At 42.3% G+C, this 122128-nt stretch overlaps 1 protein-coding gene across 1 annotated transcript; it reads right to left on the minus strand.

The window, feature by feature from the left end:
- Nucleotides 1-11169: 11169 nt before the first annotated feature.
- On the minus strand, nt 11170-111178 carry efnb1 (ephrin-B1). The gene is made up of 5 exons (XM_038296019.1): nt 110319-111178; nt 76188-76465; nt 25976-26068; nt 16344-16463; nt 11170-13357 (listed from the first exon to the last, which is right to left on the minus strand). Exons 1-5 carry the CDS (start codon nt 110441-110443, stop codon nt 12963-12965), a joined length of 1011 nt encoding a protein of 336 aa, XP_038151947.1. The 5' UTR covers nt 110444-111178; the 3' UTR covers nt 11170-12962.
- Between the last annotated feature and the right edge of the window lie 10950 nt (nt 111179-122128).

Here is a 122128-nt window from a genome sequence, read left to right on the forward strand (position 1 = left end):
CAGGTCGCAATGTTTCTTGGTCTTCTTTATGATTTATTTATTTTTTTTTTTCAAGAAATTTCTCCCAGAAACCTTTTTGGTCTTTTATACTCAGATGAAATTACAAACAGTTGCCTCTAATTGTCACTTTTGAAGGTAAACGCTTGCACTGGATTATACTCAGTGGTATCAAGTCCACATTTATATGAACATAGCAGCTTTTATTTCTTAGTCTTAAAAACAAATACCGCCACAAATCCTTTTTTTTTTTACACTGTTTCTTTGTTTAAAATGTCACACTTATAATGTAATAGAAGATAAAGGAATATAAATGATCTATATGTAGAAGTTCTAGGTTTAGAAAGTGTTTTAAAGAGATGGGGGGGATGCATTTTACGGCTGCACATGTTTAATTTGTTATGTTTGCACAAAAACAGCTTTGTAGTCTGAGATGTTCGTAAAAACAACAAGCATCAAACATGGAAGCTCAATGGGGGGAAGGTTGTAATAAAGCTACAGTAACGCGGGTCTGTGGGGGTGTCTCAGGACGGAGCCAAGAAACCAGATGAGCGTATACCTGCCCTGGGGGGCACGCAGAAGCAGTAAGGATGAGGGGGAGTGGACAGAAGGGAGGGGGGTTGAGGAGCCACAGGCACATTATGTCTCTCATTGCCCTGACTTCTTTCTCACTCCCCTGCCATCAGGCTCTTCTCTCGCCCACTCCGTCTCTGCTCACATCATCAGCAGCATGAAAGCCATGCCCACAAACACTGATGTGTTTGTCAGAGAAAATGCCCCGTCACTTTAATAGCATTTCATGCCATCTCCGCTTTCGCCAAGGACTTGCCGTTTGTTCTTCAGTCGCACAAAATGCAGACTGTAATTTCAGACAAACGCAATGGAAACATAGAGTGCGTCCAATCAGACTTAATCATGTATGGAGAAATTTAATTTAGGAGGACACCGGGGCAGGGAGCGGGTTGATGCGGGTATTAGTTACTGCGCCATAAAGCCATGTCTGCATTCCACAAATATGGATGTATGGAGTCTGCTTGTGATTTTAATCTGACTAATGTATCGGAACAAACCCATCTGTGCAACGCTGACCCCTGAGGTGAGGGTTCGGGGTGAATGTTGGGGGGCTGAGAGCGTGGGCGTCCGGTGTGTGCTCCAAGATGGCCAGGGAGATGGGAAGTAGAGTTCACTGCAAAAAAAAAACATACCCTCAGAACTTTTTCCACATCCTGTCAAAGCAGAGAGGAAAAAGATTTCCGATCTTATTCAGGATCTAATAGCCTTAAACTCAATCCCTTTAATTAGCAGTTAGGAGCCAAAACGCTCTGGGTCCATAGCTGCTCTCCCTTTATCTCACATTAAATCTGATTCTTTTTATGTTACATTTGTTGGGATTACCAACATTATGTCTGTTTCTATAGCTCCAATTCACATCATGTCATCTCAGGTCACTTTATAGAGACAGATCAACCAGATCATCCGGTCCAAATGGTTCAGTTTTCTATCTAAGGAAAACCAGCTGATTGACTCTTCAGCGATCTGCAGCATAAATGCAGAAAATACTCTGGATAATTTTGTATTTTGGACGACGTATAGATCAATGCATGGATGTAATTTTTTGGGGGGGGACCAGGGGACACGTTTCCTGCATGTTTTACTCACCAAAAACAATGTCATGCTACAATACAGCACTAGGACCAAGCGGTAAATCGCATCTCAAACTGAAGCCCACTTCCCTGAGTTTAGACCCGCTCCTGATTGGCCCACCATCTTTTCTTGTGTGATTGGCTGTCACTACTGAGAAGCTCACTTTCCAAATTTCTGATTGGCCGATGAATCTGGTCTCTGGTCAAAATCGCCTAAAGTTAGTTATATTAAAAAAAGCTTGCGTCCCTCTTACTTCTGAAAGCTAAATGTGGTTGATGGAACAACGTGTTGTGTCTTGGTGTTTTGTTTACTTACAGGAAGGCAGGCTGATGGGTTCCAGTATGGTGGCAATCAGCGGGGCCCTTTATATCGGAGCAGGTTCCTGGATCAAGCTGCCGATTGGTTCCGCTCTCTCAGTGGTGTTACGGCTGCAGTGGGTTTCTCCACTCTTCCTTGCAGGGTTCTGGATGCATTGCCACTCAGTGAGTGGATTGCAGCCCAGCAGGAGGATACAACCTTGTTATTCGGCACATTCGAGGCACTGATAATGTCCTGGCTGATGCATTGTCTCGTGCCATTGATGGACCAGACTAACAGGAAAAAGGGTACAGCAGTCCTAGTTAGGATCCTCTGTTTTAAGGGGGGAGGTGTTACGGCTGCAGTGGGTTTCTGCACTTTTCCTTGCAGGGTTCTGGATGCAGGCCTTCTGCAGGTGATCTGTTTTGCCCTAATTGGAGCTTGTCTGCTTTAAAAGCTGTCATGCAAGCAGCAGACAGGAGGCTTCTCTCTCTTACCTCCTCAGAACCCCGTTTGGCTTGGTTTGGTTTGTATCCTATCCTATTGTTGGGTTTTGTTAGGTTTGGTTGCATTTGCTTATTTCTGTTTAGTTATTGATTTTGCAGTAAGCCATTTTCTGTTCCCCATTTTATTTATCCCTTTTCAGGTATTGTTTCTTTATTATAATTTAATAAATTCAATTTTTACTTTGTGTGGTCTCCTTTAATGTTACCCCCACCAAACAAGCCTGGTGGACGTAACAGTGGTAAAACAGGTTAGGCTCAGTTAGCGATCTAAGCTCCCAGTGTCTCCTCTAACCTCTCCTTGCTCCCGTCCTCCACAGAACCAGACCGCCGCTCTCCAGAATCAGATCTGGTTCCTTCATCTCCTCCTCACTGTTCCAGAACTGTCTCCTCTCTGGTGTCTCCTTACAGGACCCACCAGCCTGCCTGTCCAACCTCAGTCCAACACCAGACTATCCACCAGGACAGGATCCAATCAACACAGACTGTCTCTCACTGTTGCTGTCTAAGTCAACGGAGCACTCCTCCATTAATCCAGGAAATAAAACCCTTAAATCTGCCCCAGAGTCTGCAGTCGTTTCTTGCTTAAGAATCTGGTTAAGCATCATGTCACAATGTTATAAATAAGGAGGATGATGATGATTTATAACCTCTAATTGATTATGTTTGACTTAAATGGATGTAAACCTCTGAAAATATGTATGCCAATCTGACAACATACGCTGTCAGATTGGCATACATTGTTCAAATACGCAGAGAATTGTTACCACATTGATTTCTAGCAGCTGTGTACCGAACAGGAAAACATGTTTATTTAACTTTAAAATAGAAAATCCGCTTTAATTATTCTGCTATTTCTTAGATGTTAAAACGGACAGACATGATTGAAGCTTCCATGATGTTGAGAGAAGAAGCCTTTATAGATAAAACCATATTATTCAATATTAATTTAAAAGAAGCTACTTTAGTAGTCAAAGAAACGTGTGCAGGAATTGTTTTCATGTTTAAAATCATATAAAAGATTGGCTGTGCTTTATATTGTGTCTCAGAATTCATTTAGGATAGATAAAAACTATGAGTATGCTGATCTGACAGAACAGCGGCACCTTAAAGACGCCGCCTCAATGGTGGCATTTGAAATAAAGGAATAGAATAATCAGGAAGGGAAGTGAGGTTCTCTCATTTCCATGTGCTACTGTCAAACAATGATATGCAAATATAACTAGCATGGGATCCATCGTTAATAAGGTTCAGGGATGGAGATGGACCAGAGTCTTTTGCAAAAAGAGGCCTGGAGAAAGATCTCTGCACAAAGAAGACAAAACATAAGTCCTACAGGTGCTGGTCATAAAATTAGAATATCATGAAAAAGTAGATTGATTTCAGTAATTCCATTTAAAAAGTGAAACTTGTATATTATATTCATACATTACATACAAACTCATATATTTCAGATGTTTATTTTGTTTAATTTTGATGATTACAAATGACAACAAATGAAAATCTCAAATTCATCATATCAGAAAATTAGAATATTACTGAAGACCAAGAAAAACAAAGGATTTATAGAAATGTTGGCCAACTGAAAAGTATGAACATGAAAAGTATGAGCATGTACAGCACTCAGTATTTAGTTGGGCCTCCTTTGGCCTGTATTACTGCAGCAATGCGGCGTGGCATGGAGTCGATCAGTCTGTGGCACTGCTCAGGTGTTATGATAGCCCAGGTTGCTCTAATAGTGGCTTTTAGCTCTTCTGAATTGTTGGGTCTGGTGTATTGCATCTTCTTCTTCACAATACCCCATAGATTTTCTATGGGGTTAAGGTCAGGAGAGTTTGCTGGCCAATTAAGAACAGGGATACCATGGTCCTTCAACCAGGTACTGGTAGCTTTGGCACTGTGTGCAGGTGCCAAGTCCTGTTGGAAAATGAAATCTGCATCTCCAAAAAGTTGGTCAGCTGCAGGAAGCATGAAGTGCTCTAAAACTTCCTGGTATGTGGCTGCGTTGACCCTGGACCTCAGAAAACACAATGGACCAACACCAGCAGATGACATGGCACCCCAAACCATCACTGACTGTGGAAACTTTACACTGGACTTCAAGCAACGTGGATGAAGTGCCTCTCTTCTTTTCCTCCAGACTCTGGGACCTTGATTTCCAAAGGAAATGCAAAATTTACTTTCATCAGAGAACATGACTTTGGACCACTCACCAGCAGTCCAGTCCTGTTTCTCTTTAGCCCAGGCAAGACGCTTCTGACGCTGTCTGTGGTTCAAGAGTGGCTTGACACAAGGAATGCGACAGCAGAAACCCATGTCTTTCATACGTCTGTGTGTGGTGGTTCTTGAAGCACTCACTCCAGCTGCAGTCCACTCTTTGTGAATCTCCCCCACATTTTTGAATGGGTTTTGTTTCACAATCCTCTCCAGGGTGCGGTTATCTCTCTTGCTTGTACACTTTTTTCGACCACATCTTTTCCTTCCCTTCGCCTCTCTATTAATGTGCTTGGACACTGAGCTCTGTGAACAGCCAGCCTCTTTAGCGATGACCTTTTGTGTCTTGCCCTCCTTGTGCAAGGTGTCGATGGTCGTCTTTTGGACAACTTCCCCATGTCTTCCCCATGATTGTGTAGCCTATAGAACTAGACTGAAAGACCATTTAAAGGCTTTTGCAGGTGGTTTGAGTTAATTAGCTGATTAGAGTGTGGCACCAGGGGCCATCAATTTTGAACCTTTTCACAATATTCAAATTTTCTGATATGATGAATTTGAGATTTTCATTTGTTGTCATTTGTAATCATCAAAATTAAACAAAATAAACATCTGAAATATATGAGTTTGTATGTAATGTATGGATATAATATACAAGTTTCACTTTTTAAATGGAATTACTGAAATCAATCAACTTTTTCATGATATTCTAATTTTATGACCAGCACATGTAGAATCTATTAAAAACAACAGACAAGACGTTTAAGGAAGGACACAAATGAACTATGGCTCAAATTTTTACCTGTAAATCAGTTGCAAAGTGACTAAAGGACGGGAACGTCAGAGGCTTGGCGGGGGATAATAAAGCCCTGATGTCTCAGGAAAAATACTGTGCAGAGCTGAAAAGGTGTTTTATGAGCAAAGTGGCTCACAAATCTGACTCGGACTCACGAGTCCCGCCAGAAGGAATGCCTCCAAATAGCATAGATAGCTATAATGTCAAGCTTGTGGGGGGATACTTAAAAAGGCCAAGATACAGCTCCACAAAATACTAAAAAATACAAACCTATGAATCTAAAGATTTTATTCTTGAAATCATTAGGTGATTATTCTGTGTGTTGGAGCTGGAAATCAATCTGTACAGACTTTTTACTTTCTGGACCTGGATTATCCACCTGCAGAGATGGCAAAAGTACTCACTTTCCGTACTTGAGTAAAAGTACAGATACTTGTGTTAAAAACTACTCTGCTAAAAGTGGAAGTACTGATTAAACTTCTTTACTCAAGTAAAAGTAACAAAGTACAGGCTTGTAAATTTACTTAAAGTATAAAAGTAAAAGTAGAAACCACTTTTTTCATGCCGTTGCCTACATTTTAAATGGATGTCTGCCAATAGGACTAGATCTCCGTTGTGTTCATTTTCAATCATCTCGTCGTCCATGCTATTATGCTAACGCCACCGCCACCAAGCTGCAATGATTTGCCGCCAATGAATACCGCCGAATCTGTGGATTCATCTTGTAGTGCTGCGTCAAATGCAACGTAGATTCCCATCCAATTAGATTGAATTTGGTATTGATGACGTGAAAAATAATAACGGTAACTCCATTGAAATGATTCAAAACTAAAGTAACGAGCCAATTTTTTAAAATGTAAGGAGTAGAAAGTACAGATATTTGTGTAAAAATGTAAGGAGTAGAAGTAAAAAGTCGCCATAAAAATAAGTAGTAAAGTAAAGTAAAAATATCAGAAAAATCTATTTGTACTTCATTACTTCCCATCTCTGCTAAGGAGTGCTAATTTTCATCGGTAGTCCCCCAGCCAGGTATAAAAAAGGCAACCTTAAACATAAACACAAGTATAAAATCACAAGACAAAATTACAATACCAATTACATAAAAAACATTATGGTTAAGAAATACAATTCATGTAAAATAATTATAAATTATTTAAATACACACAAAAAACCTTAGTTCCCACAAATTTGGCTCTCTACAAGCCATTTTTTTGCATTCTTTTTGAATGAAAAGAATGACAAAGAGTCTCTGATGGTTTCTGGCTACTTTCTGGACCTGGATTATCCACCTGCCCCGCTAACGAACAATTATCTGAGAAACATGTTGGTGGGAGCAGACGAGCCGTCCTCCTCCTCTTCCTTCCATAAAGGATGCAAATGCTTAAATGTTCATTAGGTGAAGCGCTGTGTCCTGTTAAACGTGGCATTCTTTACTTTGTCTACATTCGCCCAACAGAACTGCATCCACAGGTTAAACATGCAGACATGCTATACTAAGGGTAACCAATTAAAAATCAAGAAAATCATCAACCAGTAAAGGTCTGGAGACATTTTTTATTATTATCTGTTAACAGAATTTAACACTGAAATAAAAGTAATAATTTTTTTATGAATCCATGATATACATAGAATGTTTAAATAAAAAAAGAATATAGAAAAAAAATAGAAAATTTTTCCATTTTAAAATCTAAAGTATTTTTTAAGTAGAGAACAACAATTGTTCAGTTTGGTTTATAGACAATTTCCTGATTCCCATATTTTCTCAAACACCTGAACTGATGGTTTGTTATTTTCTTTCTTTTTTCTGTCTTAATGTTGGCAGTGGGCTTTAGGCTGCCCTGCAAGGCTTTAAACCTGGGTTTAACCGGAGACTAAGCCATTCTCAAGCACATATCAAGGAGCTCATTTTGAGCCTGGATCCAGATTTATTGTTGATTCTGTTCATGGTGGAGAATCCTGCTTCACAGCAGCAGGTTGAGCCAAACATCCTCTAAATGTGCAGGGTCATCTTTGAGCACGCCATTTCACTTTTCTTTCACCAGTTCACTGCAGTTCTTCCAGCAGTCCACACTTTCTCTGCTCTCTTTTTCTCATGGTCTTCTCCTTCTTTCCCATCGCCCGGCTTGCCACAGGTTTGCCTGCTGTGTCTAAAAGTAGCAGCAGCAGCAACCCAGACTGACAGCTCATTGGCTCATTTGGATCACGTGCAGCCTGGAGCCGGACGCTCCCCAGGGCTTTACCGTATTAACAGGAGAAGAGGCGCAAGTAAATTAGACACTGTTATCAGACAACATGCAGTAATTTATAAATGTTTTAAATGAGGTGGGTCCGGATCCGGACCTGTGACCTCTGTCCTAAACCAAGGGTTTCCAGAGGCAAAAGTTATGCAGACATGGTTTCAAACATGCTTGTGATGCAAAGACAGGTGCAGATGACATCTAACTCTCTCTCTCACCAGGTTCTTCATGAAATATCCCTTTTTTGAAAACCAGTCATCTTTTTGTGGATCAAGTGTCATTCTTTATTTGATTTGAGTCTTAATTCAATGTTTTCATCTGATTTTAGTTCTTTGAACGTTTATTTAACTTCTGTGTCTAAATAAAGGTGACATTTCTGAATGCGCTTCAATGGTTTCCTTCTGTATGTTGTTTGTTTGCATCTTGATTTGCACATAAAATAATATTTTCTCATTAGTTTGTCTCATGCGGTCAGCCATTAAGCACTTGACTGCATTTATTCTGCAGCTGTCCATGTTTTCCTTGTTTTGACACTCTCCTGTTCCTGGGACATTACCAAATGACAGTGACACATGATTCACATAAGATGGAGGCTAATTTAATTATCTAATTTCCAGCAGAGTGCTGGAAAATGTCATCTTGGTGTTATGAAGGTGCAACTGATCCAGGAATGATTGCCAATGGTGAGTGAGCAGACTGGGAGAGATGATATCTGAGAGATAAAGAGTCCTCTGGAGGAGCTGCAGTGCCCCAACATGATCAGGTGGAGGAATCTGTGGAAGGGGAAAAACTGTTCTTGGTGCACTCCAAAGGTCAAACTAAATCCTTTATGGTTTGTTCATAAGCCATTAAAAGAAGTCATTAAGCACTTGCAGGGTAATTTGCTAAGATGAGAATGAAATTTAAAACTTGTCCTACATATACTGTATGTTTCCATGTATTGTGGAAATTACTAAACTCACCCTATGATGAAACACGGTGGTGGCAGTGTCATGCTGTTTGGAAACTAGCTATAATTACATTTAATAAGAGGGATCCTCAACTAGTTAAATATTTTGGTCTTAATGTGTTCTCATTTTTATCTATTAACTTAAAACTGTTTTTTGTGATACGTAAAAAGCTCCTAGTTGCTTCAAAATGTACAGGAGGAATCCATCTTTTTTCCTGCAATGCATGCTGGGTAGATGATGTGGTTTGGTCCTACTGGACTGGAAACTACAGCATAACCACAGGAAGGCTAACATTCGCAAAGTTGTTTTTTACTGTATTGTGTTTGACTGATGTAAATATAGAAAAGGCTGCACTGTGTTATAGATGAGATATCAGTGAAATCAAACAAATATATCAGCTTTTGATGTAATGTTTGCTATATAAGCTAGTGCTAACACCATTAGCAGAAGCTAACATGTAAACAATCAGAGTTCTGATTGTTCCTTATGTTCCTAACAGAGCACTTCGCTCTCAATAAAGAGCTGGGTAGCGCTGTATCTAGCTGTAGCTAACAGGTTAGCCTCTTTTAGCTCGGTCAGTTAGCCACATTACGCTACCCTACTTTTAACCTCTAACTTTTATCTTTTAGTTATCAGGCTCCTTGATTATTGATTATTTATGATTATTTAATTTACATCTTAAATAATCATTTCTCAAATAAATTTAGAGTTAAAACTAATCATGGATCCCTTTAAGAAAGACCATCACATCAGAGCGAGTTCCATGGGAAAAATTTTATTCATCAATAAGCTGTAGTTTCCAAACTGGTGGAACATTGTTTCCATTGTAGCTGGTGCCAACAGGTTACGCTGAGAAGCGGTAAATAAGTGAATGACAAGAACGAGAAACATAAAAATAACATTTGTGATTTCGAACAAAAAGGAAAATAAATTCAACAGGTTTTGCTTTTACATGCACATTGAAAAAAAATAATAATACTGTGGCTCTGAAAAATATAGCAGAAACCATCCCACAGCATCCTTGTGCTAAATTAGGAAGGATGGGAGGACAAAGGAGAGAAGGAGGTGAGCGAGCATCTTTAGAAGGAAAGACCGCCCGGCGGATAATGAGTGGAGGAAGCCAGATGATTTATCGGTGAGCGAACACCTTCCTTCCCCTTCCGGCCCTCTGGACTTATTAAAACTCAACTCAGACCCGACATCTTTTTCTATGATGTTGCCAAAGGTGAAGCTAACTGAAATTTAGCAGAATAACATAGTGTTCATAAGCAGGGTGAGGTGGCGCCTCCAACATCATCATGGTTTCAGTAACCCATCCGTTTCAAAGCCACTCGGCGACAAAGGTTCAGTCTGACCAAATAAATCCCTGTTGAATGGCAACATAAAAAAAAAAAAAAAACTCTGAATCCTAGATTTGTTTTATTATTATTAATATTAATATTTTTAAAACATGTGTGGTAACAAAGACTTTTTTTCGACAATACTGGAGGCTGCGTAAAAGACAGCTCTGTTGCAATATTCTGTTAAAATCTAAAGGAAGAGAAAATGAAGACAAAAGAAAATGGCGAGGATCCATACAAAACACACTTTAAAAAGACGGCTATTTACAAACATCCTCCATTACAAAAATCTAATCTTAAATTCTTCTTATGATCAGTGTTCAGGTGGAAATTACATCTTAAATTGGGCTCTATCCATATATTTACATGTCATGGCCGACTTTTTTTCTTTATTTTTTTTATAATTTCTCCAGAATTGGAATAACCCTAAACGGTCGCTAGAATGAATGAAAATGAATTATGCTTTGCGGTAATTTGGTAATGACTCCCTAAGCTGGTGTAGATGAATGGAGGCGCGTTGATCCGAAACAAAAATATATGCTCTAGATGAGTTTTGCAGAGGGGTGCATGCTGAGTTAAAACGCAGGGCCGCAAAAAAAACCCCAAAAAAATCCCGGCAGCTGCTGAGGTTGTTAACTCAGAGGTTAACGACACACTAGAGCCGCCCGAGTCCTCCCCGAGTCGTCAAGCCGGGGTCGCCTTTTAACTCAGCAGCGCCCGTCTGAGGGAGATGTCCGTCCTGGAAGTGGCAGCTGATGACGTTACGCTTCAGCCTGACTGGAGATGAACCTGGACCTGCTCGTCTCCGTGTGTCTCTGTTGCCCTGTGTGCAAAGACAACGCTATGGCTTCCAGATCTCCTCCCATTACGGCAAGACATTCGCACCTGATATTGGTGTACTCTTCCAACCCTGTAAAGAAATTCCCTAAATGTCAGAAGTTCCCAGAATGTGGGATTCACTACGGTTATTATCTGAACCTAGAAGTTGCTGGTGTAAAATTTGGCCTCCTTTAGGGGTTTCTGGCCTGTTTTACAGCGACCTGCGCTTTGTGATAGAGCCATGCAATAAATACCTGTTTATGAGCAGCTGAAATGTTTCTTTTTTCTCCCTCTCTTATAAACAGGCATTGAATAGCTGCAAATGAGGTTTAAAATATGACTTGCTGGTTTATCATATATTGTTTTTTTCCTGGGTTTTTATTATAGTGATTTTTTAAACCTTATTTCTTTTCTAAATGGATTGTGAAGTCACCTATATTTGGCACCAATGGCTTGCCGTATCATTAGCTCAGGATTTAGCACTCGGTTGCTCAGTTAGAGAAGGTTTCCAGTCTGTCATAGCAGCGCCAGACACACCTGCAAGCATCAACTGAGTGGAAACTGCAAATATAAGCACAAGCAAGCACCTATGTGAACACATAAAAACACCCCCTTCCCCCACCCCCATCCTCACACATGCAGCTGCGGTGAAATCCCGCCTTGATGCCGTCGCCCCGGGCTGTCTGATAGCTGGCCTGCAGCTTCCTCGCTGAATATTTCTACGCAGCGTTTTTATTCACTGCACAGCTGGTGAGACAGGATGGAGAGCTGCAGAAACCACCTAAACAACCCCCCCCCAAACACGCTCCCACCTCCCTTATCCTTCCAGGTTTAAGTCACAGGAACGTTTTCTGGCTGCTGACCGTGGGCTCTAAGATGGCACAGATTAGTCACACGAAGCTGACCGCCTCCACCGCCTCATCTACAGACGGCGGCCGTCCAAACCTATATGTAGGACATCATACCTAAGTAGGCCAGCCAATCAGGGAGAACCATCCGACCGACGCCCCAAACTAACATTTTTTTTTGTTGCTTCAACCAAAAGAAACAGCAAACAAACACCAACCTGCCTGCCTGTCTGGAAGCCGCTAAGATGTCCGATCGGTGCCAACTGGAGCGCTCTGTGTCTGTTTTTTTTTTTTAAGCTGAGGCTACAGTATCTAGACATCAAATCCAATAAAGTCTCCCCTCATAGAAGAACTGGTCCGGACATGTCCCAGCGCCCTGACTGAGGGCACACCCTGAAATACACAGTGACATCAGAGCAGCGCTGGAGGGATCCACCGACACGCCTCCAGAGCTGGAGTCCAGGTTAAAGTCCCTCCTTAGAAAGTAAAAACGATAAGATGATGCATGCGGAGAGGAGATGACGGCGAGACGATGACGGGTTTAGTTTCTATACATTGTGCACTCGTAGGAAAAGTCTAACAAAATACAACTGCTTTGTGAACTTAATCAGGGTTCAAGGAAATCCTCCATCAAAAATAGTAAGTAAGGCAAACATCAGAGGTGCGTCAGGGAGAGGAGCACATTATTCCACACACTGTGTAAGATACCTGAGCTATCTGGAGAGTTTTCCATGGCCCAGAAACGGCGGCCCCCCCCCCACCGCCGTCACATGCACAGATCTGCACACACATACACCCACTTCTGTCTTTATTTTCCGTTCTTGTTTGGACACAAGCTGCAGACCAAATGGCTCTCTGCACCAAACCCCCCCGCCCCCCCCGTGCCCCCCGCCTGTTTCCGGCTGGTGTGTGCTGGGATGGTGTTTAATTGGGTGTAGCGCAGACTGTACTTCAGGGAGATGAGATAAGTTCTATTCCGTCCGTTAACAGAGAGAGTTCCATCTGTTGGTCGGACGCTCCGCTCCCGCCTCTCTGGCAGTGGGGGGGGGACGTACAGGGTGGGAGGGGAGCCTTTTGAGAGGGTCAGCGGTCGGGGGTGAAAGGAAGGCTGTGTGTGTGGGGGGGGTCTCATCAGTCAGCTCCCTAACCCCGCTGGTGACGGGTCAGTACATGTTTCTCCAGATTTGTGCAGCAGGTGGTACAAATAACCGGGGGCTTCAAGTCCCCGAATGCGAAGGAAAAAGTTCTTCCCAAGAACGTAAATCAAGCGCTCCTCTTTTTTTCTCTCTGCTGGCCGTTGCTGCTGCTCCGCGAAGCACGTCAGACCTTGTAGTAGATGTTGGCCGGGCTCTGCGGAGGCATCTCCTGGACGATGTAGACCGGGTGACCGTAGTCCCCGCTCACCTTCTCGTAGTGGGGGCAGTAGTTGTTCTCTGTCCGCAGGGGGATGATGATGTCACTGGGCTCCGTGCCGGCCGTGCCGCCGGGCAGCTTGGGGTTAGACAGCGTGCTGAGTGACAAAGCCGAGGGGCGGGCCTGCGAGTGGGCATTTTTCCTGGAGCGCTTGCGCACCTTGATGAGGAGGATGACGACGAGCAGGATGAGCACGAGGAAGACGATGCAGCCTATCGCTATGGCGGAGAACACGGCGACCTTGGAGCTGAAGAAGCCCTCGGAACTGGAAGAGGAACCCGGGTCGTCCTGAATCTTAGGGCCTGGGGAGAGATCAGAGACAGAGGGAGGGCGTAAGGACGGGGAGGTCACGAAAAGGGCAGCCATGATTTATCTTTCTAAAGCTGAAGAGAGGAAAGACTTCTGATGAATGAGAAAACATCTTTCTGCTAATTGATAAAAACTATTGGGAATTCAAAATAATCAGTGACTTAATATCTACTTTGCCTCAGATAAGCTTCAATAACTCTACATTTCATTACATTATAACCAAAAACTCAAAAATCAATGTTATTCAGAGAGATTCTTGGTTATAGTCAAAGACAAAGAAATAAACATTCAGAAAGTGGAAGAAATAAACCTGCAGATGTGTTCTGCTCAGGGCTCGTCTCTTTTTATCTAAAATTAAAAGTTTGTCTTCTTTTATCACAGCTGGAGCTGCCAGAGAACTGAAAACCAGTTTGTTTAAGAAAGCATTTTAATTCTAGTAGATTAACGGTTGTCTTATGGTCATGTTTTTATGACAGCAAATATATTTTATTTGTATTTTAATTTTGTAAAGAACTTTGCAACCTCCATGTCTGTGAAAGCTGCTATAAAAATAAACATTACTTACTAACTAATTGATTAATCGTTAACTGGAGTATAAAGACTGCTAGCTGACAGAGCGACCAGGTTAGAGCAGGAATTATACCAAGACTGTAAAAAATATGTAAACATTTTGCATTTAAGGTAAATTTATCTGTCAATCTGCTCTATTGAGAACTCCTCAAGTGGAAAAGTTTTTGTTTCACTTGGTTAAATTCTTTAATAAATCTTCTTTGATGAACGTTATCCTATCCGATTATCAATCGATTAACTGAAAATTAATCAGTTTGTAAAATAATCCCTAGTTCTAATCTCAGAAAAGGTGCGACGGTTTGAGGGGATGAGGTTAGTTTTATGAGGAACAGGAGGGATGTGTGTCCTGGATTCTTCATTTTTATTTCTTTATTTTCTAGAATTTGTTTAATTAGAAAATAAAGAGGTTGTTTAGCCGCTCCAATTGAACGAGTTAAGAGAAAATTGATTGTCGGTGAGAGGAGACAGCCCCCCGCTTCCCAGTAGATCAGCTCGGAGTTCATCCTACTTTCTGGTCTGCGCGTCGTGACTAACGGCGTCCTGCATGTCATCTAATTGATGGCGCTCCGATGAGATCTGAGGACGCCACTCAGCAGGGCTCAGATTCCCGCTCTGGTTTCTCTTTCTTGTTCTTTTGTATTTTGCTTTTCAAGCGAGGGCAAGTTGTTGGACATCATCTGTGTGTCAGAGGCCGAGTTAGCGATGGAAAAACCAAATGTGGAGGGGGGGGGGCACATCTGTACATCTGATTTGATCCTTTTGTTGGGGGGGGGGGGGTTCAGGATGGGATGGGGAGGAGAAAGGCTGGCTCCGCCGGTCACTGAAATCTGAGAACAACCAAATCTGTTTTCCATGTATGCATGCAGCTGCTGCCAAAGAACACCCCCCCCCCCCCAGCTATCACTCTTTTACTGTCCGTGACCCCTCCTCACCTCTAACACCCCCCCTTACCTCCACAGGCACAGAAAAGTCTCATAGCTCAGGAGCTGCCAGCCCCGTTAATGGCTGTGTCTGCATGCTGCTGCCTCCTTTGCTCTTAAGCATTTATTGATAAGAGGATAACTGCACCTTATCACCACCAAATGGCCTGATTGAAGGCTACCACTTCTGCTCTTATCGCTGAAATCAGAGACTGAAGGAATTTCGTACATTCTGGGCAGCGGAGAGCGAGTCGCGGAGAGAGGCTGTCAGAAATTTCATTCCTGAAATATCAGCCCCTCAACCCACCACCACTCGTCCTTCATTCCACCCTCGCTTGACATAATGACGGATCCAACCGCGGCAGGCAGGCAGGTGAAAACCCCGGGAATACAGGAAAAGTGACATAGGGACATCTTTTTTTAGAGCAGCTAATGTCAAATAAGCAACTATTAAGGGATCGCTGCTTATCACATCGGGACAGGAGGAACAGGGTGAACTTTGGGGGAAGTTTGTGGCGCTCAAAGCTGAAAAGTTCCTGCAAAGCAGCAGAAGAAGAAGCTTTTCTGATGGGAGGCAGCCATGAAGAAGCTGGAGGTGAAAAACAAGAAATGAAGACAGCCTGACAGCATCCAGCGAGGCCGGAGTGACTCCTTCAATTATCCCTGCGTTTGATCTCCATTGATCTGCAACTCTAATGAGGTTTAAGGCAGATATGCAATAATGAGCTGCGTCTTTAAGTCTCCCACAATGCAGCACCCTCCCTCTGTGACTCAGGGCGAGCTGTGTTTGTTTAGGGTGTGGTTTTAGGTCGTTTCATCGCAACCTTCATTTTAGAGACTTTTCCTCCATTCTGTGAGGAGCGCTGGAACAGGAAAGAGTTTAAAACGAGTCAAATGAGAGAAAATACACTTTAAGAGGATAAACTATATTATTAATTTCTGTCTGCGGATGTTAAAAGGATTATTAGCACAAGCAGGAAAAAATAATGCTTCACCTGCTTGAAATATTAATTACAGGATGGAACTGATTTAAGCCAAATTCTAACACTAATTACCCCAAAATCTTTTTATGTGAAACAACTTTATTAAAACAGATTTAGTCTAAAATAACCATCATATGGAATGAATCCATCCTAATGTCTTTATTTCTGATTATATTTGAATTCTATTGATTCTTTTCATCAGAATAATATTTTACTTTGATCATATTAGGGAACACAGAAGAGGCAGAATCATGCTGTGTGGAAAACAGGCCCTAACTGATGGGAGGAAAACCTCTCAGAGGCTGAAAAAGACGAGTAGAAAACGATTCATTTTCATTCTCGGGCGTCAGAAAGGCCTAGTCAAAGTCCAGATCTAGGAATCTGTGGTAGACTTGAAAGTTGTTGGATGCCAGCATCCGATCTGACTGAGCTATGCTGATTTCAGAGAGAAAAATGAGCGTTTATTTCATCCAGAGTTCACGGCCGAAGTGTCTGAAAGCACTCACCAGGGATTCCTGGCATCACAGGCCCAGTCTTACTCGGGTCGGGTGGACCGGAACTGCTGGACTCCGGTATGGCGTTCTCCTCTGGGGTTTCCGGCCCCTCCGGGTTCGCTGCATTCGGGACTGTGGGAAACGGAGGAGAAGAAAAGAAAAACACACAAAAAGTCAGCCTTGGAAAGCCGCATGCCATGAATTACAATGACTTGTTCCTCCGCTACAGCAAAGGATTATGCTTATTATCTTTTGATATATCTTTTATACACAGAGACGGTTATCCTCGCCTGCTTCGAAACTGTGTCAGAAGGGAAGATGAAAGCAGGGGGGGGGGATTTGCCAACGCCTGTGAAACACGGCGATATCCCTGTCCTGTCGTAAAACAGTGAGCTCACATCTACATCAGCAGCTCCTTCAGCAAACACTCAGACACCGACACACTCCTGAGAGCTCTGCACACTCCCACACCCCCCCACACACTCCTCCAATATACTTACAATACACTCAGGCTTGGCAGAATGGGGGTAAGGCAGTTATATATTAACTTTTTATTGTTTTACATTATTCATCACGTTAAAAGGCCATAATATGCCTTATTTATCGGCCAGGCTTCAGCTCTGTGAAAAGAAGCATCCTTCAAAGGCCGGGGGGGCGCTGAAGGGACCAGATCTGCTCAGGTCCTGCTTCCTGCCAGTGACGTAAAACATCGTGGTTGCCTAGACAACAATAATAACATCACGCAGCGTTCGGTTGTCGAGTCGTGAGCATCTGTAGCGTTAGCGCGTCTGATGACCAATGAAGTTTCACCTGATTGATAACAAAACTGAAAAAATCTGTTTCTGGTGAACAACGTAACTGTTAGAGCGTGATATAAAGAGCTGGGTAGCGCTGTAGCTAGCTCTAGCTAACAGGTTAGCCTCTTTTAGCTTGCTCAGTTAGCCACATTAGGCTACACTACTTTTAACTTCTACCCTGTCTACTTTTAAGGCTAGGCTTAAAACTTTCCTTTTTGATAAAGCTTCTAGTTAGAGTGGCTCAGGTTATCCTGATCTATCTCTATAGTTCTGCTGCTATAGGCTTAGACTGCTGGAGGACATAGGGACCCCTTTTTCATCATTCTGCTTCATTCTATCTCTATTCTCCCACTTTGCAGAATATCAACTCAGCTCAGTCTGTCTTAGAAAACATTACTTTCCTTCAAGACTGACAATGATTGTTTTCTGCTACTTTAGATCGCAGATGAAACGTAAAATAATAGCAAACATGAGTATTAATATATTGAGACTCCAGAAGAGAACTGAATACAGTTTGTCTGATTGGCATTGCCATTTGATGACATCACAAGAAGAGGCGGGGCTCCGATCAGATCTGGTACCTACAGCTGTTCTATGAGGGGAGCGCAGAGGAAAGGAGACTGTTTATCTGACTGTCTGTTGAGATTTCAGAGACAACACTCTGAAGGCAGACAGACAGACAGACAAACAGGCAGAGAGACAGGTAGACAGGCAGGCAGGCAGACAGAGGGACAGGTAGGCAGGCAGACAGACAGGCAGGCAGAGAGAGGGACAGGTAGGCAGGCAGACAGACAGGCAGGCAGAGAGACAGACAGACAGAGAGACAGGTAGACAGGCAGGCAGGCAGACAGACAGGCAGGCAGACAGACAGGCAGGCAGAGAGACAGACAGACAGAGAGACAGGTAGACAGGCAGGCAGGCAGACAGACAGGCAGGCAGAGAGACAGAAAGACAGAGAGACAGGTAGACAGGCAGGCAGGCAGACAGAGGGACAGGTAGGCAGGCAGACAGACAGGCAGGCAGAGAGACAGACAGACAGAGAGACAGGTAGACAGGCAGGCAGGCAGACAGAGGGACAGGTAGGCAGGCAGACAGACAGGCAGGCAGAGAGACAGACAGACAGAGAGACAGGTAGACAGGCAGGCAGGCAGAGAGACAGGTAGACAGGCAGGCAGGCAGACAGAGGGACAGGTAGGCAGGCAGACAGACAGGCAGGCAGAGAGACAGACAGACAGAGAGACAGGTAGACAGGCAGGCAGGCAGACAGACAGGCAGGCAGACAGACAGGCAGGCAGAGAGACAGACAGACAGAGAGACAGGTAGACAGGCAGGCAGGCAGACAGACAGGCAGGCAGAGAGACAGACAGACAGAGAGACAGGTAGACAGGCAGGCAGGCAGACAGAGGGACAGGTAGGCAGGCAGACAGACAGGCAGGCAGAGAGACAGACAGACAGAGAGACAGGTAGACAGGCAGGCAGGCAGACAGACAGGCAGGCAGACAGACAGGCAGGCAGAGAGACAGACAGACAGAGAGACAGGTAGACAGGCAGGCAGGCAGACAGACAGGCAGGCAGAGAGACAGACAGACAGAGAGACAGGTAGACAGGCAGGCAGGCAGACAGAGGGACAGGTAGGCAGGCAGACAGACAGGCAGGCAGAGAGACAGACAGACAGAGAGACAGGTAGACAGGCAGGCAGGCAGAGAGACAGGTACACAGGCAGGCAGGCAGAGAGACAGACAGACAGAGAGACAGGTAGACAGGCAGGCAGGCAGAGAGACAGAGAGACAGGTACACAGGCAGGCAGGCAGAGAGACAGACAGACAGAGAGACAGGTACACAGGCAGGCAGGCAGAGAGACAGACAGACAGAGAGACAGGTAGACAGGCAGGCAGGCAGAGAGACAGTATTAGTCCATCAGATATTCCTGCAGACCTTATCTGCGCCCCAGGCCTGCTCTGAGGGGGTGAGAGAGGAAAACGGAAATGGGGGCTCTTTGGGAGGCAATTTGTGTTTGAGTCCCCAGTGGGAAGCGTGTGTGGCCAAAGACGGGATGATAGGAGGGGGGGGGGGGGGGGGGGGGGGGGGGGGGGGGGGGGGGGCGGGAATTGCTTGGAAATTTTCTATTTCCAAGCAATTATGGCTAAATCCTGAGATGAAATGAGAAATGATTTGGGTGTGGATGAGAAGAGGATTGGACTACAGTGTCTCTTTCTTCTTCTTCTCTTATTTTTTTTTGTGTGGGTAGTGGGGGGGCCCCCCCTGCTCTATCCTCTCCATGTCCAGACCACAGCCCGGCTCGGCGCTGATTGCAGCAGCCTAGCCGCTAGCTGTTGTGCCTTCTCAATAATTGATAAGAGAAGACAGGAGTGAGAAGTGGGAACATTCAGGCATGACAAGGGATGCATGAGGACACAGATCTGACTCACTCTGAGCCCCCCCCCCATCCACCCTCGGGTAGTGAGCATGTGCATGCAGCGACCTAATGTTCTGACCCATTTTCTTTCTCCTGTCTGTGCGTGCTGTTTGACATTTTCCTTAGCTAGGCAGACGAGCTACTAACTCAGAAGTGCCAAACCACCAGAAGGAGGGAGGGGCTGCGGGGTGGGGGGGCGGCGGCGATGATCGAGCGGCAGAACGGAGAGACGGGAACGTCAGGAGAGGTAGACGGAGGGGGGAGAAATGCGTGCACGGCAGTGAGTCAACATGTTAGTAATGAGGACGGTGACATGGGAACGGCGGCGTGTTTAGATCCCATTCAGACACTTTTCTTCCCTTTTTATTGTTTGGCAGAAAATAAAACTGCAAAAATAACAATAAACAGCCGTTTAAGGAATAATTAGCGACATAAAAGGAGTAAACATCACTATTTCATCAAGATTTTATGTAATACGCCCCCGTTAAGGAGGGCTTCATCTTGAAGATGAACAAAATTGATCTTTTTTTTTTCTTATTTGCTTTTAAAAATAAGAAAAAAAAACTATGAAATGTGCATTTTTATTCTTCCTATGATACAAAATAAAATGCTAACTGCTTTCAGGAAGGCGTACACAGGATGATGAAGACTCAGGAGCAGGTCAGAGACGTGGCTATTAATAAATATTCATTAGAGAAGCAGCTAACTGCTAACTCTGGAGGACCTGCTGAGATCCTGTTGGACAATCTGTTGCCAGGACAACTATTAAGCACCTATCAGCCAGAAGAAGTCCCGCCTCAACTACTTAGTGTTTTTACCTGTCAAATAATGTCCCACAGAATAACAATAAACCTTGTTTGGTGACAAAAGGTGAAAAGAATGATAAACTGGGTTGTTTTGCATGGCGCTGAAAATAAATGTTGCTGTAAAGAAAGCTGGGCACGTTTCCTACTGGAATCAATCACCAAAGTACACAGCAGAATGTGCAGAAAGATTGGAAGCGGACATATGGGGGGGGGGGTGTTCTTGGCGAGCAGAAGGCACTCAGCTGCAGAGACGGAGGATGCTTGAATCGAACACACAATAACATCTGGGGTCACAAGCGAGCGGGGCTTCACTTTTTATTGTGTTTGCTAAAACAAAACAGTGTGCGGCTGCAGAGGAAGAGCCTCGCGGGGGATGTGAATAATGTCTGTTTTCATTATTGATTAGTCTGCTGAGGATTTTTATGTTTAATTTCAGAGAAGAGAAGAAAAAAAATATGCAGACATTTTGCCCTGAGGCACAAGTTCTTTAAGTTTCCTCAAATAGCTAATAAAGGAGAGAAACTGCTCAGATATCACAGCCCCGCAATGGCTCCTGAAATATACATTTTATTTATATATATGTGTGTAATTTGTTAATGTTTTATGTGCATTAATAGAGCTTTAAAAGAAAATCCTGAAAAATAATTTCTCAAAAGGAGAGCAGCCACATAAAGTCCTAAATGCATAATGTCAAAGTACTTCTCTATATGCCACCGTTCTGTGTTAAAGAAAGGATTCATTCTGCGAATTATATCTGACATTTTCAGCACTTTCTGCACTCACAGCCACCAGCTGAATACGAAGAATAGAGAAAAATACCAACGATGTGTTGGAGATGGCAATAATGGAAGCTTAATGGAAAAAAACAATCCCTTAAATGCAGCCGAATCAACGGCGTCCTTAAAACAGCGGCGAGAGCATAATGCATCCAGAATCCCAGACCCAGAAACCGACTCTGAAAGTAGCGGCAGCTGGGCGCTCAGCATCTTTCAGAACAGGGTTTTTAGGACACGTTGACTGGGAGTGACGGCTGCGGCGGGGGCCGTTTCGGGAAACGAGCGCACGGCTCTGCTGGAGTTGAGGAACAGCCTGGAGCCACAGAAGCTGAGAGGAATTTTCCTGGAAGTTTCCTTGGAAATAAGGCGCTTCCCTTTCCACTTGCATTAACCGGAGAATACGGAACCGTTTGTCCTTAATAGCTCTGCGAAAAAGTCATTGTCTCCTAGACCTCACGTGGCGCTGTTGACCCCCCCCCCCTCAGTCCCTGGCTGCTCAAACTGACCTACATGGAGAGGCTGTCTGTCTCTGGGCATTTTTCACTACATCTGCTGAATGTTGCTAGCATCAGCAGCTTGTTAGTTTCTACTCCTCCTCTGCACGCTCTGCACAGGACACAACGCCGTAATCCTAAATACCTGCTCCCGGATTCCACGCGCACGCTTGATTTTATTACAGCGCCTCCCAGTTACAGCGGGATCCAGGGTTCAGTTAGGATGGGATCGCCGTGGCGGGCAGATGTTCCTCTCAGTGTCTGTTTGCGCTCTGAGGATGGAGGAACTGTTTACAAAGCAACACATCTGTGTACTGTACCCTGTCAAAGCCAGGATATAGAAGTCCGGATCGTGAAGCGGATCGACATGGAAAAGGGAAACGCGTGATGCGAACCAAATGCTTGGTCCAAGGATATCTAAACAAAGCTTGCTTGTTTACCTCCAGCGTTTTTGGATGACGTACCCCGAACCGTCATCTAGAGTACATGGAAACTTCAAACATTAGTTTGCTGCAAGAATCACAGCCGAGGAATATCAGAGAGCACGCCGGCCGCTTGGACGTGGAGTCATTCCCCACAGTCATCAGTCATTTGTTGTTATTTCTTTCAGATTTCTTTTCTACACAATTTGCAGAAACTATTCATTGGTATATTAGAGTCCTTCAACATGTCTGGATCCCCCACAGGGCCGGCTGGGCAGCGAGGATACAACCATCTATCATAATACAGGCCTATGTAATGTTATATCACAGCGGCGGGCCGTTTTCCATCAGTGCAACTTGAAACTTGAACATGACTGCTTCCTTTAATCACGCTAACTTACAGATCCTTCAAAATTGAATAACGCTGTTCAGGCAGAAGTCCTGATTATTGATTGGCTGCAAATGCCTGATAGAAACACACTTCCACTGGTGAACAGATTATTATCCTGTCTGGCTTTTAATTAACAACCAGCAGTTTTCATGAAGTTGCCATCTGGGAGTTACAGTTTAAACTGTTTCCTTTTCATTTCATCTTTCTGGCTGCACAGCGGACCCAGGTTTGGCCCCGCTGCCTCGCGGCACAAAGCTCTCCGGTTTGAATCCTGCCCTCAGTTTTCCTGGTTGTAGTTGGCGTCTTCTCCCGGTCCATCTACACATTCTGTCCGGGGGTCCAATCCTGTGGAACCAACTTTTAAGGCAGACTTCGATTTTTTGATAAATTCCAAAAAAGTTAACATCAATCCACTGGACTTTGTTTCCATGTTTGATGCCGTTTCTCTTCCATCCAGGAAGATTTTTCAATTCTAAATTTCAGAAATAGCGTTTAGTTCCAGGTTTTATACAGTAGAATCACAAAGTTTTAGTTTAGAAAACATGCAAATAGAAACGGATGAACGGGTCCAAACCTTTGGAATGGGGTCGTTTGGCTTCTTTGTTAGCCTGCAATGCCCCATACCTGTCTATGTCTCTGAAAGGGGGTCGTTAGAGGGAATAGTTGGCCTGGCTGAATAGGCGAGGTCTTCTGTTCTCCTGTAAAGGGGTTGGAACTGCGATGATAGCAGGAAGTGAGTAACTCTAATAGCTGCATTGTAGGTTTTTAAAAGACGAAATCTAAGTTTAATGTATGGCTTCCTTCACGCCCCTTTTTTGATAAAGCTTCTAGTTAGAGTGGCTCAGGTTATCCTGATCTACACTATATTGCCAAAAGTATTTGCTCACCCATCCAAATTATTGGAATCAGGTGTTCCAATCACTTCCATGGCCACAGGTGTATAAATTCAAGCACCTAGGCATGCAGACTGTTTTTACAAACATTTGTGAAAGAATGGGTCGCTCTCAGGAGCTCAGTGAATTCCAGCGTGGAACTGTGATAGGATGCCACCTGTGCAACAAATCCAGTCGTGAAATTTCCTCGCTCCTAAATATTCCACAGTCAACTGTCAGCTGTATTATAAGAAAATGGAAGTGTTTGGGAACGACAGCAACTCAGCCACGAAGTGGTAGGCCACGTAAACTGACGGAGCGGGGTCAGCGGATGCTGACGCGCATAGTGCGAAGAGGTCGCCAACTTTCTGCAGAGTCAATCACTACAGACCTCCAAACTTCATGTGGCCTTCAGATTAGCTCAAGAACAGTGCGCAGAGAGCTTCATGGAATGGGTTTCCATGGTCGAGCAGCTGCATCCAAGCCATACATCACCAAGTGCAATGCAAAGCGTCGGATGCGGTGGTGTAAAGCACGCCGCCACTGGACTCTAGAGCAGTGGAGACGCGTTCTCTGGAGTGACGAATCGCGCTTCTCCATCTGGCAATCTGATGGACGGGTCTGGGTTTGGCGGTTGCCAAGAGAACGGTACTTGTCTGACTGCATTGTGCCAAGTGTAAAGTTTGGTGGAGGGGGGATTATGGTGTGAGGTTGTTTTTCAGGAGCTGGGCTTGGCCCCTTAGTTCCAGTGAAAGGAACTCTGAATGCTTCAGCATACCAAGACATTTTGGACAATTCCATGCTCCCAACTTTGTGGGAACAGTTTGGAGCTGGCCCCTTCCTCTTCCAACATGACTGTGCACCAGTGCACAAAGCAAGGTCCATAAAGACATGGATGAAAGAGTCTGGTGTGGATGAACTTGACTGGCCTGCACAGAGTCCTGACCTCAACCCGATAGAACACCTTTGGGATGAATTAGAGCGGAGACTGAGAGCCAGGCCTTCTCGTCCAACATCAGTGTGCGACCTCACAAATGCGCTTCTGGAAGAATGGTCAAAAATTCCCATAAACACACTCCTAAACCTTGTGGACAGCCTTCCCAGAAGAGTTGAAGCTGTTCTAGCTGCAAAGGGTGGACCGACGTCATATTGAACCCTATGGATTAGGAACGGGATGTCACTTAAGCTCATATGTGAGTCAAGGCAGGTGAGCAAATACTTTTGGCAATATAGTGTATCTCTATAGTTCTGCTGCTATAGGCTTAGACTGCTGGAGGACATAGGGACCCCTTTTTCATCATTCTGCTTCATTCTATCTCTATTCTCCCACTCTGCAGAATCTGTTAGTTCAATCTCTAACGTTCTGCTCTCTCTGCTTTTTCTCATAGTAGCTTCATCTGGTCTGTTCCTGTTTGGCTGTGACTCCATCCTGGAGAGAAATGTCAGCTGTGCTGCTGCCATCAACACCTTTGTTTCTAGATGTTGGAGCTTGGCCTGTTTTCCAGTGTAGTCCTGTTTCTCTGACTGTGACTAACTGGATGTGCTCTCTTCATCCTCTGACATGGGAGCTGGCTCGGAGCTCGTCTGCCTGGCTGTGTGTTTCCTGGACGGGGCCGCCTGTGGAGCTGGTTGACAGTTGCCTTTTGTATCTATGCTTCTTTTTCTATGTCTGCTTCTGTCTCCTTGAACCCCACTGGGCCTCAGCAGATGGCCGCTCACACTGAGCCTGGTTCTGCTGGAGGTTTCTTCCTGTTCAAAGGGAGTTTTTCCTCTCCACTGTCGCTACAAGCATGCTTAGTGTGAGGGATTGCTGAAGAGTCAATGAGTCAATGCAATCAGCTGGTTTTCCTTAGATAGAAAACTTTGAATCAATCTGACTGGATGATCTGGTGAACTGGAAAGTGACCTGAGATGAGATGATGGGAATTGGAGCTATAGAAATAAACTGAATAGAATTGAAAAGTTCAACAATTATTATAAAACCAAGAAACAAACAGGATATCACTGAAGTTCATTTCTCTTAGCCGCTCTTCCAATTCAGTATCCAAACTAGAAACATGCTATTTTAGTAATGTGAAATGTGTGTCATAAGTCAAAAAAATGGCTGCGTGAAAATAAGTGCTTGTCTAAACGTGTCTATATCTACAGTCAGAGCGATAATTAAAAGGCTTAAAGGCAACTGAGACAAACAAGGCGGGACGAGGGCCTATACTTATCTCCACACCGCACTCGGTAAAGAGGAAGGTACGGCAGGAAAAAATATCTCCAAAGCAAGCAATTAATCACTTCTTAGGGCCACACCGTCTCCACGGCAACCATTTGGTCTGAACACATCGTTACCCATCATTGCTAATGATTCAGAGGATGCTGTAGGTGTTAAAAACATTTTTTATCCTGTAAAATTCATGCTTGTATAATTTCATTTCTTTGAGATGTAAACACAACATAAAAGTTGGTTAAAACAGGAAAAGTTAGAAGAAAAATGAGGAAACATTAACCCCGCCGGCACACAGAAAGCTCCACAGTCCCAGAGACGGCGTCTCATTGGACGCTGCTGGCGGACAAAGTCACGGCGACACACACGGCGTTAAATGGAAATGTCACACCAAAGTGAAACATGGCTCCAAGGCAGCAGCGCTCGCTTTGTGTTATACATGTAGGGTGATTTACCTTGCCCGACTTTCATGATGACTTTCATGGCTCGGCTCTTGCACACGCCTCCCTCGCGGTTCTCCAGACCCTCGACCGTGCCGTTGGAGGTAGCTGCAGGGGGGGAGGAGGAAAGAGGAGAGATGGTGACACGTTGGTTAATGAGCACGTCCATAACGCACAGAACCAATCAATATTTACGACAAGCTCTGATTAGCTGTTCCAGTGATTAGCAGTTCTCAACCTCAATCAGCCGGCAGCTCTTCTCAGCGCCATCTCTCATTAACACAGCATAGGGAAGCCAAATGAAAGGAGCAACATTGCAGTCCACTGAGGTGGCAAAGAGGAACTTGGTCAGACCTCAGAGTCTGACTGTTTGTTGTTTGTGCATAGCAGAGCAGTGAGGCAGAGCTTGGAAAGCTCCAGCTGCTCCGGCTAACTCCCTCTGGGCCACATGTGTAACCGCTCGCCGGCGGCTCAACAAGCTAAATGCCTCCCTTTGAGTTTGCACGTCCGTTTCTAAATGAGAGCAGGAGCAGGAGGTGTGCCTGCGCTGGTTTTAAGGCGTTGGAGGAGAGTTTAGGGGGTCTTGGCTCGTTTAGCCGATGTCATGGTCTCTTCCCGCGTCACAGCAGAACGGGCGCTCTATTTTCAGGCCCGTGATAATGACCCAGGGAGACAGAGTGTGACTCCGGCCTTAACGCCGAGCGGTTAACCCTGCGGTCGCATGTGTGTGTGTTGGGATGTGAGTCTGGAATTCCCCAAATGATCTCCATGTCCGCTAAGTCTGCAGCTTCCCTTCCTCCAAAACGCTTTTGGTTCCCCTCCCCGCCTCACCCATCCAGGCCACAATCTTTTTCTGTATCTCCAATATCAGCCTCTCCCCCTCCCCTTCCCTCCCTCTTAACTCAATAACCATCTCCCATGGTGATTGCTTCAGATGGCACCCTCGTTATGATGACATGGTCTTAGAGAGGATTCTTATCTAATGACGGCACAAAGAGAAGCAGAAGAAGGAAGGGAGGGAATCTGGGTCCAAACAATTCCCGACAAACACGGGAATACTAACCAGCACGCCTCAATCAATGTTTCTACATGCGATTACTTGCCATAAACTCATGTATCAAGCTGCTGAAATGCGGCTCTGCAGCTAGAAAAAAAGCTCCTCATCTAGTTGATTCATGTTCTGCCATTCCTAAGTGTTATTAATGCTGACATTCTGTTCTCCCCCTCAGGGATTTCAGCTTTTTTACTTCAGAGACACTGAAGAAAGCCAAATAATGAAGAGCACTAATATTGTGTTACGCTATCAGATGGCGCTCGGCCTCTAAATTACGACGGGAAGCACAACATTTTGCTAGCATGGCCGCAGTGCGTGATAATTTGTGAGGCTCACTGTGATAACATCTTGTCAGGAGCTCTTTGGTGCAATCACCCCCCCCCCATCAAAACCCTGATGTAGACTCAACACAGCTGAGCGAGGCGGACACTGAAATATACAGGAGAGGCCGGGGCCGCTAAGTGCCGTGGATGAACAGGACATTTTAAATTTACGTGCGACATTAATGCGAGCGAACACTCGTAGCCGGCTGAATGATCTACATCCTGCACTCTAAAAGCTGCAGGCTCAGATCTCTAAACTAAATGCCGCTTTTAAACAAACACTGGATCAAACGATGGCCGCTTCGTATGTTAGGGAAAGAGAGAAAAGTCACCAAAATGTTTTATTGGAAAGAGAAGTAAAAAAAACTCCGAGGTCAGTTATGAAAACAGCTGCAGCATTGCATGGTGTTTAGCAAAAAAAAAAATAAAGAAAACATTTATTTCTGAGAAAAATAAATACTTAACTTAACCCTAAATAATTAAATAAACATTTAAAATATGGTTACAAAAACTCATTACCAATTTCAACCTCCAGTTTTAGATATTTTTAGAGGCGGATCATTTTCCAGTGATTCTTAAATTATACAAGTTTAGTTTCCCGACTTTTTGCATCTAAACATGCAAGAATCTGTTATAAAAAAAAAAGAAAAAGTAAACACTTAAATTTCTCAAACCATGAAAAAAGACTAAGAAAAGGTTTTCAGTATTTTGTTTGGCGTCTGAACCTCGTTTTAAAAACCACAGAAACTCAAACATTTCTTCCATCACGTCTCGTTTTCTCATTTTCTAACTTTTACAGATTAAAAAAAAATTTAACTAATTCCAGACTTTTTTTTTTTTATCCTTATAAAAACTTCCAATAAAACCAGAGCTCATGCTAACATAAACTCACATAATAATAGATTTGAGGATAACAATGCTTTTATTTTTAAAGAATCCTGAAAATTACGTCTTTTCCTGTTACACTTTATCATGTAACTCCACTTAAACAACCAGTTTTAACCAGTTTTAAGTTATTTCTTTTATAAAGTCAAAACTTCTAGCAGAATTGTTACTTTAAAGTTAAAAACTAATGTATAATTTTAGTTATCTTTTGTATTTATGAGTTGATTTTATCTGGTGGTTCGATGTTCTTAGAAACATTAACAAACATTATGAGTTTTTTTTATTACTTCTTTATATATTTAGGGAATTTTTTGGAGGCAGAAACTTTAATATAAATCAAGCGACTGGAAGAAAAGCAGCGACATCCTGGAGGAACATTCATACTAGTACAACTTTTTTTTTTTTAATCAGCTTAAATCTTTTTAAATGAAACATTTAGTATGACATTTTTTCAACATTTTTTAAAAGTTATCAATAATTATAATAATTGTGTGCATCTTTCAGCTGCTTTTATTGCTTTCACTTCTTTAATTTGATCATTTTTAATGTTTAATATCTCTGAGCTGTTTAGTAGTAACCTTGATTTCTTTATAAATGTTTGTAAGTTTTCTTAAAGTTCTCTGGCTTTCTGTCAGCCTCCTATAAACTCATTTTCTCGCTGTCATTTACTGGTCAGACGGTTCACACATGGTTATCTGTGCCTCTGCGATGCATAACCATCCAGGGAACGTCTGCAAAATATGAAATTAGTGATGCACGATATTGGGATTTTGGCCGATATCCGATATGCCGATATTTTAAAACTCATGTAGCCGATAACCGATATCGATACCGATGTTAAAGCTGGACAAAAATAAGTAGTCATTGAAAATAGCAGTTTTGTTATCCATTTCTGACACTTTGAAAAATAATAAACTCAAATATATTTTCATATGCTGATATCAAATAGATTTTTAAAAACGCGGTATCGATCTATTTTACTTTCAAAATCTCGTGAAATTTCATCGTTCTGTTACAAACTCTCGTGATATTTTACAAATTCTTGTGAGATTTTGTTAGTAAAACAGATCGATACCGCGTCAATATATCGACATATAAAAATATGGCAACATTTGGTGAATTTTCGGGGGATTTCGTAGCATAACGATGACATATAGCAATATTTCATTAGTAAAAGAGATTGATATGGTGTTTTTAAATGGCAATATATCAGCATATGAAGATATTGGGATATTTTAATGTATCAATATTTTTTCCCTCGTCTTTAGAAGTTTTTAAGTCTGTAAAAAAGAAGTTTTTGAGGAAGAAGAAGAAGTAGTATTTTATTTATTTTTTTAGACTTTAGAAACTCAGAAGCTGATCAAATATCGGGTTAAATATCGGTGGGGGGGCCGATGTCCGATATTCAGTTTTAAGGCCGATACCGATAGGGGGCCGATTATATCGTGCATCCCTATATGAAATCATCATAATATCAGGATCAATTGTTTGGCTGCATACATCCATGCACCTTTTTCTCCATTTGGCTCATTTTTCTTCTCTGACAATTCGAGCTGATGTAATAAGTAAATTTCTCTACTATGAGATCAATAAAGTCGATCAATCAATCAACAGTAATGTTGAGTCTATTTGAAATGAAATAGTTCCTCCATTTTAATTTTCAGCCTGATTAAAGTAGAGTTTCTGCAGCAAATGGCCACAGATGATCCTGAATGCTAAAACTTTTCACCTTCGAAGAGCAGAAGGGAAACGTGATCAAAGAAAAAACAAACTATGGGCGTAACTGATGGGGTCGTCACGTTTTTTCTTTAGAAATATTGTTCATTTTTGATAGATTCTTGCTGCTGCTACTTTTAGACCCAGCAGGCAAACCTGTGGCAAGCCGGGCGATGGGAAAGAAGGAGAAGACCATGAGAAAAAGAGAGCAGAGAAAGTGTGGACTGCTGGAAGAACTGCGGTGAACTGGTGAAAGAAAAGTGAAACGGCGTGCTCAAAGATGACCCTGCACATTTAGAGGATGTTTGGCTCAACCTGCTGCTGTGAAGCAGGATTCTCCACCATGAACAGAATCAACAATAAATCTGGATCCAGGCTCAAAATGAGCTCCTTGATATGTGCTTGAGAATGGCTTAGTCTCCGGTTAAACCCAGGTTTAAAGCCTTGCAGGGCAGCCTAAATCCCACTGCCAACATTAAGACAGAAAAAAGAAAGAAAAGAACAAACCATCAGTTCAGGGGTTTGAGAAAATATGGGAATCAGGAAATTATCTATAAACCAAACTGAACAATTGTTGTTCTCTACTTTAAAAAACACTTTAGATATTAAAATGCAAACATTTTTCCATTTTAATATTTAAATGTTTACATTTTAAGAAGATTTTATTTATTTTTGTATTTTTTTTATTTAAAATTTAAAGTATAAGATGCATAAAAACCTCATTTTATTTAGTGTTAAATTCTGTTTATATTAACGGATTATAATTAAAAATGTCTCCAAACCTTTACTGGTTGATTTTCTTTTTTCGACCCCGCTGGTCTTTACTTGGTTACTGCTGCTATAGAGGCTGATTAGGAAGGAGTTTTCTTTGGTTTTCCTGGTTATCATTTAATTTTTAAATTTTATATTTTTGGGCTGAGCAGGGTTTTTTTTTATCCCATCGATTCGTAGATTCTAATTAAGAGGTCCTGAACTGTTTGAAGTCATCAGAGAGGTGATCAGGCGCTGACACATGTATTATAACCTCATCTGTGATTTATCACAACTTTTCTTTCCCTCCTTTTTTTTTTTTTACATTTTCTGAGTGTTACAGAAAAAAAGAAAAAACTAGAACCTCTTTGAACTTTAAAGGCACCTGAATAATCTGACTAGGAGTGAATTTTATCTCCACTCAGGGAGAGCAAATCTTCTCAGTGTTAACTTACTCCTGTCGTCTAAATGAAGTATTCCTTCAGGCTGCAAAGGGCCTCTGCATTGCTGATGTGGCATAATGATAAGTTGGCCCTTTAATGCTCCTGTTTAGCCCAACGTCTGAAAGGGAGCTGCATTGATAAAGACCGTGGCTTCACATGTTGTTTGCATTCAGACCATGTACAACATCGCATAATTCAAGCCATTACTGAACCGCTGGAACTTCATAATCTGATTAACTGTGTCCGATCATAACCACATTTCCTTCTGCAAATCCATCTTTTAAGGAGAGTTCAAGATGGAAATCAAGTGCAGGAACCAACTGTTACGTGAACTCAGAAATGTGCTGCAAATCATCGAGCAGACCTGGAGACTCTGATGCCTGTTTGCCTCGGATGATTTCGGTTTACTCACATCTATCACGTCACGAGATCAGGCTAAAACTGTGCCAGCCCTGTTTGTCAAACTCCCTAACCCCATTCCACAACAAGAACCAATGCCAGCTGTATTTTTTATTATTTTTTAATCTAAATCCTCTCAATCTATCTTCTCTTTCAATTTCCCCCCGTTTCTGTCTCTCCCTCTTCCTCCGGTTTTATCCCCGAGCGCTGACGTTAATCCAAATCTGGATTTCCAGATATTAAAAGGCCAGCAGTCATGTCGCGTTTTGGAGGGAGGAAAGTGGGGAATTGGGTCTTCCTGTTTGTCTCGGCAGAGATAAAAAAAAAAGGGAGGAATGGAGGAACGACAGGACGGAGAACAAAGGCAGGACTGCTACGCCGCTTATGATTGAGGGGAACAAACTCAGCGGTCCAGAATACCCAGAAGAAGCGGTCATTGCATGAAGGAATGCTGCGTTTTTGAAAGAAAGCGGCTGGCTCCCAGAGAGAGGGGGGGGGGGGGGGGGTGATTTAAGACCCTCTTTGAGGGGCGTGGATCGTTGGCCACAGAGTGACTAGTGGGAGAACAAAAGATCTACAGCTGCTGAAGTCATAAGAGAAACCAGGTGCCAAATGTTGATGTTGGGAAATATCTACAGCATAAATACATGAGCCAAGAGCAAAGCTCCTGTTCCAGTTCAACACATGTTCATCTACTGAACATTAGCTGCAACATAACATGAGAGCGGGGGGGTTCAGGATGTCTGAGGTGAGGCTCTGGTGAAACACTGAGATTTGGACTGGTTGGTCCTGAAAGGCTGAAGCTAACGGCTAACTCCCCCCCCCCCTTTTAACATTCATATCTCTGTGCAGACATCAATTTCCAGATGGACTGTTGACAGCAGGAGGGACGGCTCCCTGAGGTGCTATGAGGAGGTGCCTCTGATCTCCATTTATTCACTGGATCGCCTGTTGGCGGTACGGCCGCCATATTGGTACTCCCTAGTTAGGTTGAAATATAAACAATCTGTGCCTGCAGCATCGATCAACGATGGTGTTCTTGTTTTCAGGGGGACTGAAGACTTTTAGAATAAAGATAAATTCATCACATGAAACACACTCGCTCATAGCATCAGTAGATTGACTTCAAATTATAATAAAACAATCTGCCCATCACATTGCATAATCATTATAAAGTCAATGAAGTCTCTAAATCATGTAATATAACATATTGTACAAATCTATCACAATAAAATGAATGTGTTAATGGAGCAAAAATAATATAGATGTGTCTAAAGCGCTAAATTGATGATGTACATGGATTTATTACATTGTTACGGTTATTACATCTTATGTCTGATAATGCATGCTATATATATATATATATATATATGGGGTCAAATGTTTGAGTTGCCTTTATTTGTGTATCTAACTTGCAATATATTTCAGCACATGACTTTTTCAAATGAGAAATACAACAAACACATAATACAAAAACTACATCATCATCCACTTAATAAAGAATTACTATATTGACATTTCACAGTGATTTACTTTCTATTTCCTCTACTTTCTATTTTCTAACTCAGCAGAGATGGGAAGTAACGAAGTACAAATACTTTGTTACTGTACTCAAGTAGATTTTTCTGATATTTTTACTTTACTACTTATTTTTATGGCAACTTTTTACTTCTACTCCTTACATTTTTACACAAATATCTGTAATTTCTACTCCTTACATTTAAAAAATTGGCTCGTTACTTTAGCTTTGAATCATTTCAATGGAGTTACCGTTACTATTTTTCACGTCATCAATACCAAAATTAAATCTAATTGGATGGGAATCTACGTTGCATTTGACGCACCACTACATTGGCGGCAAATCATTGCAGCTTTGTGGCGGTGGCGTTAGCATAGTAGCATGGACGACGAGATGATTGAAAATGAACACAACGGAGATCTAGTCCTATTGGCAGACATCCATTTAAAATGTAGGCAACGGCATGAAAAAAGTGGTTTCTACTTTTACTTTTATACTTTAAGTAAATTTACAAGCCTGTACTTTGTTACTTTTACTTGAGTAAAGAAGTTTAATCAGTACTTCCACTTTTACCAGAGTATTTTTTAACACAAGTATCTGTACTTTTACTCAAGTACGGAAAGTGAGTACTTTTGCCATCTCTGTAACTCAGCTAATGTCTTCCAGTCAGTCTGAGATAGCCAGACTAACGTTAGTCTGCAGACTAAACTATAGGATCCATCGGCTATAGATGGATTTATTCTGACTGGGAAATGACCAGTGGAACGTCTTCCTGCAGACAGGAAACTGCTGGTTTTAGCAGCTAAATGGCATTTTCATGGGAGTGGGGAGTACCAACATGGCGGTTCACAGTGAATATATAGAGATCAGTGGGAGGTGCTATGAGGAGAGGAGTGGGAGACGTGTCTGCGGTTCTGCCGCTGAGCGGTTCGACACATCACATGCTAAGGCCAGAGAGGAGTAGAGGTCTTCATGTATGTAGAGCTGCTGAATGAGGTCACTCAGGTGGTCCTGGGAATAAAGCGCCCCCCCCATCCACATTATGAATCATTATTATTCCTGTCCTGGAGGAGGGGGGGGGTGCTTTCACACATAGCAATAGGCTCAGTGTGGAGCTAGCTGCAGCAACATCTGCCCAGAGCACAGGCCAGGGGACGGATGCAGCGCATGTGGCAGACGGAGAGCAGGTTGTTTAATGAGAATGTGGATGAGAGGTGACATTCATTGGCTGCCTCCAACCCACAGCATCCAGACTCCCAGAGAGGGAAAGCGGTCGGCACGGTAACCACCAATAATGTCTACATTTCCCCAAAAAGGAAAATAGGAGATAAATACATAAGCGGGCGACAACCACCATCGGATCACTCTCAGTTAGTGTCAAGACAAAAAAAAACAGCGACAGAGCTCAGCGCTGCTTCATGCATATCCAGGAAAACAGTGTGTGTCTGCGTATCAAGCAGAGCATCACAATAAAAATGTCCATTCCTCATAGCTGCCTTTCCCCTATCTGGCTTTTTGTTTACATTATCTGAGTACGACTGAAGTGCTGAGAAGCAAAGGAGCCTATTTGCACAAAATATTTCCCTCCTGAGCGAGCACAGGGAGGGTTAGATTGGGTTTATATTCCTGATTCCAGAGATAACCCTCCCCGACAGACCTGGAACACACGCACCAAACGCAGCCGCACGTAGACATGCATGTGGAAAGAGCACGCATGCAGACTGAGGCTGACAGACTGGAATAATACGGGGGGGATCTGGATGTTTGCACTTTGAACCTTTTCTAATCCCAAGTATTAGGGCCTGGCTAAAGCCTGATTATAGTGGAATGAAATGGATCTAAATAGATGTCCTAGCCCATCAGACTTCCATTTCTTTTGTCCCAGAAATAGGAATGGAAATCAGTAATCAACCTCCGGCCCTCCCTCCCTCCCACAGCCTCGTCTGCAGGTTTGACGTGAGCCTGGAAGATTCGTTTAGACTTTTTTTATCATCTCGGACGAGTCGGCCGCTCTCGGTTCGGCCCGTCTTTCCTTTTTTCTCTCTGCCTCATGCTTCTCTGTCCTAATAGAACCTGGCAGACAATATGATATCGTCTCAGTTTCAATGCTTGATGCACACATTTTTTATGCAAGTTTGTGTATCTGATATTGAATTTGGGTTAGAGCTGATGGTTCTGAGTAACGAGGGCTGACACTGGTTTTCCTCTGGCTCTTTGGGTTGCTTTAAGCGTGGCCACGCACAGGCCCTGATGTCACCGCGCGCCGCCGGCTCCCGGGAGCCGCCGGTCGCCGGCAGGGTCAAGGTTTCTCCACCTAGCTGCCATGCATGCAACTGTTGCTCTGCTCCCCGGAGTCGCTCCTCAGCCAGAGGGGGAGCTCCTCTCCCACATCCTGATCAGATTCTACGTCCATCACACAGCTTTCCTCATTAACATCCCATCTCTGATACAAAGGCAGCAGATACACTGGAAACATCATCTAGAAATAAGTAAAACTGTCTTAAATTACGTGGATTTACCCTTAAATTGAGTGTGTAAATGACATGATCTGCCAATGGAATCAGTATTTTTACTCTTAAAATAAGATATTTAGATAAAATGCATGTTTTCTTATTTTAGATGTAATTTTTTTTTTGTTCCATCTGCAAAATGTCTCTTTTACCTCCTCAATCCAAGAACAAATGCACCTTTTTTAAGAAAAAAATGACTAATCTATAGATTTTTTCCAGTGTAAATGTTATCCTGATGGATGCTTGGAACATGAGAATTTTAAATACTTTCATATCAAAAGAATCTATGGCTCCCTTTTGTTACCCCCGTTTACTCCTAGACCCCTGAAATAAAACTCAAAGCAAGCAGCTGCTTAACATCTCATAATAACATTAGCGGTTTGGAGGAACGATAGAGAACAGCGGTGAAGAGACGCCATTGTAAGGAACATGAAATACGTCAGAAAGTTTTAGAGGAGTTTAAATTTAGGCTCAGGTTCTAATCAAGTGTGCTGAACTCTGACTTAATCTGTCCTAATCTGCTGCTACAGCATCGATCAGAGGAGCAGTTAGGAGGAAAGAAACATTACAAATCATTCTGAGCCCCTCATCATGGTGACACATGGTGGTGGCAGGGTCATGTTGCGGGGACTTTGCTCCACAGATAACAGGGAAGATAGATATAGCTAATTAGAGCTTTATAGAGGTAATTTAACCAGATCATCCAGTCAAATTGGTTCAAAGTTTTCTATCTAAGGAAAACCAGCTGATTGCATCGATAATAAAAAGTATCAACCAGCTCCACAGGAATATATCGGCCCGGTCACACCTGATAAAACGCACTAAGAGCTAAAAATGACGCCACCCGTCCAATCAGCAGCAGCAGAAGACGGCTCAAATGTTGACTGATGGAGCTGAATACAAATACGCATCACACAATCAAATATATTCTAAAAGTACAAGTTAATCTTTTCTCTAATAAAATACAGACTGAGTTACATATATGATGAATTACTAATGGAGTTTTTAGTGATAAAAAACATTATTTTAAATAAAGTTTGAGGTTTTTTTACAATCAATAATGACTCCAGTTAAAGGAAGTCAACCGACACCGGAATAAACGTGCAGGCAAACAAATACGTGTTCACACACACACACACATGTTGTGTCACAATATCCTTGTGGGGACCTTCCATTGACTTCCATTCATTTCCCACTAATTTATATGGCCTAACCGTGACCCTTGCCCTAACCCTAACCATTACCGACACATACTTATCCCTAAGCCTAACCTAAACTCAGTTCACACCTTAGTCCTAAACCTAACCCCCACCCCAAGAAGAGAAACTTTCCTTGTGGGGACCAGTTGTTGGTCCCCACAAGTACCTATGAGTCCCCAAAATGTAGCATATTCCTAGGAAATTGTCCCCACCAGGTATTAAAGACATGGCCACACATTACACACCCACACACACACACAAACACACACCGCCCCACACACACACACACACACACACAGGCTGTCTGAATAGCCCAAAGATCAGGCGGGACTTAAAAGCTCCTCCAGCAGCAAAATTACAGGGTACCTCTAAATCCTCTCTGCAAAAAGCACTATGCTATAACATGGGGGGGCGGGGGCGCTTTGGAAATAGAGGTGTGTTTTTATGCATGCATGTATGTTAGGGAGGGAAAGGTTTGAACTGTATGGGAACACAGGGAGACGAGGGGCAAGACAAGATGCAAATGCATTAGAGTTTTTCTTCTCTTTTTTTAAGTTCAGAAAAAAAGTGCAGGAGTGAGACGTGATCTGCTTGATGTGTGGTGCTGACATGATATTGTGCTTGAGTGTGGGTCCCCGTATAGGACAGTCATGCGTGCATATGTCTGCAAAAAGAATATGGAGGTGATGAAGTGAGGGGCTGAAGGGAGGAGGGTCTGCAGAGCTGAGTTTGGAAAGAAGAAGAGGTGGGAGGTGATGGCTCTCTGTTTAAGTGAAGGAAGCATATGTGCTTTGGATTGCATGCATGTGTGTGTGAGTGTGTGTGTGTGTACGCCAGCTTTCTTCTCACTCACACTCTGAATTCCTCTTAAACGCTCCATTAGACTCCTTAAATGTGTGTTCTTTGGATGCCGTGCACCTCTGAATAACTGCTGGAAGCTGCACTGTGTGGGTATTTGAGCTTATCTGAATGCGTCCCCCCCCCCTTAAAACGCAATTTTTAGACATTTTCATGAACAGATCCATCTTTTTTTCCCAGTGATTGGATGTGTGTGGTCCGTGGACATCAGTCAGTACAATCCCCCACTGCCAAGCAGAGAGCTGGGGCATTAAGGCCTTGTACAGCCAGCAGCGCTGGGCGAAGGCTTCAAGTCTACTCATGACAGCTTTTAACCTCTGCAGAGGACCTGTCAGCAGCTTCCAAAGTGTCTTTTTTCTTAGCTCCAAGAGAGTGAGTCTCTGTGCGAGACTCTCAGCCTGCAGTCAGAGTGAGATTCAGCATCACTTCACCGAAGGTGTCACCTCTACAGCCGATGCTTTGGATCCAGCCTTTTTCCACTCTGTTTCCTTATCCCTCAGCATGCTGCAGCCCAGCACAGAACATCCACACAGATCCACACGCTGGCTTTGGACTCTATCTTCAAGGGGCTTTTTCTGAGAGGTTACATATGTGTGCCGAATTTCTCGAACTTGGATCAAAGCAGGAGCTGCGGCTGACTGTTCCTCCTGAGGACACGGTGGATTTTAGCCACGTTCAGCCGTAGCTGCTGGATGAATATTAGTCATGTTGAATGAAACACAGTCCCATACCCGAGCTAATTCCACTGAAACTGTGCGCTGATGATATTTGCTAGTCTACAACGGCCACACCCTCAAACAAACACAGTTTCCTTAAGCAACGGCAGCTTATCTGTCACCTGATACGCTGTCATGGGGTCAAAAGGGCCAAAGGGTGGCGTCAACATGGACACCACCCTTTGGCTTTAGGTGATGTCATCATTTTTCCAATGGTTTGCTTTCTAACCTGAATAAAAGTGAAACAAACTTAATGATTTACAGCCGGTTAAAGAAATGTAAGAAAGTGTGTAAAAAAATCAGCCTTCTGACGACTTTCATCCCAACATCTCAACTCTTTTTTTATTACTATTATTATTATTATTTTTTTTTATCATTATACTTTCACTGTTCTTGTTTATTTTGTATTACCTCCATTTATCCACTCCTACTGGATTGGTGCCCAAAATATAAATATGAGTATCATGCCTCCTTGTAATGGAAATGATTTAATGTATCTCTGATGCTCTTAATAAAAAAAAAGTAATAAACTGTATAAAATATGTAAAATATGTTTTAAATCATTATATCAAATCCCCTGGACATTTTAAATCAAAACAATCTAAAATTTTAACATTTGCATTTTTCAGCCAAAATGGCCGACTTCTTTTTGTGACGAATCTTTAACATATTTTTGTTCTTTCTGATCAAGGGAGCCGGTTTACAGCCTTTTTTTTATTTATTTTTTATTTTAGCAAATGTTGAAGCTTTTAAAAGTCAATTCATCTGACATGAAAAGAAACAACATTTAAAGGTGGCGGGGCTGCAACTACTGATTATTTTGCAAATCAATTGATCTGTCAATTATTTGATCTATTAATCAATTATTACTCAGATAGCCAAAGGTTCCTAAAAGAAGAGTTTTTAGGAAATTAAAGCAATTAAACAAATTTTATATAATATATATATATATAATTATAAATATATATAAATATATATAAATATATATTTAATTATATAATATATAATTTTGTTTTAACATTATTAGTATAATTACTGCTCTAAGTAATGAATAATCAAGTACATTAAATACTTCATTATATTATATAGTCTAAGTCTACATACACACTCAGTCAGGGAATCCTTTAACACACAGAGCCAAACAAACAATGAAAAATGAAAAAGTCATTTAATTCTTCTATTGGCAATTATCATAAAGGTTAAAAATAAATAAATAAATAGTGATTAGGACCCAATATGGCTGACCTCACGGCAAAAAAAATGAAAAATATAAATAATTAGTTTTTCTTGGATTGAGGAGGTCAGTGCAAATGGAACAAGACAATTTATATTTAAAATTAATAAAATAAAACAAAGCAATTGCATTCATTCGATTGGCAGATCATCTTATTTACCAGCTAAAATGAAGGGTTAACAAACTTATTTTAAAAATTTTTTGCAGAGCTCACGGTGGGTTAAAGCAGTGATTCTATGCCGGGGCTACTCGTACCCCTCGTGGTCAGACAGTGCATTGCAAGTGGTGCATCAAAAATTTTTATTTCTTTTGTATTAAGATAAAATAAAATAGGGCTCTAATCTGTTAACATTATGAGGACCCAAGTAAAAGACTAAACAAGCTTTTATCAACCTAAAAGTTTATTTTTCTTATTTATTTGAGTTCACCTTCAGCTTCGACATAAAGACCAAGCAGAGGAACAGACTGGATCAGCTGGTTATCGGAGCAGCTCAGATGTTTGGATGAAAACAAATAAAATTTATTACATTTGTTCCCAATTCATCAGTTTAAATATATTTATATGGGGGGGGAGCTCCAGTTTTATGAATATGGGTTTTTAATAGGATTTTATTTTGCATTTATTCTACCGTAATTCTAATTGTGTTGTTCTCTATTTGAGATGTAAAAAAATAAAATGCCTTAGAATTAAATGCTCAAAGATTAAGTAAAATAGTTCTTATTATATAATCAGTTATTGGACAATCTGCAATATTTTTGATGCTCTAAAGGGAAAACGAGTGAAAAAAGCGTTGAGAAGCACTGAGTTAAAGGAACACATCCAAGAAGAGTTTTACATATGAACTAATTTCCATCACTTTATGGGAAACTGGTCGACATGGCTGCAGTTTAGGGCTTCAGTAGAAACATATTTACGTTCTGCTTCCTTAACAATCTCAAATCTCCGTGACTTTTCAAAATGCTCAGAGATACAAGAAGGAAACTTCAGCTCATAATAGAGGGAAAAATAATCTTTGCTGCTTTAAACAAACCAAAGCTGCAGGAACCCAAACGCCACTAATGGTTGTTGGCATTGCCAAGTCAATAGGTTCATGGGGGACGTTGTCCAGCATGCAACTCCTCTTAGTTCACATGGAAACATCCTCATCTGATAACCAGAGGCTGTAATGTTGTGTGTTGAGAAACTGGGTCAGAGAGGGGAAAAAAACTGCATTTCACCTTCCTATTTCTGTGAGCTAAATAGGGGTGCAGGATGTCAAAATAGCAGTTTCCCTCTTTCTGTTGGGTTTAGGGCACACCTCCAAGAGAAGAAGAGTTCTGCCTGCCCAACATTTTTCATAGCATAACGTGAAAGTGGTCTGCGAGGCTCCAGCCTAGGCGGAGCAGATTTATGGGCAAAGTTTAGAGAGTTTCTGGGAATGTTCAGGCCTCGAAACAAGCAATTGGTTTGACATAAGAAGAAAAGGAAAAATAAACACCCCTTAACGGCGCGTCCGCATGCACAGACCCACATGTGTCGGATGAGTCGGAGATAAAGGATGCAGAATAACAGGAGGACCTTGGGGAGCGGGACCAAGTCATCCGTCTCAAACAGGAACAGACTGAGCACGCTCCAACATGACATGATGTGGACAGACTCATTTTAAAGCACATCGTTTCCTGACTCTCTCCAGCGAATCCCGCCCCGCCTTTACCCCCCCCCCCCCCCCCCCCCCCCCCCCCCCGCTCACACAACCAATGCTCAAGGTGTGAAAGTTCTCCTCCAGGCTGATACCCACACAACCTGACAGGTGCACAGGAAGGGAGCTTCTGCATTCAAACTCTGCACCCCGAGGCTGCGAGGATTCACTGATTTTAACGCTTCAAGGTGATGCAAATAGTATAGAAGGTATGCGACACGGCGCCAGCACCCCAAGCACATCTAATATTAATTTCAGAACCGTAATAACCGACTGTAAAATGAAAGCCTGCAAAGACGGAGCCGCTCCCAACATGGAAGGCTTTTAGGTAGCAGTTTGAACTTTGCCAGCTATTTTAGTGGTAATCTAGTGTGTTGCGTTCTGCCAGTAGCCCACACAGTCCTCCCTAATGACAGACTAGCTAATTGGCAGTAATGGCTCTTTGCACCGATATCATCAAGCTGCAGCCCTGGAAAACCCCAACAGTTTAAAGCAAATCACTTGCAGGCTAGAAACTGGGAAAAGGGCCCAAGGAAGTGACAGCGGCGGCCCTTATATGAGCCCGTCGGTGGCTCTAAAGAAGAGCTGCTGGTTCAAATCCTACAGAGCTTCCTTTTCCTGTTTATTATTTTAAAAAAGGCGACGCCGCCGTCTCCTCCAGAGCTGCATTAAGTCGCCTTAGATGAGCCAAACAAACAGGTGAACAAACACTCCTTTAGTGACACACTGCTGCTCCCCCGACCTCAGATGCTGCATCATTTGACAAACAGCAGTTGAAATGTTGCGTGTTGAGAAGAGTAAGTCAAGGAGAAACTGGGTCAGAGGAGGGGGGGGTGGCATTTCACCTTCCCATTGGTTAAGCTAAAGGTTAAGGAAGATGCAACACATGCTGAGGCGCAGACGCACTCCAAACACGAGCTGCAGAAGCTAAAGGTTAATATTGTTGTGGGAGTTGCTGCTTTGCTGTTTATCTCACTTCCCAGCAATATGTCTGGGTGCGTCGGGCTTGTTAACAACGCGGGCGGCTAAGCAGGCGCACTCGCCTTCATCCTCGTTAAAGCAGGGAGGGAGCTGCGCTTCGGCGTTTCATTAATGGCATCACAGTTGCAGCTTTTTTCTGCCCTGTCACAGAAACGGTGGGCCAGACGCCCGCTGTTTCTTTTTTCAGCAACTGCACATTAATCTACTAATCGACAATCAGTCAGCATGACTTTTAAACCTGTAGTCCAGCTCCCAGCCCCTCGTCTCGCTGCCGCCCATCCATCCTCATTTGTGATGAAGAACTCTGAGTTGACTAATCGCCTGCTGCTGCTGCCGTATCAAACGCAAATCCATCCCTGCAGAATTTATATCACTTCAGCTTTTTCTCCTGTTGTCACTTTAAAGCCAGAGAATTAAATGTATTTTATAGATAAACCAGGTACAGACATTTTTAAATGGGAAGAAAAATAATTGCTGGTTTTCTAACATTTTTTCCTATTTTCCTAAAAATGAAAAAAGGAAATTACTACATTTCCAGCTGCGGATAGAGGCGGGACTAACAGGGTCCGCCTCATCAGGTTAGAACCAATCAGCTAACTACAGATGTGATACAAAAAATCCAAGCTCACGAATTCTAACTAATGCTCAGCTTTTCCTAAAGGTTGTGCATTTAGATCCAGACATGTTTTCTGTCACTAACAGAAAAAAGGCATAATGGGGCCACCACCATGTTTCACCATTGGCATGGTCTGTTCACAATGCTCTCTCTTCTCATAGTAGCTTCATCTGGTCTGTTCCTGTTTGGCTGTGACTCCATCCTGGAGAGAAATGTCAGCTGTGCTGCTGCCATCAACACCTTTGTTTCTAGATGTTGGAGCTTGGCCTGTTTTCCAGTGTAGTCCTGTTTCTCTGACTGTGACTAACTGGATGTGCTCTCTTCATCCTCTGACATGGGAGCTGGCTCGGAGCTCGTCTGCCTGGCTGTGTGTTTCCTGGACGGGGCCGCCTGTGGAGCTGGTTGACAGTTGCCTTTTGTATCTATGCTTCTTTTTCTATGTCTGCTTCTGTCTCCTTGAACCCCAGTGGGCCTCAGCAGATGGCCGCTCACACTGAGCCTGGTTCTGCTGGAGGTTTCTTCCTGTTCAAAGGGAGTTTTTCCTCTCCACTGTCGCTACAAGCATGCTTAGTGTGAGGGATTGCTGAAGAGTCAATGAGTCGATGCAATCAGCTGGTTTTCCTTAGATAGAAAACTTTGAATCAATCTGACTGGATGATCTGGTGAACTGGAAAGTGACCTGAGATGACATGATGTGAATTGGAGCTATAGAAATAAACTGAATAGAATTGATTTTTCAGGGTGATGTCGTACACTATGCACGTTTTCTCCAACAAACAGCATATTACATGATCAGAGCAGCTTCTTCTATATGAATGCTGCATCTTAACATCCCTGAAGCATCATCCTATCCTGTCCACACACTTTGAACTGAATTGATCGATAAAACTTAAACATACAGCTGAGCGTTTGTTTGTATTCTGTTAATTATATGTTCTTTAGATTTGACATGGGAGCTCTCTGTCGGAGCTGCAGCTAAACTCCATGTTCCCAACGATGTGCAGAGAGAGGACTCCATCTAAATGCAGTTTTTATAGCGTGCCATTATAGTAAGAGATAATTAGTAAGTCACTCATGTTCCATGGAAAACTACTGTTACCCCTTTGTTTGCACCGCTATTAACTAAATGAGGGGTGGATGCACCATGCAGTTAGCCTAAAACGTCTATTTTAACTGATATTTAACATTGAAACCTTCACTGCAAAGCAAAGTGGCTGCTCACAAAGAATACGGCTCCTATTATCCTATTACTTTGCCTGGTGAGAATGCCTTTGTACGAAGCTTAGCAAATAATAAATCCCAGTAAGTATTAGTGGGTGGTACTGGTATGGTCATGTTACACATGTGCAATCAGCTGACAGATGTATACAGAAGGCCTCCTAGCGAGCTTGTTTCTCAGCAGGAGGCTCATTGAAGTTTTCGTCTTGCTTCATTTGCACTGATAATCACACGAGGTGAACCGCGGTTCAGCTGCTAAATCCCAGCTGATGATAAAATGGATCCCGCCCCTCCCCTCCATCCCGTTTGTCTTCTCCCCGGCCTTTTGGAGCTGTCTGAGAGGTGATTTGGGACTCTAGACTCCAGAGAGGAGTCGATCCACCTAAACGTCCGTCCAGCCACAAATCAGCGTGATAAAAGAAGCGCTGGGATGGATCGGAATGCGTGGAGATAGTCACGGCATGTCAAAGGGCATGGGCTCTGAAAAAATACCAACTGACTAGGGAGGTCATTTGGATCGAAATCCCTCCTGAGGGAAACCAGAGCTTAGGCAACCGGGAGGGGGGGGTAAACAAACCGAATGGTGGCTGTCCTGCGGGTGCATGTTAGGGCGGGTACGCTTTGTGCAACATTTACGTAAATGTTTGATTTAGTGTGCATGAGTGTGAGTCTCTGCTGGCACACTGCATCCATTCATCGTCCACAACGAGAGGGGCTTCATTTTCCCTGACCTTTTCAGCTCGGCCTCCGGAAGAGAGTTATGACAGCAGAGCCAGCCTTGTGTTGCACAGCACAATAACTAACATCAGCGCGGAGGAAACAAACAAACAAACAATAACTCCCCCCGCAGGCTCAGGGCTTCCCCTCTCAAACAGGTGAGGCAAGGCGAAACTGGATGAGGTGTTCAAAGAGCGAGGGAGCGCCGCAGTGGAGTGGAATGGATGGGGAACGGCCGCTCTGCTGAACTTTTTCAGCTAAAACACAGAAGAATGGGCGCCAAATCAGCCAAATCCAGCCGATCGGAGCAGGGGAAGCAGTCAATGGCAATCAATGACATCTATGCCTGCAATATTCTATGAACAAATAGCTGCCTAATTGCCTGAGCGCCATATTAGAGCAGAGAGCGGCAGTGAAGGCTGGGAGAGACAGAGGATGTACTTGTTATGGAGGAGAGAGTTGATGTCAGCCCATCTGCTGTCCACAGATTCAGAATCTGCAAGGCGGACAGGGATAGGTGTGTGGGCGCGCACACGTCCCCATGCGCGCTTTCCTTATTTAGTTCTGGACGCCGACGTGTGCCCAAATCCCCCGTGAGGGAAACTACGATACCTGCTGACATGTTAGAGGAGCTGACTGCAGCCAGCATTGTTTCCAGTCAGAGCGGCCCTGATGCACAGCGACACACATGAACACAGACACGTGTTGACAAGAGGATGGAGAGGAAAACCTGCTGGAGGGGGGACAGGGAGTGTGTAAAGCACCAGAGCTCCCAGCGTGCTTCCAAACCTCCGCCAGGCTTCTTCAGCCTTGGGATGAAAGATGCCCCCCCCCCGCTAGTCGCCCAAACCCCAATCAGAGAGCAGAGCCAACCGCATAGAGGAGGGCTGCTGATTGCGCCCTAATGCTCACAAAGCCCGTACATCCACGCATGTGCGCTCACACGCTGATTACGTCCAACCGCCCGGCTGCTCCTCTCTCCTCGCCTCTTATATCGCTTACACTGTAAACCCGCGCTGATCAGGGATCAGCGTTTTTGGCACAGGGGCGCTAAGAGAGTTCAGAAGCTTAACCTCGCCTTGGAGAGCGAGGATCCGGACGCCCCGCGCTCTCACCAACCCGACCAACCCAAAGGCAAATAAACAGATTAAACTGTAAAAATTTTGAAACTATTTCCTGAAGAATCCGTGACGCAGACAGACGAGGGAGGGAGGAGAAGGAAAATAGGTAGAGTGGCTTCGTTTAGGTTTAATGAAGTTAAACCAGGTGAAAGTTTAATGTTTCCACCTCTGGGTAGAGCAGATTGTTGAACGGAAACATATTTTTTTCATCTTAAATGCAAAATAATTATATAGTTTTTACAATCTTTGTAAAAATCTAACCAAGTGGTTTTTTTCTGAAATTAAGGAGGAAAGGTAGATACTTTTTTTAAAATGGAACAAGACAATTTACATTTAAATTAAGAAAAAAAATAATTGCATTGTCTCATTTCACCAGGATATTATCTAATAATTTTATTTTAAGAGTAAAAATACTCATTCCATTGGCAAATGCTTCATTTAAGATAGTTTTATGGATTTCTAGATTGTTTTTGAAGTGGAAGTAGGTCGTTCTATCAGCTGAAGGCATGTTTTATATTCTCTATACTCCAGTTAACCGCTAAAGGAAAAGTTCAGTCAGCAGGAATAATCAATGGATCATTATTTATACATAAAACTGATACGATTGCGTTGATTTCATGAATTTAGTGTTAATCAGTAAAAAAAAAATAAAAACAATCATTTTCATGGCGATCACTGAGTCTGGGAGCGGCCATTTTTGCCCAAATATAGTAGCCCCTCCCTCCTGCCATCTTCCAGCAGTGATGTCACGGTGCGGTAAGCCTAGCGCCATTCTCCCCGCTTTCCAAGCTAAATCAATGGGAACTACTAGACACATCTGCAATCAACAACAATTATTGAAGATTTCCAGAGGACTTCACCATTGAAATTCACCAGAGCTATAGTGAAACTGACAATGCCCACGTGCGTGGCAGCTGGATGCTGGAATACATCGGGTAAAAGTGAAAGAAAGAGTTATTCCACCTTTCTGGTTCCTGATCCTCCACGGACGGGTTGGTCGTTGGATCGCCAACTTGAAGAGGGAGGATTTGCCATCGAACTTCTGGCCAGAGAAAAAACCCGTAATATGTAGCCAACATTTGGAAGAAGAATGTTTTCAAGATGACTTGGATAATAGCGCGTTGTGACAAACACCAGATACAGCACTGGGACTTGATCAGCAGCCGATACCGCACCGTGACAATGTCACTAACCAGTAGGTGGCAGTAGTGTTCTTTGACAAACATGGATGCCTCCAGTAAAGCACATTCACATGAAAATTACTCTGAATTAAAAACACTGATCATTTATTGAACAGGATGGAATCATTTCAGATTTAAAGAACTTTCAGAAGTTTGAATTCTGAATATTATCGAACGTTTTCTTTAATCGATTAGTGAATTAGTTGTTAACAATTCATCAGATTATTCAGTGTATTCTCATTATCAGTTCGTACGAAACTGTACGAAAAGTTATGCACAGTAATGTACGTGTACGTTTTTTGACGTTTTTTCGTTGATTTCATCGTATTTTTACGTCTTGCGATATCCTTGCGCATTCGCATTTTAAGCACCATTCAATAACATACAATTAACCCTAAGATACAAAACATCAAGCAACGTAGTTCGAGACATCAAGAAGTAATTATTGCACTGTTTTTCCCAGTTTTACGGCTTTTTTCGTCTGTCTGCCTGCGCATGCGCACTGATCTGTATTTTCGGGGAAGAACGTCTAAAACGTACGAAAAACTGTGCATAACTTTTCGTACGATTTCATACGAACTGATAATGAGAATATGTTGGATTAATCGTGAATAATCTGATGAAATGTTTCAGCCCTAGTTTCAACTCATTAGAACCATCTTTAATTCCTCATCAAACGCTGCACACTGCTGCTCAGCTGGCTTAAAATGGCACCAACTGCTCACTTATAAGGAAGAAAAATATGGCTGCTTGAAATGATATCCATTGGAGAGCAACAGATAGAGATGGTGAGGAAACTAGCAGCGCCATCGTCCAACTCGGTTTTAAAACAATTGGCAGGCGACTGAAGCGAGCTCCATCTGACAGGCTGAGAGCTGCTTGGAGCTCAGCTGTTGGCCCAGGAACAGACACCCAGAATATGTGTTGGAAGGCAAACAACCTCAAGACGTGGAAATGGAAAACTGCATGTGGAGATTGCTGGAGATTATGGGCTATATTGTTTCATTTTGAGCTTATGAGTTGCTGCATTCCTATGTAACACTATACTATTGTCCCAGAAAGATCCCATAACCGGAGTTTTTCTCCCAGCTCTACTTAATCTCTCTCATTTGTTGCTGCACACTGGCAGTCATCTGGCTGAACGAAGGTCTACGCTTTTCTGTTTCAAAATTCATTTCTTAAAAAAAACATGTTTTTGATCATGTAGACGGGCTTTTATTACGACATCACCTTTCACAAACCCAAGAACAATGTCAGACTCTGATGTCGGCTTGTTAGAATTCTGTTTATCTGCTAAAAACAATAAAATATTCAATTCATCTTTTATATTTACGCCTAATTTGATCTATTATTCTGATTATTAACATAATTCAAAGATCCAAACACCAGTAAGATTATGCATCAGCAGCAGCCGAATTATTAGAAGGTCTCTGGTTGGGGCTGAAACTAACGATTAATTTGAAAATCTGTGGATTATTGTTTAGATTAATCGATTAATAATCGGATAGAAAAAGGTTCCACTTGGACAGAGCATATTAACAGATAAAAAAAAACATTTTTATCTTAATTTTTTTACAGTTTTGGTTTAATTCCTGCTCTAAGTGGGTCACCATGTTTTAGTCTCTAGTTAACAATTGATCGATAAATCATGAACGTTTGTGTGTTTTTCCATAAACTTACATGGTTTTTCTTCAGGTACTTAAAACTACAAAAACTGATCTAAAAATAGATTTAAATAGAAAACTTAAAGTAACTGTAATTGTCCTTAATTTCAACAGGAAAATAAGATAATCTGACAAAGGAATGAGTATTTTTGCCATTTAAACAGGATTTTATTTACCTGAAATAGAATAATCGAGTATTTCTTTCTTATATTAAACACAAATCTTCTTATATTATATGCAAATGATAAAACCTGCTCAAAATAAGGGAAATTACAAGTAAATTTGATTATAATTTTATTACTGTTCCTTCCTGCACAGTATAAATATATGCAGGTTATGTTAAATAGTGATGGAACATCATTGTCTTTTTGTTGAAGCTACAGCAACATAAAACCCTGGCATCTTCGCTCTCCCACAGAAGAGAGAAAGATCAAGTTGCAGGGAGAGAAAAATAGGACACAGAGAGAAGAGGGAAAACAAAATGCAAGTCTGGAAAATTGAACTACAGAGTCACAGTGAGCCTGAACTACAAGGTACTTAATTATTTGAAGACATGTTTCTTCTCTGCATCTATCCATCACGGCGTGCCAGAGCTCTGACAGCGCACACGCTGCCCCTGCGGGACCCGCTGACTGAAAAGATGCGGTGCTCAGCCGATCTGCGCTCGTCTGAAAGGTGTGCTAACGAATGCACAATGCTTACGGCAGCTCCTATTAGCGGGAGCACATCCGTGGAGGGTGGGGGTGTGACTGTTATTCGTCTGAGCATCTATTTGCATGCAACTCTGAACATAAGAGTATATAAATATAATAATGTGTGCGTCTCGTGGTTTGTTTGCTGTCTCCTGTTACTGTATTTGTGTGTCTGTGGTCGTGCTGGAATGGAACACGGACGTTTTGCCACTGAGCTGAATTCACAGAAAAGGGCTCGGCCCTGGCCCTGCAGAGTAGCATTTAGACTCTGTATTTATGCGTCGGAGAACCGCAGCAATCTCTATCACCGCCTTGTGATTCATGTTTGTTTGCTTAACTCAGAGCTGATTTGATTCCATCAAGAAGCCCCCCCCCACGCCCTGTGCAGAAAAGTTCACGCCGTTCCTCTGAGTTTCATCATCCACGCTGACCCAGCATGCGGTTGTTGTTTTTTTCTTTTTTCTCCCAATGCGAGGATGCAACATTAAAACTAACAACCTCTATAATTATATATCCATATTTCTCCGATGAGTTTGTGTAAACAGGCCCGGGCTCCAGCTCGCCAGGCCCTGGCGGAGGGTGCCACTGATGGCTGTCGGAAAAACAAAGCCATTTCAGAGCGTGCCTTGGAAAAGACAAACCGCTGTTTCGTGGCCGTAAGACGGGGAGAGCGAGCTCCAGTTTGACAGACGGAGAGCTGTGATTCGAGCTTAGCTATTGGCCAGAGAAGAAATAGTCAGAGAATATGTGCTGTTGGCAAAAACGGAGGGAGAGGAAACCTCAAGACGTCTCGGATGGAGATGGAAAAACGTGAAAGCAGAGTGTTTTAGGTTATGCCTCGCATTGTTTTATCCAGAAAGAGGGACACACGACTATCCCAGTAGATTACCATCATGCACTGGGCTTTAGGCGGGCAAACACTGCGCCATTTTGTCAATGGTTGTACGCAGATACAGCTCACAATGTTTGTTTGACGCTCTGATGGGATCTACCTGCTCACACTGTACGTCTAAAAACCAGGTGGGACTCGGCTCCGCAGTGAGATGGCGCTAATCGGACTCGTCTATCTGGAAGCTAAATGAGAAGAAGAAGAATATGAAGCTTGCTAGAGTGAAACTCGCTGCCTTGGAGATTTGGGCCATTTTGTGCAGAAAGCCCTAAAAAGAAAAGGAGACGACGTATTTGGACAAAGACATGGCTGAGCTAACATGGCTACTACGGTCTGTCAGTTTGACAGAAAGAACTCCATTTCACTCACTGCCCCCCCGCCATGATGCTGGGTTTACATCTGAGAGGAAGAAGAAGAGGAATCCTTCTTTGCCCACTGAGTGATTCGCCCACGACCACCTTACGACGGCCGACTGAGTTTTAAACCTTGGAAAAAAAGACCTTATGATTCCTGATGGGGAGGTGGTCGTTAGCGGCTGATCGCCCCTCGTTACCCCCCAGCTACACCACGCACCATTGTGCTGAAAGTTGACCTGATCAGAAAATTCTCACACGACTGGAAAATTGTGCGAAAAGTAGGGATGCACGATATTGGGATTTTGGCCGATATCCGATATTTTAAACTCATGTAGCCGATAACCGATATCGATACCGATGTTAAAGCTGGACAAAAATAAGTAGTCATTGAAAATAGCAGTTTTGTTATCCATTTCTGACACTTTGAAAAATAATATACTGAAATATATTTTCATATGCTGATATCAAATAGATTTTTAAAAACGCGGTATCGATCTATTTTACTTTCAAAATCTCGTGAAATTTCATCATTCTGTTACAAACTCTCGTGATATTTTGCAAATTCTTGTGAGATTTTGTTAGTAAAATAGATCGATACCGCGTCAATATATCAACATATAAAAATATGGCAACATTTGGTGAATTTTCGGGGGATTTCGTAGCATAACGATGACATATAGCAATATTTCATTAGTAAAAGAGATTGATATGGTGTTTTTAAATGGCAATATATCAGCATATGAAGATATTGGGATATTTTAATGGATCAATATTTTTTCCCTCATCTTTAGAAGTTTTTAAGTCTGTAAAAAAGAAGTTTTTGAGGAAGAAGAAGTAGTAGTATTTTTTATTATTTTTTTTAGACTTTAGAAACTCAGAAGCTGATCAAATATCGGGTTAAATATCGGTGAGGGGGCCGATGTCCGATATTCAGTTTTAAGGCCGATACCGATAGGGGGCCGATTATATCGTGCATCCCTAGCGAAAAGGCCAAAAACAATCGTACAGTGTACGCCCCGCTATAATGAGCTTAGTGTCTTCAGGGTTCACCGAGGTTCCAAACACTGTAGTGTTAAAACCACTAGTTCTGAGCCTGGTTCTGCTGGAGGTTTCTTCCTGTTCAAAGGGAGTTTTTCCTCTCCACTGTCGCTACAAGCATGCTTAGTGTGAGGGATTGCTGAAGAGTCAATGAGTCGATGCAATCAGCTGGTTTTCCTTAGATAGAAAACTTTGAATCAATCTGACTGGATGATCTGGTTGAACTGTAAAGTGACCTGAGATGACATGATGTGAATTGGAGCTATAGAAATAAACTGAATAGAATAGTTTTTTTGTTCCCAGAGTTTAATAATGAAATGCTGAGTGACTGCAGGTTTAAACAAGGGTTGAATAATGCAGTGCAGCTCCTCCCCCACCTGTTGCTTTGCACCAGAGGTGACTAGAGTAACCTATAAATGTGCTACAGTATTAGTATCACCTGAACATGTTTTTACTCCAATGGAAATGAAAAAAAAAAGTCAAAAAAATGTAGCAGGGGGCTGAGTGACAGTCTGATAAAAAAAAAAAGGACTTATTTATTGAGTCGTTACCAAACTGAGTTTTTTAAAAACCTACATCTATGTATCTTAGAAGAGGAGAAAGAACCAAAAACTGTGGGGATGTTTCTCAGTTTCTGCTCCATGTTTGATGGAAGATAAAAACCTTTTCATTTATTTAGTAACAGAGACGACCCAAGGTTGTTTGAGGCTCTATTGAGAATAAAAAGTGGGGCCCTGATTCCAGTTTGCATTCTTTATTAAATAAAAAGCCTTGAATGATTTGTAGACAGAAAATAAAACGGGAGGAAAGTCCTGCCTGGTGTCCAGCTTGTAAAGCTGAACGTTCGGATTAAAAATTTACACATTAAATATGAGATTTTGTGACTCGACTGTTTTAATGTCTTGCATCATATTATCAATTATTTTCAAAGCTATAAAATGGATGCTTTGTTTGTAGCTGCAGGACGTTTTGTTGTTTCTCTGGTTCAAACAGATTACATTATACATGTATTATTGTTTAACATTTTAGTGGGAATCCACGGCACAGTGAAGGATGGGATGTTTTTACTTTGGGTTATGATACTGTTAAAATCTCATCCTGGTTGAACCCCATCATGGGGACTCATTTACTTTTCCTCATCAGCGCTAACTCTAAACATGCCGCCATCAGGCAGCCTTCAGACGGCTCTCCTGCGTTTGCTGGAAGCTATTTTAAACCAAAAGCACAGAGGTTTGAGGCCGGCACATGGATTTAAGGAAAACCAGTACGCTACTTTCAACAATCGTAATTTGCCTTCAGAGAGGAGGAGGTTACTCAGCAAATAAGTTAGAGTTAGCGAGGAGCAGGAAACAAAAATCAACACCGTTGTTTCTTTTCCAGTTTGCTTTGCGGTCTCTGGTGGTCTGCGTGCTGAGAGGAGATCTGAGTAATCAAGCAAAATGACTCGAACGCAGACCTCCCACCGCACCTGAACACACACACAGAAACATAAGGGCAAAATAATGGAGGGTTTTTTGAAGAGTGGAAACAAGAGTAGACATGGTGTGCAAGAGAGCGAGGGAGGTCTGCATGCAGGATCAAATATTCTAATAAGATAAGCGAAGAGCAGAGCGGAGGAAAGGATGAGTGTCTGCGTTTGGAGCCCGCTAATTGAGATGAATACATGAATATATCAGCTTCATCTAAGCCGTAACCAATGGTTACCATTCACTGGTACAGCCATGTGAGCAGCCCGCTCTCTGAGGCACAGTCCTCATGACCCCCCCACCCCCTCCACTCTAAACAAACTCCCTCGTAATAAACGAAAGGCAATAACCAGCGACAATAACGGCGTGCCTGCTAACCCTCAGCGGATGAAATATCCAAAGGAGAAGCAGCAGAGGCGCCCTGCGCCCGGATAGATCTGCAAAGCAAGCAGAAAGCCATATATTACACTGGCACACTAATAAACAGCGGGCTGCGTTCGCTCGCTCACGAGGGGGTTAACATCCCCTCATCCAGGCTCCTCCAGCGCCGCTAACCTGACCTGTTGGCTGGGTTTGCTTTGAAAATGAAATCCGTTAAAGGTTGCTGATTAGCTGCTTTAAAAGCAAATCTGCAACACAAATAACACCTACTGAGTTCAGAGCCTAGTTTGGTCTTTTTAAGCAAACTCTCTAACCTATTAAACATTAACAGGACGAAGGCTGAACTATCATAGCAGGACTTGCTTTGGCAGCCATTACCGTGGCGTTTTGTTTTTAATAATTTGTCATATTCAAACCACAGACTCCTATTATTTTGCATATGTTATATTGCTCAATGATTCTCCCTGGAGTCTGCAGTAATGCAGACCACAGCACCACTAAGCTCTGCAGAAAAACAGCCATTAGAGCTGTCAACAAAAAAGGTTACATAGAGGATACCTTTCATTTAATTCTTGAAACTAGACGGCTTACATTTAGGGATCATGTTGATTTAAAAACTGTACATAATGTGGAAAGTTAAAGAAAGGACCTCAGTAGATGATGTATTTAGCTCCGTTAAACGGATCCGGACACAAAAGAAGGAATCAGTTCTGCTTTATGTTCTCAGGAACAAATCTAAAGCGTTCATCTGAATATGGAGTCAAACTATGGAACTAAAAACCTTCAATGCAGCGATAGAGTTGATTCCTTCCAGCTAACATCGCAGCTCCACCCCCTTTACAGGAGAACAGAAGACCTCACCTATTCATCCAGGCCAACTATTCCCTCTAACGACCCCCCCCCCCTTTCAGAGACATAGACAGGTAAGGGGCATTGCAGGCTAACAAAGAAGAAAACAACCCCCATTCCAAAGGTTTGGACCCGTTCATCCGTTTCTATTTGCATGTTTCATATTTTTAAGCATTGAAGCAAAGATGGCGGTTACCCCGTCCCGCAGAGACAGGCTGCAGGAGCGACCTGATCCTGACGCCGCGGCTCTGAGGAGGCACAACAATAAAGCCAGAATCAGGCTGGAGTTTCACTTCCACACAGAACATGGAGGATTTTATTCAGCTGTGGGTTTTTAGCTAAATCTAATGTCCTGTGTCACATGAATATTTTTTAATAATTTTTAGCTGACGCTTCATTTTACCTTAATAGTAAGTTTTTTAACTTTGTCTGATTCTGATGTTTGAATTGTGTAAATAAACTGTTGTTAAAATCCAATTTGCATGTTTTTTTAAACCAAAACAAGTCTTTGTTGGGCTAACCTAAACACATCACAGACTTGCTATCAGTGTATCAACCCTCCAGACCACTCAGGTCTTCTGGCTCCAGCCTGCTCTGCAGACCTAGAACCAGAACTAAACATGGAGAAGCAGCTTTTAGTTCCTATGCTCCACTTATCTGGAACAAACTTCCAGAAAACTGGAAAAGTGCGGAAAGCCTGAGTTCCTTTAAATCAAGACTAAAAACACATTTGTTTAGGATTGCCTTCCACTGTAAACATATTTTCTTTAGTCCAACTGTTTTTAATATTCTTTTCTGTTTCTGCATTATTTTTTCCTACTTGCTGTGATTCTGTTTTATCTTCCTGTATTTTAATCATGTAAGCACTTTGCATTGTCTTTGTACTGAATTGTGCTATACAAATAAATTTGCCTTGCCTTGCCTTGCCTTACTGGAAAAAACCTGGAACTAAACGCTATTTCTGTCATTTTGAATAGAAAAAGTTTCTTGGATGGAAGAGAAACGTCTTCAAACTTGGAAACAAATTCCAGTGGATTGATTTGAACTTTTTTCAGTATGGAACTGATGATCTGACTGGTTTATAAAGCTAAATAATAAGGACAACATCATAACTGAATTCATGCAAAAAGAAAATAAATAATGGTAATTTTGGAAACATGAGGCAAGTGTGATAATAATACAGATAACAAGGCGTCACACCCTTGTTTTTAGCTAAATACATGCTATGCTATGGAAATAAGGAAGGCTGGAAATTTGTCCCAATTTTGGGAAAATGTTTCCAAAGAAATAGATATGATCCTGGGGTTCATCCCCCCCCCCCCCCCCCCCCCCCCCCCCCCCCCCCAAGAACAATACGGACATTATATTTAATTATTTAAAGGGAGCAGAGATTCAGAAAAATCTTTACTTATTTAACTTTCTGTTGGCAGCTGCAAAAAAGGTCGTCACAGAAAGAAGTAAAAACTGGATGGAAATCCACAGCATGGAAAGATTATAATAAGGCTGCAACAAGCAAAAAATTAAGATCTTAGGAAAAAATATCTATTAATGATTACCTGTTCTTTTTGATATCATCTGTACCTTTTAAAAATAATAAAATAAAAGTCAAAATAAAGAAATATGACAGACTGAATGTTTTAGGTACATTTTAAACAGTTTTACACTTCCTTTGCTAAATATAGCGTCTTGAGGAGAAACTCTAAAAACATATTTTATTTACAGATTATATTTTGGATTTAGGTCTTAATTTTGAGCTAATCATTCTAACGTGTGAATATCTGCATATAAACCATGCAGTAGATTTAGGGATGTTTCATTTCCAGACTCAGTTTTCTTCCAGAAATCTCTTTTTATTAACTTTATTCATCTTCTCATCTACTTTAAACATCTTTCTCCTCCCTGCTAAAGAAAAGCCTCCCCGCAGCATAATGCTGCCACTATTATGTTTAATAGAGGGAGAGAGGAATGAATATCCCAACCTTCTTTAGAGCTCATCGTTTAACTACACATAGAGGAATTATTCACTATTAATCAATCAGGTAACTTCTGGTTTGCATTGAATCTTATTTTGATGAATCTGATGAATAGAGGATTAAAAAGTAGAAATCCTCTTCATATTTGTCCAGTAAAAACATTTTTCTGTTGCCTCCGCTTCATATTTATCCTCTGTGACCTGTTGCATACATTCCTTTATAAAATAAATATAAATGAAGGTTTGTAGCTGAAGAAATAAATGAAAAGGTTCTAGAAAGACGGATAATTTCACCCAGCACTGAGATCAGGGGTTTTTGCAGCAGAAGTAATTATCTCCACCATGTTTATTGTCTTTTGATGCCTGCATCCTGAAAACTGTGCCATAAAAGTAAAACATGTTTAGCTCTTCCCTCACATCAGGCATCTGAAAGCATCTCTTGCCTCTCATCAAAAATGTTTCTGTGTTATTATACAGAGAGGGGTTAGCAGATGGTAACCGTTAGCACTTCACCACAAAGAACTTATGTAATTGGCAGTTTAAAATGTGTGAGTTATTTGCATGCCTGTAATCTGAAAATCAACAATGCTTTTGACCTGACAGCCGCCTTCTTTTTCCAAGTGATTTAATTATAAAAGTCTGATGTTATCAGTAAAAGATGACATTTAACGCTTCTCTAATAAAATTACCGGGATGTTGCTGCATCAAACCAACGGCTTGATGCTGTTCTATTTTTTATCTAGTTTGGATTTGAATGTGTGTTTCTGCAGCATTAAAGCAGAAACCTGCGCTGGAGCATGCGCACATATGATGGGGGGGGCCCTCTGAGTGCAAGGCGGGGAGTATCCTATGATCTGCCAAAGCAAGGGGCAGAGATTTTAAGCCTTGACCTTCAGCTCCCTGCAGGGTAACGTAGCCGCTGCATGCTAAATGTATAGAATCCCTTCAGGGAACATTTGGATGGAAGAGGAGAAAATAGCAACACGAAGGAAGGCCACTAATATTAGTATTACTGATCTCTAATTAATTCAATATTAATCTCCTGAAGCTCCTGCAGCATGTAGCTGGTAAAGTTAGCATAAACTACCCTTTAAAGCACATTTTATCAATAGAAACAAAGAAAATCAGCAACAAACTGATGTTGGATTAAATAGCATGGCTTAAAGGTAGAGAAATGACTCCTATTTATTATTATAAACCCTGAACAGGAATGGGTTATAAATGCTGAGCTAGCATCTCACTTGTGTTTATGCCAAAGAATATTATTTCAAAGTAAAGACGGAAGTGGTTTTTGAGTCACCCTGCTGCGGTGACAGATTAGCCTGATAAAGACGTTTTGTCTGAGAACGCTTGTTTTTGTTCGCTTTGCAGAGGCATTTGTGTGTTTAAAGGGGAGAAAGATTAGGAAACAATTTCAAAATGCAGTGATTAGCCAGCTGTTAGCTGCTAACTATCCATAATGTAACACCTTTTCCTCAGTTTGGTGCAGGAAGTTTGCAAGAATTGCAGAAGAACACGAGAAATTAATGTTTAGCTGCTAGAAAAGCTGAAACCGGTGTTCTGTCAGACCAGCATACCCCGTCAGACCAGCATACCCATAGTCAATATGCATGAACAAGACACGCCCGCAGACAGGGGGGGGCAAAGGGGGTAAATGGTTCCAGGCTCAGGACAGAGGGGGGCCCAAAATTGACTTCACTCTGACCATTAAAGATACAGGCAGAATTTTCAGGATATATTTTTGATAAAAATATTTAATATTTGAGTAACTAAATATATATATATATATATATATATATATATATATATATATATATATATATATATATATATATATATATATATATATAGGCTTTGTCTTGTCCAGAGGACAAGCTCCCCCCACCCCAACATGGAATGCTGCACGCTGCAACTTCTAAAGTTCGTTTCACTGCAAACTCAGAATGTCAAGTTTTCAGAAGTCTGGAGCACAAAAAATAAGAGAAAAAGTTAAGATGACGCCAAAAGCTTGAAGGATTTTATGATTAAATATTTAAAATAAACTGAGGATGAGTCAGGAACAGGTGAGTGCTGTCCTGGGCTCTAACAAAGCGGTCAGCTGGCCTGAAGCAAGACCTCAGATTTGCATTTATTTCTTAAGTTTTGCACAAAAAAAAACTATTTAATATCAAACACTTCAAAATAACACCAAAAAATAAGTAATTAAATTGTTGTTTTGTACACAAAGGGTGATACACGCCGGTTGAGGTAGTTTATTTTTCATTTTATTCAGTCCTCCCTTCCAGCAATAAAATAAAGCACCATTTCTCTTCTCTTAATTAGTCTTAGGTTAACGTTTAGGTCTAGTTTAATTCTGCAAGCTTTATAAAAACACAAACAGCGGCTTAGGTTTAAAATGAACTGTTTTACCGATATAAACCTTTAATTTCATTGATTCCCAAATTTGGGGTCGTGACCCCAATCGTTAAGCATTTGGGCCTTAAGATCCACAACAGAAATAAAACTTAACAATAAAAGTGAAAAGGATATTTTTGTGTTTTAGGATTTCAAAACCCATTGATTTTTTTTTTTTTTTTTTTACCATTCTACCTGTTTTTTTAACGGTCGTTTTAAATATTTTATTTGTATTCCAACCACTAGTTTGGGTCATAAGAACATCCTGCTATTATTTCATGTTTTGGGAAAATCTCCTCTAATTTATCAGTAGAAGCAAAAAAAAAGGGTCTCTTAGAGTTTCCCAGAAACATTTAGGTAACATAATCTGTTCTTTCATTTTATGAACTTGAAGTTGTTTCAACCCATGAAATTGAAATATCAATAAAACTCCGAGTTCCTGATCTCCAGGATGATTCCTAACCTTCATCTGAGGAGGTCAGCGCTGCAGAAAAGGTCGCATCCAGTTAGTCAGATATCTTCTTAGGTTATGTTTTTCCAGATCTGGGTCAGCACCCGCTGAGTCACAAAATGAACACAGCCTTTTTTCATTACCCACTTATATGCAGATGTCAAAACACATAAAATGCAGCAAAGGAAGTTTTGCAGGATTCAGCGGAGAGCAAACGAAGCCCATCCTCAGGAATAAACTCAACTTCAGAATTTGCTTTGAGGGAGCATGATGTTATTTACTGAGGTGAGACGGCGTGCGCTCCTCCATCGCAGGACTCTGCAGAGGAAGTCGGCACATGTCACAGTCCAAGATGGTAGGTTGCGATGCAGAGTGACAGCTGTCAGGAGGGATCAGGCTAACTCCTGCCCGATACTGAGGGAGAATGAAGGGAGAGGAGAGGTGCATGTCGACAGACGGCGTCCGTCTCCTGCTACGTGGCCTCAGCTTTCTATGTGGAACAGAAACTCGCCGGCTCAGCTAACCACAGACAGACAATCACAAAACTAGTCATGCTACATTATTTCAATAGCGGGGCGACAATGAAAGGAAAATGGAGGCTCAGTGATGTATTATGGCTGTCAGTCTATATATTTATTATGTCCTTTGCTCGTTTTCTCTATTATATTGTCCCGTCCTAAAAGCCTCGCCGCTCACGCTCAGCCATAAACACACCGCAGCCATTCTCCACACAAACAGCTCATTCTGTATCATGTGTTTAGACAACACAATGAAATATAACCAGTTTGTTCACTTACTGGGCTTACTGGGGGAGGGGGGTGCACACAGAGGGCATGGGGTGTTGATAGACAGCACAAGCTGGTGCTGGTCTGGACTTTAGATCAGGGCAAAGTTATCATAGCCCACCCTCCCGCCGTGTTTCCGTGACCCCGTGACTTTGCATTGTGACCTTTAACCCCCCCGAGACTCCTGTCAGAGCGGGACGGCGATGGACGGGACCAAGTGAACGGCGTCCCCCGTGGTGACAGCGGGGAAAAAGACACATTCTCAAACAAACGCGCACACACCGACCATTTGGTGTTTACATCAACACACACCTTTTGTTACCTCTTTGGCCTCACGTACATAGCAAGGGTGGGGGTGGGGGGGTCGTTCAGACAAGAAAAAGGACTTGTGGGGAGATATGGAGGAATGTCCACTCCTTATGGGTCTAACTCTGGTCTGGGATGGTGTCTGCCATGCTGGGCTGTTAATCAGAGCAGATAAGCCGGTTCTTTATGGGAGGAACAGATTTATGCCGCTCTGCTGCCTAACTGGATCCAGTTCCCAGCAGAACTGGTGGGATAATTCACCCACATCTTCTACATAAGGATAAGCTGGACTACAGAAGTTCTCAACCAGCATTTACCTCTGCTGTGGACACTGAAATGGATCAGCTTCTACTAAAAACAGGTTTATCTAACCTATAAAAGCTCATGGCTTTAAAACAGTGAACCGACCAGCTGTAGCGTACAATGGGAATAAAGCCTTTAACTAGAAGCTGCAATAATATTAGTGTTGGGTTAATTAATTGTACATAAGTTATTCTACTTTAATCATATTATACTTACACATTTTGTTATCTCTATCTTACTCATATTACAAAGAGTGTTAAAACATTTAGTTTTGTTTGCTGTGTCATTAATGTTTTTTAAGTCTGTGCAGGAGGGATGTTGACTGCGACTGCTGTTAACAGATGTCGTTAAGGGTGTGGAGGAGAACGGAGAACTGTGCAACTAGATAAGGAGAGGGGTTCTCCTTATCCTCTGATGTTGTATGATGTTGTACGAAAATTCTGGTTTCAACTGGGTTCTGTTCCCTCCCCCTTTAGCGGTTGAAACCACATTGTAATCAGGGCGTTTCTTCAATAAAGGGCTTGGAGAGCAGATACTGCTTCAGAGTGGGTTTGAAGTTGTAACTGAATGCAGTTTCTGATCCCCTCTCCTTGCAAGTAAAATATACTAAATTCTCTGTGTCATTCTTTGTGCAGGTTGCTGAATAAGGTGTTTGGTGTTTAAACCTAACATTAATTGGTCCTTCGAGCCGGATTGCAAGATACCCGACGACCCCCAGCAGGTGAGTGAGATCCAGATAAGCCTGCGGCCGCAGCAAAGAGACCCTTTACGGGACTGGTCTCTCCCTTACAAGCTGGGGTCCGACGGTTGAAGCATTTCGAGGACGCAGAGAATTGTGAGTAGTTTTTCTTTTAATAAGGAGTGAGTGAATTATTGGAAGAAAAATATATAAAATATAAAAAAAAAAGAAAAAAAGATCGAAGTGAAGGGCGTGGGGTCACGAGATTCCCCTTTTGAAGTCCTCTCAGCGTGGGGTCACGAGATTCCCCTTTGCAAACAGTTTAAACCTCGTGAAGGACGGCGGTGTCCTCTATCTTAAATAGTTAAATTCCGCATGGGGTAACGAGGTCCCCCTTTTGTACTAAAACCCTGACAATTCTAGACTCTATCAGGTAAAATAGAAATTTTAAAACAGTTAAAGTCCGCGGGAGGGCAGGCTCCCCTAGTTTGTAAGGGCAGGCTCCCCGAGTTGTAAACTAGTTAAATTCTGCATAGGATAGCGGCGTCCTCTGTGTTTAAAATAAGTAAACAGAAATAAAGTAAAAGTTAACTGCGCAGTGAGTGTGTGTGTGTGTGTGTGTGCGTGTGTAAGGAAATATAGATATCACTAGATATCTGTATTTCATACCAAAAAGACAAGGGTTAAATGGTGAGCTTTTGTGGATGTTTGTAGACAAGAAAACTCCACCTGTAAGGGTTGAAGTGAGTTTTACCACAAAAAGTCGTTGATCACCATCTTGTCTGAAGCCCCAGTGTTTAGAACACGACAGGTGTTGAAAACCCACTGGGCCCAAATTTAGTTCAAAATGGGAAAGGGGCAAAGTAAAGAAAAACAGAAGTTATTGGAGGAACTCCAGTGTAAAGACTGGAAAGCAGTTGAAAATGATGACCCATGGGCGGTAGAGCCGTAGTGTTACTGGATAAAAAACTACGGTTTTAATGGTAAATTGAGCACCACAAACATAAAGGAATTGCAGCAAAAAATAAAAACAAAAAGCAAAAATAAAGACACTTTGATGGCAAAAGAAGGTTACATGCAAACCATGGGTTGGATGAAATTAGCAGGACAGAGAGAAGAGGGAGAGCGCAGAGCTAAAAGAGAGAGAGAGGAGAGACAAAGAAAAGAGAAAGAAGGGAAAGAAAGAGAAAGTGAAGAAAGAAAAAAGGAAAAGGAGAGATCAATAATGTTTCATAGAAAGGAAGATGATGAGTACGTAGGGCCCTATTCTGACCTGCTACATCAAATACATAATCTCCCACAAATGGGAGGTGCTGCCGCTGCAGCCGATCCCTCAGCTCCCCCACTCACGGGGGATCCTCCACAATATACTCCCCCACAGCATATACCTCCTCCAGAAGGATCATTGAAAACAGCCCCTCTTCAAGCAGCTTCTCCACAAGCTAATACCTCCCAGGGATATGCTACTAGGTCCAAAGGGTCCGTAGGAGATTGGTCAAAAACTTTAGCGACAACATTTAGTGACATTCTGTCCCCACAGGCACTCCGAGTGATGCCTGTAAAACAGGAAGGTGTAGGAGAAGTCCTTACGCTTCCTTTAATAGAATTACCAAACCCCTTAGCGGGCCAGGTTGAAGGAAATAACCGACAACCAGCCACAATAATGGTATATAGAACCATAATGGAAGAAAGAAAAGCAGCAATACTGCATGCGCCTAAGCCACTTACAAAGAAACAAATGATGTCCTTCTTAGGACTCACTAATTATTGCAGAAGCTGGGTACCAAATTATGCAGAAATAACTGCACCGTTAAACTTACTTATGTATAAAGAGGAACTGAAAATGTCAGACAACCTAAAATGGACATCTGAAGCAGAAGCGGCCTTCTGTAACATTAAGCAGGCTATGGTGAGCAGTTGCACGTTAGCACTCCCAGACTATGAAAAAGAATTTGTACAAATGGTGGACTGTAAAGGTCATTTTATGACCTCGGTCTTAACTCAAATGCATGGGAATAAATTACGGCCAATAGCATACTATTCTACTAAATTAGATGCTGTAGCATGTGCACTTCCACACTGTGTGCGAGTAGTGATAGCTGCTTCATTGGCAGTAACGTCCAGTGCTGACATAGTATTATTCCATCCACTGACATTAAAAGTTCCCCACTCGGTGTCTGCTTTGCTTTTACAAACTAAAATGACTTTTCTATCCCCAGCCAGACACCTCTCATGCATGTCTTTACTTCTGTCACAGCCGCATTTGAAAATAGAACGCTGCACGGTGCTGAACCCAGCAACACTTATCCCCACACCAGATGATGGGGAATCTCATGATTGTGAGGCTCTGGCTGAACAAACTGCTAAAAGTAGGCCAGATTTGAAAGACACTCCTTTGTCAGAAGGAGAAACATTATTTGTTGATGGATCCTCTAAAAAAGATGAAAAAGGGAAAACAAGAACTGGTTATGCTGTAGTGACACATACCGCTGTGCTAAAAGCGGAAGCTTTACCACAACATTACTCTGCACAAGCAGCAGAACTGATTGCTCTTACTGAAGCATGCAAATTGATGAAAGACAAAATAGTAACTATCTGGACAGATAGTCAATATGCTTATGCTACAACACATACCTTTGCACAACATTGGAAAAACAGAGGCATGATAACATCAACCGGGAAACTAGTGACCCATGCCAATTTACTGAAAGAACTTTTACAAGCAGTACAGCTGCCAAAGCAGCTGGCAATATGCAAATGTGCGGCCCACACATCGGGAAAAGATGCTGTTTCAAAAGGGAATTCCTTTGCAGATAAAATAGCAAAAGAAGCTGCTTTAAAAGAAATAACAGTATTAACATTAACAGACAATTCACTAAAAGACGACATCTTACAAGACATGCAGCAGCAAGCTCCTAAACAGGAACAAGAACAATGGAAAAGCAAAGGAGCACGATTAAAGGAGGGGATTTACACCTGACCAGAAAATAAACCAATCCTTCCAAAAAACTTATACAAATGGGCAGCTATGTTGACCCATGGTAAAACTCATGTGTCAACCGGAGGGATGGTAGGATTGGTAAACCAAACATATACGACCTATGGTTTTAATGCTTATTCAAAAAATTTTTGTAGAGCATGCTTAATATGTGCAAAGCACAATGCTCAGGGGAACCTAAGGCCTAAAAGAGGACAATTCCCAAAGCCAAACTACCCCTTTCAACATATACATATGGAATTTATAGAACTAAGCCCTAGTGAAGGTAAAAAGTTCTGTTTAGTAATAGTTGACTCGTTTTCTAAATGGGTAGAACTGTTTCCTACAAAACATCCAGATGCACTAACAGTCGCAAAAGCATTATGCAAAGACATAATTCCCCGTTATGGGATTCCAGAGAAAATTTATAGTGATAATGGCACACATTTTGTAAATCAGATAATAACCAAAATAGGACAAGCCTTTCACATAGATTTGAAAAACCACTGTGCTTATCATCCACAAAGCGCAGGCCTTGTGGAAAGAACGAACGGATTCGTTAAAAACCGACTTAGGAAATGTATGGAAGAAACGGGAAGATCATGGACTCAATGTTTGGATTTAGTTAAACTACACATAAATATTACAAGTACGACCGGGTTGACCCCTTATGAAACAATATTTGGCAGACCATATAGACTTCCCTATTTTAATAATAGCTGGGAAACAGATGATGAAAGTACTCTAGCAGACTACATGAGAAAGATGCTGGAGCAACAAAAGCAACAGCTGAACCAAACTGACAGTGTCCCACCCTCTGTGTCTCCACAGGAAAACCAATTAGTTGAACCAGGTGATTGGGTCCTCATAAAGAGCATAAAGAGGAAACATTGGTATTCACCTAAGTGGGAAGGACCCTATCAGGTTTTGTTGACCACTCCAACTGCATTAAAAATAGCTGAAAGAAGCACATGGATCCACTTGTCACACTGCAAGAAAGTGATAGATAGATCAGATGAGTAATGTGTAAAATCACTTTCTTAATTATTCTGTGGAACCTTACCATACTGCTTAGCACTCTAGTAATTCTACTGTGGTACCTGTTATAGAATAAGCATTTGGTCTCCTTCACCGACCTTCAGAGGAAGTCCATCGTACAAAGGGGGTTGTATTTTTTAGCATACAACCATCTCAAACTGGTGAAGGTTCAACAACTCTGCCGAGAGGTCATAGGAAGTAGACCACTGTGTAAAAGATTACCCATAGGAAACTTTTTGAAGTTTGAACCTAGATGATGTTGCAACTTTTCATATTAGTTTTGTTTTTAGCTCTCACTCAGGGCAAGGATTCTTGTTGCCCCCATGAGCCAGCTATTTGTAAAAGGGACGTCTATCTCTGCTATAACTCTACTAGAGTAATCAGTGTAGTGACTATTCTTTTTCAAACATTCTCGCAAAGATTTAAAATTGACCCGGGAGATTGGCGAGGTTATGATTTCTACCTATTTCCTCGCGTAGTTCAAAGAACTCAAAAGAGTTGGGGAGACGTTTTCAGAACCACTGGACAGTGGAAAAAAGGATCGTATGGATGGACATCTTTAGCTAAGAAATGGATGAGTAGAATATCAGGGTTCACTGTTAACCATGCCTCCAAAGTTTTCACTATGACAATAAACTCCACAGCAGAACCCCTTGAGAAGGAAGGCTGTTCTTCCTCATTTATATGTGCACGGTCTAGTGAAACCGATCCGTGTTGGACATTGTATCTGTGCTCTGCAAATGTTACACAAGAAGAAAATGAGATACAAGGGATTCTTACTTCTGCCCAAGGTGAACAGATAAAAATTCAAAATATTAATGACCCGCTTAAAACGGATGAACTGTTTCAAGTCACCACTGGAATCTCTGGGCAAACAAATAACTGGCTTTTAATGGCAGAACAAGCAGCTAAAACAGTGTCCACTGATTGTCTTGTGTGTATGGGAGCCAGACCGCTGTTACGTGTGGTTCCTGCCACCATAACTCCTCAATGTCTTCTAAATATAATGAATTATACAGTTCCAACTGATAATTGCACCTATTGGGATAAGATCTATCCCCTGACCACAGATGAGAAGAAAAAACCAATCTTTTTGAAGAAAGTGGCTGTGGCAAATTTCACCTGTGTAAACAGGACCGGAGTGGGCCCAAAATTGGGTACACTAAATGAAAAACAATGTGCAAGCATTTTACTGGTATCCACCTTTTTTAAACCTCAATCCCGCAGTGACATCTGGTGGTGGTGTGGAGATGACAGATTGTTTGACAGACTTCCATGCAACACCACTGGATTGTGTGCTGCAGTCACCTTGATTTTACCTGTTTCTATTACTTCACTCACAATGGATGAATTGTTAACGACTGTAAACAGTATTTTACCACATACATGGCATACTAGAAGAAGGAGGGCATCTGAAAATGCGTGGAGTCCAGATGACCCTACTTATATTGACAGTATTGGAGTACCCAGAGGTGTTCCAGATGAGTATAAACTAGTGAATCAAGTTTCTGCAGGATTTGAATCTTTCTTATGCTGGTGGTGTACTATAAATAAAAATGTAGACAGGATCAACTACATCCATTATAACGTCCAGAGGCTGGGAAATAAAACAGAACAAGGCTTCTCCGCCGTCCATGAACAATTGTCAGCTACCTCTCTGATGGCTTTCCAGAACCGTATTGCTGTTGACATGTTGTTAGCTGAAAAAGGTGGTGTGTGCTCTATTTTTGGAGATCAGTGTTGCACCTTTATTCCCAAGAACACCGCTGCAGATGGCAGCCTCACAAAGGCCCTTGAAGGCCTTCGCTCTCTTAACAGCAAAATGAAAGACCATTCTGGAGTTGACACAAAAATGTGGGATGGATCTGGAGACATTTTTGGTAAATACAAACAACTGGTACTTTCTATTTTGAAGTCTGTAGCTATATTTGCCGCCATCCTGACCTTATGTGGATGTTGTTGTATTCCATGTATTAGAGCGCTGCTAAATAGACTAATTACCACTGCAATACAACCCATGAAAACAGAAATGTATGCCCTTATGTCCACTGAGGAACACCTATCGGATGATGAAGACAGCGAAGAGGATGAATTCTCTTTACACTTTCCTGACTTTTATCCTAATCCCAACGACAATAACCCACCAGTTTAAAGTACCTCTGAGTGTACCCTTTACAGCTAAAAAAAGAAAAAAGAATGATTTCTTAGTTGAAAATCTGAAAAGAAGTAACTATTGAATGATAAAAATAAATAGCTTAAAGTGAATAAACAGGAGGGAAATGTTGGGTTAATTAATTGTACATAAGTTATTCTACTTTAATCATATTATACTTACACATTTTGTTATCTCTATCTTACTCATATTACAAAGAGTGTTAAAACATTTAGTTTTGTTTGCTGTGTCATTAATGTTTTTTAAGTCTGTGCAGGAGGGATGTTGACTGCGACTGCTGTTAAAAGATGTCGTTAAGGGTGTGGAGGAGAATGGAGAACTGTGCAACTAGATAAGGAGAGGGGTTCTCCTTATCCTCTGATGTTGTATGATGTTGTACGAAAATTCTGGTTTCAACTGGGTTCTGTTCCCTCCCCCTTTAGCGGTTGAAACCACATTGTAATCAGGGCGTTTCTTCAATAAAGGGCTTGGAGAGCAGATACTGCTTCAGAGTGGGTTTGAAGTTGTAACTGAATGCAGTTTCTGATCCCCTCTCCTTGCAAGTAAAATATACTAAATTCTCTGTGTCATTCTTTGTGCAGGTTGCTGAATAAGGTGTTTGGTGTTTAAACCTAACAATTAGCAAGCAACAAGCTCCATTCAGCAGCTGAAAATATTAGTTACTCTATGAGGAGCAGAATGGCAAGAATCTTAACAGTAAATATATTTCATTAACCCTATAATGCCAAATGTATCATATTTGATACGTACGGTTTCTGAAATGTTTTGCTAAATTTGATGGTAAAAACTTTGCTCAAAATCCTATTGTACACAATCAGATATACCTGATAACAGCCAGTAGAAGACTACACAAAAATAATCTTGACTTATTGCAATTATTGCAAGTAATAAATTATTAATATCAAAAATGTATTTCTGTTTTTTCTTTTTACATATTTTCTTAAAAGGCCAAAAAAGGACTTGAAACCAAAAAAAAAGTAATTTTCTGTTTTGTTTTATTCTTGGATCGGGCTTTAAAGGGTTAAACTAACTACCACTGCATTTATAGCTGATGTTTGTTCAATGTTTTTTTTAAACACTAAATAAATTAATATAACATTTTTCTATCTGCAGGTTTACTAGTGGTTCCTAGAATTTCTAAAAGTAGAATGGGAGGCAGATCTTTTAGTTCTCAGGCTCCTCTCCTGTGGAACCAACTACCAGTTTTAGTCCGTGAGGCAGACACCCTGTCTACTTTTAAGGCTAGGCTTAAAACTTTCCTTTTTGATAAAGCTTCTAGTTAGAGTGGCTCAGGTTATCCTGAGCTATCTCTATAGTTCTGCTGCTATAGGCTTAGACTGCTGGAGGACATAGGGACCCCTTTTTCATCACCCTTTCTTTCCCAGGAGCTAGTTTACTGTAACCTCTTCTAGATTAGTGCTTCTATGTTTCTCATGTCTGTTTGAGCCTCAGCAGAAGGCCGCTAACATCGAGTCTAGTTCTGCTGGAAGTTTATTCCTGTTAAAAGGAATTTTTTCCTCTTCATTGTTAACGCATGGATGCTAAGTGTGAGGGATTGCTGCAAAGTCAACAACCTAAGAAGTCGACTGTGTCCAGATGCTCATCGAGGAGGAACCAAAGGTCTAAAGTCAGCGACCGGATGCAACCTTCCGGCTTTCCTTAAACTGACAACTTTTACCTTTAATAAGTGTCTTTAGACGACGTGTTTTGAAACGCGGCTATAAAAATAAACTCAACTAACGGGTAACATTATTAGTTTAATCATCCATTTATAATAACAAGCATTAGTAAACATTTTCTTTTTTCAATATAAGCTGTTCTTTGTTCTAATACTGTAATATTAATACATTTTTACTCAAAGTTATCGTCGTGATCTCACGCTTGTTTCCCGTGTAAACACAATAAAACCAGGTGCTCGTTAGAGCTGCCAAACATGACCTAATTGACAGCTGATCATGTGTTATGGTTTATGCAGAGGCTGCAGCAGTTTAGATAAAAAACGCTCCTGCCATTACAAAGCACAACATTAAGGTAAAATAAAGATGGACACCATATCCGATTACGGCCGCCATGCAAACTTTACAGCATATGAGCGTAATAATCATCCTCCATCAGTTTCAGAGGATTTACTAGTTAGCGGTTTATAGTCTCCTACTCTGAGGAGAGAGTGTTAAGAACTCCTCTAGTTTGCATAAAACAAACATCAATGGTTGAACAGAAGAGACACATGCAAGAGATAGAGGGAAATAAAATCAGCCGGTAATAAAGCTGACACTTTTTATGCTTTAATGTCGGAGTTAGCTGCTGTCAGGAACCGGGCCCACGCACATGTCAGGAATAAAGTTAGTTCAATTATTTATGATGTAATCAGCAGACAATATGCTGAGCGGGGGGGGGGGGAGGCGAAGAACGCGGCGAGAAAGCCCAAGGTGGGGCTCTTTTTTTGGTGAAAAACATGTGGGCGCATTAGAGGTTCAGAGAAATGTTTCCTTGACGTCCCGCTGACACGTTTCCAGAGGAGCCACCATGAAAACTGTCGCCTTGATAGCATCTCTAGCTTCATGCTTCCCTGCATTTCTCCCTGCGAGGGAGAGTTCACAAATATTGATTGAACCGCAAGAGATGAAAAAGGAAAATTCATGCGGGGATTTCATTTATTTAATTTAGGCTTTAATTGTTTTTCCTCGTTTTAGAGGAGGATGTTAACGAGTTGCTTTTTAATAGAAAAGCTGCGGCGCTTTTATACGTTTCTCTGTACTTTAAACATTTCTAAAGTGAGGCGTGAGAAATTCAATCTCTCAACTGATTTATTGATATTCCCCAAATATTCTCCTAATTGGGTCACATTTGATGTAACATTATTAAAGTCCAAGCTTCATTAGCCGATATTGGCGGCGGGTTGATTTCAGTCTCACGGCCTGCAGAGCATCCATTGATTTCTCGCCATGGCGGCCGTTCTTTGGCATGACGCAGCGTGCTGCATATTAGTTCAGGCACCGCCTCTGTAATTTGCAGATCATCTCTAATAATTTCACTGAAGAATCAATTTAACATTTGGCTGTGGCGCTCAGTATCCTGGGACAAGCTTAACGACGGGCTATAATAAAAAAAAAAGATGAGTATAGCTTCAAAGAAATAATTAAAATGAATAAAAGTTGGATAAGGCCATTATAATAATATAACAACTCTTTGCTATTGCAGTGCAAAGCCTGCTCATTTCTTTTTCCTCCTGAAACATGAAACAGTTACGACTTTAAACGTTTTTGCACTAAATTCATAGAGATGAACAAAGGCCTGTTCAGTTGAGTTCAATCGGATGATTTTAAGATCAATCGATCTTAACCGGAGGGCATCCTGAGGATAAAACCTCTAGACCTAATCTGAGCAGAGTGTCTGCAGGTCAATGCAGCGAGGAATGATCTGATCTTTATATTGGAGAAACCAAACAACCTCTCCACAGACGGCCCAACACAGAAGAGCGCCCTCCTCTGGACAAGACAAAGCCGAACGACCCCCATTCTAAAAGGGTGGACCCGTTCGTCTGTTTCAATTTGCATGTTTTTTAAACAAAACAAGGATTTGTTGGGCTGCTGCAGCGGTAACCAATTAAAAATCAGCGGGGTCAGAATAAAGAAAATCATCAACCAGTAAAGATTTAATTATAATCAAGTTGCTCATTTATTTCTGATTATGTTCTCTGCTCTCTTTTTCTCATGGTCTTCTCCTTCTTTCCCATCGCCCGGCTTGCCACAGGTTTGCCTGCTGTGTCTAAAAGTAGCAGCAACAGCAACCCAGACTGACAGCTCATTGGCTCATTTGGATCACGTGCAGCCTGGAGCCGGAGGCTCCCCAGGGCTTTACCGTATTAACAGGAGAAGAGGAGCAAGTGAAGTTAGACACTGTCGTTGGACAACATGCACAGCTGATGACCAGAGCGCTATGATCGCTCCTCTTAAACAGTTTATTGACGCATAAATTAACTTAAAATGCAGAAATCTGCCGGCAGAATATGTTCGCTATTATTATCCTGCTGCCTGCAGTTTAGATTATTTAGATGAAAAACACCTACCAGCCGCCGCGGTGAGCCGCGAGGAGGCGACCCGGCCAGAGGCTGCTGTTGAATGGGATTCCTACTGACAGCGCACCGCCGGTATGTGGGGGTGTGAGCGGCTCCGACAGATATAATATTAGAAGGCAGGATGGTAATCTGGATGAACTGACGGCACTGATTAAGTTTTCAGGTGTATTTTCTCACTTAAAAACATATTAAAACTACTTTATTCCCACTGATCACAGCAAATATAGCTGCAAGGCAGAGAAAGGATAGTGAAGCTCCGCCCAACGCGCGTCAGAGAGCCAGAGCAGCAAAGCTGCTTCAGCCGCGCGTCAGAACTAACTGGTACAAGCAGCAAAAATGAAGCAGCAGACACGTGAATGTAGCATTACTTTGAACGTTCCGGTTCACACCGATGACGAGCCGTTGAAGTTCCTTTGTCAAATAACAGCAAGCACAGCGGTCATTTGTTTCACCATGTTTCACACAATCCACGCCCACACTTCGCCCTTTAACGTTCTCATGGCGATCTCAACAACGTCCGCAGTAACAACACACATAGGACGCGCCGCACATTTTGAGCGAAAAAAAAGATGTTTATATGCGCCTTATAGTCGTGAAAATACGGTAAATGTTTTATATCAGTTTGAGTCCGGATTAGCCAGCAGGTGGATCCAGATCCGCTAATCCGTGACCTCTGGGCTGCTGTATAAAACCTGGACCTTCAAAATAAAATCCAATCAATCAGTCAATCTACTGTTTATAATGACACCTTGAAAAACTAGAAATAGCATTGCTATCGTAACAGAATGCTTATTCATGCAACCATCAACCTAGCAGCCATTTCTGCTTCATCAGCGATCCCCGCCGTTCATACGGTTCGCTGACTGCTGTTCAACTCTCATCACTCTGGAACATTTCTTAGTTATTTCACCCTTCCCTAGGAGATGCTAACCAGTTTAGCCACAGTAAGCTACTTCCATGTTTGCCCCCTGCACCCTGCAGTGTTTGGTTCCTCTGTTATTGTAAAGGACTTTATTTACTAACCAGCTTAGCAAAAATAAAGCCTAAAACACAAGAATAACAGATAATGTTAACATGACTATGCAGCTTTAAGGTTAGACCAACCTTCTTACAATCTAAATTCATTTAAGGAATGCAGTTTTAATAATGCTGGAAACTTTAAGCCAATAATAAAAAAAAAAATCATTATCTTAGTTTTGTTTTAAAGCTAAAGCCAATTTTACAGCTTCTGTTAACGCATGAAACGATGTTCTCTCTGCTTCTTAGTTAAAAAATATCTTCTAACATAAATGCTTAGTAGTATAATTATTATTGTTCACAAAACACTGAGAAAAAAAACAGCTATATTAAAAGAGCTTCAATTATCGAGTTTTCATTTCTCAAAAAAATTAGTTTTAGTTTTCTAGTAAAACCCGCCATCTTTATCTTCTGCAAAGCTGCAGCTTGTTTGAATTTCTGTGACTCATAAATCTGAATTTTATTCAAACGTTGTATTTTATGATGAACGACCGACCGTGTTTGCCTTCTTCTGCGTCTGCTGTTGATCTTCAGCTTTAAGGAAATCCATTCGTTCAACTGTTTTCATTTTTTATTTAACTTTTGTCTTCCATCCAAAGGAGTCTAGAGGCGTATCGCGGAACACGAGGAGCTGTGATTCTAACCTGAGTTATGCAGCCATAACTTTCCGCGTTGTTTCAAGAACTGGTTTAAACTAATAAGACATTTCCTCCCGTCAGTCAAAGGTGTCGTTTAACGCAGCCATCGGTGAGAACTGCAGCTCAGCCGGAGAATGGAGGAGAAGGTGTCAGGTATGAAGTCTCAAAGCAAACAGTAACATCGAGTTTGGGATCTTTTTCCAATAATCGCTGACTCATGTTTATTGCTTTAAACTGCACGGCTCATGGAGCGCCTCAGACTTTAACAACAAACCTGCTGAAGACGTGATCAACATTCGATTTAAGGAGTAAAAATCTGATTAGGCAGTTTAAACAGACCGTTCTATATACGTCAGACAAAGCCAGAAGGTAAAGAAGATAAAGTTGCTTTTTTTTGTTTCCTTTTTAAGCCTTTGGGAGTTTGAGCTTGAAGGCTTTGATGAGGGGAAACGGAGCCTCTGCTCCTGCTGGTAAAACCAGAAACCTTTGAAGACTAGATTATTACGGATTGTTTGAATTTATTCTTGGTTTATGTGAGAAGTGCTCCTCAAACCCGGTTTCGTGTTTCATATGTGGGAAGTTAACATAAAGACAAACAGACAAAAGAAAAAAGGCCTTTAGAAGCCAAACAGAACCAGATTCCTCAGGTTTCATCTGAAACATCCAAACTTTGCCTTAAATGTGGAATATTTTTAATAAAATGTCAGAAAAACACCATAAATCATTCATAAGTAAATTTGATGTACTGACATTTTGTAGTGGTGGGGGTGTAACCTGCATCTCGCCCTGTGACTGCCTGCTGGAGCTAGGACCCGATGTTTTGCTGTTTTTATTACATATATCCACAATAAAGTCAGAAAACGTCGGCATGCTGCATATTTATCATTGGAAATACTCATCTGTATGCTCTCAAGTTGCAAAGATTTATCGATCCCATAAAATTGCATTATTGCATGTCCAGCCACTCTCAAAAGTGCGACTATCAAGGCTGCCTTAACAGCTCAGCGAACATAAATTTGTAGCTGATAAATTATTCATGCTCTGTAGTCACATTGAGTTGATCCAAAATTCTGCTATCCAGGATTTTCAGGTAAAGAAGGTTTATATCCTGGTTTAACAAAGACAAAGCCTCATAAATGTTTAACAGAAACGTTTCTCTCTCTGATGCCTTAACTAAGAAAAGCGGGACTTAGAAACGACGCTGTCAAGGAACGCTATGGACAGCGGAAACATGCAAGAGGAGGAGAGTTTAGTGTCGGAGGTCGTGGATGAGTCTCCTCCGTCATCCATTTTTTATTTAGAGGAGGAAAGCGGGGACGAAGATGTTGTGGAAGAGGACGCCAGGGCGGCAGAAGCTTGGTTTGGTGTAGAAGGCTTCCAGCCGTACATGTTTGAGCCCTTGCCTCGCAACGCTGCCAGTTCTGTTAGCTCTACGCCTGCCGAAGACACAGACGTCCATCCCCGTGAACACTGGGACGCAACTCAATGGGAAAGGAAAGGATTCTGGTTTCAACCGCTGCGTATATTAGCTGCGACACATGAATCAAGATGCTATGACTGAAAACATTTGATTGACAGATGACCGTTAATATATGATTGGCCGAATTTAGGTGTTCAGGCTGACGTAGAACTAACTGGCCTGCAGAAGATAACGATAAACAAAACAGATTTTAAGACAGGATTTGTTTTTTAAATAGAAATTTTCAAAATTTTGGGACAATATGGTCTGATAAAGAGAACATTTATATACATGTTTAAGCCAGAATGATTTGACATTTAAATATGACTTCCTTACGACTTTAAATAATTGTTGTTGATTGCAGATGTGTCTAGTAGTTCCCATTGATTTAGCTTGTAAAGCGGGGAGAATGGCGCTAGGCTTACCGCACCGTGACGTCACTGCTGGAAGATGGCAGGAGGGAGGGGCTACTTAACCTGACTCCACCAGATGGATTTGCTCCGCATATCCATCTGGAAACCTTCCGTTGAAGTAATTTTGGGAAGGGGTGAAAATACTGGTTAGCTGATTGGCCTATGTTGGTGATAGACAGGCCAAATAAACCAATCAGATCAACGAAGAATATGACGTACTAACAGAGCGACGACGAAGAGAAGCCAATTGATAGATCAAACTCTTGCTGAAACCAGTCGGGAGAAGAGCAAAAACATCTTTTCCTCTGAGAAAAGCCTCCAGAGCAGTGTTTTGCTCTTCTTTCAGTGAAGAAATACTCTGTAATTCCCATAAAACTTGCTTGATAGCCACGCTAACGCTAGTTTCATCGGCTGAAGCCGCCATGTTCTTTAGACTGAACTGTCGCGCTTCTCGTTGCGTCACACCTCAACCCGCCTCAAAGCCAACGCTGATTGGACGTTCGTTTGGTGAACGGCTCCAAATTTTCTTTAACGGAGAGTCTCCAGACTGATTAGGGAGTGAAACCTTGAAAGCTCGCGAGATCAGGATGGTCTCACGATGTTAGGGGCTACTATATTTGGGCAAAAATGGCCGCTCCCAGACTCAGTGACCATGACTAAAATTCTTGTTTTCATTTCTTTACTGATTAACGCTAAATTCATTAAATACGCGAACGTATTAGTTTTAGGTATAAATAACGATGCATTGATTATCCCTTGCTGAGCAGGACATAAAATAGCATGAAAACAGAAAGAAAACAGACAGGTTTCCAGTGCGAGTCCCATAATGATATGGAATATTTAACACAGTAATCGCCTCTGACCGCTCTGCCTTAAGCAAGGCACAGAAAGTGCAGTTGTTGCTATGGCGCTACCACAGCGGCCATTAAAATGCAATTTAACAGGGAAACTCCCGGGTGTGACTGCGTGTAACTGAGTGTGAAGCACAGAGATTATTACCCCGGTTGTTCTGTCAGGCTGAGAAAGTGAAAACAGCAAACATCAACAAAACAAAAGTCCTTTTTTTTTTTCCGCCCGCCTTCTAACTTACAGGTGATGTAATAGTTGACATTCCTCTTGAACTCCAGGCCCATGTAGTTGGGGCTGAACTCCTGGAACTTGATGGTGAACTTGATGTCCTTCTCAGGCTTGTTGCAGTTCACCAGCACGTTGGGGTCCAGCACAGTGCTGCAGCTCTCCGCCTGCTCTCTCTTCACCAGATACAGCTTGTAGAACTCGTAATCTCGTCCCTGGTCCGCTTTGGGACAGATGATGTCCAGCTTGTCCCCGATGTCTGGGTAGATTACCAGACCTTTTCCAGGAAGAAACCTAGAGGAGCAGGCGGAAGCATAAAGACAGAAACCGTCACTTCTGGATAAAAGAGTCTGTAAAAACAGCTGCATAATTGAAGTAGAGTTTATATAGAGTTAATACTTTTAGCTGAAGGAATTACAGGTTTAGTTTGGTCTGGCGTGGCGTTTAAGGCAGAAACACGCAGCATGTAGCAGCATGACACGGCCTCTCAGCAAGTCAACAGAGTGTTTCACACAAATCCTCTAAAGAGTTTTCTCACACTTGGATGTGAGTCAAATCATACGGAAAGTTATCCAGAAAGGAAAGGGAGCTGCGGCGACGCACAAAATGGCCGCTGTGGATCAGATTCTGCAGGAGGAACGCAACAGATTTCTGTTTCATACTTCTGGAGATCAGGGTTAGACCTGAACGCTTTAGCATCGATGCTGCTACTTCACAGGGAACAGGAAAAACAGTGCAGCGGTCAAATGGGAGGGTTGAGGCTCCTTGCCCCCCCCCAGCCCATCCTGATCATCTACTGCAGGATTAAGATAATCCATCTGACCTTACAGTGCCTCTCTGTCGACTGCCGCCAACTCAATCAGATCGGCTTTTGTTCCGTTTTCTTCGCTAAAGGTGGGCTGGCGAAGGAGGCCCGGGGGGGTAAATGTGTGTGAATACCTGGGGGGGGCAACGTGAGTGTGTGTGCTGGAGCATCAGTAGAAAGGGCTGAGGTTGCACTCCTATGGGGGAACAGATAGCGGGGGCAGATGGGCTGAATCATTGTTCTGGACTCGTTTGGGGCTTAAAACGTCAACATGGTTCAACTCTGCTGTCCCAGTTAGCCAAGCATTAACCAGACAGCCGGACGGACCGCGGGTGTGTTTATGCACGAGCGTGCGGGGGTGCGTGCGCGTGCGTGCATTGTGATGGCAGACAGCGAGCCCAGCAGCGGGCCTATCTGCTAGATCTGCCCATGCCAGCGGATTTAAGGAGGATTTAGCGAGGCGGGATGCATTTGTTGTTCTTTCTGATCCCTCACGTTTTAACAAGACATCAGTGGTTCGGGGGCCCCTCTCTCTGTCTGTGTGGGTGTCTCCCCTCATCCTCTCTCTCTCTCTCTCAGAGTATAATCTCACCTTATCTGCAGCCCCTCATTTTATCATCACACACCTCGTTTCACCACTAAATAAGCGGCTCTTCAGGCAGGCAGGACGGAAAGCCACGACCTCTCCTGTTAGAGGCCGATAGAGGGTAGATGTATAAAACATCTGCTGGTTGGAAGAAGAGTTTAACGTTAGATCAGCCCTGATCTGTGAGTCGGCAGACAGAAAGCAAAGATCAGATCAGTAAATGGGGATGGCATTGACAGCGCCACACCGCGGCGTGGAAGCTGAATCTCTGTTAGCTTTTTATTAATCATCAGAGAATGTTTCCTGTACTGGATTAGAGGAAACAGAGACGCTGCAAGAAGCTTAAAGTAGCAAATATTCTCTGCTGATCATTTAGTCCTAATAACTGTCAGCAGACACAAAAATGCTGAACGTAACACAGCAAAGTCTGACTCTGTTTGGCACAGAAGACGCTGCATTAGGAGGCTTTAAATCAGTTAAAATAGGTCTAATTTAACATCAGCATTGCTGCCTTGCAGCAGGAAGGTTCTGGGTTTGATTCCCGGTCCGGGGTCAATTCTATTCAGTTTATTTCTATAGCTCCAATTCACATCATGTCATCTCAGGTCACTTTATAGATCCAGACCAACCAGATCATCCAGTCAGATTGATTCAAAGTTTTCTATCTAAGGAAAACCAGCTGATTGCATCGACTCATTGACTCTTCAGCAATCCCTCACACTAAGCATGCTTGTAGCGACAGTGGAGAGGAAAAACTCCCTTTGAACAGGAAGAATCCTCCAGCAGAACCAGGCTCAGTGTGAGCGGCCATCTGCTGCTCATGACTGTTAGGTTAATATGCTTCTCTAAATCCTCCTTAGGTGTGAATGGTTTTTTGTCCTGTTTGTCTCTGTGTTGCCCTGCGATGGACTGGAGACCTGTCCAGGGTGGACCCCGCCTCTCACCCACAGACAGCTCTAGATAGGCACCTCGCAACCCCGCTTGGAACTAGCATGACAGAAAATGGATGGATGGAAGGAAAATAAGGCGTCAAAGACACTTTATCCACATGTTTTTATTAAATGCTACTTAAATCCTGTTTAATTGTTTAGTTATGCGCTGCCATCTATTCTCTCTCTCACATAAACACGGCGTGACGTCACATCTGGTCCTGATTGGAATACTTCATCATTAATCAGAGACAGAGAGGATTCTTATAGCTTTAGCAAAGTGAGAATAAGTAGGAAAAATCCAGAGCTTCTTTCCCTCAAACATCTTTTTTTTTTTAATAAAAAGGATCATTATGTTATGAGATTAGATTTACAGGTGAGAAAAAGTTTTAATATAATCTGCCTTGTGAAGGATTTAATAGGAGACTTTTTAAAACAGTTTTAATGTGTATAAATACGACATCAATGATGTTTTATGGACCCTGAGAAGATCTTTAACTGCAGCTTTAACTCAACTTGCAGTTTAGTTAAAAACAGTAAATAAATGATGGCGACCAATTCTTTTTCTTTCCTTTCTTCTTATATCAGGTTCGGTAACTTTATAAAAAAAACTTCCACTTAAATAGATCATTTTGCTGAGAAATATGATTCCAGCATATCAACAAGAGCTAGAAGAAGTGATTAAAATATCGTCTGCAAACAGAAATACATGATCAGGATTATTTCAGACTATATAACTTAAATGAAAAAAAGTTCATCAGAAAACTACTATATATATATATATATATATGTGTTTAAGGATGGAGTTGTTTTTTCTTCACTGTCAAATAAAAAAATAGAAAAGGGCTAATATAAATTTCAAGAGATAGAAAATTAGCATATCAAAGTTTGAAGAAATGTGGGATTAAAAACTTCCCAGTTAGGATCCTGCTGGAAGGATGTTTCCTCTTATGACGCTAATGAGGAGCTAGCCATTACACATTAAGAATTTAAAAAGTTCCCCATTTTCTGAGGAAATACCCTCCGTGAAAATGCAGATGATTGGATTAACATTCATGGCGGTTCAGGTCAGGAGCTTCACCAACCAAACGGCTCCATTCACAGGAGATGGATGAGATAAGAAAATTGGAAAACGGTCCTTTGCTCAGGATGATGACGGCGTGATGAGGAGCGGGGGCGCTCAGGGGCCTCCTCGTTCCAGCCCTGGATGCGGGTGAGACGTTATTTCCCTCACTATTGTCTAATACCCGCGAGTTTGAGGAGGGGAGGGGGGCGTCCCTGGTAATTCAAGAGGCCGATAAGAGAGAGAGAACATGGGGTTTCCTTTTGTCCTTCTGCTCCTGATAATTAGCTGGTGCTCAGCAGCAGCACTCTGCTTATGCCTGCTTGTTTTTTAGTGCGTTAAAGCAGACATATGTTTTCACTGCTGTGTGTGTGTGTGTGTGTGGGGGGGGGGTTCCGTGCAAACGCACCGCACGTTGACGCACGTGCATATGTCTATGAAGACGCAGACACAATCAGTCTCTAATTGGATCTACAAGATGCATCAGTGAGGCATAAACACGTCTCCATAGCAACCGTAGGCTTTGTTGCTGACCGCCCCGCCCGCCCGCCAACACCTCCACCTCCATTCGTCCCCTGATCTCAGACCCCCCCTCCATTTCCACTCAGCAATCTCATTCTCTCCTCCATTATCCTTTTCCTCTTATTCATCTCCTCTACATTTCCCTCATTTGCTTTTTTCCTCCCCCCCCCACCCGTCTCCATCCTCCCCCCCCATGCTTTACAAACACACACAAAAAAGAAAAACACCTACGGAAAACACAAGAAAGGGGAAAGAAATGGGAATCAGACCTCCGTTCCGTTTCATTCAACAAGTAGATGCATTACGTCGGCTTTTGTAGATTTCTTCTTTTTCAGATATCCTTCCACAAAAGACGAGCTCTGGAATATAACAAAGAGCCCGACTTCCCACCTACTCCATTGTCAGACTCGCAATGATTTAGATCCACAATTAAGATTTTCTAAATCTTAATATCCTTGTAGGGTTTATTTGAAACGGGCCCCTGTCATTGATTCAATTTTGCGAGCAGGCCTCATGGTTGGCGGTTAGATAGCTATCCTAAGTGAATTCGCTGCTTCTGTTTCCCAGCCTTTGTTAACTGTCTGCTATAATGAGGCTCTGGCTGCTGTGGAGGTCTGGAAGCGCCATCGCAGATGGGAAAGAAGCGGCATAAAAGAAATAGGGCAGCAATTAGTGTTTAGCCCAGTTTAAAAGCCCTCCACTTGGCAAGCTGCAGCCCAGCTCCAGTCCAGGATGTGAAACTAAACTGGTGGGCAGGGACTTTGTCTCCTGTTTGTCTCTCTGTGGGCTTAATCAGCACCACTCGGGTGAAACACACAGCCACGCCGTGGAGAGGAGGAGACGAGTGACTGAACGTTATTGTACTTTTGAAGAGGTCGAAAAGGGAGAAAAAGGGGTAAAAAGGGGAGGTTGAATTGCATCTTTCATTCCCGTTGTCTGGAGACCCATAAGACCTGTTGATGAAAGAAGTTGGAGTGCACAGAGGAAGAGCTGTACGGATACAAATAATGTTTCTGGGAAATGATCCCGAACGCCGGAGAGCCTTTATCCCCCTCGTGTCAAACGAGGTGGATCTGCCTGCACCAAACATAATAAAGGGAATCATTTTCCAAACAAGCGAATGAGGTTGGTTTTGTTTCATCTGGACAGCTCCGCAGCATGCTCAGTCCTGTAAAGAGCTTATCCAAACAGCCCGGCGCTGCAGCGCAGTGGAGAGAGAACAGAAAACAACCAAGCCCCCCCCATCCAACCTCCTTCTCTTTCTTTTTACATTCCACTGGTGAAAATAGACACATGATCTCACATATGCTGCACCCCACACACTCACATTCACACACATTTATACATGTGGAGGCTCACAAAAGCACCGTGGGGTGCATCCTGGACCTTCCCAGCCCAACTTCCCAGCCACCCCCTATTCAAGCGCCCTGCCCTCGCCGACTTCCAGATAAAACGCCGCCTACACTCAGGCCCACTCAAAGCCCCTCGGAGAGCCTCAATCCCCCCCTGTGTTCTCAACCCCCGTCCAGTCAACTCAAGCCTCTGCCCTGAGCCGTGCTGGCAGGCAGCCTCTGTTGCCCAATGAATGGAGCCGGGACCCGGGAACCTGCAGAGAAAGAGGTTGATACCGACTGAATAGTCTCAAATTGATTTGTTCCTTCTGGAACACGCCATACATGTTAATTAAAATCTACTCCATCAAACTATGTGATGTTTCTGTTTCCCTCTCTGCTGTTTCATGTTGGAACAAGCTTAGATGCACACGCTCCTGTCCTTACATGATCACCAACACAGCAGCTACCTTATCCCCTCCATGTTGCCCCGGTAATTATCACAACAGGAGGAGTGTTGCCGCACCAATTATTATTTCTCTCCTACATTATCCACTAAATCACTGCAGCTGATTCCCTCATTGTTATCAGAGGCGACACTTTCCATAAGGCAGAGATATTTCTGGCCATTTCAGTCAATATGCCATGTGCTAAAAACAGGGATGGATGTAAGGCTTTCTCCCGACGCACCGCTACACCCACACCATGAGGTTACTATGGAGTCAGACCGGCTTTTTTATGTCTATTTATCCCCCTTTATATTCCGTCTCTCTTTGAGATTTTACATTTCCAAAAAGAGTTGCATGACTGAGGCCCATATTACTCTACTACAGCTATAACCTGACCTTTTTACTCATTGGAAGAGCAACTGTTAATTCTTACGACAGATATTCCCTTGAATCAGATCTGGACTTTGACTAGGCCACTCAAAAACACGAATAAAACTTAATTCAAAGCCTCTTTCCTACTGAAGATAAAGCATTAAATCCTGTTTTTCAAACACGGTTAGACCTGCTAACAATCAGCAGGTCTAACCCCTCGCTGGCAGCTGCGTGTCCCTCCGCCGCTGCGTGTCTGGTGACATCATCACATCATTTAGACCAGCGGTCACCAACCTTTTTACAGCTGAGGGCTAATTCAGGGTTACTGAGTCACAGGAAGGGCTACCAATACTGACCTATGAATGGCAAGGGTCAACGTTCACCTAAACTTCATACATTATAAACATTTCTTTATCGTTTCTTTAAAGTTATAATTTTCTTTTAGACATTTTCATTTTGAAATCTCTATAAATGCTTAAATGCCATATATGATTAATAATGAAATGTTCTAAAACCCAATTAAAAAAAGAAGAGCAACAGAATACAGTGAAATTTCAAACGTAGCTCACTGTTGAGTTGTTCTATTTTCAGAAGACTCTCAGGCCCCGTCCACACGAAGCCAAACCCTGGCCTAAACGCACAAATTTTTCACCAAACCAGCCTCTCATCCATACGAAGCCGGCGTTTCGGGGGTCTGTAAACAATCTTTTTTTTTATTCAGCCTTCAGAGTGGGAAGATTCTGAAACGCCGTTTTCGCGTTTCCATCTTTAAGCTCTAACCGCATTTTTTTTTACATGCATGCGTCATAGCGTCGCCTCTAAACACGCATGCGCGACACAGTATCACAACAACAATGGCGCCGTACTGTGTTGAATGCTTGCTGCTAATGCTACTCACCCTGCTGTCGGGCTTACAACAGAATCTTCTTCTTCTGGAATATCTCCAGGAAGAACAGAGCAATATCGACCACATAGTTCAGCACCTGAATTTGACTGAACCACGAAAATGGACCCGCAGGGCAACCATGTATAAATATTAGTGCACATGCCCAACATTTCGTCGTCTATTTTTGCTTTGGCACCACAGCGCCACTTACAGGCCTGGCATACATTTTGCAGCGTTTTCATGCATTCGTGTGGACGATCACATTTATTTTACGTCTCCGTCTTTACGACAAACGTTCTGGAAAATATTAGCGTTTCGTGTTCGTTTTGACTTCATGTGGACGGGGCCTTAAAGGGACCCCTTGTAGTCCCTGAGGGCCCCTTGGTGCCCGTGGGCACCATGTTGGTGACCCCTGATTTAGACGTTGGTTTTAGGTTAAAACTGGTCGGTCCGTCATAGTCTGAATTTAATCCATTGTTGAAAATTTGGGCTGTGTTTGGTCGGACTGACTTTAGTCCAATAATCGACGTTGGAGATCGGCCTGTTTTCCAGTGTAGTCCTGTTTCTCTGACTGTGACTAACTGGATGTGCTCTCTTCATCCTCTGAAAGTTCTCAATAAAGTCTGTAAAAAAGAAGAGATTCTCCCCAAGCAGGAAGAGTTTGATCCTAATTCAGACAGATGGACCCTGAAGCCTCAGAATGGAACAGCTTCTGAAAATGTGACCGATTGAGCCGTGACGCACTCTAACCGTTTTATACAAGAGAGAAACACATGTAGCACTAAACTGCGGCTGTTTGTACAACTACAGAAAGGTGAGCTGGTCAAAGGGTCTGTAGTGGTAGCCTGCAGCTAACGTCCCACTGCTTGTATACATAGCTGGCTTCTGTCAGGCCGCTGTGGGGGCAGATGTTCTTAGGCCGGCCTAACTATAAACATACACACATAAACACACACCCCGCAGTGTACACACACTGATTTCCTCACATGTCAAACACGGTAAACAAGTCGCCCACGCACTAGCATGGGCCACACACACACCTGAGCTAAGCACACCAACAAACATGGCATCCTGAAATTAAGCAAACCAGAATCCATCTGGCTCCTGTAATGTTTAGCAAAGCAGGATTTGATCCTTATTATAGAACTGAAGCACAAACTAGTGGCAGTGGATAAACGGAGCCGGAGCCACATTGCATGTCGGCCCCAGAACGCCCAGCATTGCTGCAGAGACTTGCTGAAAAGCAGAACGCTTGGAATTTTCCCCCCAGGCTGTCCTCCTTTAGGAGACGCAAACCACCATTTCAGATGCAGGAAGGGAAGATCCTGAGATCCACCCCGCTGAGAGGCACTTCTGTACGTGTGAAAACAGACGCCCTCTCGCTCTCACAGGCTAATGCACACTAGCTCCGGATGGCTCGGCCGACAGGCTGGCATGCAGAGAAGATCACATTCGGCGTGACTCATGGCAGTTGCACAGCGGCGAGCTTTAACAGACGCGAGCGCCGTCGACACACACCTCTCATGTTCACCAAACAGGCTCAGTATGCTCGCCCTCTATCACTGTCACATGAAGGGCTAGCATCGCACAATCAGAGGCTGTAACGAGCTAACGAGATGACATCCAGATGGCCTTGTCACAAGGAGGACAGAAGTGGACCTTGTTACGACGAGAACAAACTGAAGAGGACTGTCGAGCAAGAAGAGGTGCAAGGAGTCATTAGGGAGGAGAAAGAGCATAATCTGTTTCTTCTTATGGCCTCCGTGGTTCCTGTCAGCGCAGAGTCCATCTCTCTTTAAGAGTTAAGAGCGAGGGCGAACGCTGCCGTGATTGAGCATCATCCCTGGTATCTCTGACAGCGAGAGGAGAGGAGAGGAGAGGAGAGGAGAGGAGAGGAGAGGAGAGGAGAGGAGAGGAGAGGAGAGGAGAGGAGAGGAGAGGAGAGGAGAGGAGAGGAGAGGAGAGGAGAGGAGAGGAGAGGAGAGGAGAGGAGAGGAGAGGAGAGGAGAGGAGAGGAGAGGAGAGGAGAGGATTTCTTGCTGAGCTTTAGAAGAAACCGTTTGGGTCGGTTTCAGGCCCAGTTTAGCCCTCATTCTGGGACCGTTCCATGACCCAAAGACACACAAGCCTCCTCTCTCCTTCCCCCCTCCCTCCTCTGTTGGTTTCTCCTCTAAAAGCCACACACACACACATAGCCAGCTGCCTCCCACCAGCGAGGAGCCGCCACAGATGGGCCCTGCTTGCTCCATAAAGATCTCTCCACAGGCTGAGTCTATAGTCACAGCCAAACTCGCCTGGCCTCAGCTCACCGTCTATGTGTGATGTTTGCGATGCATGCAGGCACACAGGCCAGAGCGGGTGAGCGTGAGTGTATGTTGTCACGCCAGCCCCCCCCCCCACCCCAAGTCGTGCCAAATGTATGAGGTCCAACAGCGGCAGAGACAGGAATCCCCCGGGTCTGAGGGAGCCGAGGCGAGCCGAGCGGAGCTGGAGCTCGTTTCTGTAGACAACAACAACCAGGAGATTCCCTTAAACAATGCCCCCCCCCCCTTACCCCCCCACTAACAGCCACTTGGAGGGGTGCAGGCAGTAACTAAAGAGAAAACCAATCATAATCATTATCAAACCTGCACAGCTTGCTCAGATTGTTACAGAGGCCATTTTCTGCTCTGTATCTCCAATTCCCTTAATAGGCGAACAAAAGGCCTTCAAAAGATCCTCTAATGTTGCATTCAATGAGACTCGGTAATAAACAGAGACAAAAGCTGAAATAGTGATATTTTATCCCAATTATTTTAATTCGTTGTGACACAGAGAGAAGCAGCAGCCGTAGCTGAATTGGTTTTGAACAATCGTCCTTCCATCTCAGCTGGAGCCGAAACAAAGCCAGAAGAAAACTCCTTTTCTGCCCTTCGGAGGTGAAACTGGCGAATCTGGAGCTTTAAAACGTTCCCAGCTCTCTGAGGCGGGGCTGTGGTTTGAGCCCACCTGCCCAGCGGTATGTTTTGGCACCGACACATCTGGGAATTAAACCTGCCGGTGATCAGGAAGGGGGAAAAAATCTTCAAAACAAACCTGACACCCATCGCTAATGAGCTTTTTTCTTTGAGAAATTGGTTTGACATTTAGGAAAATATGTTTATTTGCTTTCCTTTCAGGAAAGAATATTGATTCCAGTCACATATTTGTGCAGTTAAAATGAGGTGGGAGTGAGCAGATTGATTATTTTAAGCCATCTTACTTTAGATTAGTTTAAAGCTTAGCATAAGTGATTGAATTTTATCACGTGACTCACAATTTAGGATATTTACTCTTAAAAAAATGTTAAAAAGTAAATTCTTTGTTTTTTTTACTAATGTTAGAGTCACAGTTTCTGGTTACTTTCCTGCCAAAAAGCATGAGACTGTATAAGAGTCTCACCATTTGCAAACTTTGAATACAAATACTGCAATTTAAGGTGTTTTTATTAATATCAGAGGAAAGAAAACAATTATTAATACTGGTAATTATTTACATACGTACTAAAAGCATGTGTTATGTGTATTGAAAGGCCTATTTTTAAAAGGTTCCTGGTTCATAAAGCTAAGAAGGTAGAACGGCTAAAAATAGCGCAGCGCCGCAGTCATGTGGCCCCCGCATAGACAAAGACATAAAATCATAACTCGGATAAAAAAGCAAAAAAATTAATTATTTTGTGATTTTTTTTAGACCACATCGCCCTACGCCACGATAATCTGCTGTTTGTATCAGAAAATGTTTCTTTGTGTCTTGCATAAAGGGGACGATGTGTTGAAACATTTTTACCAGCAGCACCCAGCAACAGGTGGGGGAGAAGCAACATTTGTATTAGTTTTTTGTCGAAATTAGAAACAGATGAGATGAGAATTAAGATAATGCTTCCAAAATAAATATTTTACTATAGCAATTAGAGATGCACGATATTGGGATTTTGGCTGATATCCGATATGCCGATATTTTAAAACTCATGTAGCCGATAACCGATATCGATACCGATGTTAAAGCTGGACAAAAATAAGTAGTCATTGAAAATAGCAGTTTTGTTATCCATTTCTATCACTTTGAAAAATAATATACTCAAATATATTTTCATATGCTGATATCAAATCGATTTTTAAAAACGCGGTATCGATCTATTTTACTTTCAGAATCTGGTGAAATTTCATCGTTTTGTTACAAACTCTCGTGATATTTTGCAAATTCTTGTGAGATTTTGTTAGTAAAATAGATCGATACCGCGTCAATATATCAACATATAAAAATATGGCAACATTTGGTGAATTTTCGGGGGATTTCGTAGCATAACGATGACATATAGCAATATTTCACTAGTAAAAGAGATTGATATGGTGTTTTTAAATGGCAATATATCAGCATATGAAGATATTGGGATATTTTAATGGATCAATATTTTTTCGCTCGTCTTTAGAAGTTTTTAAGTCAGTAAAAAAGAAGTTTTTGAGGAAGAAGAAGAAGTAGTATTTTTTTTTTTTTTTTTTTTAGACTTTAGAAACTCAGAAGCTGATCAAATATCGGGTTAAATATCGGTGGGGTGGCCGATGTCCGATATTCAGTTTTAAGGCCGATACCGATAGGGGGCCGATTATATCGTGCATCCCTAATAACAGAATATATTCGCCTTTAGATAAAAGTAGTGATTTCTAAACAATTATTCTTTATTATCATTATTATCAGTTACTGTTACTGGCAAAAAAAGAAAAAAAAAGAGTAAATTAATTTCAATATTAAATTTTTTTGTAGGTTTTTATCCTAATAAAGTAACATGAGTTCATCAGTTTAGCAGCTGGTTCAGTCGTTTATCTACTGTCTATGTTCGTCACAATTAAAAGAACTTCTAAATAGTCAAATTTATTTTATTTTATTATTTTTTTGCATATAAGGAAAAAGGTGGCAGAATATCATGCTGGTGGGGGGGGGGTGAATAACTGCGTTCTCTAATCAGACGGATCTACTTTGGGAACTTAAGGAAACTTAAGGAAAGGTTATTTAAAAGCAATTTAGAAAAAACAGAATTTTGTGGAAAGAATAAAGCAGAAATTCTCTAAATATTCCATAAAATAATGATCACTGTTTGTTGTGTCTCATAATACAGACATTAACTGCTTCCTGCTCGATCTTTACAGGAAGCCTTTGCAGTTAGAGCGGAGCTGAGTGGGTATTTTATAAGGCTGCGTGTTGTTAACAGGTGTTAATATGACACAGCCAGACAATCTGGAGAGAAACCAAAGCCTTTCTGGAGGAACAAAGGGAAGAAACGGGGCTCAGAAAGGAAATCAATCAATCTCTGCCAAAGCACGGCTGGCTCTGACAGCAAAAGATCCTACGCTGCAGAGTTCAAAATACTTCCATTGTTCATCTGTCAGAGTCAAAGACAATTGCAAGCGAGCGGAAGGGAAAATACTAACACAATATTTATCTTGTGTCCCCTTCCCTCCTGACTCCCTCTTTTTTAATGCTGCCATTGTGAGCAGCGGCTGCAGATGGATGGACGGACGAGGCCGGTAGGTGATGTGCGTCTGCTTCCAGAGTCTCCAGTTTTAGACGACGGCAATAATTCAGTCGCCGACAAACAGCTGTTTGCTTTTTTCTTTAGTGGCGGTTCGGTTTGATGGCGGTTGGCGGTTTGTCTTCTGCATTGTTCTTAAAACAGCTTCCCTGGGAAACGGGGAAAGTCAAAGAGCTGAGGAGATGTCGCCTGATGAACTCTGCTGCTTTCGCACTCGGTGACACCCTGGCAATGTGACACACGCTCTCCCTCTCACCCATTCTCTCATTTCTCCTTATCCACACAATTCTTAACATCTCTCATCAAGCGCTTGTCAGGCCTCATGCCACGCAGCGACGCCTAAACAGGCTGTGAGCGCCTGCATCTCATATATTCGCTGACTGCCGCCTTTCAAGGCTGGCGACTCTTGATCACATGATGTCAGAAGTCTGAGTCCTGTGATGTTCTGTCAGACCAGCATACCCATAGTCAATACGCAGACATCACATTTGTGTTTATCACTTTAGTTTTGTACGAAAAATAGACTTTAAACGACCCTGACAGGCGTGTATCATTATGTTCAAAAAGATCAATGAGCTCAGATCGACGCATGCTTCAAAAAACACCAAAAAATTTTCTATTAATTTTAGTTCATCTCAAGGCACAGTTCACTAGATCATCCAGTTAAGTTTTCTATCTAAGGAAAACCAGCTGATTGCATCGACTCATTGACTCTTCAGCAATCCCTCACACTAAGCATGCTTGTAGCGACAGTGGAGAGGAAAAACTCCCTTTGAACAGGAAGAAACCTCCAGCAGAACCAGGCTCAGTGTGAGCGGCCATCTGCTGAGGCCCACTGGGGTTCAAGGAGACAGAAGCAGACATAGAAAAAGAAGCATAGATACAAAAGGCAACCAGCTCCACAGGCGGCCCCGTCCAGGAAACACACAGCCAGGCAGACGAGCTCCGAGCCAGCTCCCATGTCAGAGGATGAAGAGAGCACATCCAGTTAGTCACAGTCAGAGAAACAGGACTACACTGGAAAACAGGCCAAGCTCCAACATCTAGAAACAAAGGTGTTGATGGCAGCAGCACAGCTGAGATAGAATGAAGCAGAATGATGAAAAAGGGGTCCCTATGTCCTCCAGCAGTCTAAGCCTATAGCAGCAGAACTATAGAGATAGACCAGGATAACCTGAGCCACTCTAACTAGAAGCTTTATCAAAAAGGAAAGTTTTAAGCCTAGCCTTAAAAGTAGACAGGGTGTCTGCCTCACGGACTAAAACTGGTAGTTGGTTCCACAGGAGAGGAGCCTGAGAACTAAAAGATCTGCCTCCCATTCTACTTTTAGAAATTCTAGGAACCACTAGTAAACCTGCAGATTGAGAGCGAAGTGCTCTGTTAGGAACATCAGGAACAATTTTTACACGACTAAAGGTTGAGGTAGTTTAAAGTGTATTTTTCATACTAAACTAAAGGGATAAATTAGGGGGATATACCAATGGGGTTAATTGGGTTTTGCCTATGGGTATGCTGGTCTGACAGAACACCTGCCTTCAGAAGTCACAGGGAGAAATACTCCCAGAGATTTCTGCACCGCGGACACATTCCTCATAACTTAGTTTTTCATTTAGCTCCAGGCCATGGGAGCTAAGAAAGATCCTGTGTGGCTCAATAAAAGAGTCACTTTCCTGCAGCGGTACCTGCTCAGGATGCATGCCCGTACCTGGGCCTCACAGGAACCTGTCGCGACTGGTCACGCAGTGCAACTCGAGGCGCATGTATGACCGAGGGGAATTATCACGTGCTCCAACAGGGACGCATTCATGCACCAGCTCCCACATAGCACGTTATATACATACAGACATTCTTTAAAAGCCGACAGTAGCGAAACAAGAGAAGATGGGCCTCTCTGTGTCCCAGTGACAGAGTGAATTACACGCACAGCTAAAACACAGGCTTCCTGTCTAACGCCGCCACGCTGGACGGCTTTCAGATGGATTTTGGCGAGTCTTGTGCAAACAGTGAGTCAATATCGGGATAAGAGCCGATGGTTGAGGAGGAACAATTCGCGGGTGATTTGGGCGGAACATGTGTGTTTGCAGGGCACTTTGTAGCACGGGCTTGTCACCGAGCCATTCCTCGGCGTGGCGCCCGGCCAACGTCTTCCATTAACTGACGGAGATGCTTCAGTATTTCCAAGCTCTTCCGGCATTTTTCTCCCCTGCAATAATTCGCAATAATGACAAATTTGTATTACGAGCAAACAACAAGATTTCAAACCGTCACCACTTTGACTGATATTTCTGTCTGTCCCCGGCTCCTTCATTACCATAAAGCATGTTTAATGTTTCTCAGCTGCGTGAGAGGGCCGCCACACAACAGATGAGTGCACTAGATTTACTGTCTCTCTCTCTGCTTCTACGGCTCTTTTAACAGCTGTGTTCGCCTACTTCAGGACATATCCACACCATAGCGTGGACGGAGAGAGAGAGAGAGGGCAACAGAGGGAAGAAAAGAGGTGGGGGGGGGAGCTAAGAACATGGTGCCAACCAGAGAGGCCCACAGTGCCTCAGTCCCATCCCTCCAGCTGAGGGCTTTGATTCGCCTGATTGTCTCCAATATTGAGACACACAATAAACACAACACTTGGCCGCCATTTGCAATTCTAATCAGTCCCTCTCAACCAGCCTGGACAACTCAGCCAGAGCCCTCTGGGATATCACTCATCTGACTGCAAAATAATGACACAATCATCACCATGGCTACGCCTCGGCAACATCCCATGAGCGGGCAGCGCCGGGAGGATATTAAAACATAGGAGTACTTGGGAGAGCTAAATGAATTAGCCAGGAGATTAGTGGGATACCAGGTTAATGAATGTGCCATGCAGGCATCCCCCCCCCCGAGCACAACCCCCCCCTTTAAAAAAATTACAAGCAGCAAGGATGGCTAGCAGGTCTACACCTGTTTCTGCAGAGCATGCTCCAACAGGATGCTAATAAACCATCTTCTTTCAACATAACTCAGACTGTGTAAACTTGGTTTGATGGATTCCAGATAAGTGAGCAGAAAACTTTAACTGTATCTGATGAAACACGTGGAGAAGAGCTTCTGAAGCAGCCCGCCACGCTGCCATAGCGTCATCATTCAGCCGAGATGTTGGTGTCAACGTTTAAATGGAGCAAAGAGTTGATTTCCTGCGTGAAGATAAAGGAGGCGGGATGTTTAACAAACTTTCCTGAAATCAAACATGTGTGAACCTGAACAGCCCATCTGTCTGCTGGGTTCACTCACTCCGCAGCACGACGGTAATAGATGCAGATAAATGAGAGCAAAGTGACATGCAATCATCCACGTTTTAGTAGCCTTCGTGCATTCGCTTTAGAAGTCATCCGGAAGATGAGCGCCTCCAATTTTTCCAGGAAAAATAACAGACACGTCTTATGAACCCGGCAATTTGACTTGCAAATCGCTGCGATGATTCATAACGGTGAGCGCACTCGTCTGCCCTGGTTTCTGGGCTAGTACATGTGTTTGTCGATACGTGGGGGGCTGGAATGTGAATGACAGCCTGTCAGGGAAAGAGATGTCATTATCAGGGCTGATGTCTGTGTGAGCTGTGACCGAGGGGCGGGGTCACATGGACCCGGCGCTCTCCGGACTTTCTGATTTCCCTCCAGAAGGGAAACTCTCTTCTAACAATCTGCAAGGCCGCAGTTCGACCTCATCTCAAGAGGTTATTGCAATACTCACAATGGAAAAGTGTCCACGCCGTTTGGTAGCTTAGACATGACAATAGCGTGATGGATGGCTATCGCCAAAGTCTTATATCTGTACAGAGGATATTACTTTAAAATAACAAAGTAGGGATTTTTTTTGCTTTGTTCTCAGGGCCTTGAAAGGAGGAATTGTGGAGAACCTTTCCCCTCCCTGTCCGTAGCCTTTGACTTGTTCTGTGTCGCAACAATACGGGGGTTTAGTTCAGTGTCCTGCAGTCGATCTGTTAGGCCGCTGATAAGGGAGGCTGATGGATGGCTTTAATCAGCCGAACCCAAGGATCAAGACCATGGCACAGATCAATCAAAAGCTTTGTGGCTTTTAAAAGAAAACTGCTTTTATCATTGTCAAAAAGTCCTTTTTTTTATCCCATTAAAGGATAAAACCATTAGCAAAATAGTGAAAAGGAGATCAAACTATGGAATGGGACGGTCTCTGGCAAATCCTGACAAGTTATGATACAGGAGGTTTTTTTAAGTATAGGCAGGGGCGGATTTAGGATAGATAGGGCCCTAGGCAAAGGCAGGCAGGGGGCCCTCTGAATGGAGGAGACAAAACATAAAACAAACCCATTCTACAGATAGAGAAATGTTAATAGAATAGACATCTATTAACATTTTTTTCTATTAAAGCGCTAAGTTGGCAACACTGCTCTTTGCATGGTTTGTTTTCAGATGGTTTGCTGCTGTCTGTTTGGACCTTTCTGAACATGTGCAGCAAATGGACTGATCCAATATGGTGGACACTGAAGGGGGGGGGCTGAGACACACTTAATATTATCAGCGTTCTGATGGCATTTTAGTGAAAAACATAATTAATGTGCACAAATAAGGAATAGTGGTATTAACCACACATGGAAACAGAGTTTTATGGGGCCCCCAGGCCCTAGGCTACTGCCTAGTATTGCCTGATGGTAAATGGAGGATTTCATCAGGAAAGACATGGAGGTCATGAACCGAGTGTACTCACCCTCACTGCTCTAATCAACTATTGGTTATTTAACTAAAGAAAGGATCTCACAGACATACATGCTAACATAACTAAATAATGTTTTTGGTCATAAAGCAGCTGACTTCTAGTTAACCTGCTGAGCTAAATGATTAATGTCGTGATTGATTTGACTTTTAGGTTGAAGTTTGCATCTAAAACAGATTTCGAAGAGTTCAAGTTAAAAATTGGAAAACCATAATTCTGGTTCTATATCATCTATATCATTGAGATATGGAAATATCTGGAGAGAAATATCAGCTGTGCTGCTGCCATCAACACCTTTGTTTCTAGATGTTGGAGCTTGGCCTGTTTTCCAGTGTAGTCCTGTTTCTCTGACTGTGACTAACTGGATGTGCTCTCTTCATCCTCTGACATGGGAGCTGGCTCGGAGCTCGTCTGCCTGGCTGTGTGTTTCCTGGACGGGGCCGCCTGTGGAGCTGGTTGACAGTTGCCTTTTGTATCTATGCTTCTTTTTCTATGTCTGCTTCTGTCTCCTTGAACCCCAGTGGGCCTCAGCAGATGGCCGCTCACACTGAGCCTGGTTCTGCTGGAGGTTTCTTCCTGTTCAAAGGGAGTTTTTCCTCTCCACTGTCGCTACAAGCATGCTTAGTGTGAGGGATTGCTGAAGAGTCAATGAGTCGATGCAATCAGCTGGTTTTCCTTAGATAGAAAACTTTGAATCAATCTGACTGGATGATCTGGTTGATCTGGAAAGTGACCTGAGATGACATGATGCGCACTGCAAAAAAAGGAAGTCTAAATTAGTCATTTTTGCTCAAATCAAGTGCATTTTTTCTTGAATTGAGGAGGTAAGTGAGACACTTTGCCAATGGAACAAGACAATTTACATTTAAAATTAGAAAAAACAATTGCTTTGTCTTATTTTAAGTGCATATTATCTAATTATCTTATTTTAGGAGTAAAAATACTCATTCCATTGGCAGATCATCTTATTTACCTGCTCAAATTAAGGGTAAATACACTTAATTTAAGAGATTTTATACTTATTTCTAGATGTTTTTTGCAGTGAAATAAACTGAATAGAATTGAATAAGGCAATATCAATGGTTTTCTCTGAAAAAGAAAAAGGAACAAATAGATCTAATCTTATCCCAGTGATTTAATGAAATTGTGGTTTATAGTTGGTTCAGGAAACTTCCAGCCTTTTAATGAGTGAGAAGGTTAGATAATATATTCAGGGATGTTTGGGGAGATTCATATTTTCCAACTTCTAATATTTATCACCAAAGCAAATTAATTCAGCAGAGAACACCACAGAGCCAGCTATCCCCAGTTTTATTGTTCAAAAAGAGAAAACTGGTAAAGGCTGTAATATTCTGTAAACAAAGCTCTTGACAACTACTTCTGAATTTAGACAATGTTGAGCTAAAATGTTTGCTGTAGTTTATGTGTTAAAATAACATCCACTACTCAGAACATAACTGTAACTAATTAACAATGTGATGTATTTGCAGCAGTAGAATTAATGGTTACTTTTCATTTTAAAGTAAAAGCAGTAGAAATGTGTTGAATAACTGATTTCTCTTTTTTTTTATTTGGTTGTAACATGAAACATATTTTAACTGAATTATTATGCCAAGAAAATTCCACCTCATTAAGACTGAACTGAGCTAAAATGAACCAAACTAAACGCAAAACACATAAAAAAGTCTTATATCTAAAAGCTAAAGAGGATGCACATAAAAAGTAGAAATAATATTCTCACTATGACCAGGAGAGACACACATTAGGACAGAAGAAATAAAGAGAAAGCAGCACTGAGGGCCTGCACAGGAAGACAGAACAAAGACTGAGCTTAATCAGCTAACAGGGAGCAGGTGTGCATAGAAGCAACTAGAAGGGAGCTAGGGGAAAGGAGACTGACACAAGGGGGCGACAGAGAGCAACACAAGAAACACAACACTGTTTAAATATAACTAGAAAACAACTGGAATGAAACAAAATGGAAAAGAAATAATTGAGCAAGAAAACAAAGACTGAAATAAATAAAAATGTACATAAAAACTCAAAAAGAATCAAAAATAGAACCAAAAAAGTCCACAAAGGGCAGAATCATGACAAATAGAGTGTAATGACAGAGGGAAATGTTTTTAATCTTAAATGCAAAATGTTTCCCCTCCTTTTTTTTATTTTGGTATAACTGCTGCTGTAAGTGAGTCGCTCTGTCAGCTAAAGGCACATTTTAGAGTCTCTACACTCCAGTTAGCATTAATCGATCAATAAATTAGTTGACGATTATTTCAATTAATCACAATTAATCTGATTAATTGTTTCAGTCCTATTTGTAGTGAAAATGTTTACCTCTTTTTTTATTTTGTGTACCATGAGTTTTAAAAGAAAGCATTTAAATCAGTCAATATTTTAGAAAAGCATCTAACAAAAATAAAAAAGAAAACCAACATCAGCCCGGAAATCCCCAATCGGGGATTACTAATCCAAACAGTCTGACACAAAACTACAACTGAATCTCTTTGGGCTTCAAAACATTACAACCAGATGCTGCAAGAGTGTTAAAAACATCAGCACTAAAGAAGAAAAAACAAAACAGAGGGCACAAGTGGGGCAGAGTGATCCTAACACACCAATTTCCTGCAAAGCCTTAACAGCAGCATCTTATCAGAAAACATGAGTGACACGTCTATTCTCTGCAGACGATCCAGGCTCATGATTGTAAAAGACAGCTACACATGTCCCATCAAATCCAAGACAAATTAGTTGCTTTTTTTTCCTCCCCTCGTTCTTTGAATGGAAGATGTTATCCAGGCAGACGTGCTTAAGTTGTCAGTGAGTCTCTAAAACCCAAACTGAACAACATATTGACTGATGCAATCACAGAGACACACATCATTAGGCTCATTAACAGTAAACGTAAAAGGGGAGGACGGCCTAACTGCTGCAGCGGGAGCCTCTGTCTGTTCTGATAATGGGCGGCGTTTAACAGGCGGGAAGCGGGTGAGACGCCGTCGGAGCTAAAATGAAGCCTGTATGAAGTATATGCTAGTAAATAGCTTGTCTGCTCGCTGTAACCGGGCCGGGTCGTGGCCTCATAAAGAAGCTCCAAGTGTTGTTTGGGGGAAGCCATTACAAACGGGTCCATCTCCATTACCAGGGCTATCTGATCATTATCACGGCCATCTGCAACGCGCACTCTAACCATAATCAGCACGGGCAGACCACAGCTGATTCCTGTTGCTAAACACGCATCTGCAATAACTTCCGCCTCCGTGCATGTGTGTGGACCCTCCAGCTGCTGCCCTTAACGCGGCGCAGCTTTCGCCAGGTCCCCCTGGCTTCACAGGCCAGCAAATAGCAAGGCCCTTTTTTTTATTGCTGAGCTGAACCCCTGAATCCGTGCAATGCCGCTGCAATCTCCCGGCCGGAGCAGCTCGCACCCTTCAAAGGCTCATCACAGGACGCAGATCTAATGCGGAGAGATGGCGGGTTAAAGCCTCAGCGAGGCACGCTGCTTTGAAGAGGCTGCCCCCCCAGCCCCTCCAGTAGGAGCCAAATCATTTCCCTTCCATTGTGGGAGAGGCACACAGGCGGCTCTATTCTGCAGCAAGAATCACACCACTCCAATCCAACGCTGGAGGAAAGTGAAAAGGTGTAAAAAGGGTGCTTCTCCACAATAAACACATTCCTGCCTTCATGTTTATTTCAGATCTGAATCCACCCTGCATAATGCACAGTCAGGACTCCCAGTTCAGATCCTAGACTGGGAAAAGGTGCTATAATCAGGGGTGTATAAATAAATCAGAAAACGCAGCAAACAGAGCTCCTTAAAAGCAGGGATGCCCGGCCTGTGCTCGACGTGCACAAGAAAAAGGATTCGCTGAGGTTTGTCTGCAAAGGGAAGCTTTCATCTTTTCGACAGGAGAAGGAGAAGAGAGAAGTGATGTGGTGGAGGTTTGGGCCTGTCATGTTTCACAGTGGGGGGGGGGCTTGAAAGACAGGATGAGAATAGCTAAAAGCAGCTGAAGTTTTCAGAGATGAGATGGCAGAAAGTGGATGGAGCGTCACAGCGTTACACTGCAGGGAAAAACTCCCCTCCCATACTCATTAAATCAGCGCAGGGCCCTCGCTCTCATTCCCTCCATAGTTCATAAAGTGAGCCCAGAGGTTTGGGGATATTGTGTTTGCTTTAGCGGCCCCCTTTCGCTTCTATTTCCAATATCGCTGGAAGATGAGAGGCTTCCACGGTCGAGCACTTCATGTGGGAGAATAAACACACACCTAATGAGGAACATGTGTGAGAGAGAGATGAAACGGGGGGCCCCCCCATCATATGAAGGATGAAATATAGACCCGCGTCCCGCCGAGCTCCGATGGCGGCGGTAGGAACACGGCGTGAAGGGGAAGCGGCAGACCCCCTGACGAGCTCTCGCACACACAGGCCGTCAATATGGGCCATTCTGGAGCGGGCTCATGCGGGGGCCAAAGTCTGACAGTGACATCTCCATTCACTTCAATTCTTTTTCTCCTCCAAACATGCATGAAGACACACACACACACACACACACACACACAGCGCCAGAGGCCATTGGAGGAGGAGCGTCGGTGAGGGCTTAAAAAAAAAAGCCTTTCTCCCTTACCATCAGTCTCTGCGGGGTTTAGCATTGCATTATGGGAAGCTTAGAATTAGGGGTGCCGTGCTATCTGATGTCATTGTTGCTTTTACATTGTCTGGATTGCTTGTGGAACTGGGACCTGATGGCAGGCAGATTTCTCTACCCACATAAAAAAAAAAGGCCAGGATTGCTTTTGTGATTGATTGCAGGTTCCTATTGTATCTGTCTGGTATGTCTCCATTGGAAGAAGAATTAGTCAGACAATAAAAAAAACTAGCGGCAAACGCTCCACATATACCTCCATCCATCAAGACAGCAATCAAAATAATTCAATTAAGAGCCTTAAATCCCGCTGGCTTAGGAGTCCCTGCTCCAATAGCCCAGAAACAAACTCAATTTGCAGACAATCCATATATGATAGCATTAACTTCACTTTAGAGCTCCCATCTTTCCCCCCCTCACTTACATTTTCCAAATATCAAGGGAAATTCAAAGGAAATAGCAAAGTTACGGTGTTTACTTAGAGAGAGGACAACTTGGAAGACATTAAATAAACAGGAGCAACTTCAGATGCATAATGAAATTCCAGACTGGCCGTCCAGACGACTAAACTCATTTACAAGATGTTCAAAACACAAGAAACTTTGCAAATGTTTTATTATAGCTGTGGTAAACGGCCATACATCAGGGCTGCAGGATTGTGGACATAGAGCGGGAGAGGGGAGGTTGCTGAATGTGTGTGTAATTGTCTTTTCCCCCCCGTTTCCGAGGTGTGAAAGGGAATGCGGGGTTTGCGCCGGGACATCCCAGGGAGCGGCGATTGAAGCGTCACTCACAGCTGCCACACGGGGCCCCGGCGCGGACCAAATCCCAGGCCCGGGTCTTTGCGGGGCGGAGTGGACGTGGCCGGGCCTGGGAGCAGCGGGAGTCCCACAGGGCCTTTTATTCAGGCTCCTCTCACCAGCACAAGGGGGGGGCCGGGATCACGCTGGGAGTTTGCTTAGAAAAGGCTGAGCTGAGGCAGAATGGGTTAAAAAAGGCCCCGATTCACACACACACAAAACTCACAATCTCTAATGTTTTCTTCTTGATGGGGGGGTGTCTGCCTCGCCTCTGGGCATGGTGGGAAATAAACGAATTTGGGAAAAGAAAAACCAAACTTCCAGTTAAAGTGAGTAAATGGGAGCGAGAAGGTTTCCCCTGAGCTCCACCAGCATCGCTCTCTTATTGAGAAATGAATGATTTATATTTCATGCTTTGGAAGTCTAACAGCGGCGAAGAAGGGAGGATTATACGCCGCGCCGTTTCCACGCTCGCCCTAATAGTCTCCATGTCCTGGCTCTGTGTGCCATAGATGGATTATGATGCTTTATAATTAAGGTGGGGGAAGGGGGGGTCCCATGCAGACCGCCCATCTGCCATGCTGACACACTTACTGGGGGCATCCCCTGGGAAGAGCTGGCTGCTGCCACACTATTCCATTACTTTATCATTCTATCATTCTATTATCCTACCACTAGATTCAATTACGCCGTCACTCCATTAGTGTACTCATAACAGTGAACAAAGGGCTCCATGATGATCATTAATGAGACGCTCAGTCCTGCTTTGGTCTGCTCATACTTCATCCACTCTTCCTGGAAAAATATCTTCCACTCAGTAAAGTGGAAGCTGGAGTGAAAAAGGAATTTTTACTTGATAATGAATTAAAGCTGAAAAAAATCAGATCAATCGATTATTGAAATAACTAATTTAATAACTGATTAATTGTCAACCTGAGTATAGAGTCTGTAAAACAAGCCTTTAGAAAAAAATTAATATTTTATGCATCTAAGATAATAAAAACTTTTTCATCAGTCAATATTATTTATCCAGAACTCCTCAAGTAGTTTTAATTTCATTTTGTTTCCTTCTGTAAAAAAAAAAACTACTTAACTATCTGAATATTAATTTATTAATAAAAAAAATAATTGTCAGATTAATCAATAAGCCAAATAATTTTTAGCTGCAGCCCTATTCCATTTATTATCATTTGATAAAATGTAAAAGTGTTGTTCAGAAAATAAAAGCTTCTGATTAATACATAAATAAAATAATAGAAAAATACATTATGTAAATAAATAATTAACCTATATTATATTATACATGTATTTTAATTCAGAATGAATTAATTTATTTAGTCAGTCAATCAGTTGCATTCTACTGTTTCTTGTTCATGTCAAACTTTTATAACTAAAAGTTTCAAAAAATGTCTAAATTAAATTATGATTAAAACAAGCATGCATTTAAATGGTAAATAACTTTATGACAAGTAATGAAATTAATAATTAAAATATGGAAATGAAATAAAACGTTCGGTATATTTTAAGAATTCTGTAACTGTAACTGTAACTTTTTTTATTAAGGAAAGAAAGTATAAGTCGGTGTCGGAGCTGTAACCCTTCAATCCTCCATCCTGATTTATATTCCCACCTCAATGCTTTCTCCAATTTTATTTGTTAATAAACATGCACTTCCTGCCCGCTCCCACATCTTTTTGTCATTAGTTGTTGGAATCCTTCAGTACTTTCTGCAAAGTCCTGGCACATTTAATTCAAACCTTCCCATGGAGGTCTTTGGAGTGCCACAAACTGCAGGGAAACAGATCCCAGGTTGCTTGTACTCCAGTGACAACTCCTGACGTCCTGAAAGTAGCTGCAGTGCAGCTGGCCTTTAAAGCGTCCTGCCCGCTGTTTGGGGCTGGCATCTGAGGAGGCCTGCCTCCTCTGCACAGAGGGGCTCTGTGAGAAAGAGTTAAGTCTATGAGGTCAGGCTGGAGGAGGAGGTTACCAGTTCCCCGAGTCGGAGCCGCCGGGGTAATGGTTTTAGAGATGGCTGTCACACAGATCCGTTCCACTGTCCAATACCACCGCTGATCTCCACCAATCCCAGTCTGCCGGCTCTTCGTCTCTCTGCCTGTCCTCCTTTCTTCTCTCTCCCTCACACTGACACATGGAAGTAATCTAGAAGTTCCACGCTGGACTAAAAGGATGTGTGGTTGAGCCCAAGGCTGAGTTTCAACGCTCTACATTAGCTTCTTTTCCTCTTCGTTTTAATCCTCTTATTATGAACTGCTCTTATGTAAAAGACCTAAGACTGCAAACAAAAGGCAGACTTTGCCCATTCAATTTTTTTTCCTCCACTTCCTGTAGCTCAGCATCCCTTGATTTTCTTTTTTTTTTTTTTTATTCAGCCAAACGTAGAGCTGAGGTGGCTCAGCAGGCAGATGAAATCCCCGGGGAAGGTTTTCCATCCTCTGCTTGGCAGAGCTGGAGTTGATGGGAACTTCCTGGCTGCTGCCAGCCGGGCCCTCCGCCTAATAAAGCCGGGTCGCTAACTGCCTGCAAGGCGGCCGCCGCTCAGCCACTCCACACTCACCCACCACTCAGGCCCTCAACACTTTCACAGGGGCACACTGGCACACTCCTAACACTTCCTTAATGCTCCTCTGTGGCCGGACAAAGAACAATGGGTCAACCGCACGCACTTAAAGCACTCACTCACTTCCAAACGCTCCGACGTGAGCCAACAATCACCATCTGAACATGAAACTGGGCGAAAATGAACAACATTCTAATGGAAGTGTCATTTGTTCAACACGTAATCAAACGTACGAGAGCTAAACAAGACAAAGACCACAAATCCGATGAAAGGCAACAGTTTTGGCGCTTAAACGGTAAATTAATGTGGGTTTCACTCTCAAAGCATTGTGACTGATTAATAAGCTTGGCATTGCACTGTTTATCATAGCTTTTGGTGACTCACTGCATACACATACAAAAATCTGTCACGCCTTAATGAGGGAGAGCAGTGAGGTAATTCTAAAGACTGAGTTTGTTCAGCCAAAGTGTTTGTTCAACAGCCGCAATATACAATCATTTATCTGTGACAAAGTGAAACCATTAGGGTTGGGCTACCAAACAATAAACTATACAGAAATAGTTTTTTTTAAAGAGTCATTTTTTATGACCCCACCCCCCGACAGCTACAGTATTACAACATTGGCTTTAGGGAGATTATTTAGGCTCCAGTGACTGACTTAGAAAAACTTTACTCTGTGGCTTTAGAAGTAAAGATGTTTGGGGGTTTTTATGTTTTGGGCAAATCTACACAATAATTCCTTTTTTTCCAGTGACGGACAAAGTATTCAACAATAGTACTTGAGTAAAAGTATTAATACTCGTAGTCAAATCTTATTCAACTACAAGTAAAAGTTACTCAGTCAATAATCTACTCAGGATAAAGTATTAAAGTACTCACTTCATGAAAATACAATATAGGAACATTTCTGTATGATTTTAGGTTTTTTTTTAATGATAATTTAAAGATCTTTGTAATTTTAAAGAATCTGTAACTTTCAGAAACGACCCGATGTATCGATGCGTAGAACCACCTGCTCTAGATTCTACACCACCTGGAAAGAACTGCAGCATTAATATGACAAAGATAAGGACAGATATTTAGATTATTATTTCTAATTTGAAAACAAACCAAAAATAAAACATCATTCCACATCTATTCTGTTGATGTGGAATAGAGAAACTATAACTGATCTGAATCATCCTGCTGAACAACTTGGCACCATGGCAACAACTAACCTTAATAATATTTATAAATGACTAATATCTGCTCTGAGTTTCTCTCATCGGTGGAACGTCATTAAATCTCTAAATCAGCGGCGTCCAGATTCTGTCCTAAAGCTGCTATCCGCCATGATGGAACTGCATTTAAAAAGGAACCTGGAAACGGAGTGAAGGGAAAGTTAGAAGTAGCCCCACAAAAAATGACTCAGTTACAGTAAAGATACTCAAAAAAAAAGTACTTAAGTACTTGTACTTTGTTACATTCAAATACTAATATATATTTATATAAATACTCTGATGATCCCTATATCAAGCTATCATCCTTTTCTATGCTGATGATATGCTGCGACATCCTAAATCCTAAAGCCTCATCCCATTGGATCATATCTGCAGATTAAACCCGTATTTAAGTTGTTCAGCTCTGTTAACATTGGAACAAATCCCAGAAGCTCGGATGGAAGCGACGGTTCGCTTCTTTGCAGACGATGTAGTTATTCATCACCTTCTGAACCAAAGCATAGATGGTACCTAAAAATAGATCCTTTAGAAGAATCTAGAATCAGCTTCACTTTTCTTTAGGATTGATTCTATAATCATTTATAGAGCACGACATTAACATTTTTTTTATTAGAATTTAATGTCCTACATACTATATTCAAAGAATTTATAGTTATGTATTGACAATTTTAACAGGCAAGATATAATTGATTCATTAAGAAAAAAAGAGCATATGGAAGAAGTTTAGATTCAGCTAATCCAGGAAAATAAAAATGAAATGTATAATTAATTAAGTAATAATGAGTAAAGCAACACTTTATTTTACAGCCTGCTAAAGTTTTTCCACATTATTAGTTTGACCAAAGCATTAAACTGCTGGAGCAGAATTTAAATGTGTGTTATCGTTTCTTTCTTTTTCCTTGGTTGGAATTTAATGGTTGCTATGATGGATGATTTCATCATTTTGCTGCTCATCTTGGTGAGGAAAATGTGGCAAAAGAAATACTCAAACTAAAATAGTCTAGTTTAAGGGTTTCATCCAAATGCTGCAAAACTTAAGGAAGTTTTTTTTTTTTTTACAAAGGATGAAAAACTAATGAAAAAAAATACTTTAATTTATTTTATTTAAAACTGCTTTTCCCTGCTGCAGATAAAATAACCGGAGGAGTCAAAACTGTTCATGTTTATTCCTCCAGTATAAATCCTGCTGTTTAAAAACACTTTAACAGAAGTTAGAGGATCAACTTCAGCTTTTTACTCCAGTAAAAGTTTAAAAGTAGCATTTAAAAAAATTATAAAAGTAAAAATATGACGATAACTTCCTCCGACTTCATTTTCTTAATTAACTTATGGTGTCACATTTAACTTTGCTTCATCTTGATAAATGATTTATTTTGGTATGTGGTGAGCAACAAGTTGGGGCAGCACCGAATCCAACCACATAGAAATTAATTTGATTAAACATTTTTTAAATACCAACAGAATGAAAATGAGCTTAAATGAAACCAAACTAATGAGTCTAATTTTAAAATGTAAGAAGAAAGTAAAAAGTTGACTAAAAGATAATTACTAAGTACAGATAGTCAACATTTATACTTAAAGAAGGTCAAAAGTATTTTTACTTTGTTACTTTACACCCCTGAAAATAATATTTAGGTTAATATGGTTCTATAATATATTTTATTTATTTATTATTGTGATCTTATTACATAAAGCATGAGTCTTTTTGTTCTTAATGAGATTATATATCTTAAAACAACCAAAATATATTTCCCTAACTTAGTGAGGACCGCAGACCGATTGGTTTAAACGCTGAAAAGGGAAAAATTCAGTCACTCGCTTTTCATAAAAAATAAAACCATAAGAAGGACAGAAAGTTTTACCGGCTTTGAAAACATAAACAGCAACAAACAAATATGAGATTTATTACCACATTTAAAGTGAAATAAAAGTAAAAGTAGGTCAAAAGTATGTTAAATGATGCTGTAAAAACACAACCTTGTGACTAAATTAGTAAATATCTCCTGCAGATTGATTTTTAATTAATAGCACATGTTTAAATAGGCTAAAATAAACTTTGCTGCTTTAATCCAACTGGAAGAATAATCCTGGGAGCCGTCGTCCATTTTTCCACATGATTCATTGCATTTAGATGTTCTCGCAATAATATGTCACGAAGGCCTAGCAACTGCGATGGCTGTGAGTCATGAGAACTATTAGAAAAAACAAAATTCATACAGGCATGACAGATATCCCCCCTCCCCTAAGAAAAATATGGGCTGCCAATCCCACTCAGCCCATTTCTGGGGAATGCTGCTTGGTTTCATGTGCACCGCTGCATGAATAGAAAGAAATGAATGCATCAGCGACACACACAAAAACAGAATGATCAGCTTTCAGCGACCGGGCAGCCAAAACCGCCAGTGGATAAAGTGAGTCCATCTGGTTGGAACCAGAAAAGAAAAAAATATATATATGCTGGATGAAAATGCTGCATTTTTCCCCTAAAATAACCTGAAGCAGCAATCCCCCCCCCCCCCCCCCCCCCCCCCCCCCCTTCATTGGGTTTCTGTAGGCCAGGTGCCTCATGTAGATAACTGAATGAAGAATCTGTGGTTGCACGCCGCTGAAACAACAGTCACGTCGGCACAGGAGCGCCGCACACACGAAGCAGGCCAACGCAGCTGTCCTTCCAGAGACACTGGGAGCATTTACAGGAGGACCAGTTGCTTTCCAGAGGGATTTCTTATTGGTCGCAGCGTCCCTGCTCCTCTCTGAGTGCTGGTCAGGCTCTAAGTCCTCTCTGTGTGTAATGAGATCTCTATCAGAGGGGAAACATGATCACAGTCTGAACGGGGGGGGGGGGGGGGGGGGGCAGGCAAAGATAGAGAAGGTGAGTTTCAGCAGCAGGGAGCCTTAACTGGACTCTCAGACTAATCCTGTTCTTCCTTCCAGTCCCCAGGTTTCATGGTGGCTCTCGCTCAACAGGTCGCGTCGGTTTCAATCTTCTCAGTAGCTGCAGCTCTGTGGTTTTAAAAGCTGCTACTGAAATCCTCGTTTCATTAAAACGGTCGTCACCCTGCATCTCAGAGGCGTCGACGGCTTTCAGAGCGCGTTGGAAAAAGAAACGATAAAGCCGAAACCAAATCTTCTCCTGAAATCTGAAAATACTTTGATAATCGCAACAGAAAAACAAATAATAACACCAAACTAACAGAGCGATTATAGTTAAATTGTTCCAGAGCGGAACAACAACAAACTTTCAGCCACATCATCTGAAAAAATGACACAATATTAGTTTTCTGGTCTGCGAAGAAATAAACATGCTTTAGAAATATCAGAGCACTAATCAAGTTCAGCTTAATCCCAAAGCCGCTGGAGCGTGATATAAACCGATGCTAAGGACCAGATGAGGTCAACAGGCAGCAAAGAGAGGCAGAAACCCGCAGAAACCCACTGTAATCAACACCAAAAGGCCTCCTCTACTTCACTTATTTTCTGTTTTTTTCTGTGGGCCTCGAAACCAAAGAATGTTTGCAAACTGTTCCTGAGTTTGGCCAAAATGTGAGGAGTTCAAACCCAGAGCAGGAGCCATTTTCCCTTCTCTTTTTGGAGGACTGTAACTCTGCAGAGCTGAACCGCCTGCTTGTGTTCTGACTGCTGCAAACAAGCCGAGGCGGTCGCAGGTCATGAGGTAAATATTAGCCGAGGAGGGTTAGGGGACAAGCAGGAGGCCCCTCGCGGCGACCTTGTCAGATTATGGTTAAATCGGCATCGCTGTGAGATTCCTAAGGACGCCGCGTCTGTGTGTGCGCGCGTGTTTACGCAGAGCTCCGACCCGAACGGATGGGACGTGATTAGTCATAACAAAGTGACATTTTCTGGGGTAATCCCACTCAGCTAAATGAGAGCTAATCCGATTTGTTCTGATCAAATGTTGGGGGCGCTTCTTTAGCTGCTTGGGAAAGTTGACACATCCAGCCTTCTCCTTCTGCACGGCTGCCCCCCCCATCCTGCCTTCTCCTCAACTCACTCATCCAGTCAAATTATATATGAAAAAGGTCTCATGCATCCTGCAGCCAAACAAAAGGGGGAAAAAAAAAGAATGTTACTTCTTATTATGTTTTTCTTTCAAGTCAGCGCCATGGTGAAGATATATGTTGCCTGCTCAAGCATGCTGGGGGGAAATCAATTAAGCAAGCCCCAGTCATTGATAACGCTGCTGCTGCTGCTGCTGCTGCTGCTGCTGGAGTGATTGCATCCTCACATGAAAATCCATAAAGGAGAGCTGCACATTAAAGAAAGACTCACACACATCCCAGTGGCCCAAACCTACTGCTGTTTCCCAATACTTCGCCCTCATAACTCAGGGCCTGCAGGGAGGCGCTGGTATTGTTAGATTTTGTGTGCATGTGGCACAGTGAGCATGCAGAGGGGCTAAGTTAATTTATTAGCTGAGGCAGCAGAGCTCCCCAAAGCAGGAAAAGGAAGCGAGGCGTCGTAAATCTGGATAAGGCACCTGATAGTGTACTGTACGTTTCTCTAGGTATACTGTTTCTATTATCACAGCGGAGCAATAGATGCCAACGAGACGGAGCTCAGAACAACAAGCAGGGAAGACGGATGCTGATTGTCGCGCATGTATTCCGCTCTTTTATTGCCTCCTCGCACCGTCCTGCTGACGGATAGGTTTCAAAAGAAAAACAGGTTTGTCTTTTTTTCTTATTGTGAAGTACTCCACACACACACACACACACACACACACACACACACACACGGTAAGATAATTGTCTATTGTTTTGTGAGCAGCAGGCAGCAGGATAATTAGCTGCAGAGAAACACTTTGCAGAGTGTATTATTGTTCCACTGTGAACTTTATGAAATATTCAGCCAACGTTGGGGGATTTTTACAAGGAGCGGAGAGAGAAAACAGATGGAGAAATGATCTTCCAAATCCTCCTGAAAAGCAGCGTGCTAACCTTCACAGACATTCCCTCCAGGTGACATCATCAATCAATAAATGTCTACTTTTTTTTTTTTAGGTGACATTTTTTTGCCTTTTGACTCCAGGTTTGCTGAATCTCCATCTTTCAGGAATGAACTCGTAAAATATAATATTTAGATCTTAATTAATAGATGCTGAAATTGGTTTTATGTTATACATAAAAGTCATATTTGCTCCTGCTGCGGCAAAGATTAACAGCTTATAACAAGATAAATAATATATTCCATATTTGCCTGGTTTTGATTTAGCTGCTGCTTTGCATTAAATTTGAAGCCTAAGAACCCAAACAGCACTTTATTCCAGCTACAGTGTTTGTGACCCTAATTTGATGTTTTTTATGATAGTAAAGAACTTTAAAAGATTTTTTTAAATTATCCTTCATCACTTTTCTTGCTTTAGGTCATAAAATGCCTTTTTTGTCCCTCATATATGAAAAAAATGTCTAAGAGGCAACATGGAACTATTACCCGGATCTGCTTTTTCTATTTTTCCACTAAATGAAATGTCATTTTATTTGACGTGACAGTATTTTCCAAAGCATGACTGTCGGTTCTCTTCTCGGCTGGGATTTTTTTCCAGAAGGTCATATCTGTGTGTCTAAGAGCGGAAAAAAAAATCCTGCAGCCTTCTTTCAGTCATTTGACCAACAGTATGCAGCAACAGGTGGGGGAGGTACCCAGTGTTGCTCTATGCAGTCAGTCGCTCCAGTCACTCCAGTCCTTCCTCTGGCCTCTCATTAAAAACGACTTTAAACAGCTGCTTTTTACACTTTTTTAAAATAAGAGCGTTCAGGACTCCAGACTCTAACATAGCAGAGTGTTTATCTACAGAGTGTTTATCTACAGCTGTTAAATATATAGATTTATTCTGCTGCTTCCTCGTTAATAAAACGTTAAAAGCGCCGTGTTTTCATATTTTCCTGGTAAGGACCAGTCAGACATGAACACCCCCATTCATGGAGCTGCAGATCGTTGGGGAACTGGAGCGTTTTACCAGGAGGAGCGTCATGAAGGGAGGGAGTCTAAAGCTGAACACAACAACACCACAAGCTTCCTGCTGAGATTAATTTCATTATTAATATACTTTTAATAAAAAGGCTCCATCTTTGTTTTAGAGATTTAGTTAAACTGATTTCTGCTGCTGAGTTTATCAAGTCAAAGACTAAAGTTGATCATCAGTTTTAAAATCTATCTGTTCTATGTTTACAAAGGGGATCGACTCACATAGAAGCCACCAAATCACTACTAAAGTTCCTTTAAGGTTCCTTTTAACTGAAATAAATCCGATTTACTCCAAAATAAATCAGATCCAATCAGTTCAATACAAATCCTGGCAGATCATAGAAGGTAATTTGTTATTTTTCTAAATAATTATCCAAACCGGAAAGCAGGGGCCCCCAGAGCGAATGCTGCGGAGGGCCTGTTCCAACAGCAACGAGTCTCTAGGAAGAAGGATGAACTTTGAAGGTTTTAAGGCGGTTAATTCTTTAAACTGTGTACATCTTGATCCCGGCAGGCGGAGCCGTGTCTGCTCTATATAATCAGTGTGTGTGTGTGTGTGTGTGTGTGTGTTCCACTGCAGCCATAGTCAAATAAAAGCTGATGGGCCGTAGGCCTGCCATTACAGCGGGGGCCACACACACACACAGGCCAGTGAACACTGCAGCAATATTGCTCCTCACTGGCTGCACATCCAGCCTCTGTGACATCTGACATTTGGAGGATAAATCCTGGATTCACTGGAATGACCAAGTTCCAGTTAGAATCTGGCCCACGCTGCTCGTCTCCCCGGTCCTCCTGGCTCGCTCTGCACTCACATGAAGGTCACATACATATTTTCACAGTTTTTAGCCTCCCCTCCGTCTCTCTTTCTCTTTATGAACGCGTTCCAACATCATGCAAATGCAGGAGTCAGGTCTAAGTGGGTGATAATTGTTGCCAGAGCATAATGTGCTATCAGAAGTCTGGGCTCCGCTCTGCTTCTTTTGCTGGGAATAATGGGAATTTTAAGGAGGAGGAGGAGAAACTCGCCTCAGAAATGAAGCTTGATATCCAGCCAGAGCAATTAAAGAACATTTTTTTATTTATTTTCTAAACCATTTTGCCTTTGATAAGAAAATCTTATCTTGGATTTCTTTTCTTATTTTCTAAGGAGGGAGAACTCTGAAATCTAAAACCCAGGGTGGCCTTCGTTGGAAGGCTTGAAATGCAGTTTTAAAAAAGAAAGCAAAAAAATAAAAATAAAAACCCTGAGCTGCTGTGAAGCTCACCTCAACTCACTTCAAATAGTTTACATGACTTTTCCCCTTTCAGCTAATAACACCAATTATCAGGCGGTGCAGAGAAATTGGGGGATAAACTCTAGCAACTTTTAGGAGACTGGAGTCTGAAAATAAAAGCACCATTAATATTATTATAAATTACTATAATCAGCCATTCATTACTGTAATGGGGGGGGGCTGTATATTGTTTAAAGCTGTTGGGAAATTATTCAACCAATGAGGAACGAATATATGGAAACACACACATCTAGTCTGCAAGAAGAGTAAGCAGAAAAAATAATAAATGTATAATATATATATATATATATATATATATATATATATATATATATATATATATATATATATATATATATATATATATATATATATATATATATAATTTCCCCCTGCTTGTAAAAAGATTTAGGACTTACTTTTGATTGGTTGAGCTCCAGATGATTGTCTCCAGAGTCTTAGCAGAGGGCAGCGCAGACCTGCACATGAGAATAAAGATCCAGAGGTAATAGTTCCAGCAGCAGCAGCATCCGAGCCCCGCCATGCTGAGCGGATAGATTGAGGGAGCAGCCGGGAACCGGAGCGCAGCGTCGCGCCTTTCTGTGCGCCTCTGGCCGCAGGAAGCTGAGCTGGGATCAGTCTGGAGCCTGAAGGGTCGCTGTCAGATACATGTCCTCCTGTCCGGATCCTTCAGCCTCCTTCTGTCTGTTTGTCCTTGGCTGATCTGGAGGAAAATCACCCCCAACCCCCCCAGCGAGTGTCCGGTATGACCTGTGGCTGAGAACCGCTCCTGTTTGGGGGGTTTTCTTTAACCCTGGGGGGCAAAGAGTAAAAAAAAAAAAGAGAGAGAAACCCTGCAGCCAATGGAGACTAAAGCTCCCCGCTGCTCTCTACCTGCCGCCCGTTTTTAGCCTACAGATGCCCACATTCATCCATCAGTCACCCCGCAGCACGCCAGGAATCTGGAGGTCCTCCTCATTCCAGGCTTATCTGTCACTCCTCCTCCTCCTCTGCTATTCTTCTCCGCAGAGGAATTGAGTTTCTATTGTAAAATCCCTCCCGGCTCTCTGCGCTCCGCTCGGTGAAATGCCAGCGCGTGGAAATGCTCGGTCCCCGCGTGGACAGTCTGAGGATAAAGTGCAGGAAGGCTGAGTGGAAGCAGCCCTGCTGGAGCGGCTCACTAACACTCCTCTCTGTTTCTGCTCCGTTGTTGTTTCCCTAAAATCCTCCAAAATTCACCCCGATGAATGCGTAGACCGGAGTGTGTGTGTGTGTGTGTGCGGTAACCGGAGCTCAGGGCGCAGGGGGGCGGGGCCGAGCGCGCGCCGCGGCCAATCACCGCGCTCTGTCCGAACTTGGAAGCAGGAAGCTGAGGCATTTATTGGGGGGGGGGCGGACCCCCCCGCTCCGGTCCGGGCCGCAGAGCCGCACATAAACGGACTTTGGAGTTAATTCTGCACAGAATAAGAGCGAAACTTTGCCCCCATTTTTATCTGAGCAAATCGATCATAAACTCACTACTTATGTCATAAACGTCACATTATATAGTTTAATTGCACATATTTTGCTGAGCTTGATCATAATAAAAAAAAGCAAACGTGTCGTTTATGATTGTTTTTCTCCTATAAAATGCAGCTGGTTCCAGTACCTGTTAGGGAGATTGCTTCTCTCTGAAGGGAATGATGATTAATGGCCTCTTTGCTTCCCTCCCTGTTTGTCCTCTTTGGGGATAATGAACTGCATGAGAACTTCGTCTCCAGCGTCAATAGACAATAGCGGGTCGGTAGGCCTGTAGTCACCGAGCCATTCATTCAGCGGGGAAGAAATGCTTGACACATAATTGATCATGTCCGTGTCTGTGCCCCCTTTGTGTCGTCCCTTTCTTTTTATTGCCATGCATTTATGCAAACAATGCTGCCCCCTAACGGCGGGAACTAAACCCCCAGCTCAGGCTGTCACTGAGGGGGATTCTGTGTAATTGGGAGGAAAACAGACATTTGGATATATGCGCAATGCTTCCTAAAATTATGCTTTTATAACTTCCTGTTGTCTGCAGACAACCCATAAATCTTAGAGAGACAATAAGCCCAACACATGCTTCAGGCTCCATGCACTATAATTATCTGAGTGTATTTATATGTGTGTGTTTTCCACACAGTGAGATAGCAGGAGCCGTGGCAGCCTGCTGGATGAACCTACCATAGAATCTAACATGGGATGCCAGACTGTGTGATTTTCACAGACTACATGGACACCCGATACAGCGCCTTGTAAAAGTATTCAACCGTAAACCACAGTGGATTTGATCAGGGTTGCATCTAGTAGAGGAGCTGACTGTGCATCATTTAGCTGCAGGTGAAGGATAAGTGACTGGCTTTAAGGACTGAAATGTTTATGTCAGTCAGAGAGGAGGAAAACATTTAACAAAAACACCAACGCTAAATTGAAGCTCTCAGGTCTCAGCTTAACTCTAAACCATTCACACCTACCTCCATGTGACCAACCATCTTTCAATGAACTACCAACATCCTGAGACGAGTCTAATCTGCATTTGAATGTAGATCTAGAGAGCAGCGCACCCCCAAAGCAACCTCTCCTTCACTAGCTTTGAATTAAAAACCTCCGTAGATCAAGAATAACCACAAGAACAGGGGTGGATTTAGAAAATCCAGGGCCTTAGGCAAAGACAGGCAGGGGGCCCCTCTGAATAGAGAAGACAACACATAAATACAGATAGAGAAATGTTAATAGAATAGACATCCATTATCTGTTCTAGGTTGTGTCCCTCTCTTCTTGTCCCTTTTCTTCTTGTTTTCCTCTCTATGTTTTGTACTCAGCTGACTTTTCATGCTGTCTCTAAAGGAATGAAAGATTTTTTCCAAGCACTAAGCTCACATTTACCCCGTTTACACTACCCTTGAATAACCGTGCCAAGACCGGTCCGAGCTCAGTAACTGAGATAACTTATCGTGTGTAAATGGAAAGCAAACTGAACTGAACCAAGCTAGACACAACCGGACCGAGCTAACTGCAGACCGGTTCCAGAGGTGGGCTCGGTTCTCTGATAACAAGAGCGCATGAGCAGAACGCGTCATCTCCGTCTGGCTGCACATCGCGATTCACACTCCATTCCAGTAGTTGGCGGTAATGCCCCTCCAGAAACAGAAGAAGAAGAACGACTTCTTCTTTAACTATAAGCAACAATCGAAATCTTCTCCACGCGACATTTTAAATAATAACACCGAAGTACGGCAATAATAATCAAGCATAACTTTCTGAACATTTGCTTGATTCCCTCCTTCTTCGTCTTCTTCTTCTTGTGTTTTATGGCGGTTGGCAAACAGCTTTTGTTGCATTACCGCCACCAACTGCCTGATTTCCTCCTTCAATACTGGCAGTAATACCGCAGATAGTCACTAGGAGGCGAGAAACCGAGATAGCGTGATGTGTAAACGGTCGTCAGAACCGAGCTCGGACCGGTCTCAGCGTGGATCGGTTTTTCAAGGGTAGAGTAAATGAAGTATTAGCTGATTGCTCCTTCCTGTGTTTCCAAAAAGGCCAAAGTAAATAACCCAGTCCTTCTTTTCACTGTAGACAAGCCATGATCTGCTTATCTGGAAATAACTCTTCAGCCAATCAGTTGGTCACAGTGGGATACCTGATCTGCTGCTACCCAATGAGAAACCTCCGGTTTTGGAGCTCTGAAGGACGCCACAGCTGCAGCCAAAGCTCCTTAACCAAAAGCGACATGACTTCAACAGGGGCGATTGCTGTGAGCAAGTTTCTGTTGTCAGGAGCAAAACCAAACAGCAGCTTCCGCGTCCGCAAACACTTCAGCAGCAATGTGCAATTTTACAGAGATTTGCCTCGGGAACAAGTGAGAGTAATATGGAACAGCAGTTTGTAAGCAGCTCTGCACACATAGAGGAACGAAATACCCTCAGAGTCACGACAGGAGGATTACAGTAGCGACAGATTGACCGTCCCTGTATTTTACAGAGTTCTTGCTAGAAGCTTTATTCAGAGGATGTAAGTACAAACAGCAATACTGTTCCCGTTGAGTCACGTTGTTAAAGACAATATGAGTTTCTTTCCTCCCCTCAGATACTTCAGAGAGTGAGATCATCATGGTAATGTTTATTTATGCTTGTATAAATAGCCAATTTGCACTTTAATATCACTGCTGCCTGAAGAGTGCAGCTGTTGGGGGGAATTCACAGTGGAAACATTCTTCTGTTTGTGCCACAAAATCATTGCAAAAAAAAAAGGAAAAGTCCAACAAAGACCTCAGCTAAAACACACTGACTGTCAAAGCCCAGATGTTAAGCAGGCCTGGTGTTTACTGACTTTTTGACCTTTGATTTAGTGCTACAACGTGCAGCTGAGGATGATTAGAGCGCCACCACTTTGGGTATTATTTTAATCCAAAGTACGGCGTTTGCTCCATATTTTGGATGAATGTTCCCGTCGGTCGAGCTGATCATCCTGAGGGGGACATAAATGTGCAGAGACATTTTTTTTTTTTGGCCCACTGGAAATGGATAAATGGCCGCTGAGCGTTACGAAGCATAAAGACAGCATAATGGTCTTGGCTGAACTCAGCGACATCCGTATCTGTTGCAGATTTTAGCGCGCTGCGTCCAAACCCTGTCAAGCCTTTTTCACCACGAGCCAAAAAAAACGTGCGGCCAAAGGATTCTTTCTGAGCGAACAACTGCAACTAAGAGCCGTCTGGGAGGGTTGATCTTGTTTAAACAAGTTAAAGATTAAAGCATGTTAATGATGAACGCATTGATAATAAAACTGTGACGGGAACCGTCAAATCTTCTGCTGCATCTTATCTCATTTGCTGATGTTTAACTATGTGGATCTCTCATTAATTTCTCATCTGATTTCTCCTTTTAAAGAGCTTAAAGAGACTTACTCCTTTAGAGCTTTTTTTGTTTGTTTCATGCATGGAAAACACAAAGTTTTCTTATCTTTCTGCACTGTTCTAATGAGGCCCCTGTCTCTTTAAAACCAGCCCTGCATAAAAGGGTCACTTTACTCTAGTTGGTTGTCTGGATGGTTAAAAATTGCACAGAGGAGGCAGCTGCCATCTGCTAAGTCGCTGTTTGTGGTTTGCATAACCGGCCACTATGGGAGGATAATACTTAAGAGTTCCATGATGATACAGATAAAGTTAAGCTAGAAAATGCTTGAGTTCAAACGGGGCTTTGCTAATTATTTGTGGTGAGAATATTTACATATTTTAAAAAATCAGAACAATCCAGGAAGGAGAGAAAATACATTTAGTTATTTTAAACAGTGTTGCTTTGAGGTGATGTCATGTGGAGGATCGACCTCAGCTCTCACCCACTGACTGCTGGAAGAAAACACCAGCTCCTGTGATTGAAACCTTCTAAGTAAAGTCCCAACTTTACTTGCCTTCATATTCTATTCAGTTTATTTCTATAGCTCCAATTCACATCATGTCATCTCAGGTCACTTTCCAGTTCACCAGATCATCCAGTCAGATTGATTCAAAGTTTTCTATCTAAGGAAAACCAGCTGATTGCATCGACTCATTGACTCTTCAGCAATCCCTCACACTAAGCATGCTTGTAGCGACAGTGGAGAGGAAAAACTCCCTTTGAACAGGAAGAAACCTCCAGCAGAACCAGGCTCAGTGTGAGCGGCCATCTGCTGAGGCCCACTGGGGTTCAAGGAGACAGAAGCAGACATAGAAAAAGAAGCATAGATACAAAAGGCAACTGTCAACCAGCTCCACAGGCGGCCCCGTCCAGGAAACACACAGCCAGGCAGACGAGCTCCGAGCCAGCTCCTATGTCAGAGGATGAAGAGAGCACATCCAGTTAGTCACAGTCAGAGAAACAGGACTACACTGGAAAACAGGCCAAGCTCCTACATCTAGAAACAAAGGTGTTGATGGCAGCAGCACAGCTGATATTTCTCTCCAGGATGGAGTCACAGCCAAACAGGAACAGACCAGATGAAGCTACTATGAGAAAAAGCAGAGAGAGCAGAACGTTAGTGATTGAACTAACAGATTCTGCAGAGTGGGAGAATAGAGATAGAATGAAGCAGAATGATGAAATAGGGGTCCCTATGTCCTCCAGCAGTCTAAGCCTATAGCAGCAGAACTATAGAGATAGATCAGCATAACCTGAGCCACTCTAACTAGAAGCTTTATCAAAAAGGAAAGTTTTAAGCCTAGCCTTAAAAGTAGACAGGGTGTCTGCCTCACGGACTAAAACTGGTAGTTGGTTCCACAGGAGAGGAGCCTGAGAACTAAAAGATCTGCCTCCCATTCTACTTTTAGAAATTCTAGGAACCACTAGTAAACCTGCAGATTGAGAGCGAAGTGCTCTGTTAGGAACATAAGGAACAATCAGATCTCTGATATCAGATGGAGCTTGGCCATTTAAGGCTTTATATGTGAACCGGTCCGGCAGAAGACCGCCATGTTGAGCCTGGTTCTGCCAGAGGTTTCTTCCCAATGGGGAGTTTTCCTTCTCCACTGTCGCTCCATGCTTGCTCATCATGGACAGGTTCTCTCAACCTGTGTTATCCAAGGTGGACTTCCATCTTCCAGGTCCCTGAGTGAAGCTCTAGTATCAGCTCATGCAGTCCACTGGATCTCCCCATAAAGCTCAGCAGACCGTCTCTCCAACCAGCAGTCTACAGACTGACCAACTGCATCTATCTCCACTCCACCACCAGTTTCAGACCTGGGGGGGAAACAGCCCTGTTCTTTACTCCTGTTCATGCATATCTATCAAAATTCAGCACTAATGTTTCCTGCCGAGGTCTGAGCACCAAAGACTAAAGTTATTGTATAAATTTCTTCTAACTGTCTTTTCTTTCCTAGTTAGTTTTTCAGTACTGATCACCAACATATTCTAAACTTCTAATTCTGAGTATGGAATCTTTTATAACAAGAAGGCTCGATTTTCCCAACCAAGATGGAAGAGGAAACTTCCAGGGAGGAACACTGACCCCAGATGCCATGCAGTCCAGGGTGAATATCCTGCAGGTGTGACAGCTCACAGCAGTCAACCCTGCTGCTGTGAGAACAGGAAAACAGACTCAACCACCTCAGGATTAGAATATCAGAGCTTTGCACAAAGATGAGTTCAAAACGAAGCAAAAGTCTTACAGGGAAAAAAAAAGGGTTTGAAAGAACTAAAGAAAGCCCAAAAAGTTTTGATCAAAACAGTTTTCAAAGATTCCCAGGAAGCCTGTCTCTTTGGAAGCTAAATCTAAGGAAATGAGTGGTTTGAGTCATGTTTTGTTTGCAACTGAAACCTTCTTAGCTATATATACAACAGTTTCAGAGACAGAGTGACACTAAAACTAAACCTGCCAGATGCCTTCCAGAACAGAACCTAATAATAATATACAGCAGTGAGAGGGGAAATCCTCTCCATCTGGGTTTGATAACAAAGATATTTCACATTTTTTGAAAGATCCCAAACTAATACAATGAAACAGCTCCCAAAAATACCCCAGCTAATCATTCACTCTCTAGTCTTTTGTTTTAACAATAGAAGGAGGAAAGCAACAGAAGCCTGTTGTGTTCAGCCTTAAAGCTGCAGCCCGCTGCCCAGGACACACCGCTGTTTACTCTGAAAGAGTGACATCATTATTAGCTGATGCAGCGCCTGATGGCGAGTCGTTAGTCCAGAAACCGCAAAGCGAAATAAACCAAAGCTGAAGTGTTCGCCTCTTGTGTTTAATCTGCTGGGTCAGCCTATGGAGTCAATTCTGTTCCATTATTTTAGCAAGCAAAGGACTCATTTTGTAAATGGATGATAAAAACGAAATGCAAGAAGTTAAACTTTGAAGAATGTTCATGATTTAAAAACGGATTTTTTAAAAGTGACTTTTCCATTTTCTTGATTTTATTTATTTTTAGATTTAATTTTTTCAAATCATGTTTGTTCGAACTTAATTTTCTAAATATTTTTTTCACAAATTTTATATTTTCAAATTTAAGTTTTACAGATTGAGTTTTAGAAATTGCATTAATTTTAATCTGGTTTACAGATTCTGTTCAGTTCAAGCCTGATAAAAATGTTGTTAACATCCATGCAGACCAATAAACGATCGCTCCTCGCTCCCGAGGAAAGTTCGCAAAGAGAATGAAATCTGTAAAAAGCAGTTTGAAACAGTGGCAGTTGGCCAATAGAGGGCGCTACAGCGCCGCCCCACCCACCCAATGACCCTGATTAAGGTATCAAAAAGAAAATAATATACATATATTTTTTATAATATCATTTTAAATTATTTTGAAATATATCAATATGTATTTTTTAGATAAAATGTGACCTGAGGTGACAGGAATTGTATTTACTCACCACCTCCTGCCACAGTGCATAGAGGGAGGGAGAGAAATGGAGTAAGAAAAGCCCTTTTCCAGGACCTGGTTTAGCTCCAAGGCTAGGCTAACTGCACACAGCGAGGCTAACTGCACACAGCGAGGCTAACTGCAGGCAACAACTCAAACTGCTCGCCGCGAGGCTAACTGCCTGCAGCAAGGCTAACTGCACGCCGCGAGGCTAACTGCCTGCAGCGAGGCTAACTGCATGCAGCGAGGCTAACTGCCTGCAGTGAGGCTAACTGCATGCAGCGAGGCTAACTGCCTGCAGTGAGGCTAACTGCAGGCAGCGAGGCTAACTGCATGCAGCGAGGCTAACTGCCTGCAGTGAGGCTAACTGCAGGCACCGAGGCTAACTGGACACAGTGAGGCTAACTGCACGCAGCGAGGCTAACTGCACGCAGCGAGGCTAACTGGACACAGCGAGGCTAACTGGACGCGGCGAGGATAACTGGAAACAGCGAGGCTAACTGGACACAGCGAGGCTAACTGTATGCAGCGAGGCTAACTGCACGCAGCAAGGCTAACTGTATGCAGCGAGGCTAACTGCACGCAGCGAGGCTAACTGCAAGCAGCGAGGCTAACTGCATGCAGCGAGGCTAACTGCACGCAGCGAGGCTAACTGCATGCAGCGAGGCTAACTGCATGCAGCGAGGCTAACTGCACGCAGCAAGGCTAACTGCACGCAGCGAGGCTAAGTGCAAGCAGCGAGGCTAAGGCTTTATCCTGCTTTCCCTGCCTCCTTTTTCAAACATCAGGATCTGATCCAGCATGGATAAAGACAAGTGGAACTGATTTAAAGCACTTTGTAGAAAAAGCAAAGAAGAACAAACAATCTGGGATTAACATGGAAAATAATAGAATATACTCTACTTTTTCTAGATGTTTGTTCATTTGCATAGTTGCTCTAAAATAAAAACATTCCCAGAAAACAAATAGTTTTTATATATTAAGAAATATAAAGCTGACTAATAGCTTCTCCATTATTAAACTGGTACATTATTTTTTTAGGTCTGTGACTCAACATTGGACCATGCAAAACACAGATTTACCTTCACAGCCTCAGAAAGGCACGATTTATGGACAAAAAGTAAACCTGGACATGAAATTATGTTTTGTTTTTATAAAGTGTTTTTATAATTTTTTGTTGTAATTAGTATTCATATAAATTTAATGGTGTGATAACTCAGTATACGTTTGATTGTTTTTTTTGTATATCTGTATTTTGAATTAATTGTGGAGAAAACTCCACCAGCCGCCACTGGTTTGAAAAGAGCGCGATTCATAAAATTAACAAAAATAAAACTTGAAAATATACATTTCTACAAAAAAAAAAATAAAACACTAATAAAAATGTACTACCAAAACCTTTTTTTTTTTTTTTTAAAAGAACAAGTTTTTCAGTTTATTTTGAATTCATTCAGACTGCATTTATAAAACTTGTTCTTTGCTTGCAACAATAATGGACCATATTTCACTCCATACAGTTGCTTTAGAGGCAGCTCGGTGACATGGTGGTGATTCACAGGCCAGGCAACCAGAAGGTCAGTGGATTTGGGTTTGAGAGGAATCACTCTGGCCTGCGACGGGTCAAGTTTAACGTCGGTTATCTAAAGTGGGATGGGAGCGTCTGACTCAGCCCATCCAGATATGATCAATATCCAAGAGCCATTAACCACAGAGACAACACACCCTCACACACATATGCTTCCCGTCTGCCTCACGCCCCCACTGAAACCTCAGCAGAAGGAAACACAAGGAGCATAAAGACAAACAAGTCAGATCCTCTCCAAACACTGCGCCAACTGAAGCGATGGGAAAACCGGCCTAATGTAAACGGACTATTTTCAGAGCGGCTGACGCTTGAAGGTTGCTGCCTGAGCCGTTCGTGCTGCTTTGATTTAACAACCGAACACAACAGCGGGGGCGTCCTGCAGACTTACGCTTCCTGTTTGAGGTTCACTTGATTACTGTCCAGACATCTTCCTCTTCTGCCCCCTCATCTCTTTTGTTCATCTCAGTCATTATGACTGACAGGAAAGCTCTGATTACAGATGAATAACAGTCTGTGCTAAACGAGTCCGGCCTGATTTAGCATCCAGCCTCTCCTCGCTCCCCTCAAAAGGCCTGGAAGAGGAGATGTTTTCTGCTGCGATGCTTGTTGACATATAAACACAGGGGAATGTTGATAAGAATCCTGATTAGTAAAGGAATGAGCTCCTCCTATAAGCCCATCATACGGCCAACTTATCAGATGGGATGAATCTAGAGAGAAATTATGTCCTTTAATGATGAACAAGAAAAGGAAAACATGATTCAATCTATTTAACAGGGATTATAGAATAGAATAGACTAGAATAGAGTGTAGAATAGAATATAGGATAGAATAGAATACAGAATAGAATATGATAGAATATAGAATAGAATAGGATAGAACAGAATAGAATAGAATAGAACAGAATAGGATAGAACAGAGTATAGAATAGAATAGAACAGAATAGAGTAGAATAGAGTATAGAATAGAATATAGAAGAATAGAATAGCATAGAACAGAATAGAATATAGAATAGGATAGAATAGAATAGAGTAGAATAGAGTATAGAATAGAATATAGAAGAATAGAATAGCATAGAACAGAATAGAATATAGAATAGGATAGAATAGAATAGAATATAGAAGAATAGAATAGCATAGAACAGAATAGAATATTGGATAGAATAGAAAAGAATATGATAGAATATAGAATAGAAAATAATATTATAGAATATAATAACATAGAATATAGATTAGAATAGAACATGATAGAATATATAATAGAATAGAATAGAATAGAATAGAATAGAATAGAATAGAATAGAATAGAATAGAATAGAATAGAATAGAATAGAATAGATTTTACTTTATTGTCCGCTAGGACAAAGTTTTAATGGAACGAAGCGCTCAGTGATAAGTAACAGCTGTAATTAAAAACAATAAATACACATTAAAAACAAATACCATCTAAAAACAACACATAGGTCACATACACAGTTATTGCACACTTTCCATTTCTCTCCGTACAGATGTATTTACATTTTTTATTTAAAGTTCTGAGTATAAGTAGAATAAACTGACATGAGTTTCCAAATGGAAACTGAAAAACTGTTGCGTTCATTTGATTCTTTTATTCTCTGGGTTTTATTCTTTCTAAATAAAACCCAGAGAGACAAACTGCCTCCAGAAATGATCTAATAGTTGCATATCTATGAAATGTTTTCAGCTTAATGAGGAAGAGTATAACTGTGGACTCCACAGTTCAGACTTTAATCTAACGTGGAATTTATTTTCCTTTCAGTGAAAATAAATTCCACCTTTACAGCAAGCAGGCTGAGACCAGAAGTTTCTACCTTAAATACTGATGGAGGAAAGAGTTTAATCTGAGCAAAACATCCTGATGTGCACAGCATCATGATAGTAAGCAAGGAAATAAACTTTATTTATATAACACCTTTAAAAAATAAACCAAAAATATGAACATTTTACAGTAAAAGTAGGCAGAAAAATACAGATATGAGAGATAAAACAGAAAAGTATAAAAGGAGAGAAAAAAATAAAAAACATGTAACATAAAAAAGGTCAAAAAAACAGAAAAGGCTGCTTTTAAAGATTCATCAGACCTGAAGGGAAGAGTGACGGAGCTGAACCCAGTTCAGTCCTTAAAGGAAACCAGTTAGAGGCCATAAAAAGTCACCAGCTGACAGCAGAGCTTCACCTGCATTAAAGGAGAAGTCTGGTCATTAAGGAACAATCAATGGATCATTATTTATACCTAAAACTAATACGTTCACAGTGATTTAATGAATATAGCAT

This window comes from Cyprinodon tularosa, unplaced genomic scaffold (assembly GCF_016077235.1).
Source record: "Cyprinodon tularosa strain WSP-4 unplaced genomic scaffold, ASM1607723v1 ctg365, whole genome shotgun sequence".
NCBI lineage: Eukaryota > Metazoa > Chordata > Actinopteri > Cyprinodontiformes > Cyprinodontidae > Cyprinodon > Cyprinodon tularosa.

What these genes read in the sequence shown, in the direction of transcription:
- efnb1 (XM_038296019.1), bottom strand. Translation starts at nt 110,443, where the DNA reads ATGGCGGGGCTCGGATGCTGCTGCTGCTGGAACTATTACCTCTGGATC. An exon ending in TGTCAACTATTACATCACCT is followed by an intron (nt 26,069 to 76,187) that starts GTAAGTTAGAAG and finishes CCCCCCCTGCAG; the next exon opens with CTACCTCCAACGGCACGGTC. An exon ending in TGTGATGCCAGGAATCCCTG is followed by an intron (nt 13,358 to 16,343) that starts GTGAGTGCTTTC and finishes ATCTCTCCCCAG; the next exon opens with GCCCTAAGATTCAGGACGAC.